Source organism: Lissotriton vulgaris, chromosome 6 (genome assembly GCF_964263255.1).
Source record: "Lissotriton vulgaris chromosome 6, aLisVul1.2, whole genome shotgun sequence".
Classification (NCBI taxonomy): Eukaryota; Metazoa; Chordata; class Amphibia; order Caudata; family Salamandridae; genus Lissotriton; species Lissotriton vulgaris.
Genome location: NC_141694.1, coordinates 117,663,732 through 117,807,910, shown reverse-complemented (window position 1 = coordinate 117,807,910; position 144,179 = coordinate 117,663,732).

Here is a 144,179-nt window from a genome sequence, read left to right as displayed (position 1 = left end):
TTATTTCACCTTTTGACTTCTCTGAGGTTCTAGCTTTTTCTGCTAATGTCTCTTCTTTGCATTCTCCTGTCATAGCTCATTCCCGTCACCTCCTGACTCCTTTCATATCCTCTACGTATCCTTCCTGGTCTTCTCTATCCCAACAACCCATTTGGCACAATAAGTCACTCCGAATTAAAAATCGCTCTTTTTTCTGGAAGTCCTGGAGGTCTAAGGGTTTAATGTGGATTTACCAGCTTCTCCTTGATAAAGTTCCTCTTACCTTTGCTGATCTTCAGTCTCAATTTCTTCTTCCCAATAGTTTTAAGAAACAATATGATCTTTTACTTCCTGCACTCTTTCAGTATCTTCATTCTCTCCCCCTCTCTCTTGATTTTCCTCCCCTTTATTCGCATCTTTCTCCAGTGTTGCTTTCCTCTCCCTCTGCCTCTTGCATTTACTCTTGTTTACTAAACCCCTCTGAATGACTTAAAATGAAGGCTGAATTGGCTTGGGAGCAAGATTTATCAGTCTCCTGGCCAGTTTCCTTGTGGGATAAGCTGTTGCTAAAAATTCACAAAACATCTCGTGCAGCCAATACCACTCAGACCCTCTATTTTATTTATCAGAGGTTATTATTTTCCCCAGTTAAATTAGCTTCCTTCTCTCCTGACCTCTCTTCTAACTGCTGGTCTCGTTCCTCCCCTTCTGCTGACTTACTCCATATGCTTTTCCACTGTCCATCTATTGACTCCTTTTGGCGTTCTATTTGGTCGCGTATAAATATCATCTTCAATCTTCAGCTCCCTTTTATCCCCCTCCAATGTGTACTTGGTTCCCTTTCTCCGGACCTACCCTAATCTCCCTCTCATTATAAGTTACTAGACCTTTTTATTGCTGTGGCCTTCCACTTGATTACCTCTAACTGGAAAGATTCCTCAAAACTTAATTACTCTGCCTGGTGGAATGCTATTTGCTTTAATCACAGACTAGACACCAACTACGTTACCCCTATTTCCCTCACCATTAAGAGAGATCTACTTTGGATTCCTCTTACAACTTATTTATCCTCACTATCCCCCCCTTGCCCTCCGATCATTGGCACTAATCCCACCTCTTCTGACGAAGTACGTAAACCACCTTCAGTCTCTTTTGTTGTCTTTTTCTTACATAGCTTTTTGTTATTTTATCCCCTAATTGCTATTTATTCTTCATGATACTTCTATTATTGCTTTATTTATTGCATACAATGTTGTACTTATACTTGCTTTTGTTATTTTACTTACCTATGTGATTTTGTTTCCTCCCCTTTTCTCCCTTTTTTTATTTCCCGATTTAGAGCTAAGTGTTTATTGATTCCGCTTCATTATACTTATGCATTATACTGTTATGATTTTTTATATATTCCTATATCTTTGATGTAATGCTTCTGTATGTTTTCATGCTTGGTTTCAATAAACTTGGACTTAATAAATGGGAATGTCTTTTACCTACCAAGGGAGGAGGGAGGGAACAGTAGAGAGACACTGAGGTAATGGACCTATGCCTGGAATGCAAGTGAGAGGAAAAGGAAAGTGTTATACCTTGAGCCACATTTACACCACAATAGGTCTTGCATTTGCAAGAGTTAGAGCTTTGGGTGTTGTAAATGACAATGTCTTGACTTGCAGCTTCTGATCAAGGGTTTTGAATCCACAGGAAAAGTGAGATTCGGAGTGCTTATTTTCCCTGAAAAGGGGATTCTTTTCTTATATGACACCATCTTCTGATCATTTGAGGTGCTGTTGAAATAGAAGCAGCCAGCTTTCTCTTCAATACAATACGAGTTCTGGATGCGGCAAAAAGAAAACAAGAACAGGGGGAAGCAGAGTATAAAATATGCACGCTGTATGATATTTTAGGCTCCATCCACGAAAGTTGGGCACTAGATATATACTGGACGCTCATATAGAGACAACCAAAAATAAGTGGGGAGTGGATGTAGAGTAACGCCCAGAGCTGCTGATTACGGAGCTGAGAAAGCAGGTTAAAATCTTGGCATGGGCTCAACATCCTGTGATTCTGGGCAAATCACTTAATCTCCCTGTGGCTACAAAATGAATGTCCTTGTGTGAAGGAACCGGTGCTCATTAATGCACTCCAATACCTTCTGGTGGTGTTTGCAGTATAAAAAACTGCACCAACAAAAAAAAAGTACCATCAGCAGGAATAGGGTGAACACTCCTAAATAAACGATCCAGCAGAGCAAGAATAGGTAAAAGAATTCTAGCCTAATAGACCCAGCGCCATATCATGGAACAATTTACCCTCTACTTCGATTAAATTATATCCAAAAATACACTATACGCAAAACAAATAAAAGAACGCAAGACCATGCATACTGCATCAAACAATATGTGTCTCAATGGACATTATGCAGATGTATGCGGAGCACAAATGCTTCTTCTACCATGACGATCCTCAACAGCAGTCTACCTAAGCGACATCAAACAAAACATGCCTCAAAATTCATAGTGCTATGTGTTTATTTTATTTATTTATTTATAAAGTTTTATATAGCGCAAACTAGACCTTGGAAGGGTATCAGAGCGCTTTACAAATATTACAACAAGTATGTTAAATGTGTGTTCGCTTTCTCTAACACAACTGATATAGAAATGTTAAATTAACAGGCGCATCACTACAAAAATGTGATATATATGCGAGTCAACTTGCGTCTCTTACAGCCAGATTCATCAAAGTAAATTCGGCTCGCAAAGGGCCAGATTCTGAGAATGTGGCCCTTTGCGAGCGCTATTTTTGCATTTGGGATTCATCATCCCAAATGCAAAAATCTCAATTATAGAAATTGCTAAATTGCGCTGAATTGCATTTAAGGAATCTCAATTTGAGATTCCTTAAATGCAATTCATGAACCATTTAAAAATTGCAAATTCACAATCTGGGGCCGCTATTTACCGCGAAGTCTAACTACGTGGTAAATAGCGAAAACTTAGAAAAATGCACTTAAGTGCATTTTTCTAAGTTGTATGTTACACACACATGTCCTTTGGACATGTGTGTGCACAACACCAGTGTACATTACCATTTCAGGGGTGCTACAGGGTGTCCTTTGGACACCCTGGCACCCTTGAATTCGATTCCTTATTTGCGATTCGCTATATGAATCGCAAATAAGGAAGCTGTAGAAATCGCAATAAATATTGCGATTTCTACATGCATCCCGTTTTGCGAGTCTTTAATAGAGATTCCTTAATAATCGCTCTTAAGGACTCGCAAAACATGACAATGATGAATCTGGGGGATAGTGTCAAGCTCCATAACCCTTCACATTAGGTGGCAAATCCTGTACTGTAATACATGGCAATAAGCTACAAAATTAAGAATGAATATCGCACCTCCGACGTACAAGAAAATCTCTCTACGCTGCCCAAAAAACGGAACTACCATGTGAAATATAACTGCACCATAGACAAAGTCACATCGCTTACCTTCAGTCAATAAATACCTATGCTAGCTCTAATGGATTATTTAAAAAAGCGGTCAACCCGATGGGCACTTCCATCGCCAAATAAAGCACAAGATCAAACAGGGGTAAACTGTCTGAAATTAAATACGTACTCATGACGTGCAATTACCCGATCGGAGGAGGAAGCTGTTTTCAAGCTCCAAACGTAGCAAATGTCCCTTTTTAAAAGATGAATAGAGTGAAATTCGGTGGCCATCTTAAGAGAGTTTTAAGTAATCGCCTGGATAGTTTGAAATAGCTAAGAACCGACACTTTCTCAAACAGCTTGTAACATGACATCTAAAATAAGAGCCTCCGCTACACATCTTGGGCTGGAAGAATGACCTGCTTATGATATCTACAAATAGGGTACCACTGAACCCCCGCCATAATGAGCCTGCATTGTACACACTGCACTTTTCGAACAGTCAACATGGACTGGTTGTTGAAGGGGGAAACAGACACAAGGGTGTGGGAGCAAGATGAAGCAGTGAAGGGGTGGGTGTGGGATCCAGATAAAACTGAGGGTTTTAAAAGTGCCCAACGATATATGCGCACACATAGAAAAAAGCACTCCTACTGAAAAAAGATGGCAGTGCAAAAAATGTAATTAGTGCACGAACACAAAGGGAAAAAAAACCTTTTGTGTAGGGATACCTGTAATTGGCTAATACTCCAGGGAAGGAGCAAGACACGAGAAGGTGAGACATAGAAAGCAAATACACCATCGAGAAGCAAGCTTTTGCGAGTGACGCTCTCCTTAACCAGTCAGCATCGGATGCGGAATGTAAAGCCCACATACTCTTTACAGCATGTCTTCCAGACAGCGCTTGTGCTGCCTAGGCTGGACCTAAGAATAGTGTTGAAACCTTCTGCTTTGAAACAAAACTGTGAGGTTTATAAAACAGGCTGAGGACTCCTTGTTGCAGCCTTCCATCTTCTCATTCTGCGTATGCTGTTTACAAAGAAAAATGAAGGGATAAGACTAAAGACAGCAACAACAAAATAAACATATGATAATAATAACAATAAAAGTCAGCACTAGACAAAGCAATTGGGGAAACAAAAAATAACAATAAAAAACAGGCAATGCATATATAATTCAAACACCCAATGGTTTACTCTGAAAAGCAGGACTCTGTCCTTCACAGGTCCCGGAACTGCGACGTCATGAGAGGCACACAGTGTGATGACAACGATATCTTGTGAGTTTCTGTAACAGAAACTCAACATTCCCGGAAAGCTGGAAGCATGCCAAAATCAACGCCCTCCTTAAGAAGCCTAAGGTGGACCCCAAGGACCTCCAGAACTTCAGGCCCTTCTCCCTGGTCATCGAGAAAATCGTCAACAGGCAATTGGCCCGCCACCTGGAAGACAACAAGATCTTGGACCCGTTCCAGTCTGGATTCAGATGAAACCACAGCACCGAGACAGCCGTCATCGCCTCCACAGACGACATCAGGCGTCAACTAGACAACGGCGAAACATCAGCCCTCATCCTCCTGGACCTGTCGGCTGCCTTCAACACGGTCTGCCATCGCACTCTAAAGACACGCCTCCTAGAAGCCGGAATCCAAGAGAAGGCCCTTGACTGGACCACGTCCTTCCTCTCCGGCAGAACCCAGAGCGTCCACCTCCCACCCTTCCGATCCAAAGCCACTGACATCATCTGCGGCGTCCCCCAGGTCTCATCCCTCAGCCCAACGCTGTTCAACATCTACATGGCCCCCCTCGCACAAGTGGCCCACCAGCATGACCTCAACATCATCTCCTATGCCGTCGACACCCTGCTCATCCTCTCCCTCACCAAGGACACCGCCAAAACCAACTTCCCCGAGGGAATGAAGGCCGTCGCCGACTGGATGAGGAGTAACTGTCTGAAGCTAAATTCGGACAAGATGGAGGTACTAATCTTCGGACCCACCCCCTAAGCCTGGGATGACTCCTGGTGGCCGACCACACTGGGAACAACACCAATACCCACCGACCATGCACGCAACCCAGGATTCATCCTCGACTCCTCCCTCTCCATGGTTTAGCAGGTCAACGCTGTCTCCTCCTTCTGCTATAACACCCTCCGCTTGCTCCGCAGGATCTACAAGTAGATCCTGACTGAAACAAGAAGAACAGTGACACAGGCCCTCATCAGCAGCAGACTGGACTACGGCAACGCACTCTACGCAGGAATCCCAGCCAAAGACCTATGGCGACTACAAAGCATCCAAAACACCTCCGCCAACTGATCGTCAACATTCCCCGCCGCAGCCACATCACCCCCCACCTGAGAGAGCCACACTGGCTCCCCGTCCACAAGAAAATCACCTTCAAGCTCCTCACCCATGCACACAAAGCACTCTACAACGCCGGACCAGTCTACCTGAACAGCAGACTCAGCTTCTACACCCCCATCCGCCAGCTCCGCTCTGCCGGCCTCGCCCTCGCCGCTGTCCCCCTCATCCAACGAACGGCCTCTGGCAGCAGATCCTTCTCCTACCTCGCCGCTAAGACCTGGAACACCCTCCCTACCCACATACGGCAGACCCAAGACCTAATCGCCTTCAGAAGACTCCGCAAAACCTGGCTCTTCGAGCAGTAGCAGCACCCCCTCCCCTCAGCGCCATGAGATCCTCACAGGTAAATTGTGCACTCTACAAGTACTCTGATTGATTGATTGATTGATTGATTATGCAAGCTCATGTCTTGCATAGGTTTATCTACCAACTGACATGATGATGGACAGATGTGAGGAAAAGTTATGCCAACCATGCTGCTGTGGTGTTGGTCTGTGTGATGCCAAGGACTGACTAATGCAACAGTCAATAGCCCTCATCACAAGTGGACTCATGTCTGTGGTAAATAAATTTACCCAGTCAGTTTTTCCGTATAATTATCATTACAAGACAGCTCATTCAAATGAGAGGCAGAGTCAGTGGTATCTGAGTCATACGGGTTTTAATGAAAACCTCGAGGTTGGAGATCATGTTCCGTCACTACTAGGGTTTGGGAAGGGACAGTCAACGGTTTATTAACAGTACACATTATATATAGTCAAGTAACATCATTGAATCCAATACAGTAGGCGTAACAGGTGAAAAGAAGAAGATAAGAACACATGTGCGTAACAAGGGGCGTGAAAGAAGGCGTGTAATAGGCGTACACGGAGGCGTTTAATGTGAACATAATGTAGACGTCACAGAAAGTGTCATAAGTGGGTGTGTGCACAGAGGTAATCTGCAGAGTCAGCAGGAAGTGAGGATGCGCGCGCAGCTAGCATGACGTGACACTGGGAAGAACTTTAACACTAGTAGAGGAGACAGAAGTCTGGGATGTCAGAACGACCTGGACCTATAACATATCTAGTATCTTATGTTTGGAGGATGTATTATCTGAAGTAAAAGGTCTCTCGGGCAGAGGCTAATCTATACTGAATACTAGTGCGTGCATATATGTCTACGTGTCTACAAGCAGGGGCCATGGGCCTACTATGGCAACGGGATCTGTAAATTACTTGCATGGAGACAGGAAGGCTTGCTCTTTGCTCTGCAGCCGGGGAGATGTTTACCTAAATCACTAGACAGGAATGTATTTTCGAGGAGGCTGAACAGATAACTTGAAGGCAAAATACTGTCTTGGCAGGCAGGTCAGGTTGAGCCAGGCACCGCTTCGCTTGGCAGGAAGTAAGGCAGAGGTCAGGGATACGTGTCCATGCTGCAGCTTTCAAAGGCAGAAAGCAGAAAGGGCTCGGAGACAGAAATCAGGGCCAAGCTCGGCAGAGCCAGGAAAAACGTAAAAGTGTACCATGTAAAGACGTTGGCATGGCATGGTTAGGAACTGAATTATCGATCCATTCATGGTGGATCTGAAAGAGGACATGTTAACGTTGGACGCAAATGTGTTTGCGTCTTCATATTCGGTCATGGAGGGAAATTACATGTACTTGAAGCACGTACATGGAGACGTTGGGGTACACGTTAGGGGACATACTTGACCATAAAAATTTCAATTACCTCATTCCCTCCTTGTCCCCTACGTTCCCTTCAGGAGATATCAATCTTCATGAGTCCATCTATCTGTTCATATAACATCATTTGTTCATCTTTTCTCATTCGGGCATGAGAATGTGGACTTGGATGGGGAATACATGATGTGGCGCACAAGCCGCAAATCGCTGGCCCACATTGTAGACACAGACAACAACTAAATACTATGAGTAGGGCTATTCCAAGGAAGGATAGGACTTTCCATCCCCAGGCTGATATGATGCTCCAGAGCCAACCGGACCATGTCCAGGTGCCTGGATTCTGGTGTATCTGACTTGCAATCTTGTGGAGCCGAGTTATGGCTCTATATACTGACGGTGCGTTATTTGGAATGAAAACACAACAACTGGATCCGATGACTCTACAAGCCCCGCCCCTATCTGCCAGGATGACGTCAAGGACGAGACGATTTTGAAGAACGACAAGTCTCATAGCAGACTGCTCTTCTGTTAAATTACCTAGGGCAAAAGTAGTTTCATTCACTACTGCTTCAAGGGTTCTGGTCAATTTACGTATCAGTTTACTATTTGAGACAGTTCCTAAATAAGGAAAGAATCCTTTATTGAAATCTGTGTATTGTTCCCGTGTCGTTTCAGTATAATCGACAATCGGGAGATCTCTCTTGGGTCTAACATGAATGAGATGAGAATTTCTATGGTAGTCAGGTGGGGCTAGAAAAACAGGTGGTAGTAGGAATGCAATGTAACAAGTACCATCCTAGTCTGGAGGTAAACGTATGTAAGCTGTATGGCCACAAATGAAATAGGAATGTCGGGAAGCTTTGAATGTAGACTTGCCTTTATCACTGAATTCAATAACTGTATTACAATCGCTGTGTCCTAGTTGTACTGAACCTTTCTTTCTAACGCATAGGTCACCCTTCACTGGTAAAACTGATATTGAGGGTAAGTTCAAACTAGTTTCTGACTGGACATTCAAAATCATGAGGCTAAGTGTAAAATTTCCTAATCCATATACTTCGTTTTCTAGATCGGTACCTGTCATTTGGGGAAGACCCTCCTTGTCTGGGAAACATGCTTTATTCATAACTGTATTCAGGTCTCCCCATATCCAATTACCTTGGGAAACTTTGGACTTACTATCTAACGAGGACATTAATGTAAACCATGCCCCACATGAACCATTATGTGTAAACGGGTAAGGAAAAAGAGGCAGGGCTCCCGTCATTTTCTGGTAGGGAGGGAGTCGGCCACATACCCAGCAATTAGTGGCATTGCTGGTCTGGTGAGAATGATGTAACATACGGATGAAAGAATTGTTACGCAGTGCAAGTCGATAAGAAAGTTTGTGCGGGGGCAGATCACTAAAGGTGTGATCTGCAGTGTCATTAAAGGAAGAATGTGCTTGTATAGGAACATATACGTGTAACACATAGCTTAGGCATGTAATCGTAAGACTCAGAAAAAACATGACAATTAAAGTAACAATACATCTACTTCGGAGATTTTTGCAATATTTCTGTTTCTTGATCTCCTGTCTATCTCTCTCACTATGGGGGTCTAGCTTGTACATGTCAGGAACCTGTCTAACCGCTTCACCCAGGGGGGGGACTTAAACAATTAAACTGTCTGACTTACTAGACCTCAACTTTAATTTGTACTCCTGGGACGGAGTTTTCTCTACCAGGGGGAGTTTAGTATCAACGATTGGAATGCGGCAGTCCTGGGAAACAGTTTTTGGCGGAAGTCCATAGCATTTTTTGACGTGGCTCGAGTGGAGCCAATTTTTTTCTCCCTTCAAGTTTCACTGCAGTCCTTGTGGTCATCAAAACGATCTTGGGTTCCTTCCAGCGGGGCTCCAGAGGGCTCGACCGGTCAAAATTACGTATATACACGTAGTCACCAGGGACGATCTTGTGTGGCTTCACCTCGGTGTTGTCTGGAAAGGCTGCTGCGACCTGTGAACGACATGATTGTAGTGCAGACATCAAGGAAGCAAGGTAATCTGTCAGCATATTACTGTCAACATCGGTTAATTTACGGGACAGAGGCGTCCCCCACATATTCGGTGGCCGGCCAAAAACCACCTCATACGGGGATAGCCCTGTCCTAGAATGGGCTACCATTCGCATATAAAAAAGGGCAACTGGAAGGGCTACTATCCAGTCTACTCCTTTTTCTGCACAGATCTTGGCAAGACGTGTTTTCAGAGTCTGATTGTGTCTCTCTACTAAACCAGCTGCTTCGGGATGCCGAACACAGTGGAACTTCCATTGGTAACCTAGCAAAAGGGAAACTTGCTTCATGAGCTCGGACGAGAATGGCTGTCCGTTGTCTGAATACACGACACGAGGCAAACCATACCTCGGGAAAAATTCACGAACCAACTGCTTGGCAGTGGTCACGGCAGTGTAATCTGGGACTGGATATGCTTCTGTCCATCGGGAAAGTGCACATACAACTACGAGGACATACTTGAATCCTCGACAACGTTCCATCTGGATATAATCCATCTGGAGGACTTCAAAAGGGTGATCAGGAGGATGAAATCCACCTTGCTCTACGGGAATGCCTTTACCTGGGTTGAACTGACAACAGATCATGCAAGTACGCACTTTCTGTTTTGCGGCTGCTCGTAAATGCTTATTGAACCATAGGTTTTGAATACTATCTAACATGGCTTTTTCTCCTAAATGTGCAGGACTATGTGCTGTGTTAATGATAACTTGAACCATAGAGTCGGGGAGAAACCATGTGGCTTTTCCCTTCGTCATCCATCCCTGTTCTGTCTGGATCCCTCCTAGTTCTGTCCATTTCTTGATTTCGTCTGGAGTGGCATGTGTCTGTATGTCAATTACATCTAGTGCGGGATCCCTAACTGTCATGCAATGTGTCGGAACTACTGTCTTTGTCATATCAATCTGAGTGTGAGTCTGAGCTGTATGCTTGGCTGTTCGATCTGCCAGGTCGTTACCCTGGGAAATGGTATCTGTGACTTTCGTATGTGCCTTCCACTTCATGATGGCTATGGCTGTAGGCAAATGTATTGCTTCTAACAGAGCTTGAATGAGGGGACCGTGCTGTATCTTGGCACCGTGGGAAGTTAAAAAACCTCTCTCTTGCCAGAGGACTCCGAAGTCGTGTACAACTCCGAATGCATAACGGGAATCTGTGTATATGTTAACTTTCATGTTCTTGGCTCGAATACAGGCTTGGGTCAGAGCAATGAGTTCTGCTGCCTGGGCAGACAGTGTGTCAATACGATGTGTTTCTATGACTTCAGTTTCAGTGGTCACTGCATATGCGGCCACTAACTCTCCTGTACTTGTTCTCATACATGAACCATCCACATAAAGTGTCAGGTCTGGATCTGGTAATGCGATATCTGTCAAGTCTTGTCTGGGCTTCGTCATAGTGTTAATGACTTCCACACAGTCATGTGACATAGGGTCTGTTGTACTTAACGGTAAAAGTGTAGCAGGATTTAATGTATTGCAGCGTCTGATTTCTATGTGTGGCTGGAATAATGTCAATTCATAACCTGTCAGTCGTGCTATAGTCAAGTGCTGAGTCTGTGTTCGATTTAAAAGAACTTCCACGGAATGTGGAACTTGTACTGTCAATTGGTGTCCTAATACTATGGAATCACTTTGTCTGATTGTTAGAGCTGTTGCTGCAACAGATTTCAAGCACGCAGGCAGAGCCTGGGCTACTGGATCTAATGTACTGGAAAAATAAGCACATGGTTTGTGTGAACCGGCTTGATCTTGGGTGAGTACTGACAATGCAGTACCTTCGCGTTCTGTGACAAAAAGTGTAAAAGGCTTGCTGTAACATGGTGTCGCTAAAACAGGTGCTTGACATAAGGCTTTCTTCAAGTCGTCAAAAGCTTGTGTATGTTCCTGAGTCCAAGGGAGGACAGTCGATGACGCTGCCTCCTGGGTTGTCAACTGTATAAGGGGCTTGGCTAGATACGCATACTGAGGAATCCATTGTCTACAGTAAGAGGTGAGGCCTATAAAGGGCCGTACTTCTTTTTGTGTCTTGGGTTGTGCATATGTACAATTAACTGGATGCAGTCAGGTGTAAGCTGTCTCCCCCTCTTGGACAGCAAGTTACCAAGGTACACAACTTGCTGAACACAGAATTGCAGCTTCGAAGGAGACACCTTGTGTCCCTTGTCGGCCAGAAAATATAGGACTGTCAGAGATGCATGTTCACATTCTTGTTCACTTCGGGCGGTGATCAATAGATCATCGACGTACTGAAGTAGGGCAGTGTTAGCAGGCATGTGGATACTGTCAAGTTGTCTTTTCAAGGCTTGGCTATAGATACTCGGACTTTCCGTGAACCCTTGAGGTGCACGTGCAAATTTAAAGCTTCGGCCATTTAAACTGAATCCGAAAAGGTACTGGCTTTCCGGATCAATGGGAACACTGAAGAAGGCGTTCTTGAGATCGATTACAGTAAAGAACACCGCTTCAGAATCAATAGTAGTCAATAGCGATGAAATATCTGGGACCACTGGAAACTGAGGTATGATACATTTGTTAAGCTCTCTAAGATCAATCACTAATCGATAAACAGGAGGTGCATTTGGATCAGTACGTTTAAGAATTGGAATGATTGGAGAATTACAAATATTGCAGTCGGTTTCTACAACTAATCCTTGAGCAATAAGCTCGTCAATAATTTTCAATAAGGCTGCTACAGCCTCGGGTGGCAATTTGTATTGTCGGATTCTGGGCAGAACAACTCCTTCTCTAATAGTAACGCGATATGGTGTAATATGCATACAACCTACATCAGTCGGACCTTGTGCCCATAAATGCTGTGGTACATTCTGTAATCGGGGATCAAAATCTCTCAACACATAGTGACCCTTGAAGTCACGCAAAAACAATCTCACTCCTTCCGGAGAACAACATATTACAGCTCCTAGGGCTTTCAGTGTTTTAATACCTAACAGGTTTTCTGGACATGACTTCGTAAGCAATAAATCTGTAGTACGGGACAATGGACCAACTGCAAGGGGAACTGGTTTCGATACTTCATTAACAATAGGTTTTTCTGAAAATCCAAGGGAAACGTTCTGTGAGCCTGAGAGAGGTGCCCCTGGAACCTCGTCATGACTGATGGTAGTTCTGCTTGCCCCTGTATCAATCAAAAACTTTCTGTCTTTTCCTAATACCTGACTGTGTACATAAGGACCCTCTTGATCTACAGGAATCTCGATGAGAGGCAAACCTACTTCCCTCTCTAGGCTATTTCATGAATACTGTTGGTAATCTGGATACTCGGATTGTGCATACTGATACATCTGTTGTGTGACGTGTTGTGTTGCGGCAATGGGTTGAGATTGGGGAACACCTACTGTCTGTTGCTGTACATGTTGTGGAGCAGATTGCGGATTCTGTTGAATATTCTGTTGAACATATTCTGGTCTAGGCTGACGTGGTCTTTCTTTCGTTTTGCCTGTAGCAATATTGTGTTTCAGAACGGCACACTCATTTATAAAGTGACCTGGCTGCTTGCAATAATTACAATTTCCTTTAACAGGACCTGTAGGACGACTAGTCTGTGTATTCTGAGTGTTACCCCTCTTCTGACCATCTGCTGGAACAGACTGGGCAAATAATGCTTTCATTTTAGTATCTTTCATGCGTCTCTGTTCATGATCGTGTTCCTCTCTGATTCTATTCTGGTGGTACTGTAACATTTGTAACATTTGGGAAGGCGTATTAGCTTGCCATGTACTCTCGACTTTCAATACTCTGTTCTTAACCTGGGGTAAGGAATTCTCAACTAATTTGGTCACGAATAGATGTGGGAACGACTCACTACTTGTTTTCAGGCCACTATTAATAATAAAACATTTCTCGAATCTTGAATAAAAATCACTAGTGTCTTCGTCTGGTTTCTGTTTGCAGGCTGAGATTGCATCCCAATCTTCCTTTTTAACTGTTAATAATCTAGGCAAAACCTGTACTAATAATCCTGGTAACGCTTTAGTTTTCACCCCAAGACCTAAACCTGGGGTACGTCCTTTTTCTTCGTCTTCTAATTCGGTCCAATTAATCTTTTTATCTCCCACCTCCCAATCCTTCTCTTTCAGTTTTTCGTAAATCCCTGCTGGCAACAATACTTTCAACATTTTAAGAATGTCTGAGTATGTGTAATCACCCATGAGTAACATGTCTTTTAATTCACGGTGAAAACCTGCAGGATCTTTATCGTGACAAGGTACAATTTTCTTCATTTCCAATAATTCCATTTTAGTCAAAGGAGTGTATACAAACACTCGTTCAAGCGTATCATCTGGCTTCCGGATTGGGTGTACTTCTCGTAAGGGATTCTGTCTGTCTAGGTGATATGGCTGTCTAACTGGAGGTGGAACGGAAACAAGACGTGGAGTCAGGAACGTTCTATATTTATGACGTTGTTCTAGAATGATATCAATTAAATCGGTACCTAGACCTCTCCATCTTCTCAGCAGTAAGTCTTGCAATAGATTGTACAATGGACCTGGATCAGATTGTTGGTTTTCATACTGTGTAATGAGATGTTAGGTCATATATATACCAGCTAATCGCTGTTCTTCTGGACTAAGACTTATAGTGCCCACACCGCCAGCGCTCGCTCCACCTTGCGCTCCATACACTTTCATACCAAGGAGACTCATGAGACATAATTGTGGAAAACGGTGGTGCAGGTTTATTTTGCATAACAAGTAGCAGATAAGGTGGGTCATCTTACAGGCGATCCAATGCGGCAGCCCCTCGCTGACCCGCATGCCTAATTAGCCATCTTGCACGGTAAGTCGATGCTCTTGACGGTGCAATACGTTAATACTTTAGTTCGTTTTACTCCCGCCCCCCCTGTCAGGGCGGAGCGATGAGGCACACCCCCGGTCGGTTCAGGCCCCCCGACCGCCCGAAGGACTAACGGGGCGCCGACGCTGTTTCCTGGAACCCCCTCGGCTCCAGGTTCTTGGCTCAGGCACCCCTACTGTGCCAGGCAGAGGTATTGACTGTCTCCTTCTGCCGCAGAGGTACCCTTACTGTCCATCTGCTTCCAGATCGCCCTGTGACTCCGCCTGCAACACAAAACAGACCATTAGTTGTTCACACTCGCCTGCTGCTCTGCTGCTGGGTCAGGGCCAGGGTGGGAACAGCGCAGAGCAGTCAGGAAACGCGGCGAGGAAAAGACCGAGCAAAACCAAGCTGCTCTAGATAAAGGCCCGTGGGTCCGCCTCCCGCACTTCAAACTCACCATTCATTGGCCCTTCGTAAAGGGGGCGGCACCCGGGCCGGCGCGCTAACGTTTTACTCGCGCGGCATGTGGCACTAAGACGCTGTCTCGCGTTATCTCCCCTTCGCGTCGCGCGGCCAGCGGCATAGTGCCCACACCGCCAGCGCTCGCTCCACCTTGCGCTCCATACACTTTCATACCAAGGAGACTCATGAGACATAATTGTGGAAAACGGTGGTGCAGGTTTATTTTGCATAACAAGTAGCAGATAAGGTGGGTCATCTTACAGGCGATCCAATGCGGCAGCCCCTCGCTGACCCGCATGCCTAATTAGCCATCTTGCACGGTAAGTTGATGCTCTTGACGGTGCAATACGTTAATACTTTAGTTCGTTTTACTCCCGCCCCCCCTGTCAGGGCGGAGCGATGAGGCACACCCCCGGTCGGTTCAGGCCCCCCGACCGCCCGAAGGACTAACGGGGCGCCAACGCTGTTTCCTGGAACCCCCTCGGCTCCAGGTTCTTGGCTCAGGCACCCCTACTGTGCCAGGCAGAGGTATTGACTGTCTCCTTCTGCCGCAGAGGTACCCTTACTGTCCATCTGCTTCCAGATCGCCCTGTACTCCGCCACAGCTCTGGAGGAGGCCCCCGTCGATGACAGAGCCCCCCCACCACCTAGCCACCTTTATACCTAGCACCCTCAGATCATAGGCACCCTGCTGCTGCCAGAGCTTCCTGTAAGTCAAGGAGGAAAACATCCATCCCAATCCCAGACAAGTGAACCCCATCTCTTTCATAGTAGCCCACTGTTCTGTCCTGTATCAGCGCGTGCCTAATAAACCCCAGGCCCCTCTTCTCCATGAATTTTCACATGGCCCTGTTCACCCTCCTCCTGCCTTGCTCGATGGCAAGGGGTGACCGCGCTCCCCTCCAGGTCCTGCGGGGGACAATCTCTGACCATACAAATTCAGTAGCCCCCAGTGACATCCCGCTGCATGGCATCCACTAATGCTCGCCTCCCCATTGTCACCAGATCATGCCCACCCAGGTGTATCACGAGGATGTTGGGAGGCCCACCCCGGGCTGCCACACATTGGTCCGTTTAGAGCACCTCTATCATAGTACCCTTCACCACACCACTTATGGAGATTTCTTAGAACGGTTCTTAGGACACGCCCTTAGTTACATAAGCCGCACCTCTAATGGGGATTGCTTAGATGTGTTTACCTTTGCATTTGCACAAGTGCCACCCTTGCCTACGTAACGTTTGTTCTTGCGCCTGGGTGTCTAGTATGTATTGCAGTATTTCACCCCTAATTATACTGTATTTTCCCTTGTAACCTGCACACTGTTGTACTATTTGCTACCTCCTGTATTTATTTACTCACTATTGTCCTCTTACCTCATGTAACTTGTCTGCTTTTTAAAGTGTTTTTTTTTTTTTTATCTGTTATTTTCTGTAAAGTTTCTCGCCCGTCATTTTCTGGGTTGGTTGTATACCCTTGCGTTATGCAGTGATCCACATGTCACTAGCGACTTATACTTGATGCCTGAGTTGAGTTTCGTGGATGGACTGCCCCTTCCCACATCTGACACCCATGCATATGCTCCTATTACCAATGTAATACATCCTGGATGGCTTATAATAAGGTGTCTTGTATGTCGTCACTTTTGTCCCAAAGTAACCTGACTGATTCTACCTCAGGCACTTATTGCGATTATCCTTGGCTATGGGGAAGTACGGGGCAGACAAAGACATCTGGTACTCTTACAGTGCCTGCACTTATTTATATAGTGAACAAGTCGCAGGCATGCCTCTCTTAAGTCCCTGTGGAGTATCTGCCTTGTACCTGCGTTTAGTACTATTTTGTACATGCACCCGCCATTTTCTCTTGTACACACTGTTTGCTACTTCTCACATGTTGTTTTCCTCTGCTGCTTACACCAGTGCCACCATCGCCTACCTTACGTTTGTTCTAGGCCTGAGTGTCTAGCACATATTGCAGTATTTTACCTCCAATTGTACTTTGTCTCTCCTGTACCTGCACACTTGTCAATTATCCCTTCTGTAATGCACTGTTTGCCACCTCATGTATTTTGTTTGCTCACAATTGTCACTTTTACCTCATGTAACTTAACGTCTGCTTTTGTACGATTATTACCTGTCATTTCTTTTACTTATTGTGACGAGCTCACGTCATTTAAGATGGTATTATTCCAAGCGTGTGCGTAAGAAAAGTACATTTTATGGGAATTTAATCCCATAATAAAATTAATACTCAAAATTAAATTGGAGTAATTATGCAGGAGTGTGAGGCAGTGCTTTAATCACTGCCAGCCACAGATGCATTGGAAAGCATGATTCTGCATTTCCCCGAGTGGGTTGAAAAGTGAACCTCAATGAAGGCATTTGGGGCTTGTTTTACAAACCTTTTCCAGTGTGCGCAGATCCTTCTTGGAGTAATTGGTGGCGAGTACTGCATAATACTGCAGTGCCTTTTAGGATTACATGTGTGAGTTAGACACATTCGGATTTATGCCTGCAGAATTAAAGAAAACCTGCAATCACCCTTTAAAATATTTTCCCACGTGTCCTACACCATAGCTGTCCGTTGTCTTAAATATCTGTTATGGCTACGTTCACCCCCCAGATCTATTAAGTTTCATTGCTTGAAGTTAACTTCGCATAGTTGAACTTCACAGCAGCTAGATTTATTGGAAGGGAAGTGTAACAGAAGCTGCGATGGTTTACTGTTTCATATCTCACTCTCCATCATACCAATGAAGGCTGTATCACAGATGTGCAGCTCAGCTTAAAAGATGTGAGTCAAGGCATTCATTTAAGGACCAAAAACAGTGCTTGTACAGGCTGCTGCACAAAATCTGCACTAGCCTATTAGCTGGAGGCTTAAATACAGATTTAAAGGCAGCATGCTCTTCTATTTTATGAGCAGAGTTGCTTTTTACATGTTTTTTTTTTTTTTCCCTCGGTATGTTCGCTGTAACTTTTTAGTATAAGCCTATTGTAATCATGAAAAACGTTTTATCTGTAGACTACTTTTTATGCCATCATTGTGTAGGCGAACTCATTCCAACAAGTTTACATACGATAAGAAAAACTACACCTTGGGTTCGCCGTTATTACTATCGAATAGTGTTCTGAAAATCATTTACAGCTGGCGCTTTATAGCTACCACAAACAGCATGAAATAGGTAGTGCCCCGAGGTAGGCGCACTGAGACCCGGCCTGTATCTCGCTGAACGATGTAGTAAGAACAACTCCCCCTGGACCTGCTCAGCTACCAGAGGGCAGTGTTGAAGGAAGAACCAACATTAAATCCCTTTTTAATTCGCCCTGAAGTGCTGCCTGCAATATTACCGTATTAAACACAGTTGCCTAGTGAGGAACCAGCGATCACAAAGGTAGCCAAGAAATCCACTATAACCTTAAGCAGGCTTGGTTGCGTGTGGATTCCAAGCCCAGTGGCAAGGCCGATATGTCTGCTTTCAGCACTAGATGTGACGGGTATCTTATTACTGTGAGCATACGGGACAAAGTAAAAGCAGAAAGTAAAAAGGCCACCATTTTAAAGGTGCTGGTGAGGGGTGTGGCCACGGCAACATGGCACTGGCAGATTGCCACAGTCTACAGCTCGTCGCATAAGTAGGGTGCCCACTGCATGGGTGCAAATTCAGGACATGTAGTGTAAAATTCAGGACAAAGGGGAAAAATTGCGGGACGATATTCAACCGGAGACACATCAGTGGCGGTCGTGCAGTAGACTATACTCGTACACAGAGGACATCATCAACAGAGAACAGGCAACCCAGGAGCCAGAAAGGGCACTCCAGGAGTAAGAGAAACGCACGCACATAATCCCACAAAAGTACCAGGCGTCAAATCCGGTAAATCGTAACTAAAAGGAGCGAGGACTACTGGAAACGAGGTGATAGCGGAGCCAATGGCAGACTAAATGCAGTAGTTCCATGTAGGGAAGTTACCCGGGACCCTAACATGCAGGAATTTATGTACCACATGCCTGTAAAGTATTTGGAGAGTCCAAAGCATTTGGATTCCAGGCACCTGACTGAGCATGAGATACAAACATTCACGCAGTTGTAATACAAGAAAGCCAGTGACCCTCACCCTCTGCGAACTAAGCAAAGCGGCACAGAGCGCACCTACCACCTTCAACGGCACCCGGCTGGCTCCGGCAAGGACACATTCAGCGGCACAACATTGGTAAAAGCTCCGGGGCCGCCGCTCATCAGAACACGAAATGCGCACAAGTCCAGCTCCTAGCACCTTCTACATGTTGTAAGAAACAATTTCACATGAGAATGGAAAACCAAGGGCACATCAAAATAATACATATGAAGTCAGCTTGCCCTGGAATAAAGGAAAGACACGTGATATGAAACCAGGCAGAAACCACATTTAACCATTGTAACATACAGCCAGACATTAGCCGGTGTCCATCTAAACGTGAATAATACACAACCAGACCATTTGTGTGTTACGTGTAACTGCGGATATAAATGAAATTCTCTCAATATCAAAATTATCGTGTTATTGGCGAATTCACCGGACCCACGAGGGAGCTGCCACGGAAGCCCCATTCACAGACCGTGAAAATATTTGCGCGTTTAGAGAGGGTCTCGCGGTTTCTAGCGCAGCTTAAGTGATTTGGCCTAACCAGAAGATGGTTTCTGGCGTCATTACCGAGACTCGAACCCAACTCCCCAAGTCCGAGGTCGAGCGCCCTAGCAATCAGCCCACGGCAGCGCTGAGAAATAAGTGCCTCGAAAAGGTGCTTCAACACTTCTTAGATGTATTTCAAAATTGATCGCATCCAGCAGCCATATGAGCCTGAATTCATTTCTCATCAGTGTGTAGGAACAGTTGCAAAAAACATCTGCGACAAACTTGTACACAAATGTGGCCGCTAATAAACAGCTGTATCGCTTAGGAAACCGTGGACGCAACAGACAATGAGATGAAAGCTTCAGAATAGATCCCCAAACTTACCAGTACATTCCAGCAACAAGCCTATATATGAATAAATGAAACCAACCCAAGTGTCATTTTAATTGCTCCCAACGATGACGCCCTAATGTTGGCGCATGCGCAATCCATCAATACATTTTCCGCCCTCACATGCCCCGAGTTTTGCTTGGCAGACTACATGGGAGCAATACCTTATTGACAATTTCCCAAGTATTCCTCTCATTTTTCCCCGACAAGGCTTCCAAAATTGACATCATCTGAACCCTCGTATCGTAACTAACGTTACATGGAAGACGCAAAGTTTCCACTTCTCCCGTGTGGCACGCGGTCCACTGCAGGCCTATCCCCCAACACTCTTGCTGTTACATCATTGAAACATTTAGACGGTGCGTCCGCGTTAGTGCAGCAAGATGATCCACACCTAAATTCGCCCTTAAAAGAACACCACGCAGCGGTTTTTGACACGTAAAACACAAGCCTGGCACTGGGGATTACTTTAGCCATATGTGACTAAGAAATAAACGGAAATGTCATACCCCACGGCTACTGCACGACACTGTATCTGAAGGTAAGGCGCGCTGAGTAGGATGTATGAAGACTCAGCCACTGGACACTGTGACATGCGCTGATTTTGAGGTCAAGGGTGGTTTCAGAGGCTCCGGTGGTATCCAGCAAACAAATGGCCCCAGGGTGGACACCGACTCTGATTAGAACAGACGCTGCCAGTCACAGACTAGAGCAGGATGTTTACCAGCACGGGGGAGAGCAATCACATGGCTCTCTCCACTTACTACACCTGGTCCCCAATCTTTCCCTAGCATGTTCAACCGGAAGGCCCCCGAAGGAGTGAGTTAGTTTTCGGTGAATGCAGCAGCGGTTGCTAACGTATAACCACCCTACCCAGCATGGCGATTAGTCTGGGGCGTCCCTTAAGCACATCCCTGTACCATGCCGGCACTCTAACCTGCCGCAAGCAATTCGAAGGCCCCGCGGCCGCAGCACATGAACTAACTTGCTAATAACCTTTGTGGCTATGCTCCTAGTAACCCCCCATGCCTTGCGCCCACTACCCATAAGTTCAACAGTAATGCCCGGCAGCACTGATACAATACATTTAATGGGTATAGTACCAGCACTTCTCAGCAGCAAACCTGCCTGCTGCACTTCTATATTACCATTGAAAGCACCGGTGACATGGAATGAGGGCTCGAAAGGGTCCCAACCCGTGCTTAGTTGGGGTTGGAGAAGCGCTCTGAGAGCCAAGGAGGGAGGAATGGAGAATTACTGTTAGCGAGGGATGGAGGGGCTGGGCGATGGTGAGCAAAGAGTGCGCGCAGAGAGAGGGATAATGAGCAATCAGTGAGGAATAGAGAGCTAATGCTAGGGAGGGATGGCGTGGCTGGGCAAGGGTGACTGTCGCATTAAGGTTAGGGAAGCACAGATTTACATTTATCAACTCCACATCTTATTACCTTGGTGATGTGTTGGAAGTTCAAACTGTGACGTCGGTTTAAGAGTAGGTTTAAGAGTGGTAATATGTATTACACGCACTTACTGTGTACATGTTAGCCAAGACCACCCACACAACGAGATCAAAGGACGGAACTTCCCTGTAACTCACACGGCACAAATCCGAAAATTATCATTTGCAACCAGCCCCAACCTAACCTTGCTCACTTAAAAGCCAGCCCGTGAATTAAGGCGCCAACCTAGCCCCCTCGCCATTGTGTGTCTGCATGCATGCACTGGCTCGTCCATGTTCCTCTCAGCCCACTCAAGATCGTGCCAGTCACAGGAGATATGTCGTCATCCAGAAACCTCTATGCTTATATAACGAGGCGAGTCGTGCCGGCGCCCGCTCCCCAAGTGCGCTGCGCTGAGCAGAAAACACCGCTGCGAAGGAATCGTGCACCCGTCCCGACCCCTCCGACAAGAAACATCACCGACCACCGGAAGTTTGCTGGAAGATCTCGGAACAAGAACAAGGGAAATGCAAATGCCTTCAATCAGCGAGGCCAACCCAAAGCAACGACCGCGTTCCCGGCCAATCAGACACATCAACAGGAGGATGCACCCCTCGCACAAGAAACCTCAAGCGTTCGCCAAGCGCCTCGAAACGCGGCTTCGGGTGAAATGCCCCGAACGCCAGTGTCTACAACCTGGGCGTTCAGCCCGCCTCTTTTAGGGCAATCTCCACCGCACATCAACGGCGCAAGTGTTCCCCAAAGCCGCGGCTCCACCTCTACCTCTGCGCATCTCTCCAACACCGCCGTAACAGACACCACCGGGCACACTCTCCCTCGGCCCCCCCCCCCCGGCCACACAAACCGCTGCTCGGCATCGGGGACAACCCACGTCCCGCAAAAACCTCCGCTCCTCGCCTCCTCCCGCTTCGAACCCCGCCATCGCAGAACACCCGCAAGCAGACCCCTGAACCCAGCACTCACCGCCAACCCGTCAGGGAAAAAACCCGACGCAAGACCCGCGAGGCAGGCAGACGCAGGACGGCCACGCGCAGGACGGCCACACCAAGGCCGGACAGGAGAACAAACAGCGCAGAGCAGTCAGGAAACGCGGCGAGGAAAAGACCGAGCAAAACCAAGCTGCTCTAGATAAAGGCCCGTGGGTCCGCCTCCCGCACTTCAAACTCACCATTCATTGGCCCTTCGTAAAGGGGGCGGCACCCGGGCTGGCGCGCTAACGTTTTACTCGCGCGGCATGTGGCACTAAGACGCTGTCTCGCGTTATCTCCCCTTCGCGTCGCGCGGCCAGCGGCAAAAACGTTTGCACAACTAGATCATCTTTATATATACTGTCATCCCCGGCCCATTGGACTGCTCACCGGGCTAGTTCCTGATCACGTAAGGTAGTAAGTTCATGATAGCCTATTCTTTCTTTCAGGATTTTGTCAGTAACTTGGAATATATGTTCAAGAGAACATTGCTCTGGTATCGGGGAAAGGTAACGTTTCTTGCTTTCTGGACGAATGGGTTTGTCGAAAGGACTACTTAAAGGATACTGTCTAGGAGGTTTCGCTCTACCGACATATGCTATCGTATCTTGCGTTCCTGTAGTATTCTCTCGTTCTTCCTCCTCTGAGGAGTCTTTTTCGTCTGACTCGGCTGTCCTATCAGCCTTGTGTCGGGCATGTATGGCTACTATTTCTTTACGGATCTTTCTGGACATGGCATCTATACAATTCTGTTTATCATGTTTACCATCCGCAATATTTTGACTCCATTTTGTCAGTACTTTCATCTCTTCCTTAACAACACCTGTCTGATCTTGTTCCCTTATCAAACAAATAATCAAGAATCGTAAAAGTAAACCTTGTGTCTCAACTTTCTGATAGGCCATGGCTTCTCGAACACATTCTGGCCTCTCTCCTGTCCTAATAAAATGATATATGTTGTCTAGATGCTCTGGCATTTCTGGTAATAACATTAGATAATCTGTAACACGTCTTAGACGTAACGAGGCTAACATCATCTCTCCTGCCTTGCCAGGTACTGGATCATATCTACAATCCGTAAGATACTGTTTAAGTTTTTCATGCGGCATCGCTGCCGGAGTACGTTGTGTAGCTAACTCTCTCATTGTCACTCGATGTAATTGTGGCGGGGTGTGATATGGACCTCCTGAAGCACCCCCTGAGGCAGAACCATGAGCATGACTTGACGTCATTACATGTGGGAAAGACACATTTAACGGGGACGACTGAGCCGCGTCTGTAGCAAAAGGGTTAAGAGGACCAGAAGTAGGGGGACCAGTAACAGCAGCAGAAGAGGAAGTGACAGCAGGTGCAGGAAGTAATCCTGGACGTGGAGGGGTCGTGACTTGATCAGCAGGGATATGCTGTGGCAGATTATTATTAGCAGGATGTACGGGTATATTGGTATATGCGGGAGCTACATCATCTAAATAGGAAGAAAGGAAAATATCTGCTGCGGTCTTATGGTGACGTACTTTAGTCGGAACCAATGGTGGTGGCAAGTTACAGGGTACTTCCGGGGTCGCCTTAGGCAGGCCCTTGGCAAGAACTGGATACATGCCTGTAATGAGTGCGTTTCTTTGACGGTCTAATTGTTCTGATCTGACCTGTTCTCCTTTTTCTAGTAACTCTTTTTCTTTGGCTTTTTCGGACTCTTCTCTACTTCTCTCTGCTTTTCTGAATTCTTTTTCTGTTCTTCTATGCGATTCTTTACGCCACAATTCTATGGCATCTTTCTGAGATTGTCTGGCTTTCTTTTTCCATAATGCTTCTTCTACTCTCATGATGCATTCAGCATCCCATGTTCCTGAAACAGGCCATCTATACTTCTCTTCCAAGTGTTTAGTGTAATCGACCCACAAGTCTAAGTACAGTATGGCATCTAAGCCATGCTTGTGGTACATAAAGTGCCCTGGAGTGTCCCTAGGCGGAACAGGCACTGCTTCTTCGAGAATCCCTTTCCTAGTTCCTATCTGACGTAACTTTGAAAATAACGGCATTATTACTTTGACTCGAACACAATAAACACAGTAATGAAAAGCAAACTGTCAATCATACCACGACATAAAACACATTAAAACATTTCGAATAGATACTGTCTAGTACATAAAACACAATACTTGGAATTACGTGAAATAATACTTGAAGGCTTGAATACTGAATCACTGAATCACTGAATTACTAGATGCACTGCTAAACATTACAGACCGGTCCCATAAAGAGACACGTCATACCGCGCTCACCTAGGTGAACACGTACGGACCAGGACTGTGTACCCAGACCTGTCTTGACCGGACACAAACTAATGCACCCGTCTAGATGCTTCCCTAGCAACGGTACTCACCGGGAGCAATACTTGAACTTGAACTTGAAGGCCTCGGACTTGACTGGACTCTGGACTGGACTGCTACTGCTACGCATGCGCCTCGGTACTTCGGAACAGGTGGGCCTCTGGATACCTCGGACACTGCTACTCTCGGCTGGGCTCTGGTCGGGATCCTCCGCACTCCTCACCGCCTCGTCTGGATGTCGACCGCAGTCTCCGTCACCTCCGTAGGCCTGAGGGAGATACAGGAAAACCTGCAGATGCGCATAGGTGTCCGTCACGGCTGTGGCAGGGGACAAGGCCTGCGACGCATCGCCGGCGCGTGGGGTGGGGGAGGGGTCCCTATTCTGGCGCCAAATTATGTGGTAAATAAATTTACCCAGTCAGTTTTTCCGTATAATTATCATTACAAGACAGCTCATTCAAATGAGAGGCAGAGTCCGTGGTATCTGAGTCATACGGGTTTTAATGAAAACCTCGAGGTTGGAGATCATGTTCCGTCACCACTAGGGTTCGGGAAGGGACAGTCAACGTTTTATTAACAGTACACATTATATATAGTCAAGTAACATCATTGAATCCAATACAGTAGGCGTAACAGGTGAAAAGAAGAAGATAAGAACACATGTGCGTAACAAGGGGCGTGAAAGAAGGCGTGTAATAGGCGTACACGGAGGCGTATAATATGAACGTAATGTAGACGTCACAGAAAGTGTCATAAGTGGGTGTGTGCACAGAGGTAATCTGCAGAGTCAGCAGGAAGTGAGGATGCGCGCGCAGCTAGCATGACGTGACATAGACGTGTAACTGGGGAGAACTTTAACACTAGTAGAGGAGACAGAAGTCTGGGATGTCAGAACGACCTGGACCTATAACATATCTAGTATCTTATGTTTGGAGGATGTATTATCTGAAGTAAAAGGTCTCTCGGGCAGAGGCTAATCTATACTGAATACTAGTGCGTGCATATATGTCTACGTGTCTACGTGCAGGGGCCATGGGCCTACTATGGCAACGGGATCTGTAAATTACTTGCATGGAGACAGGAAGGCTTGCTCTTTGCTCTGCAGCCGGGGAGATGTTTACCTAAATCACTAGACAGGAATGTATTTTCGAGGAGGCTGAACAGATAACTTGAAGGCAAAATACTGTCTTGGCAGGCAGGCCAGGTTGAGCCAGGCACCGCTTCGCTTGGCAGGAAGTAAGGCAGAGGTCAGGGATACGTGTCCATGCTGCAGCTTTCAAAGGCAGAAAGCAGAAAGGGCTCGGAGACAGAAATCAGGGCCTAGCTCGGCAGAGCCAGGAAAAACGTAAAAGTGTACCATGTAAAGACGTTGGCATGGCATGGTTAGGAACTGAATTATCGATCCATTCATGGTGGATCTGAAAGAGGACATGTTAACGTTGGACGCAAATGTGTTTGCGTCTTCATATTCGGTCATGGAGGGAAATTACATGTACTTGAAGCACGTACATGGAGACGTTGGGGTACACGTTAGGGGACATACTTGACCATAAAAATTTCAATTACCTCAAGGGCCAAGAAGGCATGTTACGGGCCCTATTATAAAAAGGTAATCTGATGGAACACTACAGCTCTGGTAACTTTCACCAGGAGATTTTGGTTGCTGAAAGCAGTGAAAACATTCTAATGAAAGGCCAAGCCAAATTGAGGACTTACTGGGTGACTAGGGCCTTGATTTACCTACTCCCCAGAACTTCCTTAGTGGAGCATCAGAGACAAACTCGTAATTTCCCCACTCCTGCAGTTACTGCTGTCAGTAACTCTAGGAATGAGGGCAATACTGATCCATTTCACAGACCACTTTTAGGCCCCCATTAGGATGCCGGGCAGACTTTGCCCGCCCTCCATCCTCACGGTACCAGGGACCGCCCGCCATAAGGGGGGTGTCCCATGCCTGGCATTAGGATGCACCCGCCACAGTGGCGGGCGCATCCTGCATTCCTACCATTGTGGCGGGTGGTGCACTCAGCCCCGCCCGCCACAATCCCAGGAAGGCATGCAGTGCACTTCCATGCACAGCATGGCAGGCACCGCGCGGTGCCTGCCATGCTGTGCATGGAACTGCTGGGGGGTACCATAGGTACCCCCCATGTGCACCCTCCCCTCCCCGGAGTCCATGGGGGCCGCCACCGAAAGGCATTTAAAAAAGCCCATCCTAATATGGCTGGCAGTGTCTGATAGACACCGCCACCATAGAAACCCTTTTCTGCCCCGGTCGCAAGGCGACCGGGGCGGAAAAGCGGCGGACGGTCTTTCCATCCGCCGCGGGGGGTCGTTCCGGGACGGATGGCGGGCGGATCGCCTCGCCAGGCCGGTGGTGGCTACCGCCGGCCTGGTGGGGGAGATCCGCCCTCAATCCCAATGGGCCCCTTAATGAGGCCTGTATATGACCCTGCCGACATATGTATTGTCAGTCATCCAATCATTATACAATTTCACTTCAAAACAGTATACGACCTTCAGAAGTTTGATCATGCGCTGTAGACCCAAAGAGATCTGGACCATCTGACTGTGGAACAAGGCACACGGTTCAAGCACCTTTGTAACACCCGCGAGATTCTGAACTGGCTATAACTAGTGACAACCTTGTACCTCGAGTGCTCTCTGGGCTCCAAAACAACTGGTCACTTAATGCACCTGGAGAATAAAAAGGGCTTTGGCAGGCTTTGCTGATATGGGCCAAAGCTTGAGCATAGCTCCGCCTGGGACTGAGAAGGATTGAGATGCATTCACTTTTTACAACATGCATGATATTATCTTGCTTCAGTATTAGTATTATTATTATTAATATTATTTTTTTTAAGCACCTGGTTACTTCAACGGAGTGTCCCCGCGCTAGGACATCACAGACAATTACCACTGCGCCTTAAACCCCCCCCCCCCCCCCCCCCCCCCAGGCCCACTGATCCTAAAAGTAAGACGCACTGTAGCCTGAATGCTAACTCCAGTCCCCAGGGGCTGCTTGAAAGAACCAGGTTTTCAGTTTTTTACGAAATATTGTTTCAGATGGGTGGATCCTCAGTTCAATAGGTAGGCTATTCCAGGCCTTAGCCGGAAGAAAACCAAAGGATCTACCTTCTGATCGTGCTTTACAGACTTTAGGTACTACCAACTTAGCCATACCCAGAGACTTAAGGTTCCGGGTGGGTCTATACGCAGTGAGTAGTGGACGCAGGTACCTCGACCCTTTCTCGTTGACAATCCTGTGGCAGAAGCACAAAGCCTTAAAGGTGATTCTGTGTTACAGAAACACGGGTTAACCCAAAAAGTCAAAGGGACCTGGGCAGAGTATTGGTACAAACAAAATGGTCCCAGACAGACAGGCGATAAACAAAGTTGTAACAGAAGTAAATACATGCACAGGTAATTATAACAACATTGTTTTTAATCACAACGTGTTTTATATAAGAGTCTTTCATAAAAATTGGTACAAGTTAAATCACATATAATGGCCCCTAAGAATGAAATAGGGAAGGGTAGTGTTGGGATAGTGAAAGATGAGGACTAAACAAAAGGTCATAAAGACCACAATGTAACAAAAATTAATATGAAAAAAACACAATGGAATAATAAATTTAATCAATCATTTTTGACAGTCATGCCTCAGAAGAAATCAGTAATGATGAATGATGACAGAGGCTGACCACAAGAAAACGTGTCGACGTTTCGACCCAGATGAAATGCAGGCGTGGTGTAAGCCTTGCTAGAGGGTCTTCATCAGGACAGAAGTGGTGGGGGATGGGGCAAAGGATCTGCCACAGGCAGAGTAGATCACAGCTGCAAAATTGGTAGTGTCAATAGGTGGGGTACAGCACTGGATCAATGAACCAATGGTCCTTACTTCAAGATGACAGCAATCTGCCCATGGCAGGGGCTGTTGCCAAAAAAGAAGGACGGTCGATTTTGAGGAGATGATTCACAGGGATGTGTGCCGTAGAAAAATCTAGCCAAAGCGTTACCATTGAAGGCAGTGGGGGTCAGTCATAGGCGTGGTGCAGATATCCCAAGCGCCGATAGATTGCGTGATCTAGGAATCCTGTTTAGCTCGGAAGGGACGTGATCGAGTGATTCAGAGTCCGGTCCGGAAAAAGGAAGGTTCTTGCTAGCTGCCGCTGATAGCTGGTCTAACAACCTGACAGATGTTCAAATTACTTTTTGTGACCCCCAGATAGAGGACGTTACAGTATTCCAGACGGGACGTGACAAGTGCTTGCACATTGGTCTTTTTAGCATCTAATGGCAGTATACCTAAGATTATGAGCGGCAATCTTAGAATGCCAAAGCATGTTCTAGCCACAGCTGATATCTGCTCTGCAAATGATAGGGTGTTGTCAAACCAGACTCCCAGATTTTGAACCTTGAGAGGGGTTTTAGGAAATAATGTGAATTAAGTTGAGCTTTTTTTTGTATACATAACTGACCTTAAATTAATCCTTATGTTTACATTATGCTTTTTATTTGTTTATATTTTTATAGAGAACATCAATGTTTTTAAAATTTTGTCCTGAAGAAGGTGGAGTATACCAGCTGTCATCCACTGAAATGCTGCGTCCACAACTTGCTTATTTTATGAATTGTTTTTTGATTTTTTGTTAATTGAAAATTGTGTTTTTATAGATTTTGAAGGGAAGATTTAGAAGCATTGATTTTGAAGGAAAATATCTCATGTGTATAACATAATTATGTTTTACTTTAACAATGAAGTGAAACTGTCATAAAGGATAACATTGAAGGAATACAGTCATAAAACATTAATGATTTGTCCATATGTAATAGGGGTTGATAAACCGTTTTTCATGATGACAGTTTGATGTTATGAATTGTTGATACTGTTTTTATGGGATTTTATTGGAAGACTACCCAAGTATTTTTAATAAAAGGCATAGATATCTTTGCAATTAACAGGTCTCATTATATAATTGGTAGGACGAAGAGTATTGATGAATAAGGGGTGTGTGAAAAGTTGATGGTAATTATACATAGGTATGACACAAAAGGGACCTTTTCCTTGTTGGTAATCACAAATTAGGTAATGCAAAACCAAAAGTGCGCCCCTGAAGGCACCTCTAAAGCACCCCACAAAAAATTGCACATGTAAAGCGCAAACATGCCCTATGGGCATGTGTGTGCTACATGGCACTTTGAAAATTTGGTGCCTTTTTAAAAATTGTACATTCTTAGCATCAGCTTGGAGTCAATGGTAAAAGCATTTCCTAAATGCGCAGTTATTATTTAGAAAATGTTGGGTACGTGTACTTAGAGAATTGCTAATTGCGATTCCCTGTTTGTGGTTGCAATTTTAGGCAATTGCAAAAAATTGCGATTACCTAAAATAAACTGCCAAAGCCATTCATACATCTTGAAAGGCTATTCTGCATTCGAAAACTGCCGAATTTAGCGCTTTGCGCCGCTTTCAAATACAAAATAGGATGATATATGTGGCCTTAAGTGAGTTGGGCTGTTCCTGCACTTGGGATACTCTGAACGTTTGATGAAAAATGCCGGGCACATCTGAGGCTAACTCTGGCCACGCGAGGCTGCCCTTGAAGGCACGGGTACTACAACTCAACACATGAAGCCTGCCCTGTCATATGGTGGCGGAGTCAGCACCTGTTTCCCTGCACCTGGGAAAGCAATGCTGCAGCACGTTAGTCCATTGGCATGGCTAGCCACCTTCAGTACCATTGTGTGGACTGGAAATATTTACAAGCCATGGGATGAGGGTATAAAAGATCATCTTTTTAAAACGTTCCCCTCTGTTATTTCAGTGACTGGTTCTTTGTGTCTTTTCTCAAGCATTAATAAGCCACGAGAGACAGTCTTCAACAAAATGTGTTCATATAATAGAAGACGATGGCTTGTCATTTGACGTAATCATTGCGTGATGTCACTGTCAGTGATGTCATCCAGCCTCACTCTAGCTATGCCTCTGATCTTGGTTAAGGATACAACTTTAACTATGCAGAGAACCAGTATCTAAATAAATAACTGATGAATAAATACAGTTATCGCCTTAGACATAAACAAATATGCGGATATATACACAAACATATGCACTTGCAGTAGACACACACGTTCTCTATGTACACACGTACTCGCAACACACATAAAAGGTTCATGAAAAAAAACATAAACCTAAAACAAAAACATAAAAATGAACAAGCAGGTTGCATAAACATAAAACATTAACATACCCACGAACAAGCCGGTTGCGTGCGCTCACATAGGTTGTGCACATATCCATAAGTAGGCACACACACACACACACACACAGGTCGTGCACAAACAAGCTGTGCACTTACGCATAAGCATACACACACACACATGAACAAAGGCACACACACAAGTCCTGCGCCGCTCATAAACACACACACGTTGTCCGCGTGTTCATAAGCACTGACACACAGGCGCTCAGAGGCATATACATCTAAGCTTTGCACGCATACTCAAGCGTACATACTCATGAACACACAAACACACACGTGAACACACACACAAGTCCTGCGCCGCTAATAAACACACACACACGTTGTACGCGTGTTCATAAGTACTGACACATAGGCGCTCAGAGGCATATACATCTAAGCTGTGCACGCATGCTTAAGCGTACATACCCATGAACACACAAACAACACACGTGAACACACACACTAGTTTTGCGCCGCTCATAAACACATAACACACATTTAGGCAGTCAAGCTATTTCCTCTCCTACTGTTTTAATCCAAATTAATTATTCGGCAGCAGCGCCGCCGACGCAGGGTCACCGCCACCGTTTCCTCTTCATTTACGTCAGCTGCTCTCGAGGCCCCGCACCCTTGTCCTTTTAGCCGCATCTCAGCACCGCTGGCAGAGACAGATCTGCGCGAGCTTCATTCCTCATGTCTGCCCTCCAGAGGAAATCTGCATTTAATTAAATTCCAGCCAAATAAACGAAGCAATATTAATTAAAGAGTGGCCCATATGGTGCCCTGTACGCGTGCACAGTAGCTGCAGATTAAACTAAATGGAAATGCACGCGCAGTGAAGCAACAAGATGCATTTATCCAATTAAGGAGAAGCAGGCAGGTTAAAAAGTGTGTAGACTGAAGCAGACGGGGAGCACAGCACAACAGGCTGTGTGTGTTTATAGACAAAGCCATCATTTGGGGAATACAAAAGGAGGGCTGTCTTCCACTCGTGGCTGAAGGATGAACGATGGAGATATCCAGTAAATATTAGTAAGAACATAAACAAAATGAACCTGCTTATTCTATATCGAACAACCGGTCGGCCATGCATGTATTCATATGTATTTCTAGCTGGAAACGATATTACGTCCAAGCAGCCAAGCAGAGGCGCAACTAGAGCCAAATTTCGGGGGGGGGCTAAGAAAAAACTTCGGGGGGGGGGCTGAACCTTTGATCAGTAGGCAGAGTGGAGCTGCAGGGCCTCCAACAAGGGGTGAAACAACAGCAAGGCCTAATTAACATTCAAATGGTCTTTTAACCGCATGCGCGCTACGGGTTTTCCCGATGTGCGCTGAAATTTGAAAATCGCGCGGTTTGTGACAAAGCCAGCTCGTCATCCGCGTAGCGCAGGTAACGCCCATGACGAGCTGGCTTTGTCATCCGCAGCGAAGGGGTTAAAGACCTGTTAAATGTTCGGGTGTGGCTCTGTGTGTGCCCGGGATCTGTCCCATCCCGGGCTGCCACACACGACGGGATGGGGGGGGGGGGATCGGAGGCTGAAGCCCGGTGAGTTTAATGGGTGTTGCGCACCTGCGTCCAAGTATAAGGCCAGTGGAGGAAGCTCTGTAATGAGGCGTGTGAAGCTGCAGGGGTGTAATATGAGGAAAGACAATATTGAGCTCCACACTGCCCTATCTTGACCCCCCAACGAAAATGAATCCCAAAAAAAATATGTTCAATGTAGTGAAAACATGTTTTTTGCCACTTGATTGGAACCAACAGGCACCATTCCTCAAGACGACATTTATAAATCATGGCGAGAGCCATAGTGATGTGCATTTTCCAACTTGGGACCTTTTCCACTGTTGCCTGTTTCGCCCTTTAGCAAGTTTCCTCTTGTTACATAGCCACTAATGTAAATTGAAGTCATCATTTGCTGCAAAAATGGATGAAGAGTGTTAGACCTGCCATCCTTGACGTGGTTTTCCCCACATTTTTTTCTTCCGACCTCCTGTTTTTGCTGACTTTGTTTTTGCTGTCATTAGGACTCTGCACACTTTGCCACTGCTAACCAGTGCTAATGTGCTTGTACTATCTGCTTAAAACATGGTGTCAGTGGCTTGACGAAATTGGCAGATTTAATGTACTTATAAGTCCCTAGTCACATGCACTAAATATGTAAATTAAATGCTACTTGTAGGCCTTCAGTACTGATTGTGCCATCCACTTAAGGAGCACTGTAAACATCCCTCAGGCCTGCTATTGCAGCCTGTGTGTGCAGTTTTAAACTGCAATTCCGCCCTGGGAAAGTAAACCTTCTGCCAAGCCCAAATGTTTCTTTTTAGTAGATATACGTCGGACCTAAAGTAAGCCCTGGACAGCCCCAGAGGCAGAGTGCAATATATTAAAAAAGTTGGACATTTACCTTTAAGTTACACATGCCCTGGTAGTGAAAAACTCAAATTCGTTTTTCACTACTGCAAGGCCTACCTCTCCCATAGGATAACATTGGAATTACCTTCTTGTGTTCTATGAGTGTAATTTCCAAATGGGAAAAGGTAACTGCATCATGTTTGGTATCTCTCGAGTCCTAATTTAAAATCCAAATTCAGGGTGAAGTCGGATTTTAAATTACAGTTCTGAAAATGCCACTTTTAGAAAGGTGTCATTTTTTTGCCTTAGCCATTTGGTGCCAGCAACCTGGCTCTATGTCAAATGACTGGGTGTGGGCGACGATTGGGCTTCGTGTATTTCTCCTAGACAGCCACAAACAATGGGGAGCTTGGTGTGACTGAATGGGTCACCACTGGCAGGATGGGAGGTAGGTGCGCAGCACAGCCTCACCTACGCTTGAATAGGCTATGTCCTGCCTCCACACAAAGGGCTGCATCCCCCCTGTAGTTAGTCTGGAGCCAGGGCCAGGAAGGCTTACCTACACTTGAATAGGCTATGTCCTGCCTCCACACAAAGGGGTGCATCTCCCTGTAGTTAGTCTAGAGCCAGTGCCAGGAAGGCAGAGTGTTAGGCCTGTTATACTTAGACCATTTACCTCTTAATTTTGCTAATTCTTTTTTTGTTGGCCTTAGTACTCTGAGCACTTTACCACTGCTGACCACTGCTAAAGTTCATGTACTTCTCCCCTAAACATGATGACATTGGTGTATACCTGATTGGTATATTAGTTGTACTGGTAAGTACCTTGTAAAGTTGTATAAGATTTACCCAGGCATATAAATGCTACTAGTGGGCTGCTGCACTGAGTGTGCCATCCACAGAAGTAGCCTTTCAAAGCTGTATCAGGCCTACCATTGCAGTGTCTGTGTGTGCAGTTTACTGCTTCTTTAACTTGGCATTTCAAACTGCTTTCCAGGCCTTAAACTTCCCTTCTTTTACATATAAGTCAAGGCCTCAGCTTGCAATTCCGCTCCGCTCTTGGAGATTGCAGATTGTTTCCCATTCCGCGTAGGGCGCGGAGTTCTGAAAACCTCTGCTCTGTGAGTTTTTTCCTCACTCGCACTCACCAACATTAAGTTGGCGAGCGTGAGTGAGGAAAATCTTAATCCAGGCCACCTCCAAAACGAGGTTTCTAAATGTGGGCGGTCGCAAATTACTGCTACCACTTGCGTTGAGAAACCTTCTGTTCATGTTGAGGAAGCTCCTGTTAAAGTAGAACATTTACTCGTGCATCAGAAAGAAGCAGTGCCCTCTTTTGCTGAACATGCTGGTGTTCCCGCTGATATTCCAGTGCAGGACAAACACCCGGTGCTGAAATCAGCATAAACGGTACGACATAACACATTCCGCCGCTTGCATAACTGCGCGTAGTGAGACAGAGTTTTTTGGTCACTTTGCAAACTCCCCCCAGGTCTATATAAGAAACCCCTAAGGTAGACCTTAAGTAACCCTGAGGGCAGGTTGTCATTTAAGTAAAATGTAGGACATGTACTTTTATGTTTTACATATGCTGGTAGTGACAAACTGCCTATTTTGTTTTCACTACTGTGAGGCCTACCCCCCTCATAGGCCAGCATCGGAAATTCCTTAATACACTTTTAGGTCATAATTCCTATTTAGAGAGGAGTACATGTTTCATGTTTGATATGTTTGGAAGGGTAGTGATACATCCTCCATACTGGTAAAGTTAGATTTAACATTCCTGCTTTAGAAAGTGGGCATTTCTCTCCACTTACTACGCTTTGTGCCTCACAGCCTGACTCCAATGCACATCTGGGTTAAGAAACTGCTACCCTTTATGCATTTTTTCTAGACAGCCACAAACACAGGAAGGTGTGGCTAATCTGCATTGTGATAACTAGTCTGTATTCATCTGCTTTTTGATGGGTCTTCCTGGGCAGGGAGGAACTGGAGGAGCTGACACTTATACTTCAATAGGTAGTGTCCTGTCCACACACCAAGCACTGATTCACCCCTCCCTCCCCCAAAGATAGCCTAACAGACAGGACTAGACTGAAAAGGATGCTTGTGCACTTTAGAGAGCTGGTTTGAAGTCCTCTCTTACATCAAAGGCACTTTTGAGTATAACTACTGGGTCTCTGACCCCCTAAACTCAGAGACTTCTGGATCTTGAACTGAACCTCTGTCAGAAGGACTACAGTGCTGCTTACAGGACTCAACTGGACTGCTTTTCTGGAAGGTCTATTTTTCTACTTGTTGCCCTGTTGCCTGCTGCTCTCTGACTGCTGAATGAGAGTTGAACTCTGTCTCCCCTCCAAGTGATCTCCAAGGTCTTGCTGGCTTCCCTCCTGTTTTCTGAAGTCTCAGGGACACAAAAGACTTCCTGAAATCCTGCCATCTGTCAGTTCTACCTTTGCCTGAAGTGTCCTCTCCTGTGCCTCAGAAGTGTGTTCTGCAGCTGTTTTGCTACAAACTCAATGCATTAACACCACCGCGGCGCGCCGGTCGGAACAGGTGCATCGCCCTTTCAATGCAAAAGCTGTTTGATGACAGCGGTTCTACCACATATGCAGCCTGTCAGCGACGCTCTGCTCAGTTCTACAACAATGCATTGCTTTCACCTCTGAGAAACTCAACAACGACTCAGCAACCCGACTGCATGGAAAAGATCGATGAATCATGCCCTCAGCATCGGCACTTTGCTCCGTCTAAGGTACTTTCTCAGCAGGCTCTGTGTGGGTCTTATAGTTAGCCTGTTCTCCATTGTGGTCAGCCTTCTTGTTAGAATTGGGGGTCTCTGGTTGGCACAGGTGAGTACTTGTGACAAACAGGGACCCTCTCCTCTAGTCAGGGCAAGGGACTTACTCCTAAAAATAACCCCTGCTCACCCTCTGGGGAGTGTGGCATGAGCAGACAAGGCTAAACTTCAGAGAGTTATAGGTTAAGCATTTGTGACAATATACAGTAATTAGCTGACACACTACAAATGGACACCAGGCGAGTTTTTATATAAAAATAGGTATTTTATATATATGTTTTAAGCAGACTTACTACAAGACCCAGATAGCGTTCTTCACTCAGGCCACAATACTAGTCTAGTAATTAAATAGGATATTGGTTGCAAAATGCGAAATTCTTGGTTTCTGTGCGCTGTGCGCAATCTTGTCCGACTTTCACCGTTGGAGATACTCTCAGAAAGGTAGTTAAACAAAGCATTGCGGACTCTTTGGCCCAAGTGTACGCACCATGGTGCGCGTCGGAAGAACAGTACCTTTCTGTTGGTGCAGAGTCTGGCTCGCAGGCGGTGTCCGAGACATAGAGGCAACAACACGATGCTGGCGGTTCCTCTCCGAGGTGGGCCCTGGCTCTGATGGCGTCTCTGTGTGAGGCGTAGAGTGGGGGGGCCTCGAGGAGCGGGGCGGGCGATACAGGTGGATTGCTGCAGTCACGGCGTACGAGCCGTACCTTCGGTTCGGAGGCTGTCTCCCTGAGGCGGCTGTGCGGCACTCAGTGGCCAGTACGCGACATACTGGGCGGCTTGGTTAGTCCAGCGCGGCCCCAGAGGATGATAGCACGGTGAGGTTGGGTACGCTTAGGACGTACGAACTGTACCTCACTGGATGATGTGCCGGTTTAAGTCTGTGGTGGCTGAAGGCGGTGGCGGCTCGGATGGGGGGAAAGGGAAGCCAGGTGCGGGGCAGCCCAGAGGCGATACGGTGCAAACTCGGCTTTAGAATGGAGCGGAGTCACATGGAGCAGGGCGGACACAGCACAGGCTTTACGGATGGCGAAGCGCACTTAGCGACGGCTTCAGTGGGGCACAGACACAGGCAGTCCAGCAGCTCGAGTTGAAGGCAGGAGAAGAGCCCAATGGTCCTGGGGCTCAGTTCAGGGGGCAAGCTCACACACAAGCCCTTGGAGATTGTTTCAAAAGCACAAATTTATTCAAAAGTCACTTCAGTCTTTTCCTCTCCTTCTTGCAGCAAGGCACCCACCAAAGGCCAGTCTCCCAGGTCAGAGACAGTGATCCTCCATACAGCTTTTCCAGGTCCTTCTCGTCGGGCAGGGGTTCTTCTTGGCGTAAACAGGATCTGATTTCTTAGGAGCAGGGCTCCTATCTTTATACTCTAATTTTTTTGTTCTTTCAGGCCAGGGGGGGCCTTTGCCTAATCCAGTCTAGTTCCTGGGCACTTTGATTTGGAGACTCTGGCTTCTTCTTTCATTGTGCAGGGCAGAGACATCAGATGCTCCCCAGGGGATGGAGCCAGCATTGAGGTGGCAGAGCACAGCCCTATTCAGAGTCAAGGGGCACTCCTCCCACCCATCCTGGTGTAATCTCTCTATTTACCACCTGGCAGCCCCAGCCTGTCTCCTGGAATTCCCCATCCCTGTCACTCACAGAAACCAGACAGCAGATACACATCCTAGCAGAGGCGGGCTGAAATGGTTAGGCAAGCAAACACCTACTTTCTAAAAGTGGTGTTTGAAAACACAGGATATTAAAATAAACTTTACTAAAAGATGTATTTTATTATGCTGAGTTCAGGCTTGACTTTCTACCATGTTCCCTGTGCCTGCTGGGATTATAGAGTGTAACAATTCCAGCAGCCCATTCTGGCCTATGTGAACAGGTAGCCTTCCAATAGTGAAAAACGAAAATGGCTGTAATTCACTATTAGGACATGCCACACACACCAGGGCTTGTCGTACCTTATGCTTACAATGCACCCTGCCCTGGGGGCCTACCAGTGGGTGCACTTGCCCAGCCAGCATGACAGTACCAGACTGCATGCAGGTTCTGTAATGGCAGACCCTAGACACATTTTACACGGCTACTTCTGTGGGTGGCACAACCAGTGCTGCTGGCCCACTAGCAGCATTTGGATTTACAAGCCCAGGCACTCCTGGTGCACTTTACTGGGGTCTGACAGTAAACCAAATAAGCCAATCATGGAAGCCAATCACAGATGCACTTGTCATACGGAGCACTTGCACTGTGGCACTGATTGGTAGTGGCACAGTGCCCTGAGCAGCTAACACCAGCAAAACACATGAGGCATATCAGCAAAAAGTGGAAGGGAGTCTCACGCCAAGGTGCCAGGTCTAACACTGCTCTTTGGATTTTCACTGCTCCCTTGTGACTCAGGTAACCTTTTGACCGCCTGTGACTTCTAAGAACTGTTTTTGCATTTAATCTTTAAAAATTAATATCTCGACTTCTACTGATGGGTTTTTTGCTGTTTCGGTCTTGTTTTACTCAGATAAATATTCTCCCTTTTTCTAATCCTGTGTGGAGTCTTTTTGTGGTGTACTGATTGTGTTACTGCGTGTGTGTTGCACAAATACCTACATATTATCTCTTTAGATAATCCTGACGGCTCTATGCCAAGCTACCAGAGGGTGAGCACAGGATATCTTTAATGTGTTTCGAGCTTACCATGACTAGAGTGGTGGTTCCTGCCTGGCCCGGCTGCATACCTCAGTCAACCAGGAATCCAATTTCTAAAACAGAGCATCTCTGCACTTCAAAGGCATGCCTTTAGAAGCTTCTCCCCACTTCAAAGGAACAACTGTGTATAAATACTGGACCTCAGATACCAACTCTTTAGTACACTTCTAGATCTGTGGATACTCTACCTGGAAGAAGGACTACAGTGCTGCTACAAGATATGCCACTCTGCTGGATTGCTGCTCTGAATGAACTACTCCCTTGTGGTGCTGACTTCTGTCTTCTTGCTGCAACTTCATCTTGAACCCAGGACATCAGAGAGACCCCAAAGGATAGTCTGCTGGCCTCCTGATGTGAGCCTCAGAGACATAAAAGGATCACCAACCTGCTCCTAGACCTAGCTGCACTGAGTTCCAGACCCCCAAGTGGTTTACCTCAGGTCTTAGACCCTTGGGGTTGCTCAGCACTCATAAAATCAAACTTTTGGGCTCATTGTGACAGCAATTGTGCCTGTTTGCACTGAGACCGTGCTGCTGCCAGCTCAACTCTTTGCACAGCAGCATCAACAGCCTGTGGGGGACAACCGTCATCAAGCAGCAGCCTGCTCGTCTGTGACCCCCGGCCTTCTCTTCACACCACACCAACTGCCTGCAACACTCTCCTTGCTCCCCGTGACTCTCTCCAACATCAACTAGACTCTTGGCACAAAAATTGGGAAGGGAAAACTTCAGCAGGACTAATCTGGGACTCTGGTCAACCCGCCCTCTGTCCTGCTCATCCTGAACTTGGAATTTGACCCAGCCTAGAGTGACCAGATAGCCTCGGTTGGCACTTTCTGGGGCAATTTTAAAGTTCATTCTTTAAAAATGTATAACTCCAGTTCAAACCAATTGCATTTTTGTTGTTTTGGTTTTGTTGTATTTATTAAATTCAGATCTATTTTTCTCAATTGGTGTATGTGTGATGTTTTCACTGTTTATCTGTTACAGATTGCCTTTACGTTAAGTCTTACTGCTCTGTTCCATGCTACCAGGGGGTTGAGCACAAGTTAGTTTGGGGTTTGTTTGTGCCTCAGCCTACTAAGATTGTGGTTTCTGCTTGACCGGAGCTCACACTCCAGTCAACCAGTAACCCAATGTCCTACAGGTGTGGAATACTTTTCACACAGCTCTATACATGTCACAAAATATAGATTTGTTGAAAATTAAATGTGCATAATTCTAATTAGAAGAACATAGTTCAGGAACCCCATGAGGCCCAGCTTCTGTTTTCATAATTTCTGACACACCTTCTTAGGGGAGGAACTTAATATTAAGTGTGTTAATGTTGATCCAAATATGAGAACTCAACTCTACTGCAGATGGAGGTTCACCGAAGAGACTCTTCTATACACATGCATTACTCTTGTCAGAGCGTCCCGGTCATGAGAAGACTGGTGGTTAATAGCACTGATAATTATTTATGGGGTACTGGACTTTTTATCTGCACCCCAGTTTAGGGTGGCTGTTTCTTTACCTTACCTGGAACACACATATTTAGGCTCTCCTGACTGGGGTTCAATAACCACCCCTGACTATGCTCTTTGTGTGTATGGTCATTGTGATGTATAGGGATAAAGGGCTCCAGCCTCTGGACCAGTGCTTAATTTGTAAATATATAAGTACCAGGGCTGAAGGTTTTGCTTTGGAGGTCACTGCAGCTTGCAACACCAACTGACCAAATAACAGTAGCAGTGTCCTGTAGGCGCTACCCTTATTATTTTTCAGAATATATTAATTTGCTAATCTAATATGGTGTGCTTAAAATAGGCAGACAGAACCATCATGTGGTAGAGTGTCATAAAAAGGTGCCAGTGTTAAGTGTTCAGAATTAAATGTTGGTGCCCTCAAACACCGGTACAAATTAAGCACTGATTCCATTGTTAAAGTTGGAAGCCAAACACCATGCACTTGGCCGGCTATTTTGTATGTGTTATTTCATGCAAGTCACATATGGTCCTGGTTAAAAGTTGCTCAAGTATAGAAAATGTCCATGTCTAGTCTATGGAAGATTTTCTGAAACTAAAACTGACAGGCAACTAGCCCACTACATTTGCCTTTTCAAGAAGGTGGGTGTGGAGTGAACAGCATCACAGAAGAGACAGATGAAAGAAAGTTGGCCCTTTTGTGACATTTCCACCTTCTTGGGGATATGCACACACACAGGGATCAAGAGCAGTGCTTAATTTGCAATAGAATGAGGGCCCAAAGTGCCACTTAGGAGCCTGTGACTGGTATTATTAAATGGGGGTACAGTAAATACCAATGGTGTGCAGCCTTCAATCAACAGCATGCCTCCTTAATCCACTACCAGACACTCCCTGTACATTATTTCACTCTTGCAGGTACCTGTTTTTTTCCTTTATAAAGTTTTTCTGTCTTTCTCTTCCGCCATTCTTTCCCCTTTCTGTTTTTTCTACCTCTTGCTCTCTGTAAAGTTTTGATGATGAAAAGTAAGTGCTGGCCCTCAAAAGTGAGTGCCGGTGGGCCTCAGCCGCAACCCCCGGCTCAAATTAAGCATAGGCCGGAACAGAGGTAAAGACTGGATCAGGGACAGATTCCTTTTTTCTGCCTTACTTTAAGAGTCAGGAATAGACTGCAGGAACGAAAAATGTGTCTCCCAGTTAAAATATACAAATCAGAAAAACAAGGTAAACATGATTCCTATCCATTCTTCCCCGTGGTACCTTGTATCGCATCTTCCAATGAAAAGAAATTGCATGTAATTAATATTAATTAATATTAACCTCCTATATTTAATTGTGTTTGCTCAAAGCAGGACACTCTGGCCTGTGCAAAGGACGTGTCTGTGTCATTTACTGCCAACACTTGGCACACACTGAACATTGGGCATATTACCAAGCAATAGCGATGATTATCGCTATTGCTTGGTTAGAGACAAAAATTTACCGCTGAGCTGCAGCGATTTCTATCACAGATAAACCTTGGTATAACCAAATGCAAATGCAATAAAAATCGTCCGCAATGCATGAATATTGCTGAAAAGTCAGCGATATTCATGCATTACCGAGCTAATGCTCTTAGCCATGTTATCCACCTCCCATTGGATAACATGGCTAAGAACTGCTCAGGGCAGGTGTTAGCTTTTGGAGATATTCGCGCTTAGCGCGAATATCTCCAAATGTTGGTAATTGGAGATAGAGATGTTAGCGACTATTTCCAGTCGCTAACATCTTGGCACGCCCACTTTGCATGTCATTAGTGATAAATATCACTGACATGCAAAGTGGGGCCCAAGATGGTCTCTATCTCCTACTAGCTGTCGCTAACTGGTGTTAGCGACAGCTAGGTAATACGGAGTTAATTTTATCTCCGCTTTCTTGGCTTTTAAAGCCAAAAAAGCGGAAATAAACCCCCTTGATAATATGCCCCATTATGCCCAACTGCAGTACAAAAACAGTAGGGTCCTGACAGTTAACATTATTATTCAGGAAAATATTCTAGTACAGCCAATCAGATTGTCTGGAATAAAATATAGTCTTGGGATGATGAAGAATAGTGCAACACTAGGCGTTGACAAGGTTGCTCACCTGGGTACCTAACAGAGGGGTTGGCAATGTCCAGGTGCAGAAACGCGTGCTATTTCTGCAAAGCAATTACAGGTGGGGAAATTCGTCAGAAAAAACACTGTGAAGGTTCAGCTGCTCAGGTTCTTCTGTGCAGATCAGGTGCAGCAGATGCAGTGGCACCAGAGCCCAGAGGCCTGAAGGACCACAGAACCATCTTTATTGCTGTATTTAACTGTTCATACAGCGGTGGGGGAGGAGGGATCAGTTCCTTCCTGGCACGAGAGCCCATGACATACTGACACTGGTAAGGACCTGCTACCTGCCGTGAGGAACTGATGTTCGTGCTGCTGTTCCCCTGCCTGACCCAAGGTGCACTGCGCCAAGGAAGAAGCGTGCACTACCTCCTCTTTAGGGAGACTCCTCATTGCCTTGCTGAGATTACCAGGAGAAGGGGAAAAGTGCGGGAAGCCCCTTAGAAATCACTATTATCCGATGGCTAGCCAAGGAGCTTGTCCAATAACGGCAGCCTTTCACTATGTGTTTTTTCTTACACAGTTTGTGTATTTTGGGCATTCTTTCACTTTCCTCACTACCTGAAGTTTACAGCAGCCGGACCAGGAGGGATGCTTCACCTGCTTGCGGAAAGTGCGCCCCCTGCTGCTGTTTTTGTAGTAACGTAGTCCTCGCTGGTAGGATGTGGTTTAAGTAGGTTTATTGAAATTGACAACATGTAGTAGTTACGCTCTGAAGAGCAGCCCCACCAGGAGCAGCCAGCTAGCTGCTCAGCCCTTCCACCAACTGTCACCATTCTGTCACCCACTTATACCAGTCACTCAAGCATTCCACTCATGGCCACACACCAACATTCCACACAGAACACTCAAACTGGCTGAACAGCTAGGAACAAGATAACATAGAACATAATAACACAACATGAAGATACTACAGTTTTCTCCTCACTGAAAAATACTGAGCGCTGCGGCACCACGAGATACTAAACGCACATGGCTGTTGACTAAAATTATAGCACATTCAAAGCCTTTGGAAGGTATGACACAGACAATTAATGCACCACCAAGAGCCTGTTTGCAATGCTCAGCATGTAGTCATTCAAAGAACCCTCTAGATTCCCAAAGATTAAGGGATTCTAAACATTATCAGAGAGTTCTGATTATCCGAGTACTGTGTAGAAACGTATTTACCTGGGTATCCCCTGCATCTTTTATTCTCTCGAATCTATTAGAGAATAAAGGACTAGTTAATCTAAACCTGCGTTGCTGGTTTGCTTCTAAGCTTACATCATCATCTAAGAGAAGTCCTTTATTGCTCGACCTCATTTTACCCCAGAAAGTCAACACCTAAAAAGAAGGTACTTTTTTTTGGTGCAGATTTATATAGCGGGAACTTGACCCAAAGGTATTGGAGTGCTTTACATGAGCACCAGTTGTGTTACAAAAGGACACATTCATTTTTTTGGTAAGCACAGGGAGATTAAGTGATTTTCCCAGAATCACAAGATATGGAGTCAGCCCGAGGCTCAAACCTTGGTTTCCCAGCTCCAAAGTCGGCAGTCTAGCCTTGAGACCACATCCTCTCCCCGCTTGGTCCTCGAAGTGTCTAGCTCCTGTGGTTCCTGCCATAAATACTTAGGTATAGGTTTATTTTATTTGTAAGGCGCTGCTATACCCTTAAAGAATTTCTTGACATTAAAGTTGAAGTAAATTGCACAAAAATGCAAATCCTTATTGTGCGATTACCAATTTTGCTGCTCACCAATTGCAAATTCCCAAATTGGTAATCGCAGACCAATGTATGTGATGGAGCAAGGATTCGCATGTGAAGCGACTTGCTCGTATTCATGAACCTTGAATAATGATAACGAATTAACCAACATGTTTGTCTAATTAATTCTGCACCTTTTACATCGACATCGGGTGTCCGAGAGAAACTTGCTTATGTGTTTTACTAATCCTAATACGCTTGCAACTAAAATAGCTGCTGCTACGAGGGATTTTCTACTGCGCATGCGTCTGTCATACTCATGTGACATGACGTATTCTCAGCTTTGGAGGGAAACTGTCGCTTCTGCGCACTAGTGTTAATATGGCTGCTCTATGTTCTCACATGCGAGAAGCTTGCACTGCTGTTTTTGCTAAACTGTTCCTTTTGCCTAATCCTAATGCTATAGTTAAAATTAAGATAATGGGTATAGAGTACAGTGTATACATTTTATTCTGTGTTCTAAAACTGTTTCCTTTTACTTTTCATGTATCGCAATCTTTGGGCCTGGGAGGTGCTATTACTCCATTTTGAAAGTCCATCTGCGCATGACCCAGTCTGGCCAGAAACTGAACTCGTTGTCATTGACTTTGAGCCAAAAGACACAGCCAAGATGCGCCTGGGAAGATGACTCCTGACCCTGCTAGAAGAAGCTAAATTGCATACAATGTATTCGTCAATAGGACAACCATTGTTAGGTGAAATGCAGTCGTCATGTGAAAGTAAATTGATGGGGCGGGAACGAAAAATTAATATTCAACACTGAAGTAACAGAATTTTAGGTGGTGTGATGTCCTCTCCTATTCTTTTTTCCAATCGAAATTGGGGATCCTTACACTTTCAACATTGGGGGGGTGGTACACTGCCATGGAAAATGGTATAACTAGAGTAGGCTTAGCTAGTTAATTTGTCCGACTTGTCCGAATAGCTGACCTGTCACTGACCCAACCCACTCAATAGGTGATTAAGAGCAGTGGTGCTGCGAAGCACTCTGCCAGAAGATTCGCTGACCCAATAGGGGTTCTGGGAAGCAGAAGTGCTTGCAAAGCACTTTGCTGGTGAATGCTACAACCCAATCAGGGTTTTGGCTGATTCCTTGCAGAGAGGGAGTAGCGCAGGCGTTGCAACTGAACTGCGGGTGCTGGTCTTAAGCTTTGGTGGTCCGGTCCTGATCCAAATCTGTTTTTCCTGTCCTGATTCTGATCTGCACCTGCTGGCCTACTGGCATTGCAACTTTTGGGTTTTCTGTCTTTCAACAGACCTGTGGCCAGGGTTGGTCTTCACACCATTCTAGGTAAATATAAATATGTGTGGGTAATCATCATTATATTTTGCGTCCTTTTCTTTACCCTTCCTTATTTGCTAAAGCTTTAATTGCATATGTTCCTTTTCTTACCCTTCCCTTGGAAAATGATAAATTTGTATATGTTTAATAGCATGGTCCATTTTTCCTTACTCTCTTTATAGTTGAATGCTAAACGTTTCTCATGATTGCATACGTGTTTTCGTTTTTCACCCTTCCTTTAAAGTGATTAAAACTTGGTAATTCGATTTAATAGTGTATTCCATTTCTTACCTTCCGTATAGTTATATGCTAAAATTGTTTCCGTAGTTGCAATATTATGTTCCCTCTTTTTTTCTACCCTTTGATAATTGCTTAAACTGTGTCATTTAGTATGTTCCTTTTCTTTACCCACCCTTAGAAAATTGTGTAAGTTTGTTCTTAATATAATAGCATGTTCCTTGTTCTTATCTTCCCTTTATCTCATTTGCTAAATGATTGGCATAATATATCTTTTGCATAGTTATACACTATTTCTAATTTTGGTTATTGATAGTCTTATTGCTTTCAATCTTTGGATCATGACTTATGATGAGAGTTATATAAAGATTTTAAAACTTATTTGAGTCTGTGATTATTATATGATTGCAAATGTTATTGTGTTATTGGCCATCTACTTTAAAACTAACTCCCTGAACCAAGAGGTTATAGGTACCAGTGACAAGGATTGGTAAATCAATGGTATAGGACCTAGTAGTTAAAATATCTGGTAGTAGAGCGAGGGTTATTGGATTAAGTAAATGTGTAAATTGATTATGAGCCCAGGTGAGTATGGTAAAATTGTAGTCGGGTGACCTGCGCGCTCTATCATATGAACCAATCACAAATTGTGAATGATCCAAAATTCCCAATTTTGCTAATATAAATTACCACCTATTCCATTCGGGATAACCAGTTACAAACTATATAAACAGGACCAGAGGGCATCAGAATGTTTCACAATGGCAGCACTGTACTTCACAGCGAGTAGGGTGAGGAATCAAGCAGCAACACAGAGAAGGAGGAGGAGACAAGAACACATTTTCAGAGTGCGCCTAACCCTGTTTCAGCAGACAGAGGAAGAAATCCATGACAAATATAGATTAGACTCTGCTACAATCCTAGACCCGATAGCGCACCTTCATCCATCACTGTAGCATCAGACTTGTAGGAGCAATGCAATTCCCACACATGTACAGGTCCTATGTTCACTGCACATACCACCTTCAGGGAACTACGAGAGGGTGATAGCAGCAGCAGCAGGAGGGGTCTCCCAAAGTGTGCTTTCAATACTTTCTTTGACACAATGGTCCAGAGGATACACCATTACATTAGATTCCCCATTACACCATCGGAATTGCAGCTCACCAAATTAGATTTCTAGCAGATAGCCCAATTCCCCCATGTAATTAGGTGCATTGATGGCACACATGTAGCCATTTGTCCCCCCTCAGGTAATGAGTACGTGTTCAGGAACAGGAAATCCTTGGATTCAATAAACATCCAGGTCATATGTAATGCCTCACACATAATAACAGACATTGCAGCAAAATTCCCTGGAAGTACTTACAATTCATTCATATTCAGACACAGTGGTATATACACACGACTCCTTGGGGGCAAATTTAGTGTAGGATACATGCTAGGTAAAAGCATGTAACACAGTCTGGTAGATTCTCTAGATATGGTCAAACTATATAGTGCAAAATCTTTTGCCTTTTATCCAGTAGATGATAGTGCATGTGCTGTGCGCTCCTTCATACTCACCCGTACATGAATCCTGCAACTCAAAGTGAAAGGAAATACAATCTGCTCATAACTGGACACACAATGTGATAAAGCAGACCGTCGCCCTAGTGAAGAGTAGGTTCCGCTGCCTACACAAAAGTGGCTGTGTACTGCAGTATAGGCTGGAGATATGTTGAAAAATTGTGGCCACTTGTGCCATGTTGCACAACCTTGCGGCTACCAATGGCATCCCATTGGACCTGACAGATTCTGAGTCTAACGAAGAGGATGACCCATGTCAACCTTGCAGAGCAGCAGACAGTGCAAGGTCAGCAGATAGCAGACAGGGATGTGACAAAATAACACAGAACATTTTTTAAGTGAGTAATGATGAGACAATACACCTCATGACTTATTGGCTGCTATGTTTTATTAACCTTAATCTCAGGGAAACTGTATCCACACAGTTGTTATCATCTTACATGTGTGTAAATTTGAAGGTCAACATAGGATTTCAAATAAACATGCACATTATTCTGCATTGAGCATCATGTGCAACAGGGTACCTCACCCATTGGCATGCCTTGTTCACATCACTATCTACTTTTTAATGGCACGCACAGCCCTTGAATGGTCAGTGTGTACATTGGCCTGCCATGATGAGGCCTCCGATGGGATACCTTGACTTGCACTCTTCCGTCTGGTCTTAGTCACCCGGGCAGTGATGCTGCTGAGGCTGGAGGCCTCCTTACTGTCCCCTGCACTCAGTATACTTGTCCCAGCTATAGCAGCTGTCTGTAACTGTTCTACAGCAGTGGTGACCTGCACCAATCCCCTGACTCCATCCGTACTGCAGTGGGCCATTTCCACCTGCAGAGCCACAGTGTGTCTGAACAGGACAGCTGAGACTGTTTATTGCCTTGGTGTAACCATCCAAACGGCCTAATGGGCGGTGACAATGTCTGTGTTTGGAGGTATGCTCCTTCTGCATGGTGTTACAGAGGTCTCTAATGACTTCTTTCATGTACCTTAGGCTTTAAGCATTTGCCATATGGCCCTCCACCAATGTGTTGGTCAACTCCCTGATGCTGTCCTTAATATCCACCATCTTGTTTTTCAGACACACCGGGGCTGATTCACAGAACTAACTTAAGACAAAATCCTAAACTTACTACTTTTGGTATTCACATAAGGCATTTAGTAGTAAAGTTAGGATTTTGTCTTAAATATGACTTAACACAAACTTAAGACAGACTTAAAACAGATTTAAGACAGACTTAAGACAGACTTAAGACAGACTTAAGACAAACTTAAGAGAAAATCCTAACAAGTCTGTCTTAAGTCTGTCTTAAGTTTGTCTTAAGTCGAACTTAAGACAAAAACCTAACTTTACTACTACTAAATGCCTTCTGTGAATACTAAAAGTAGTACGTTTAGGATTTTGTCTTAAGTTAGTTCTGTGAATTGAGCCCACCAGCTGGGTTTGTATTGACCACATGTTTTCTTTAATTGCAGGTGCTGCACCTTCCCATGGTGCCCTCCAGCCAAGCAAAGCCAGAGGAGCCCTCTACTTCCTCAGCAGCACTGTGTGATCTTGCTCTGCTTCTCCTACGATTGGCGTTGTGACGCTGCAAGTGGAATTGGTCACTTTGGGTCTGTGTCTGCTCATCTTGCCTCGACTGCAGCTCTTCCTGGGTGTCTTCACCTTCTACCTCTAACTCCTTTAGTTCAACCAGTGTACCTGTGTGTTCTTGTTGCAGGTATTGTTGGCATTGTGTGGACTGTCTCTTCTTCCCCTGCCTGTTACTGGGTCTCCTCTGGCTCATCTGTTTTTGTGTCGTTGCCCTGTGTTGCAGGGGTATCTGTGAATGTAACATAACGACTTCAGTATTGCGTGTGTACAGCTTTGTGACATTTTGCACTTAGATGAAAACTTGTTTGATCTACCAAAACATGGTGTGCTCATTGGTCACTTGCATGTGGTCACTATGGTGATACAAATGCCTTTTTTTCCATCTCTTTGTGCCTGACTACGCCTCCAATGATGCATTGCTGGGTGGTAGCCAAGAAGTGAACTGGAGTTAGATTTTACTGAAATGTTTCTCAACTTACTAAGAGTGCATTTTATGAGTTATGGGGCAAGTTTTTTTTAGCATGCAACCTAAAGTGGCTGGTGGTGGGGGCGTTTGAGCTGTTGATGTCCGAAACACCACTGATAGACCCAGGCTGTAGGGTTGACTCGACCAAGTCCATCTTCAATGGAGTGCTGTGTGAGCGCTACAGTGTTTATTTTTGCTTGGATGTCCAGCTACATTTTTCTGTTTTCTGACTTTGGTACATGGAGGGATTTTTGCCAAATAATTGTTCATGGGTCATGACTATTTCCTCAATTAGGACCTCCAACTCGTTTTCACAGAATTGTATTTTCCTCCTTTGCCTTCTCCTGTGATGCGATGCTGTGTATGTGTGCCTGCCTCTACACTCTGGGTGTTCTACTACGTTGTGTGCTCCTTCTCTCAGCCTCCTACACAGCCTCAGGCACTCAGGAACAGCATGGGAAACTGCACTTCCTGATTGTGAGGTCATCATGCTGCATTGGAATAGTAGATTCACAATTTTCCAATTCTTTAATTTGTGAATTCACTATTTGGGAATCGCAAATTGGAAATCTGTATTTGCGAATGCAAATTTTACCAAATTGATACTTTATTTGAAAATTGTTTGATATATTGCCTTTTGCAATTATAAAATAACAATTTGGTAAAAATCGCTATTTGTGAATCACAAAATGCTTTCTTGATACATCTAGCCCTAAGGGCCAGATGTAGGTCACTAATTACTGGTCAGTAATGGCTGAATTCGGCTGTTACCGACCGGTATTTGGTGAATGAGATGTAGGGGCCATTATTTTACAGAATCGGTAAATTTACCGAATCGGTAAATTTACCGATTCTGTAAAATACCGAATCGGTAATTTTACCGAATTCGGTAAATCAAGATGTAGGTGGCACTCCACAGAGTGCCACAGGCCCTTAAGAGTCGGTATTTTACCACCCAATCCTATTGGGTGGTAAAATACCGAATTCAGGTGTGCATGCACATCTGTGCCATGTGACACACAGACATGCCCTTAGGGCATGTCTGTGTGCCACATGGCACACAAGCCTGCACTTGGGGTGCTAGAGGGTGTCAAAGTGACACCCCCCGCACCCTTGCTGGATTCGGTATTTACTGATTCGGTAAATACCGAATCGGTATTTCCCATTGATTCCTATAGGCTCCAAGCCCATAGGAATCAAAGGGGAATACCGATTCGGTATTTACCGAATCGGTAAATACCGAATCTTACAGATTCCGAAATTCAAAATAAAAAATTACCTACATCTCCCTCCTTTTAATTTACCGATTCATAAATACTGATTCGGTGTGATTCGGTAAATTAGATTTACCTACATCTGGCCCTAAGTTCCTACCCACTATATAAGAGGCTGGCTTAGTATAAGGTGTACACTCAAAGGAGTGATGCACCTTGCACTTACACAGGCAACCCGTACAGTGATTTTAGTGATCTTTGGTAACCATAGAAAGCTCTCAAAGTGGTCGCGGTGGAAACCAGCCTTCAGGATTATCTTGAAGGAGAGTAAAGCAGCTTGTTATACCACATTTAATAGCAAGCAGAGGGGACAGTGTCTATGCCACTGAGAAGTGACCAGGAGGCACGGCAGCACAACACCCACTCTTGTCAGGGAGCTCCGAAGAGTTGACAAGGACCTTGTCGCTGCAGCTGTGGGGACCAGGCGATGCTGAGGAAGACAAGGAGCTGTGCTCGAGCTGTCCCATTTTGAATGTCAGTGTCTAGGTGGTCGGTGCTCAGCGAGAGCACCAACAAGCCTTGGTTGCCATAAATGGCGTGGAGAATGAAAAGGTCAAATTGTTTGGACCAGAAAGGTCCAAGAGCCTCACCATGTGCAGGAGAGTTAGTGCAGGCCTGAACAAGCAGGGGATCCCACCGAAGCAGAAGTGGACCCTCAAACGGGCCCACCGGCTGGAAGCAAAGGTTGTCAGAACCCCTAGAATTCACAGAGCGCAAGTGGCGTCAGTCACCCACGGTAGATCAATTGAAAGATCGGCAAGGCGCTCATGGTCCGAGCTAATGCGAATTTGACATTCTAAGATGGCCGCCGGGTTCGCGCTCTGGTCAGCAGTCTAGTCATGAAGTGAGGTTATCGTCGGAATCCAGGTGAGGCGCGCGCTAGATTGAAGCTGCGCACTTCACCGAGGATCCTGATCTGAGAAGAAGCGCCATTGGAGTTCGGAGTAAATTCTGTCATAGTTTAGTCTAGAGAACATTTACAGAGAAAGTGACAGTATAAATAACTGTAGTAGAGAAGCTGATACCGGCATGAAGAACTAGTCCACAGAGTTCGTCTCTCGTCAGCAGACGTCATACAGAAAGTAGCCGGTTCGTGTATCTGTAAAGAGATAACAACAACGGACATGAGCTAAGTCATAATCTACGAATTAAATACTTGCCAGAGAATATTCCTTTACAGAAAAAATACATTTAAAAATACTTACCTTGTATTAGGAGTTGAACTTGTAAGTTGCGCAGATAGAAGTCGATGCAATATCGTTGGTGAAGATATCCTAGAAAAGAAGTGATAAGTCCACTGTAAAAGACAAGCACTGATAGCGATATAATAGCAAAAGGATAATACATCAGGAAATAAAAACAAGAAAGAAGAAGTCAACATCCAGTCGGATAAAACTAATAGTGAGTAAAACAATAATAAGAAAAATAGAAAAATTGTCAAAGGGTTTATTGAAGGTGTGTAAAATAAATGTTACTTGCATGTGAAGAGTTATCCGACTAGAAGGAAGAGAGAGCCATTAGAGAAAGACGTTGGCCACACAATATCTCCACAGTGAACCTACTACAGCTGGTTGCAAGTGGTTAGAACAGATTCTAATGCGAACAATAGAAGAGAAGCAAGTCCTTGGAAGTAATAGGTGGGCCACTAAAGAATTAAATAAATAATATGGAGGGAAAGAGAGAGTTAAGGAGGAACAGAGTAGGAGGTCTCAGATGAATGTGCTTATTCCTTTCCAATTTCCCGTTCAGAAAGTCTGCAGGACAGACTAGAAGAAAAGAACCAACCAAGACTGCCTCTTCTCTTCACTCTCTGTTTGTTATTTTATCCAATATCCCCCTTCCCTCCAAAGATAATAATTTGGAGACTTGTTGCTATCGAGCTCTGGGTTGTTTTCTGGGTGGGTTCGGGACTGAGCATCTCTGTTCCTGTGCTGATAGAGATAATCGAAGTTTCTTCAGTTCTGACACAGGTGTTGCAAGAGGACCTCAGGCAGCGCACCTAAGATGAAGATCCATGGTGCATGGGATGCAATGAGGATGCTGATCTTCAGGGGATGAGGTACTGAAGCCTGGGGCTTCTTGTAGCCCAAAGATGTCTGGAGTGCAGAGCCAACAAGCCTTGAAAATAGCAAGTTGATGCGGTGCACAGGGGTTTGGTCCGAGCTGCTCTGTCGAAGAATAGTCTCCTCCACATTGCAGGGAGGTAAAGTCAGGCCTTTGGAAAGCCACAGAACCACCACCGGTTTTGCTGAGCCCCAGAAAATCCGTAGGGGAGCAGGAGAAGCAGACCGGTCAGCTTCATTGCGGTGCATGCAGATGCAGGGGAGTGGCTCCTTCACTCCCAGGGAGATTTCTTCATATGCGCATCATGCCCACAGGCCTTTTGGAGAACCTGGGTGAAGCACAGACACAGATGAGCAGAAGACTTGAAGAACAGTGAGGCCAGGAGCAGAAGGAGTCTTCATTGATGCAGTCTCGGTTCCAGTTGATGTCCAATGGTTGAAGAGTGTCTTGGTTTCAGAGGAGAGTCTTATTCCATGATGAATATGAAGACCCAACCATGGGGAGCCCTCAAATACTCGTCAATCCCTTCCAGAGGAGGGGCTGGACACACAGGAGGATAGTCCCCTGTCCTTTTTCCAATTTCGCGCCAGAGTGGAAACCAAGAGTTCCTGTACTGGCTCAAACAGGATTATGCAAGGAGGGCACAAAATGTGCACTTCAAAGCAATCTCATGGTGTTGGAAAACGCCCCCACCCAAGCCCAGTACACTAAGTCCTGGATGGGAGGCTAGGAGGTGGTCACACCTCACTTTTACTGGAAATCTTTGTTCTACCTTCCCCTGCTCAAGCTCAGCTCAGCAGCAGGGGGGCAGAACAATGCCTGTGGTCGGCGGCAGCACTGGTATACCCTGAAAGGTAGTAACCGGAGTACAGGGCCCCCCAGTACATAGGATCATACCACCAACACTGGAATCAGTGTTAGGGTATGATTCCAACATATGTTATACCAAAAATGACCCGGTTCGGCACTGCTATTATAAAGTTAGACATCTTGTAATGCCTGATGTCCACTATATGTCTTAAAATGGGTGACCGCACTTAAAAAGCCTGGAGAATAAAAATTTTGTAGATATGTCCTGCCCATGCAGGGGCACCCTCACACTTATAACCAAGCACCCTGCCCTCAGGACTGAAAGGCCTGCCACAGGGGTGACTTATAGGTTTTACAAGTAGTGACCTCAAATATAAGGAAACTTATATCTGTCGTGAGAAGGGCAAGTACCATCTCACACACAGTCCAAGGGCAGGCCTGTAGTCAGAGTTTAAGAGGACACCCATGGGTGGCACAATACACACTGCAGCCCATGGGAGACCCCTGGTGTATCTATGTCCTGGGTATCTTAGTACCATATCTTAGGGACATATAAGGGTACACCAGTAGCCAATTGTGGAGGTACAAAAGTACTTACCAATGTCATTTTTGGAGAGAGAGCACAGATGCTAGGTTCCTGATTAGCAGGATCTCAGCAAATTACAGTCAAAACACACTATCACCAGGCAAAAAGTAAGGGTAACAATGAAAGCAGATCCTAATTTCCTACACGCTGCAACACTGGGGAGAAGAAGCTGAGTAAACGGGGTCTGGCTAAGCATTTGATTTATAGGAACACCTAAACTGCACCAGAGCCTTATCCATTCTACAGTAGAGGTGATGGGGACAGAACCAACTACGGGCACCCAGGTTACAGAGAGCACAAAGAGCAGCATTAGGGATGTAATGCCCACAAGAGTGTACCATTCTGTATGCTTAGTTGAATTGTGAAGTAGTGAGTACTGTTGTGAAATTAACATATAGTTTCTTTTTTTTAAAAGATCAAAAGTAAACTACTGGGTTGGACATGAAATGTATTGTGTATTTTGGTTCATTGTTAATTTCTGAGCTATTACCCCCACATTAGCACCCTGAGACGCTTGTGGCTGCTCGGTTGACCTCCCTGAGCCATCAATGCAAAGGGTTTTGTATTTAGACCAGTTTAAAGAGCCAGAGTAGAAATGACCCATGTGTACTAGTGGCAAACAAACTCAACCACTACACTTGGTTTCCAGTAGAATCTGTCTGCCCTGCGACCCCTTAATGGGACTGAGAACCCCAATATGTATGTATCTATGTATGTATATGGTATTTTTAGAGCAAACCTAACCAAAAAGCAACAGAGTGCTGTATATGGTTAATTGCAAGCTTAAATTCAGTGAGTAATAAGAGCGGAAGGTCAATTGTGGACTGTTACTGCATTGTCGTATAGTTTTCTTTAAAGACTGTGAGTACATTTTACCCCACTCTGCGAAACTTGTAGGCAAAAGATATAGCAAGAATGGCTAGTTCCAGCGCACAAACACACATAACACTGTGACACAAAAAATGATCAATGAAGACAACGGTGACTAGCACACAGCTACAGTTTACAAATGGTAATGAATACCTTGCTTCTCGCAGGCTCTGGGATTGCAAGCCACTTCTTTCCTACCTTCTCTACCAACTTCAAACAAATATGGCACACACTGGTAAAAGAAATTAAAAATGTGTGCAGTTCCCACCCAGCAACAGTATGCTGCCCCATCCTACACTAATTACAAAAATGGTATGAACTTAGCTATTTTGCCAAAACACCAACTAGTATGGAACTTCTGGGAGCAAATTATTTCTTCTAGTTGTTTCCACTCAGACCTATTTCCGTTAACTTTAGAAAAGTACTCAAAAAGTAAAAGATGAATATCGCGTGCCACCACTCTTGCAGCCACAGTCCCCCACATACCGTCACATCTCATGCCACCAACTGCACTAAATATGTGACTCTAAAAGTTAATAAAACATTGCCTCATCCACAGGCTACCACGACCACCAAGTTTTCCACCATTCTCCCAGATGTACAGACAAAAATTAATCAGTCAAACCTTATTGCACATATGGCTCAAAAGACCACACTGAGACAAGAAAGCGCTAATAGGCATTTGCTGAAGACACCAACTCATAAGAGATGGTTTTTGTTTGAGCCTTTCTAAATGGAAGGGGCTAGTCATTCGTTTTCAGTTTATCCAGTAAAAAATCCAAATTGTTGACACTATTGCTGTAAAGGAGCGGTTGCCAGCCCTTTGCTTCTTCTCTTGGATAGAAAGGAGAGTTTCTTATCAGAGAACGGTAGTACTTTTCCAGACTGATATTGCTATGGTCTAAATTTAGATAATCTGGAGCATTAGCATAGATGCTTACATGTGCTATTGTGAGAGTTAAACTATCCCCGTGAACAAGTGTAATCCATGCACTAGAGTCATCGGTATGTTTGATTATTGCTCTTGCTGCACAACTTTGTAAAGGTTAGATTTCAAGTTCCTTTTACATAGAACATCGCTGTACTCAGCCTAGCCTCAACTGTAGATCTGGGTGTCTATGTCCTATATTGTCCATCCAATTGCTATATAGTCCTCCTACCTAGTTTGAAATTATAAGTAGAAGAATTGATAGCTCTGTTGATATGACTTTCCATAGGAACGTGGGCCTCCAGAGTGACTTCTAAAGATTTATCCTTATCTTTAAATTAAATTTCCAGTGATACTACTTTAAATCAGCTGTTTCACTCTCACCTTTACCACAGTCTTATCTTTTACAATAACCAGGAACTTAGCTTCCTTTAGTCCAAGCAAGTTGCTTGCCAATCCTAATGTATTTTTTAGAACACTTCCCTAATCTGATTATGCTCCTCGGATGACCTCTAAGTATCATCAACAAAGTTTGGAAGATCAGTCTTGAACAACAGTTGGCGTACTGGTTGCACACATATATTAAACAACAAGGGAGCCTGGCATGAAATCTGAGGTGCTCCCTATAACACTGCAGAAATCTAGGATTTTGTTTTACGGTAAGAGACACCAAACATCTGTCAGGACAGAGGCAACCCATCCCCAGGTGACCTCAGGCACCCTCTCCACAGCCTGTCAACAATGTCTACGATGGCCAAATTAATGTCTACTATTACTGTCTTAATCTCTCTTTAGGGCAAAATCTGGAGTGCCCTTCCTTACCACACAGTTTTATTCCAGTAATTTCTGCTGCTGTGTGGAAGCAATTTATCAACGATTTTGGAAACTAGCATAGGTTGTTTATCAGATGGCAGCTCTAGGGGTGCATAGGGTTTGAAGATAGGTGTTTCAGAACGGGGGAACAAGCAAGCCTGCTTAAACTGAAATTTTAATTAAGTAATCAATCAATCAATCAATCAAAAATAGCTTTATTCAGGTTCAAATTTGAGAATCCATAAAAGCACAATTAAAAATGTTAAGCCAAAGTACATACAGTATAAAATTTAACATATCCACTTGAGGTCAGAAACACAAAACTAAGCAGAGTTAATACATAATGCTAAAGTCAGTCCATTGATAATCTAATCTAAGTCTCATCATACTTTTTAAAAACATTGATACAACATACAATGTCAGCTCGTCCCCCAGAATTTTTAGTCTCAGTAGTGCTGTTCTACATTGCCTTAGTCCCCACTTCTTGAGCAATACAAATAAATACTTTTTCCTAATGGAGGTATAATATTTACAAAACAGGATACCATGTATCATGGATTGGTTGGAGACGCCATCACACGGGCACCAAATTAATGATTTCGACCAACTGTTAACAGCAGGGAAGGTCAATAATCTAAAGAGGTTCCCTCCCCTGAAACGTGTTAATAACATCTGCATGTAACTACTTTTTGTGCACACTAGATATTGTTGTATACCCTGATTCTGTAGCATTAATTGATTCTGAATCACCAAACTTTTCTTACCCTCCAATTGCCACCTTTTATTTTCTAAGAAGATAAGGCAAATTTCCTTCAGCTTTTTTCTAGAAATTGCTGCCATGGTCGGTGGGTTATCGAAGAATTCAGTGTGCCCGATGTCTGTTAAAAAGTGTTTCACATAAATAAACCATTCAATTTTTCGGCTTCCATGGAATTTCAAACAGTCTTTAATGATGTCCCTATTCTGTCTCTTGAGAGACCCATATCTTGTGCCACAACAATATTGGGCTTATTTCAATAAGATCGGTTACATAAACTAATCCCAGCTCTTGATGACAGATATAAGTGCAGGTAGACTTAGGGGTAGTTAATAGATAGCGGACAAAAGCGTTTTTTTACACAACTGAATCTCGCTTGTATCCGCAATCCCCCAGATCCCTGCACCATAGGTCACAATGGACAGGCACTTGGATCTATAAATGTCCAACAAGATGTTTACGGGTCGGCCCCCATGCTTGATGGCAACGTTTCTCACGGCTCCAATGGCACATGAAAAGGCTAATTTCCTAGTGTTGACAGCTGCAGTCCACATGCCACTCCTCTCAAGGTTTATCCCCAAATAGGAGAAAGTCTTTGTACTTTCAATCCTTGTATTTGAGAGGAAAATATTGCAATGGACATTCCTCTTTTTTGAGCAACACATGCTAAAGGTTTTGCTGCTACTGATTTCAGGCCTCTCTCGTTCATATAGTCAGAGAAAACCGTGAGGGATCTCTGAAGGGCCACCTGGGTCCTAGCCATAATCACGGCATCATCTGCATACAGTAGAATTGGGGCAGGGTTTCCTCCAATTTGTGGATAACCCTGTTTATACTGTGCTAAGTGGGATGCTATACTATTAATATATAAATTAAATAAAAAAGTTGCAAGTATGCATCCTTGACGGACACCTTTTTTTATTGAAAATTTAGAGGTACACTCCCCTTCACTGCCGAAGCGAACCTTAGCACCAGCCCCCCTGTATAGCTCTTTAATAAAATTAGTTAAACTTGTGGCAACTCCAGCCGTGTAAGCGTTTCCCATAAGAATTCGTGGCTCAGGCAGTCAAACGCCGAACTTAAGTCCACGAATGTTAAAAACATCTTATCCCCCTTTGCAACTGCATTCTTTCCAATAATTATGGCTAGGTTCAATCCCTGTTCCACTGTACCTAAGCCTGCTTTGAAGCCATATTGAAATTTCGATAGGACTCCGGTGTCCTCTGCCCATTCCTGTAATCTATTTAAAATGACCCTGCCCGCCACCTTCATTAGGGAATCTAACAGCGAAATTGGCCTATAGCACTTTGGGTCATCGCGGTCACCCTTCTTAAAAATGGGGACCACAATAGCTTCCTGCCATGTTAAAAAGAACCCTGTTTTATTAGCACAGTTTAAAACATTGGTCAATAGAGGGGCCCATAGTTTAATGTCAGATTTGTAGATATCAACAGGAACCCCATCAGGCCCTGGGGCCTAACCCCCTGAGCTCTCAGAGATGGTTGCTTCCACCTCGGATAATTCAAAGTTAATATCCAATGGGAATAAACCCATAGAATAATTGTCCTTCTCCCCCATACCTTCGACCTCCCTGTTTATGGGTAGGGTGTCCTTCTTATAGAGTTCTGTAAAATAAGTAATCCAGGTATCTTCCTCTATTGCTATTTCCATAGTGTCTGATTTTCTGTCAACAAAAAAGGGGGCGTTCACCGCCTTTCAGAAGCCTATGTTATCCCTCTGAAGGCAAGCGTGATTCCATGCCTCCCTTTTTATTTCCTGTTTCCTTTCCCTTATTGCAGTGTAATAGGCAATTCTAGCTTTTTTAATCTCCGCCATACACTTAGGGTTACCTTTAAGTGCAGCTTTTAAGGCTGTATGGGATTTACTGCATTCATTATTGAACCAACCCTCGGTGTTATCCCTTTTTTGTTTTCTCGGTGGTCCCTCCAATGATTTGCTGATCTCCTCCGTGATATTACAAAATGCCGAGGTAATTAAGACCCCGTCGCTCGTTTCCGAGAGGCAGACCGTAACATTTTTTGACTTATTTCTTATTAAGTTTTTAAAAAATCCGGCTGGCTCTATTTTATTCATTTTTATGTGTAACCATTTTTTTTCACTAGATTTATCCTGTGACGGTACAGATTATTAACTGTTCCCTTGTTTCCCAAATTTTTTACTTTAATGTCTAGGGAAAAACTAATAGGATAATGGTCACTGATTACAATTTCCATCATTTCCTTTGGTTTTTCTTTGTTCGCCATAAATTGGCAGGGTATGCTCAGATGTGAGTCCCTTGCTCACTTTGCCACTGGATTCAAGCAAGCCGGGCTGAATACGGCTGAAATGCCAGAAACCAATCCTCGGTAGCTTGTTTCCGGTCCATGTCTGAACTGGGGTGGCAGAGTGGGCTAAAGAACGGTGATGGATTAAACCCAGATCAGTTGACTGGGGGTGAGTGCTTGTATTGTCAACGCTCCATCCATCATTTCCTTTGGTTTTTCACTGATTACAATTTCACCCGTTTCAAAATTAAGTAAATTATGAGAAATGCTATTTGATGCCAAGACAAAATCTATTAAAGAATTGCATCCCCTCCCATTATATGTAGGTGTAAAATCAACCTGTTGGGAACATAATTCATTGCCAAAGCCTAAATCCATCTCAAACATCAAATTATTCACAAGGTTCCCAAGTAAAGTGTGAGCAAAGTGGGTACAGGGATCACCTTCCTTATTAGCCAACCCACATATCTCAGTATGACCGTTTGGACACAAAAAACAATTAAAATCACCCACCCATAAAACACGATTCCCTGAAAAACAATCCACGTCAGATTTAAGCATCAAATGTGAGAGGCTTTCAAATACATTAACCATTTCATCCTTGGGAATATTATTATAAAAATGTATCAGATTAATGGTCTCCATACCATCAAATATAAGCTCCACCTTCTGATAATATCTTGAAACCAAACTAAATTTGCCAACCCTGACTTTCGAAATATTCGAAATGTAAACACAAAGGCCCCCCTTGTTTCTGCCCATTTGCGATAGCTCAGCAGCTTTGTGGAACGTTCGGTACCCATTAATATGGAATTCTTCCCTCTCCCATGTCTCTTGGAAACAGATAATGGAAAATGTGTTTACGAAGGGTAAAAAAGCCGGATCGTTAGCTTGTTAGATAGTCTGGCCACATTCCAGGATCGGAAAGATATGGGCTCACCCTTATCCCCTACCTCCTGTCCTGAACTAGAGGATATCTGTATATCTACGCCAACACTCGCTCTATGTTGAGTGTCACAAGGGATTAATAAATTAAGTTCCATAGTATACATATTCCCCATTCCCCTTTCTACAACTGACATATTGCTGCCTATTTGGATAGCTGTGTTTGTGAATCCCTGGTTGTTATTAGTTTGCTGGGTCGCCAAATCACTCATCTCCCCTTTGTCCGAGCACCCAGTCCCACTGCTCTGAATTCGATCAATACTTGGATTCAGTCAGTCCACCATGTCTGGTGTGCTAAATCTATTGTGAAGTGGCAGTGGGCATTGAATATGAGGTGGTCCATAGTATTGATTGCCAACCTTGCCATAGCGGTTATAAGTGACATGAGTCCAAGGCTCTCCTTCGTCTGGCTGATTCGATGGAGGATAAAAAAAAGACAATGGGCGGGCTCTATCAAGGAACCAGAATCTCTGTAGCTGTTATTCCAGGAGCAGATATAATCCACTGTCCGGGGATCTTTGAAATTAACCACTAAACAGTCCCCTACGATGGTTTTCTGCCTAGTTCCCAGCCAGGGTAATCGACGTACCATCATAATTTCAGTCCTAATATGGGGGGGTAAAGGTCTGTTCATATTAAGCCAGTGTGCCACCTTATTTTTCAAACATGTGAATGGCTCTTGGTTAGTATGCTTCAACTCTGGGACGCCTGTTAATACTATCACATAGGGGTTTGCTTGTGGTGATAAATTTATACTACAAGCCCTCCTCGATGCCACCACAGATACCACTTCTGCACCCTCTTTCTGAGTCATAGCAGGTTGTAATGGGCATTTTCTCGCCGTGATGGGCAGCTCTGGCATGCACACGGCTGCCTGAGCATTCGTGCCTTTAAGACAAGCTCGCTCGGCATTGGGTGCAGGCTGATGAGCTGCTTTTGCCTCTGCAACCGGCTTTAACTGAGGTGTACTGATAAGACTATTTTTGGGATTCCTAGTGGTCTTAGTACTTATCATAGCCAGTTTCAGCTTGGAACTACTGTTACCTGTGTAGCCTCTAAATCTACAGCTACTGGTGGGTTTACAGTTGGCACAGGCAAGGGGCAAAATGAGTCTTGGGAGCTGGGTGGGCTATGTAAGCACCTCGATATCCGTCATTCTTTCTCTACTATTAGGTTTGGGCGTGCGAGCATTCGCAAGGTGGCCCAAGGACGAGCGTTTAGCAATGGCCAAATCTTGTGAAACCCTCCGCTCCATTAAATATATCCCTTCATCAATTACAGAATTTGTTCTTATAATGAAGTTATCCTGTGTTCCCAACAACAGTGACCCTGCAGCAGCCCTGCTTCTACTTTCATGTGTAGACATGACTATCCCCTAATTTTTATGTCCTTTACTCAGCAATACAATAGGCACTTACATTTTTTTTTTTAACAGAGGCCAAGTTTTTAAAATATTACAGTCACTAAGTGCAGGAAGTTAGAGGGGGGCCCGGTCCGGTCTTGATCGGTCTTTAACGGGCTACAACGGGCCCGCCCTTGGCCCGGGCTTCGCCCGGCGAGTGCCCACGCGCGTCCTGCGATATTGCTATAGAGGAAGGTGGGGGGGGCGGGAAGAGGTTCCAGGTGCGGCAGATGGAGAGCCGCACAGACTACTGGTCCTCGCAGTCCTGCTCCCGTAGGTCAGCCCCAAAGTGTCCACAGGTCAGCCCCAAATCGGCAGAGTTAGAGGGAAGCTAGGGGAAGTTCCAAATGTTAACGGCAGTAGCTAAAAAGCACAAAGTCCCGTCTGCGAGCGGTGCCCGCGAAGCGGGGGGCCACAAGTCGTTTTGTAGTGCAGGAAGGCGGGGCGGGAAGAGGTTCCAGATGCGGCAGATGGAGCGCCGCAAAGACTAGTGGTCCTGGCAGTCCCGCTCCCGTAGGTCAGCCCCAAAGTGTCCACAGGTCAGCCCCAAATCGGCAGAGTTCCAGGGAAGCTGGGGGAAGTCCCAAATGTTGATGGCAGTAGCTAAAAAACACAAAGACCCGTCTGCGAGTGCCTCCCGTGAAGCCGGGGCCACGAGTCGTTTTCTAGTGCAGGAAGGCGGGCGGGAAGAGGTTCCAGGTGCGGCAGATGGAGAGCCGCAGAGACTACTGGTCCTCGCAGTCCCGCTCCCGTAGGTCAGCCCCAAAGTGTCCACAGGTCAGCCCCAAATCGGGAGAGTTCCAGGGAAGCCGGGGGAAGTCTCAAATGTTGATGGCAGTAGCTAAAAAGCACAAAGTCCCGCCTGCGAGTGGCACATAATCATTTATGTACAGGGCGAGAGCTTCATATTGATTCTCACCATGTTAATGGGCATGGATCTCCTGGACAACAGGTTGGAATTTGGTTTGGGAAAAGGAAGTCGTTTCTTACAAAGTAATTCTTGTAGGTTGAATGTGATTAAAGCTTCTCCAACGAGTAGCTCGTGAGCTACTGCTAGCTCTCCAGCTAACTGTGAGTAGCTCTCCTCTGTGTTGCCCAGCCTACTATCTTAGAAGCTTTTGTTTGGTTGAATTAATATATGTATACCAAAATTAAGAATGTGTATTCTAGTCAAATTTGTTCATATTTTTAAAACTCTTTGGTTGGTGTTTGCATAAAAATGGGTGAATTTCCAAAATACATCCAAAGATCATTTTATAATGATAAAATCATATGGCACAGGGAAGCCTTACTAATATAATCACATTAGTACTAGGAACTTGCAGATATGGAGGTTATGTGGTACACAAGAAGTGGCATTCAAAATTGACAAAATATATTATTTACATTAATGCTGGCATCTCTGCCTGGTGCACCACGCCAATCACTGCTAGAAACCTTGCATTGGGTAGCCACTAATGTAATCTTGTCTAACATTGTCCCTCTTACGTCACTAATGGTATCAGTAGCTCTGGCTGGTTATCATTGAACTGAAGTAGCTCTTTTTACTGACAAGGTTGGAGAACCCTTTCTCTTCAGTGAGCACCTTCCCTTGCCTGAAGAGACAATACAAGCTCTAATTTGACCAACCTTATCTTTTGAAAAATACTCCGTGCAACACTGCAATGATCAGTGGGTAGTTCTGACACAAAGTTTGGGGGGTGTTAGATCTTGGGGTCTCTAGTTGGCAATGGTATTTACCTTTGTTCAAATAGGGACCCTTACATCTAAGTCAGGACAAGGGTATTATACTTCTAAATAACCCCTGCTCAACCCCTTGGTAGCTTGGCACGAGCAGACAGGCTTATCTCAGAGGCATGTGTTAAGCATTTGTGAATGTACACAGCAATACAGTGAAAACACTGCAGATGAACACAACACAGGTTTTATCAAAATAAGTATTCTTTATATAGACTTAACACAAGAACACAAACAACAAAAATCCACAATACTATACTTTAAGTTGACTTAAAGGTGATAAAAGTTGCTTAGTTTAAGTTGATGATACATGCGACAAAGTTCTCAACAAAATACTTGGATGCGTAACGCAAAATGAACAAAAGGCTCGCAAATGGGGAGATGCGTCGGCTCCGTGATCCAGGGGAGATGATGCGTCGCGCCTCAATGCTTCTGCAGAGTAGGGCATGCGTCGTGATCCTTACCGGTACGGAGGTGATGCATAGATTCTCAGCCTCCTGGCCCATTGTGATACGCAAGATGGCGCCTTGATGTGATGCGATGAACCGGTTGCGATATGAGAAGATGGGGCCCTTGATGCGACGATGTGATGACGAAGGGTAGATGCCCTGACAGCCTTGGTGACGACTCTGTACTTTGAAGCCACGACAGGCCCTGCGACACGTTACTCCGGTGATGCGATGGCGACTCTCTCGATGGCGTCACGCTTCTCCGGTGATGTGACAGCAGGCAGCTTTGACAAAGACACGCTTCCAGGGAGATGCAGCGTCGGCATGCTTCTCCGGCGATGCGATGATTTCAGCTGCGGCGGGGACACGCTTCTTCTCGATGCGCTGCGCTTCCAGCTCCCAGCGACACGCAAATATCTGTAGATGAATTCCCAGCAAGGAAATTCACAGGGGGAGCTGGTAGTGAAGTCTGTTGTCCCTGAGACTTCAGCAGGAGGCTAGCACAAGTTCACGCCCTTAGAGAATATTCTGTAGATGATGAAAGGCCTTTAAAAAGTTCCTTCTCCTTTCCCTTGGCAATGAAGCAACCACTGCAGGCTAACCCAGCAAACAGCACACTGGCAGAGGGGCAGTCCAAACTCCTGCAGCTTCTTTGGTTCTTCTCCTTGGCAAAAGGTTTTTTGTTCCCAGAAGAGATCTAAAGATCTTGGGACTGGGTCCCGATATTTATACCCCAAAATCCTTTGTTCTCTGACACAGAGAGGCCTCTGACTACTCAAAACCAGTTCCTGAGCACTTTGTTTATATGACTCCTTCCTTCCTTTCACTGTGCAGGGCAGAGATATCAGCCGCCACACAGGAGGTGGAGCCAGCACAGGGGAGAGAAGGCACAGCTCTGGAGCACTTTGTTGGCATGATTCCTTCTCTCCTTTCATAGTGCATGGTAGAGACATCATACACACAGGAGGTGGAGCCAGCATTGGAGAGGGAAGGCCCAGCCCTATTCAGTTCTCAGGTGCAACTCCTCCCTCCAATCTAGAATCAGATCTCTATTCACCACTGGGCTGCCCTCAGCCTGTCTCCTGGAATCCCCCAGCCCTGTCACTCAAACCTCCAGACAAGGAATACACAACCTAGCAGAGGCAGGCCTGGGCAGTTAGGCAAGAAAATACCTACTATCTAAAAGTGGTATTTTTAAAACACAGAATATTAAAATCAACTTTACTGGAACAGGTAGCCTTGCAATAGTAAAACATGAACATGGCTGTAATTCACTATTAGGACATGCTGCACACACCAGGGCATGTCCTACTTTATATTTACAAAGCACCCTGCCCTTGGGCCTACCATAGGGGTGTCTGATATGCAGCAAAGGGTAGGTTTAGGGACTGGCAAGTGGGTGCACTGGCCAAGTCGACATGGCAGTCACAGACTGCACACAGCCCTTGCAATAGCAGGCCTGAGACACACTTTACAAGCTGATTCTGTGGGGGCACAACCAGTGCTGCAAGCCCACCAGCAGCCTTTAATTTAAAAGCCCTGGGCATACATGGTGCACTGCACTAGGGTCTGACAAGTAAGTCAAATAACCCAATCATGGAATCACTAATTAGTACATCAATTTAACATAGGGAACACTTGCACTGTGGCACTGAACAGCAGTGGCACAGTGCCCAAAGCCTATACCCAGCAAAAACATATAAAAAACAGAGGAGGCATCAGTAAAAATGGAAGAGAGACTTGCGCCAATGATGTCAGGTCTAACACGTGTCCCCTCCAGCTGAAATTTGGGGAGAACTACCCTTCCCCTTGGGAGTTCTCTTCACTAAGGCGGAAAAATCTGGACAGACCATCAGCATTGGCGTGTTCTGTACCAGGGCAGTGTTCCACCGTAAAGTCCATACCCTGTAGGGAAATGGACCACCATAACAACTTTGGGTTCTCATCCCTCATCTGCATCAGCCATCTGAGGGGCCTGTGGTCCAGGAACCAGGAACCAGGAAGTGAGTCTCAAACAAGTATGGTCTCAACTTCTTCAGTGCCCAGACCACAGCAAATGCCTCACGCTCAATTGCAGCCTCTGTTCCAGTTGAAGTAACCTCCTACTGATCAAGGCTACAGGTTGGCCTAGGCCCTCTTCATTCATCTGTGATAGAACAGCCCCCACACCATGCTCTGAAGCGTCTGTCTGAAAAATGAATTATTTTGAGAAGTTGGGCGCCTGATGCGTGGGTGCTGTGCACATGGCAGTCTTCAGGGCGTCAAAAGCCTTCTGACAGGTGTCAGTCCAGTTCACTTTCTTGGGCTGCTTCCTGGAAGTCAGCTCAGTCAAGGGTGCAACAATGTTGCCATACCCCTTGACAAACCTCCTGTAGTACCCTGTGAGTCCTAAAAAGGCTCTCACCTGTGTCTGAGTCTTTGGGGGTTCCCATGCCAGGATGGTATCAATCTTGGGTTGCAGTGGCACCACCTGGCCTCTCCCTACCTGATGACCCAAGTACACCACGGTACCCTGCCTGATCTTGAACTTACTCGCCTTGATCGTGAGGCCTGCCTTGCGCAGTGCCATCAACACTTCCCAGAGGTGGTGCAGATGTTCTGCCCAACTGGCGCTGAACACTGCAATGTCATCCAGGTAGGCGGCACTGAAATCTTATAGTCATGCCAACACCTGGTTTACCAACCTCTGAAAGGAAGCAGGACATTCTTCATCCCAAAGGGCATAACCTGGAATTGGTGGTGCTCATCTGGTGTGGAGAATGCTGACCTCTCTTTAGCTCCATCAGTCAAGGCGATCTGCCAGTACCCAGACATCAAATCAAACATGCTGAGGTACTGTGCAGCCCCTAACTGATCAATGAGCTTATCAGCTCAAGGGATGGGGTGCACGTCAGTCCTGGTGACTGAATTGAGTCCTCGGTAGTCCACATAGTACCGTAGTTCGGGTGTGATACCAGGCGCGGCAGCCTTTGGGACCAAAACTACTGGGCTGGCCCAAGGACTGTTTGAGGACTCAATCACCCCTAAAGCAAACATTTTGGAGACTTCCTCCTTGATGTAAGCTCTGACCTTGTCAGACACTCTGTAAGCCTTGTGCTTCACAGGAGGACTGCCTCCAGTGTCCACATCATGGATGCACCACTCTGTGACACCAGGAACCAAGGAAAATAGATCAGAGAATTGTCCCAACTGTTGGCGACAATCTTGCTGCTGATTAGGGGTCAGTATGGCAGAGAGGCTGACACCATCCACTGACCCATCTTGCTCTGTTGCAGACAGGAGGTCAGGAAGAGGCTCTGTCTCCTCCTCAATTCCCTCATCTGTCGCTAGGAGCATGCCCACTTCAGACCTTTCTAAGTGGGGCTGCAGGCGGTTAACATGTAGGACCCTCAAAAGGTTCCTGGGAGTCTGAAAGTTCACCAGATAGGTGACATCACTCTTGCGCTCCACCACCTCAAATGGACCGGTCCACCTGTCCTGGAGAGCACAAGGCTCCACAGGGGACATGATCCAAACTTTTTTGTCCAGGTTGAAGCTCAATCAGAGTGGCATTCTGATCGAACCACCGCTTCATCTCTTCCTGGCTGGCTTCCAGATTCACCTGAGCGAGATCTCTGAATCGCAGAGTCTGGTTCCTGAAGGCCAGCGTGTAACTGTATACATCCTGGGGAGGTTTCCTGGGGGATTGCTCCCAGCCTTCCTTGATCAGACTCAAAGGTCCACTTATCGGGTGTCCATACAACAGTTCAAAGGGGCTGAACCCTAGAGTCTTTTGTGGCACCTCACAGTAAGCAAACAAAAGGCATGGCAAGAGGAAGTCCCACTTATGCCTCATTGGTTCCTCATGACCCATGATCATGCCTTTAAGGGTCCGGTTGAATCTCTCAACCAGCCCATTACCTTGTGGGTGGTAAGGATGGTGAACTTGTAGGTAACACCACACTCCTTCCACAGAGACTTCATATGATTCAAAATAAAGTTTGTACCTCGGTCAGACACCACATCTCTGGGGAACCCCACACAGGAGAAAATCCCCATCAGTGCACGTCTCACCACGGGGGCCGTCACTCGCCTGAGCGGAATGATTTCCGGATACCCAGTAGCATGATCCACCAAGACCTGAATAAACCTGTTGCCCATGGCTGGCTTGGGGTCCAGAGGCCCCACAATGTCAATGCCCACCCGCTCAAAGGGGGTACTGACTACAAGAAAAGGTTGGAGAGGAGCATTGTGCTGCCTCCCACCTTTCCTACTTGCCTGGCAAGTTTGACAGGTCCTACAATAATTATCTGAACTCTTCTGCATCTGGGGCCAATAAAAGTGGGAGACAAGCCTTTCAAAGGTCTTGTTCTGCTCCAAATGTCCAGCTAAAGGACCGTGTTGGACTTGGCCCATTTTTCCGCAATTTTTCACTTTTCACCCCCATAAGGTGAAGAAATGTATAGGCCATGTGCGGAGTGAGATGTCAAGTGTAATGTAATGCAATGGTGTGTGCACTCATTAACCCGCATAGTAGAAATGTATCCTGGTAACATGCATTTAAAATGGATGCCATGGCTGTGTGTGGTGCCACCTGACTGCAGTAGGTTAGTGGTCTAGATGTTTGGTACCCAGCCACACAAGCGTTTGGAGGGAAAGCCTGGCACCCAGGGTGCTCTACTCGTCCCCCTGAACCAGTTAGAGCCAGTTCCCCAGAGGCTTCTAGAAGTTTCTGGCGCTGCCTGGAGGGTGGGGTGAGGGGCACATAAGTAAGGGGGCTGTGCCACCATGTTCTCAGTCAGAGCAGGGACAGGAACGTGAGGGGACCTGCTGTCAGGGGATACCACCACTTGGGCCTGTGTTCTGGACCTAGTGGAAGCCCCACTGCAGGAGTACAGGCTGCTGTACAGGAGGAGTGCCACGCTACAGTGGAGGATGGTGAAAGCCTACCGCCCTGTCCTGATGAGTACCCACTGACTGCTGACCTTGCCCAGTAGTGCCTGCTGCTCTGCTCCCTGGCCCCGGAAGAGAGTAGGAGCGCTACCCCTGGGCTCTGACTGCTGGCAGGAGCCTAGAAGAGAAGAGCGCTATACTGGACTGGCCTGCGCTCCCTGCCTGCGTTCTAGCACCTCATGGGACCCTGACTGCATGCCGTGCGTAAGGTAAGTGCCATATTCGGTGGGCGCTGCGCTTGGAGTGACTGCATCCTGCCTGATGACTAGCGCTTGGTGTGGGCGGCGCTAAGTGATGAGTGCCCAGGATGAGGGGAGCACTGTCTCTTGCCCCTGAAGCTGGTGGGGCTGCCTAGCGCCTGATGACCGCTGAACTTAATGACCCAGTAGCACAGTGTTGCCAGAGAAAACTGCTTTGTACTTAAGAGCCCTGCGGGAGCCAACCCCCTGTGATAGCGGTGCTTTGCTGACTGCCGCGGATGCTGCCCACCCCGTGTGATTGCCACCTGGAGAAACCACCGCGTCGCAAGGGAGAGTGGGGCCCACCCAGCCGTATTGCCGTCCTTTTGCCGATTTAAAACCAGTGGGAGCCTACCCCGTGGTTTTAATGGTGATCTAACGGCAGCCTACCCCGTATTGCCCAGTAAAAAAAAAATGGCCAACATCACAGCCGCGGCCAGTGCCGCCGAGTGTACCTGGAGCAGGTGCCTACCCTGCGTGGTGGTTCTAGGTAGGAGGAAGCCTACCACTCATTGCCACAAGAAGAAACTCCCTGATCACACCCAGAGACTCATGGGCGGACGCTGAGCCTGGGTGCGGATTGCCTGCGAAGTCTGCTGCCACCCCACATGCCAAGAGAGGGGGGGGCCTGTGGTGAAATTGCCGTCGCCGCTGGGCCGGGCCCCGGCCGCACCTCCAGGCATCCTGTTACAGCCCCTATGCGAGTTGAGGGCCGCGCTAGGCCCTGGTAGCGTGAGAGAGGCGTTGCCCGGCAACAGGGGCGCCGGCCGCTTCATCGGCTGCGCCCCCACAAAAGCTGCAAACCGATTGGTTGCCAGGCCGGGAGGCAGCCGGGAATCCCACCCCGTCGGCAGGGCTCTCGTAAGGAGGAGAGCCCCACGGGGGTAGTGGCGGCACCTGAAGCGGCAGTAGAGAGCGACCCGACGTCTGCAGGGCTCCATGTGGTGAGTGAGCCCTGCAGCCACCCAAGGAGTGAGAGGAGTGAATGCTCCAGCCTAGCTGCCTCCACCTACGGCCTGCTGTGAGGACATCAGGAGCCCTGCAAGGGGAGCCTGGTGAGTGGGGCTCTAATAGCAACGTAGGGGCCTAAGGGGACCCGGCCTACCATGGTGGGGTAGCATCAGGGCACAGTGCTGGTGCCCGCCCCCTGCGCCTACATACTTCCACGAGGGGAGAGAGTTGTTTTGGGCATACTTGAAGTGAGCACAGGAGGGGGCCTATTGGGATGCATTGCTGGGGCCCTTGCTATCTGTCCCTTTGCTCAACTGGCCACCGGATAGTGGAACTGCCCTGAATGGGGCCTTGGTAACTTGAGAGCCCCAGTAAAGGGACTCCCCTGCTTTTCATGCTGGCCTGAGTCCTTCTACCCAGCTGCCCCGCAGGAAAATGGCCAGCTGCAATGACCTAGGGCATGTTTATGTGGCTATACCTTCATGCCTGGGTGTTTATGCTAATGCTTCCCATGCTAATGATTTGTTGTGTGCGATGCAGATACTGATTACACATGTCAGGCTAACGGTATATGCCCCAGTGGAATGTAGAGACAAGAGACCTAACAGTGGAACCTTCTTAGGAGCAGCACCTAACAAAAGATAACCCTGTATTGTAACTAATACCCCTATATTTTACTTGGGGGATCATGTGCACACTGGATAGCACCCACTGTAACCGTGCTTGTTCCCTAAGGCACTAAATCAATTGATTATAATAGCAAAGGTGCACCACAACATATGACATATGATTAGATAATTTCAAGAAGTCACAAAAACATGAAGTTCCTCAGATTGGGTTCCTTTATTTAAAAAATATCAGGTGAAGCACGATACAGCCGAGGCGTTTCGTCCCAACTAGGGACTTCTTCAGGGCTGTTAAATACAAACACATAAACAAACATATATGACACCTTAAAAACACTTACATACAAATATATGTACAGTAACAATATACAAAAATATGTACAATATAAAATAATTTGATAATTGAGTGGGACACACAATACTGAAGTTTCTTCTTTTGCAAGAACAATTGTGTGTGTCTTAGTGATCATTCTCCACGTATGTACAAAACATTAGCAAATAGACAGACAGCATCAAAGAAATATATGTACAGAGAAATATAACATCTTTACAAATTCTCCTTATTATGTAATAGCATCCCTATTGTGCTATTAGTATCTTGTAAAGCAACATGGCAGTTCATACTAGAGAATAAAATGTGAGAAAAAGAGTTAACGGAGTGCAGGAAGAGGAACAGGGAGAAGTGGAGGGGAACAGAACAATCTAAATCAGTATAGAGAAAAATACAAGGGACAAAAGAATCAGAAAAATGAGAGGATACCTACTGCTAGTAGTGAAGGCTTCTAGTAGACATAGAAGATGAAGTTCTAAAGTGTAAACATCGCGAAATTTGAATATAGCTTCTCTCGACGAATCTGTTGGTTGAGCAAACCAAAAATCAGAGTGTCTTTACATAGAAAAAAGGGTGGAAAGTAAAACGCCTAGCTAAGGAGGATAAAGCATAATATCACTTACATAGGACAAGAGTTCCAAATGCACCTGAATGGAAAATTCGCTGTCATCCAAAAATTATATATAGATTCTATTTGTCCAACGAGTAAGCCAAGAGTGAATATAGCTCTGAATCTGAAGAGAGAAGAGTGGAATTATTAGTGGTGTCCAACTCATGGAGATAATCACTTCCTCACATACCTAATTGATAGATCAGAGAGGTAAACCACATATAACAAGGGACCTATCTAAGGCAAAAACCGGGTATATCAAATTACTTGCAAGGATAATTACTTCATAAAGTCTCTTAATCAATAAGTCTGAAAGGTGGAAAAGATAAAGCAGCCTAGCGCCACCCTTTGAAACTAATGGTGCCCCACATGGTGTAGCGTCACAACAGCAATAAGTCAACTACCATATGGAAAAAGCCATATGAAGTAGTAGCTATTGCAATCTTGCCCATTAAATCAAAGGACCACCTGAGGTTAGTGGAAAACAAATGTGCTTACCTAACTGGTGTCCATGATAGCCATTAATCCAGATTGTACCGTAATCTTAGAAAAGAGTAGTAAAGGATTTGAAAAAAATTAAGCCAAATAATAAATGAAGTTAAGATTAGACCCAAACTAATGATTGCAAAAAGCAAAGTGCTGCTGTAAAAGAGGCAGTCCAAAATATCCAAGAACCAATGTAAAGGCACCCAAGCACTAGACTATAAGTGCTATTTTAAATTCAATGAAGTAAAAATGAAATGAAAATTATGTTACTAAAGGCACTAAGTATAAAACCATCAACTCCATTGGTTAAAAAGAGAAGAGGGTAGCAAAGAGAGTTGGCCTATAGATACTCCTCCGAAAAAACAACTTAAAAAGGACACCAAGAAAATCTTACCGGTTTAAATTAGAACCGCTGGCAAACAACAAATGATGTAACCGACACAACCGCGATGCAACTTCTGCAGCAAGTGGTGCTTGAAATTTCAAGCTCCTTATATACTGAGCTTCACAGTGAATAAGCCGTATCACCTGTGAGCTGCGGCTGATAAAGAGAAACCGGATCATATGATTATGTCCGCGCACGAGGCAGCCATCTTAGAACGATGGGCTGTAAATTTTTAGGATACAATATAAGAGTCAATAAACAGAAAAAGACCAGCAGATTACAGAGCGTGAGTCGAGAGAAAAAAATCTATGTGAACAAGAATAAAAATATCTTCTACTGCTTGTTATTTCAATCGATACATTTATAGGTAGTATAATTACGTTGTAAGCTATCTAGGGGCGAGAATGTGACCCGAGTCCCCCATATGGGAAATGCAAACTGGCAAAAGTATCAATTCCGAACATAGAGTGGTGACTATAATCAAGCTGCAAGTATCTGTGAAAAGTGAATAAAATTGAGTATCAACGAATGTCAAGGTAACACTAAAATTGTAGGTGAATATGTCGGCCATCTTGGAAAGGTTATAGATGTACAAGAAGTCTCTCGTAAAGGGAACAAAAAAGGTGTATGAACTCCTAAGGTCCACCAAAGATATATATTGGGAAGGGTATGCTTAAAAAGGGAAATGAGTGAAGAAAAAACGACTTACATAATACTCGATGGCAATACCTCCAGCGTGATTTATTAACAGTCGGAAATTTCAAAACTATAGAGAAATAGGTGAGCTGCCTGAATGCAGATAATACCGCTAATGCATCAACTAAATAATAATAAGGGTTCAATATAACAAAAGAAACCTCGAGCAACTTAATAGTGATATGGACAAAGTGGTCGAGTATGGTGGCCATCTATGAGTGGTTAGACGTGTATATTAATGCCTCATGTAAAAGGGCAAAAAAGAGGGGGTTAGTGCACTGGTAGGATGTATCAATGCCATGCTTGAGAAAGAGAATATAAAAACGAGGTCAATATGAGTGCTAGTTACGAACAGCAAACACATCAGGAAATGTAGGAACCCTCACAAGCAAGATAAGAAACATGATTAGAAGAGCTCCAAAAGGAGTGGAAAAAGGGGTTGTAAACAAAATAAAGGACACTAATAATTAAAGAAGGCTAAAGAAGAGCAGATAGAGCAATAGATAAGGGTAAAGGTTAAAGGTTGAAAGATACTGAGCACAGCTCGGAATTATGGGAGAAAGATGGAAACAATGCAATATGATATATGGAGAGTCCTGCAGCAGTTATATATATATATATATATATATATATATATATATATATATATATATATATATATATATATATATATATATATATATATATATATACATACATACATATATATACACAAGGCTATGGCATTGGGTATATACAAACAGGATGCTTACTGGCAAACCGGAGCAAACCAGAGCAGATTATAGACATAAACACGAAACTACCCATTTATCTGTGTTATGTGTTAATACAAAGTTGAGGTTCTACAATAGCCCTACGGCAAAATTGGTTTGTCTTAGTTCATTTGACAGGTACCCAAAGAACAAAAAGTTAATGTATATTGCGCCCATATTAGAAAAGGCCCATGCCAATCCCATCCTGACTTTGAGCATATGTGATCAATCAACCAATTTTGTGTTGAACCAAATGACAACTTCTTTGATCAGTCTCATAGAGGGTCAACAGTATGAACGGTTATTCCAAAAAATAGTGTAACTCATCTTCAGAGTTATGACCCTATTCTACACAACGCAGTCTATATATCCAGCTCGCCTCCTTTCTTCTCAAGGCCAGTTCCCTGTAACCACCCCTGCGGTTTACAGGTTCATGATCAATGCCAAAAAACCAAAAGTTCGCACGCAGCGGATTTTTTTTCTTTGCGGTGTAAGTTCGCAATTGCGAACATGTAGGTGCAACAATCTCGCACTCGCGAAATTACAAAAATTGCAATTCCGCACAAGAAATCTACTAGCAAGCAGCATAGACCTTCTGAAAATGATTATTTTTATCAGAATAACTCCTCAGGTTGACATTTGCCTGCACTTTTTTAGATTTGAGGCCTTTTGATTTTCTTTGGATAACTTTTGGATTAGAAATCAACTTTCTCATATAAGCTTGGTGGGGCATTAAAGTTGCTGTAATGCTGCTCTGCAGAAAAACGAGTTTTGCAAAAGTGAAAGCAGGTTCAAAAGTTCAAACTCATCATTAGTAACCGTTCCTTGTAGTGCTTCCTGACAAGGGCCCCTCCAAAGTTCAGTTGCTAGTTGCAACAATTGTTCAGTTGCTAGTTGCAACAATTGTATGACCCTGCTCTGACCCTCACAGCAGGCTCATAGAATAGCTACAAGTAGGCCACAAAGGTCCTGGAAAAAAAATTGCACTGCAACAGAAAGCAAATTACAGATAAGGATGCAGGTGCCAGACTGGAATTTTAAAACAGTGACACATTAATAAATCAACCCCAAATTAATTCATGTCAGTTGAAGCAGGCAGGTGTGCTTGCTTTTTCCCTCCATAATCTACAGTGATGATGAACCAGAGGGTGGCATAAGGCATTGATGTACCAGAGGGTGGCATGGGTAAAACAGAGGGTGGCAGGGGTGAAACAGAGGGTGCTGGGAACCTATAATGATGAACCAGACGTAGAAACAACATAATCGTGACCGTTGCGAGCCGACATGTAAGTTCGCGATTGCGAACTGTTGAAAACCCTCGCGAACTGTCAGAAATCCTTGCGAACTGGCAGAGATCCTTGCGAACACAAAAAAAATCCGCAAATTCGCGAGAATTCGCGGATTTTGCGGATTGCAATTCGCAAATTTGCAGAATTCGCGAACGCCAGATTCGCAAAATTCGCCCATGCTTAGTCCCACTCTGCAACTCTGGGCAATAGCTTGCTTAATCTCCACACCGGCCCTAATCGCTAAGGATGCCTGGCTTCACCTTGGGGTGCCCAGGAGTGGGCGCCTCACAGGAACAGGCCAGGATGGGTTCCTCAGTGGTACAGCACGGGGACACACTGGCAAGTGTAACCAGGTGCTATATAAGCTCAGTTACTTACTTACTTACTTACTGGAAGGCACAGATGGTGCGATGCCACCCGAGGGATTGATTTCTAAGCCCTTGGCCTTGATCTCTAACTCCCTCAACATCCTCTCATATTCCATTCTCATTCTCTCTCTCTCCAGGGACAATCTGTTAGTCTCTGCTTCCCTCTGACTCTCAATCTGAAGCTTAGCCATCTCCAGCTTGTGTGCCCTATTTCTCTCCCTGTCTTCCAACTCTCTGGGGGACAGGTCTTTGGAAGACCTACTGCTGCCAGGTGGGGACGGTACCCCTCCCCTGGCTGAAAACACTGGCCTATCCAGTTGCCCATCTGCACCCTCAACTGGCTCCACCACAAGATATAGGGCATTTCTTGCTTCTACCCAGGCCCTCTGTGCCGTTTGGTAGTCATCCTTTTTATAAATGCCTGGTGTAGCAACTTTCAAATCCTTGCAGAGGTGCTTGAGCTTTTTTAAAGTGTAGGTTTCCAACCTCTCTTTCTCAAAATCAAGATCAATAAATGCAACAGATGCTGGTTTACTCATTGTAGTAAGAATTGGGAGTTTTCATGAAAAAATAACAGTCCAAGGAAAGAATTCTACCATAAAAAGTTTGTGGTCACCTTTGGTCTGCACTCACTAGTAGTGTACAACAATTACTGTATATAAAACACAAATGCAGGTCCAACTCTTCACCGCTGGCCACCAATGTTAGATTTGAGGGTCTCTGGTTGGCAATGGTATTCACCTTTGTCCAAATAGAGACCCTTACTTCTAAGTCAGGATAAGGGGATTACACTCCTAAATAACCCTGCTCATCCCCTTGGTAGCTTGGCACGAGCAGACAGGCTTATCTTAGAGGCAGTGTGTTAAGCATTTGTGAATATACAAAGCAATACAGTGAAAACACTACAGATGGACACAACACAGGTTTTATGAAAATAAGTATTCTTTGTATAGACTTAACACAAGATCACAAACAACAAAAATCCACAATAGTACACTTAAAGTTGACTTAAACGTGATAAAAGTTGCTTAGTTCAAGTTGATGATAAATGCGACAAAGTTCTCAACAAAGTACCTGGTTGCGTAATGCAAAATGAACAAAAGGCTTGCAAAAGGGGTGATGCATCGGTTCCGTGATCCGGGGGAGATGATGCGTCACGCCTCAAGGCTTGCGCAGAGTAGGGGATGCGTCGTGATCCTTACCAGTGCAGAGGTGATGTGTAGATTCTCATCCTGCTGGCCCGTTGCGATGCGCAAGATGGCGCCTTGATGCGCTGCGATGATCCGGTTGCGATGCAAAAAGATGGTGCCCTTGATGCGACGATGTGATGACGATGCATAGACGCCCTGGCAGCCTGGCGATGATTCTGTACTTTGGAGCCATGACAGGCCCTGCGACACGCTCCTTCGGTGATGCGATGTCGACTCTCTCGATGGTGTCACGCTTCTCCGGTGATGTGACGACCAGCAGCTTTGACGAAGACACGCTTCTAGGAAGATGCGGCGGTGGCACGCTTCTCCGAGTATGCGTCTATTTCAGCTGCGGCGCCGACACGGAAATGCACAGGGGGAGCTGGTAGTGAAGTCTTTTGTCCCTGAATCTTCAGCAGGAGGCAAGCACAAGTTCAAGCCCTTGGAGAATATTTTGTAGATGATGAAAGTCCTTAAAAGGTTCCCTCTCCTTTCCCTTGGCAATGGAGCAACCACTGCATGCCAACTCAGCAAACAGCACACTGGCAGAGGGGCAGTTCAAACTCCTGCAGCTTCCTTGGTTCTTCTCCTTGGCAAAAGATTTCTTGTTCCCAGAAGTGATCTAAAGTTCTTGGAACTGGGTCCCAATATTTATACCCCAAAATCCTTTGTTCTCTGAAGGCAGAGAGGCCTCTGCCTAGTCCAAACCAGTTCCTGAGCACTTTGCTTATATGACTCCTTCCTTCCTTCCTTTCACTTTGCAGGGCAGAGACATCATCCGCCCTAGAGGAGGTGGAGCCAGCACAGGGGAGGGGAGGGAAGACACAGCTTTGGAGCACTTTATTGACATGATTCCTTCTCTCCTTTCCTGGTGCAGGGCAGAGACATCAGACACACTACAAGAGGTGGAGCCAGCATTGCAGAGGGAAGGCACAGCCCTATTAAGGTCCCAGGTGCAACTCCTCCCTCCCATCTAGATGCAGATCTCTCTATTCACCACTGGGCTGCCTCAGCCTGTCTCCTGGAATGCCCCAGCCCTGTCACTCAAAACTCCAGACAAGGAATACACAACCTAGCAGAGGCAGTCCTGGACGGTTAGGCAAGAAAATACCTACTTTCTAAAAGTGGTATTTTCAAACGCAGATTGTTAAAACCAACTTTACTTAAATATGTATTTTATCATTCTGAGTTCAGGCATATTAAATTCAAATTTCTGCCATGTTCCCTGAGTCAGTTAGGATTATAAGAATGTAATAATCTAACTTCCCATTCTGGCCTACGGAGCACAGGTAGCCTTGCAATAGAGAAAAACAAAAAAGGCTGTAATTCACTATTAGGACATGCTACACACACCAGGGCATTTCCCACCTTATACTTACAATGCACCCTGCCCTTGGGCTTACCATAGGGGTGTCTGATATGAAGCAAAGGGAAGATTTAGGGACTGGCAAATGGGTGCACTGGCCAAGTCGACATGGCCGTCACAGACTGCACACAGGCCTTGCAATGGCAGGCCTGAGACACACTTTACAAGCTGCTTCTGTGGGTGGCACAACCAGTGCTGCAAGACCACCAGCAGCATTTGATTTACAAGCACTGGGCAAACATGGTGCACTGCACTAGGGTCTGACAAGTAATTTAAATAACCCAATCATGGAATCACTAATTAGTACATCAATTTAACATAGGGAGAACTTGCACTGTGGCACTGAATAGCAGTGGCACAGTGCCCAAAGCATATACCCCGCAAAAACATATCAAAAACAGAGGCGGCAATTAGTACAAATGGAAGGGAGACCCACGCCAATGATGCCAGGTCTAACTGTGGGCATAGAGCAACCTCTACAACGAAAATACATCAGTTTTCACTTCTATTAAGGGCCTGATTTGGATCTCGGTGGACGGGTTACTCCATCACAACGGTGATGGATATCCTGTCAACCAAAAAATAAATCCCATAGGATATAATGGGACTTACATTTCGGCGGATGGGAGTAACCCATTCGCCAAGATCTTAATCGGGCCCTAAGTTAGATGTGATGTGATTACTGACATAAAAGTACATGTGCATAATATGCTGCGCCAAATTGTTTCTACTTTCCACTTATGCCTCACATTGCAGGAGGAGGGAAACCTGGCAATAAGGTAAAGTGGTGTGCCTTATTATGCTCATACAGAAGCACTAAAGGCTCTCTGAGAGAGTCTTTGCATGGCAGTGCATCAGGCCCTCACAGAGGGGCCCTGCTTTGCTTCTCCACAGACCCTCGCACTGGGTTCCCACAAAGCAGTGCTGCAGGCCCTCACAGAAGAGCTGCAAATATTGGTGCTTCGGGTGATCTAAGAGTCGGTTCGCACAGCAGAGCTACAAAGCCTCACAAGTAAGACCTCACAAACCTGCCTGGCCAGCTCCAACACCCTGGGGGTTAAACAGGGTAGTAAGTATAAGAAATAATGCACCCCCAACTACGCATTACATAAATGTAAGGCAACTCATCTTGGAGCTACATGCCATCACAAAGGCCTAGTGCCTCTTTATAGTCATGCATCTCCTTGATGAATTGCTATATATGTATAATACACAATTTGGGGTATATTATAGCCTTATAGCCCGCCCTTCCGGGCTATACCGGCCATTAAAGGCCTGCTGCAGCGTTAAAGGCCCGAGCCTAAGGCGAGGGACTTTAACAAAGGAGAGGGACTTTAAAAACCGGTATAGTCCTGCTACAAATGGCTATAAGGCTATTAAAACATTCTGCCACTAGAGGGCAGAATGTTCTAACAAATAAAACAAAGCCTTAAGGGAGCACACGGGGATTGAAATCCTCTCAGGCCCCCTGAAGCCTTTGTTCAAAGCAAGAGCTGTGAGCAAAGAAACATTGGAATGTTGGAGCTCCGGGCTCGTACCAGCCATTATAAGCCCGGAGCACTCCATTGTTTTAAATGGAACTCCCAACGTTACACTGTTCGAATATACAGTAAATATAATAAAGAACTTACTGCAATAGACTGCCTATACGTACATCTTCAATCTCATAAATATTATTTATTCTGAATCTTTGAAATTTGACCTTGGCTCATTTGAACTCAAACACCACAACATGCACCTTTCAGCTGCCAGGACCAGACCCTCGCTCCTTACCAGTCTCCTCCCAGATCTGATTTCGCAGAGAGAGCTTCTCATCTGCAGTTAATATCTCTAGCTTTCCATTACGTGCTGCAGTGTTTGTTTGACAAATGAATTTTGCTTCTAAGAGCAACACAATTAACTTTAGTCATTTATATTTATCATAGAAGGAAAACATGACTAGCTGGGTAATATCTCAGTGTCTGAGTCTGGGTGCTCGCTGAATAGCTAGATGTGATTTATGGATTGCAAGAAGAGAGACAAGCCAGGGGAATGTTAAGTGATGCGCTACATCGCAATTTAGAGCCCACAGGCGAAACTTTTATTTGTAAGTTTTGTTACTAAAACAGGATCATCTGCATCAGATGTTCAGCTTGCAGGCCATCGCTCTTTTGATTCTTTATAATGTCTTCCTTTGTGTGTTTTTGACGTATTTCTCCAGAATGTATCCCCACCCCTCACTTCCTATTGGACTTGTGTTTGCAGGATGCCTTTGGCCAAAACAGAATGCAAATATTGTCCGGTTGTTGCACACCTAACAACGAGAACAGAAAAACATTGGCCAGTGTCATACTTTGTGGCAAAGCAAAACTAGGCTGCACTGGGACCACAAGAAAATCGACCGAACCAAAAAAAAGATCCAAACGGGATATAATAATATTTCTGCGTTCTTTGGCAAATGAGAACAGCACAACTATAAAACATTGGAGGCCTCATTTATGAAAAGTGACGCATCGCTGCATGAAAACAGTGATGCGTCACTTTTCACTGCGCCCTCCTTGCGACACCAGTGATGCGTCATATTTACAGTATGACGCATAATGGCGCAAGGAGTTAAAGATGCATCAGTATTTCTGACGTATCTGTATGGCGCAAAAGTGACGCATTGCTGGAGTGTGTCACAAAAATGACGCAACTCCAGCATGTGTCAGTCTTACGCCTGCTGTGAGGCGGGCGTAAGAAAATGACGCATTTTGTGTTCTAGAAGTGGCGCAGTGAAATCTTATAGATTTCACTGTGTCACTTCTATGACCCTTTCTTGCGTCAGAACGCCCACCCTGCATACATTATACCGGGCGCAAGTATAATGTAGCGCTGGGGTTCACAAACTGACGGATTTACCTAGATGCGTCACTTTGTAAATATGGTGCAACAAGGCACATTTTTTACGCTGATCGTGCATCACAAAAAGTGACGCACCAGTGGCGTAAAAGTGACGCAGGGCCTCATAAATGAGGCCCTATATTTAATATTTAAAGTTAGTTTATCCATCGCATAATTCCATATTTTAAAGGAATGTCCAGTTACTGTAGGTAACACAGTGGCTCCAGTTGTCTGCTCAATAACATAGGCCACTGGGCAATTGTGCAGGTCAAAAATTGGTTCTGCAACTATCTGCTGCTAAAGGGAATCAACAACGAATGTTCCTTCACACACCACTCCCTTATCCCACTGAATGTGAATGCAGAATATTGAAATGTCTTTCTTCCTTGCGCTACGCCTTCTTCCTGAAAAGTTTGCCTTTTCTCAGCAACATGGCAATTAAAAAAAAAGTCTGTTCAGCTTTGTCATGTCTACCTGCAGCTTACCCCGGAAACTACACTCACATGACGGAATTGGCCCACAGCGTGGCGGCATGGAGGAGGCTCAATGCACAAAAGTATCTGGGAGGAATTTAGAATGTTTGACCTTTACTTTGACATCACTACTTTAGAAAATACATATAAAATAGGTATAGAAAATGCAATGAAATATAAAAAACCCTTCTGTAAAATCTAGGGCTTGATACAGGTTTTCAGTCAGAGAGACAGCTCTTATTTTACTGGAATGCACATAAATTCAACCATTCTGCAAAGACTGACCACTATTTGTATTAGGAACATCGGATTTTTATGTTGGTGTACATGTTTTTGTGAAAACGATGAAGGGGAATATAAATAATGGCAACCTTGGACATTAGTTTTGGGGCACATTCGTACAAAAACACAACTTCGGGTCATATATATGAAACCTGCAAAATTGAATAGCACCATAACATTTGTCATGTCTGACAATCCAGTAATCAGGTCTGTCAAGGGATGTGATGTATGTTCAGAATCAGAGCCAGTAAGGCGATGGAAAGTGTGGTGGGGCCCTACACACATACATCAAAAGGCGGAATGCGGAGAGCAGACATTGCAGTTCCACCCTGTATTGTAGGAATTTAGATTTTTTTTTGTAGCATTTGCTGACTGTATATGGCGCATTGAATTAGATTCTGAAGTTTCATGCATGCATGTGATACTGCATTGGCTATGGAAATGTATGGGTCTCAAACGTGCTCTTTCTAGTAGTTGACATCGCAGAACCTTGAGAAAACAAGCATTGGCAATTCCAATAGGTTTGGCTTATAAATGAAACTCAAAATACAGAAAGAAACCCTTGGGTCTATGTTAGGCATGAGCGGATAATCCGTTACGCTCGCGGATTTTGCGGATTTTCGGTAAATTCGCAATTCGCGAGATTCGGGAATTTCCCGCAAAATCCGCAAATCCGCGAACTGCGGATTTTTTGCTTGTGTTCGCACTGCTCGCGGCCCGCGGCGCGGGCAGCAACAATCTCGCACTCGCGAAATTACAAAAATTACAATTGGGGAGGGGTGAAGGAAGTGGCCCAGTCTCCAACTTCCTGTTCCTGTCCAGCAAGCTCCTCCCATTGGGGTGGGGTGAAGGAAGTGCCCCAGTCTCCAACTTCCTGTTCCTGTCCAGTAAGCTCCTCCCATTGCTTAGTCCATTTCCTTGCCACTTTGAATTCGATCTTGACTGGGAAGGATTACTTTTTGTGGATGCTGCTGGATATTTGGATTTGAGGCCTTTTGGATTACTTTTGGATTCTTTCACAAGTAAGTTGATAAGTTGATGTTGTTTGTTTGTGGTGATTTATTTTTGTGTGTGTTTTTCGACTTTTTGGGGTGGGTTTGGGGGCTGGCTATGTTGGTGGGGGGCCATTTTGAGGCATGGTCCTGCAGGTCCTGGCCATGTGGATGGGGTCAAGCGGCCATTTTGAAGTCAGGCAGTGTGCTTTGTGCCCTAGGCCCACCCAGTCTGCTCTGATTTCTTTCATGATGCCCAGGGGGCCTAGAACTCCCGCGGATTTAACGAAAATCGGATTTTTTTGCTTGTGTTCGCACTGCTCGCGTCCCGCGCAGCAACAATCTCGCACTCGCGAAATTGTAAAAATTGCAATTCTGCACATGATTTGAAAACCACCAGGCTTAGTTATGGGTGCATGCATGATACAACTGTTTCGTTGAATTTTAACATGATTCTGGCCAGGGCATGGATGGCATTGGATTGTGGTGATTTTTGTGTGTTTTACGACTTTTTGGGGTGGTGTTGGGGGCTTGCTATGTGGGTGGGGGCCATTTTATTGCCTGGTCCCGTGTGGGTGGGGGTCTAGGGGCCATTTGTAAGCCAGTTTGTGTGCTTTGTGCCATAGGCCTGCACCCAGTGTGCTCTGATTTCATCCATTATGCCCAGGGGGCCCAGAATCGGTCTGTTCGCGGATTTTGCGGGTTTTTCGCCACGTTCGCGTCGTGAAGCAACAATCTCGCACTCGCGAAATTGCAAAAATTGCAATTCTGCACCAGAAAACCACCAGCAGGCAGCATAAACCTTCTGAAACTTGATGGATGGCATTGGATATTGGATTGTGGTGATTTGTGTTGTGTTTTTTTACTTTTTGGAGTAGGGGTTGGGGGCTGGCTATGTTGGTGGGGGCCATTTTGAGGCATGGTCCTGGCCATGTGGATGGGGGTCAAGCGGCCATTTTGAAGGCAGGCAGTGAGCTTTGTGACATAGGCCTGCACCCATTTTGCCTTGCTTTCACCCATTGTGCCCAGGGGGCCCAGAATCGGTCTGTTCGCAGATTTTGCGGGTTTTTCGCCACATTCGCGTCGTGAAGCAACAATCTCGCACTCGCGAAATTGCAAAAATTGCAATTCTGCACCAGAAAACCACCAGCAGGCAGCATAAACCTTCTGAAACTTGATGGATGGCATTGGATATTGGATTGTGGTGATTTGTGTTGTGTTTTTTGACTTTTTGGAGTAGGGGTTGGGGGCTGGCTATGTTGGTGGGGGCCATTTTGAGGCATGGTCCTGGCCATGTGGATGGGGGTCAAGCGGCCATTTTGAAGGCAGGCAGTGAGCTTTGTGACTTAGGCCTGCACCCATTTTGCCTTGCTTTCACCCATTGTGCCCAGGGGGAGTCAGTGGTACATGAAACTACAACCCTCTCTGTGGGCTCTCTTGGATCAATGTTAAATTCCTGTTTCCCAAAAATTTAGCAATTCTTATTTTTGATATTTCCATATTGTGGTGTGCACGTGTGTATTCATAAATGCCTACTTGCGAACTATTAATTGAAGCGCTACATATGCAACATATATTTAACTGATGTTCCTCTGTCTTCGTTTGCTTTTAGGTGCACAAAGTCAAGAACTCCGCATCATCGTTGAGCATCAGTGCCAGGAAGAAGTCCTGCTGCGGCCTGCTGTTCCGACATCTGAAGAAGATGGGTCCAAAAATAGGTGGCCGTAGCTCCTCTTGCAAGAAAGATGTCTCTACTAAGGAGAAGAAGAAGCAAGTGGCACCACTTACCAAGGAGACTGGTGCCTCGACCACTAAATTTTTGTGGAAAAAAGAAAAGTCCACCATGAGTGCTGCACAGGTTGCCTGTTTAGTGGTTGAATCACCAACGACCAGTGATGTTGGCTCATCGCAAGAAAGTAGCAGCACACAATCAACACAGGTTGTAACTCATCTCACAAGTACTATTCAACAACCAAAGCCGCAACAACAACTGCATGGGCTACTGGTACAAGCACAAGTACATGCGCAAGGAGCTGTCCAAGAAGGAGCTGGCCGAGAAGGAGCTGGCCGAGAAGGAGCTGGCCGAGAAGGAGAAGGCCGAGAAGGAGCTGGCCGAGAAGGAGAAGGCCGAGAAGGAGCTGGCCGAGAAGGAGAAGGCCGAGAAGGAGCTGGCCGAGAAGGAGCTGGCCGAGAAGGAGAAGGCCGAGAAGGAGCTGTCCGAGAAGGAGCTGTCCGAGAAGGAGAAGGCCGAGAAGGAGAGGCCCATGGAGAGTTGCAAGTAGAGGTCAGTGAAGAGGCCCATGTAGCGGCGCATGGAGCGGTGCAAGTGGCCACAATGGTTGTTCTTCCAGAAGTAGGGGCACAGGAGGAAATTGACTTTGGAGCCGGGGTATCATGTCAGGAAGACGAAGCCACCCCTCCTGATGATTCATTTTCTCCCAGCTCCCCAGCAAGGAAAAGATCAAGGAGGGTGTGTAGAAGTACCTCTTCAAGCGCCGCTCCATCAGATGATCTGGATCTAGAATGGCAACCATCTCCGACGTCTGAGAGGGAGGCACACCATGAGCTGAGAAAGGTATCAAATTTTAAAAGGAAGGGCCCCGGAAAGCTATGGATCCGAACGTCGGACTTGATGAAGTGGTGCATTCTGATGTTGATGAACAGGATGACAGCAATGACCTAGTCATCACACACGTCATTCCAGCCACACCGGCCATGCAGCAGACAGACATTTATACCCTATCCCGACGTCATGCTGAGCGTGACCCTGGCGACGTGGCACTGGTAGCACCACCAACGCAGTCAAGTAGTACAACAAGTTCAACAAAACCTACAGCTCCCATATTTTCTCCCCAGAGGGTAACTCCATCCAGCTCGACTCCCTCAAGTAGGGTTGCTGCAATAATTGCACAACCCAGTAGATGTCTGCAAGGCTTATCCACCACTGCTTCATCTGGCATTGGCAGTATCATCTCGTGCGGCAAAACCAGAAGTTTCCAGTCCCCAGTTTGGAACTTTTTTAGTGTCCATGCAAAGCATGATTATATAGCCATTTGTTCCATTTGTAAGACTAGAGTTAGCCGTGGTAAGACTGGTACCAACTATGGTACCGGAGGCCAGATAGGTCATCTTCAAAGAAGGCACGCTGTCGAATGGTTTGCGCACCTAGCAAATATCAAGGGAAAGCAATCCCAAAGGGCAAGTAGCCAAAATATACCTGTACTAGGTGTTTCATCTGAAGATGACGGGGAGGTAGAAGAAGCGTCAGACATTTGTCCGGTTGCAGCCAGTACCCCTGGCAGCACCACACCCTCCGGAACACATAGGAGGCACACTGAGAGTCTGGGAGACACACCAATGCGGAAAATGTCAACACTGAGCACAACTGGGTCGAAGAAGGCATCAGCATCATCCAGTAAATTTGTCCAGCGCACCATTACAGACATGTTCTCCGCAGATGCGCCATTTCAACGCAACCACCCAATTGTGCGCCTGTATAACACTAAGCTGGCTAAAATGCTAGCGGTGGACCTTCTCCCTTTTTCGTTTGTCGAAGGTGTGGGTTTTCTTGAACTCGTGGCAACACTGGCCCCTAAATGGAAGGTTCCTAGCCGGTTCTATTTTGCCAGGGTTGATTTTCCAGCACTACATAAAGAGGTGCTTGAGTTGGTTGGGGCAGCTTTGCAGAAGAGTGCTGTTCACACTATACACCTGACAACAGACATGTGGACCAGTTGCCAAGCCCTTGATTACATGTGCATCACTGCACACTGGGTCTCTTTTTCAGGGGTTGCAAAACAGATAAATGCAGGTGGTGACTTGGTCGAGATTTTTAAGGGTGCTCGTAAACATGCAACATTAGCCATGTTTGGCATGGAGAAAACTCATACTGCAGACAACATTTTGGATGACTTTAACAAAAAGGTCTCGCAATGGCTGCCCCCAATAAATTGCAAGGTTGGTTATGTTTCTACTGATAATGGCAGCAATGTAGTTAAGGCCATGGAGGACGGTGACTATTTCAGAGTGCCGTGTTTGGCGCACTGTATGAACCTGGTCGTGCAAAAGTTCTTGAAAAAAGAACCTGCAGTCGAGAAAATACTGACCATCTGCAGAAGAATATGCACACATTTCAACCATTCTTTTAAGGCCCGGAAGGAGCTGAGGCGCCAGCAAAATGTACGTAGAATGCCAGTGAAAGCACTTATCCAGGAGGTGGCAACACGTTGGAACTCAACCTTCTACATGCTTGAGCGTCTGCATGAGCTGTTTCCAGTAGTCAATGAGTATTTCTACAACCTGGGTGGTGATACGACAGAAATGATGCTAGCGGTGGAGCAATGGCAGCTAGTTAAAAGCCTGACAGACATGCTTCGTCCTTTTGAGGTCTTCATGCGTGATGTCAGCAGGGAGGACTGTTCTTTGAGCAAAGCTATCCCATTGTTGCTGAAGCTCGAGCACCAAGTCAAGGTGGTGTCTTCAAAATTAAAGGATGCTGGAAAGAATGAAGCATATGAGTTGGCGCAGAGATTATTACAACGCCTAGTTAGCAATGAATGGCTTGTAAATATCAAGAAACAACAGCACTACATTTGTGCTACTATTCTGGATCCACGTTACAAAAAGCCATTGTTTGGCAAAGTATTAATTCCTTTTGAAACTTCAGATGTTACAGAGTACAAAGGTTGGCTAGCTCAGTCAGCCATTCGTTTTGAAAGAGAGCGGAAGGAAACTGTAGGAGAAGACAGTACTAGTGAATCAGCAGGCCATCATGAGGTTCCGTGACGGTTCCGTGACAATTTGAACCCGTGTTTTCAAGTTTGTCGGAAATACATAAAAATGGTATCAGTGAACCGCAAATGATCCATCTAGTATATCCTAGTGTTTTCGCTACGCTACGAGCAAGAGCACTCCTCCCACTGACACATTTCTGATCTACCCATGGCATCCATCTTAGATCATGGCCGCCATTTTGTGGTTCCTTGCCCTCACATATGCAATAGCCTCTGCATTCACTTTGATTAAGGACACGTAGCCTTAGCCGGAGATTCACCTCTTACATGACACGTACATCTTAAACCAGATCACGCTGAAGCTGCATGACTCGACAAAGGTTGCCTCCTCTGCCCGAGGCCAGCCCACCTGAACTGGTTTTCCTGTCCATTGTACCTGATCATGATTAGGCGGCCGAAGCCGGTAGCCTTGCCCATTTACAACCTACAAACATCTCTTATCCCGCTTTTCTATCTTCTGCACCTGGCTCTGCTCCTTTCCTTCTGGGCCTTTATTAGGGGGAGGTAACGAACTTTATGATGAGGCGGTCCGGCTCTTGAATGCAATATTGACAAGGGATTGTGATGGACTGGTGGGAACCCCTCTTCGCGATGTTTGGTATCAGATATTATCGACAGTTCCTGTGTAACGCCAAATATTTATTGTTTAGAGACACAAAAGGTTTGGAATGTACCGACATGTGAAATATTTGCCTAGAGCACAATTTTTGGTATATAAGGAGCAACCCTCAATGTACAAATCGAACAGGCTCCTGGGTACTGACCGTGTGTAGTATCTATGACTTCTGTGTCCCTGCAGTAATAAACCTTTGGTCTTTGACGCCACCATCGAGAAGCCCGTGTTTCTGTTCATTTGTGCACCAAGGCAGGTGGGACTCCGGGGTCTTTGGGTGTTGTACCCTGACACCTCTGGACGGAACCAAAAAGTCCAGAACTCCAATTGGCGCCCAACGTGGGGCGACGTCATTCGGTACCGGTCCAAAAGCCTGAAGAGTTCGAGAAGCTTCGTGTGAAGATTCCTGAGGGAGGCGCCCCACTTCATCGATCCCGGCATATCGCAAAAGTGGCCCTGAAGTTCTCTTCCACGAGGGTTCCCGTTCAAGACGGCTGCAGTGGGCCGTTGCCTTGACCGTCGCCCTGTCTTGGACCCGAAGTGGTGCAGTCCTTAGTACAGCGAAACGTGACGGGTTTCTCCTTGGTGACGTCTTCAGTGACTCAGTTAAGTATTTAGTGATAGCTAGCTGGTTACTTTTGTGAGGATTGTTAAAAATCCTTGATCGGTTCTTGGTTTGGTTTGGTTTTGTAAGATTATCTTTGGTTGTTCTAATTACGATAATCTATTTGGTTCAGTTTTGGGTATCGATACATCAGTTCGTTTTTGGTAGGCCTAAGTTCTTGGTTCAAGTGCACAAAATTGTTCCGTGTTTGTTTGTCTTGTGTTCCGGACTGAAAATGGTAAGTCGGAAAATGTTGTCTTGTTTTAGTTGCAACAGTGACTCACAATTAGAGGATTCCTGTCTGGTTCCTCCGATTGGGACTCCCCTATATGACCTATATTGTAAGTATGGTGTGGGTCCTATAACTTATAATGAGATATGGGTCCGTTATTGTAAGAAGGATGGTGTCCTTAGTTGGCCACTGCATGGTAGTTTTGAACAAGAGATTCTCGACAATTTAGAAGCGAAATTGTTTAGGAAGAAAGCCCGGCCGGCAATGTTTGACTCTTTTCGTTATTGGCGGAAAGAATCCAAACAGAGAGAAATGAAAAGGTTGAAAAAAGAGCAAAAAGAACTAGAAGAGTTAACTCTAGAGCAAGCGACTAAACAGTTGCAGGCTGACGAGTGTGAGAAAGCCATAGATGTAGCCATTAGAGAGCGTAACTTAGCGATTGACAAGTGCTATCCTGCCTTGCCATCGAAAATGGCTAAGATACTGGAGGATACCGAAAACGACCCTCTGCTATCTTATCTGTTACGGTCGCCTCCACCGTACGCACAAGGTGCTACGGCTCCACTTATACCGAATGTTCAATTGCCGGTTGCTGGACAACCTGGTGTCCTTGTTCCTCAGAATCAAGTTCCTATACCTCCTGTGGTGAATGTAAATGTTCCTACAGCTCCTCCTCTTCCCGCACTGCCCGCTCCTATACCTACCACTGTACCTATTGGTCCTCAAACTATTTTCCTCGATACTCCTACTGTTTCGTCATCTATTCCTACCTCTACTGCATTCTCTATGTCTGCGAGTGTACTAACTCCACTTTCTGTTCGTCGAAGAATCACTGATTCTGTTACTAATATGCTGTCGCCTATATATAAAACCTTGATTAAGACTCCTACTCCTGACTCTGTTCAGAGACGGAGTCAGCTTCCAAGTACTGAGGAACGGGGAGTTTTAGACTCCACGGCTCTCAGATGGATTACAAAAGTTAGAAGATATAGTACGAGAGATGTGTTAGAGACATTTATGCAATGGGGAGAGCCAACGCAGCGATACGTCTTCGACGAGATGTGCTCGTTGTTGCGTGAGGAAATAGAAGAAGACGATGTCGAATCAGATTTGGAAGATTTAATTAAAGTTCAAAAAGAGTTTGCTGCTGGAATGATAGTGGGCGATAATATAAAGGAAGCGATGGAACTCATTTTGAGTTTTAGGATTGATCCATCTCTTCGTTCCCCGAGAGATTTAGAGAAAGGTAGAATGAAGCCAAGTCGCCAATATCCTATGAGGGAAGTTCCTCCAATTTGGCGCGAAGCAGTACAACGTGATGATAATGCGGGTATTGCAGCTGCTCCAGCACAGTTCCAAAGAGTATGGATACATATTCCATGGAAGCGAGCAGAAGTGTTAGCAGTGAAACAGGCCTTGCCAGATCCGCGTAAGAATCCAGCCGGATATTACAAGGAATTAACACAGACAGTTGAGGCTTGTATAATGAACTTAGCCGACATTGATATGTTATTTGGCAATGTAGTTCCACAACCAGTGTGGGCTAAAATACGTAGAGAGGATCATCAGGCTGCTTTAGGTGGTGATTGGGCAGCTATCACTGCAGCAGATGCTCAACAAACAGGTGGTGCGAAACCCGAACCCCTAATTGCTAATCTTCCTGGCAGAATAATAGATTTAATGAAGACTCTGATGCCAGCATTGCGTGTTAATTGGGATAAATTATCCGCATGCAAGCAGAAGAAAGACGAAAGTGTCTCCGACTTCTTCACGAGGTTCGAAGAGACTTTTGTAGACCATAGTGGTCAGGATATGAGCACTGAAGGAGGACAGAGATTGTTTGTCGATAAATTTGTGCATAATTTGTTACCCGAATTATGCAATAAATTGAAAGACTCAGAAAGTGCGTGGGCTGTATCTACGACAGCGCAAATACTTGCGACTGCACAGTACTATGAAAATAGGGATAAAGAGGAAAAGGAGAAATCAGAGAAGAAAACGAAAGATTTAAAGACTAAAGTTCTTTTACAGCAGGCGTATCCGCCTCGCACGAATCAGACTAATATGCAACAAAATTCGTATCAAAAGACAGATTATAATCCGACCAGGCCTCAATACCAGTGGAATCAGTGTGCGTACTGTAAGAAAGAGGGTCACTATAAAAATGATTGTCAGATTTTAGCGCAAAATAATGCGGCAGCAGCTCAGAGAGGTCGTGGTGGTTTTGCACAGAATTCTAGAGGTCGGGGACGAGGTGCTATGCCTCCACAAACGAATGATCGTCCTTCTAATCACTTTGATCAACGAAATGTACAGTCAGCTCAACAGAATAGATCTCAGCAATATCTTGTTGAGGATTATTGTGAAGTTGAAGAGGGATTTCAACAAAATGGGTACTAGGACAGCCATGGACGGAGAGAGGGAGTAGTATCAGTTCCAGTGGATCAGAGTGGGCCTTATGTCGCAGTAGCAACATCAGGTGTAGTCGAACCGTTTCTGTTGGATACTGGTGCCGCAAAAAGTTCTATCATGCATGCGAAACTCCCTGGCGCACCTTTGTCTGGCTCAACAAATGTTTCCGTAGGTTTTTCAGGCGCCCCTGTGTACAACCCGATATCTGGTCCTTTGTCTATTTCTGTTGGACCGTGTCAATTGAAAGCACCCTTAATTTTGACGACAGGTTGTAATGAAAATCTGCTTGGTTTAGATTTGTTAAAACGACTGTATGCGACATTGTACTGTTCTCCGGAAGGAGTACAGCTTACTTTGGGTAAAAGAATCACCTCTCCGATGTACTTGTCAATGGACGCACTCCCGCCGGAGCTACGTTCACTCCCAGATTCTCTTTGGGCGACTGGTCCCAATGATGTAGGTCTACTAGAGATTCCACCGTATGTAGTAACTTTGAAAGCGAATGTGAAATTTCCAAGAATTCCTCAATATAAAATATCGAATGAAGGTGAGCGCGCACTCTTATTGATTGTGCAAGATTTGATTAAAAAAGGTGTGGTTGAAGAAACGCGAGGAAATGTTTGTAATAGTCCTGTATTGCCGATTTTGAAACGAACTGATCCTACAAAGCCTCCAGTCTATAGGTTTGTAATAGACCTTAGAGAAGTTAATAAGATTGTAATTCCGCAGTTTCCTGTAGTGCCAGACATTACTGCCTTGCTAACATTGATTCCCGCTACAGCCAATTGGTTCTCAGTCATCGACTTGAAGAATGCCTTTTTCAGCATTCCGATAGCCGAGGAAAGCAGAGATATTTTTGGCTTCTGTTTAGGAGGTCGCAGTTTCAGATTTAAACGCGCACCACAAGGCTATTGTGAAAGTCCATCAATTTATAGCCAAGCTTTAAAAAGCCAGCTAGATTCTTTTGTCCTTCCTCCAGGTTCTGCCCTAGTACAGTACGTAGACGATCTTTTGGTGGCTGCCGATGACAAGGAAACTTGCAAGGCAGCTACAATTTCACTATTGCATCATTTGTCTAATTTGAATCATAAGGTGTCACCTTCCAAAATGCAATATTGCTGCCAAGAAGTAACCTACTTAGGTCATCTCTTGTCAAAGGAGGGAAGGAAGTTGACCCCAGAAAGAATAAAAGCAATTACGCAGATGAGTGTTCCACGCACACAGAGGGAAGTACGTGCCTTTCTAGGTATTACCTCTTACTGTAGGCAATGGATCCCAAATTTTTCACTTTTAGCGAAGCCATTGGTAGCTTTGACTGGGAAAAATGTTCCGAGTCCGGTGCCATGGTCTGATGAATGTCAAAAGAGTTTTGCTGAATTACGAAAAGCTTTGTGTTCAGCTCCTGTATTGGGCACACCTGATTACAGTAAGCCATTCACGCTCTACGTTCACGAAAGAGAAGGTTGCGCGTTGAGTGTCTTGACACAGAAGTTTGGTGATAAACAACGCCCTTGTGCGTATTTCTCATCAACATTAGATCCGGTAGCTAGAGCATTGCCTAGTTGTTTGAGGGCTACAGCGGCAGCTGCAGCTTCCATTCGACAATCTGCTGGTTTGGTGATGAACAATATGCTAGTGGTCATGGTTCCTCATGCAGTGGACACACTCATGAACCGAACAAAGACACAACACCTTACTAGTGCGAGATTATCTGGTTACGAGCTGACGTTATTAGCGAGTCATATTCAGATCAAAAGATGCAATGTATTGAATCCAGCAACATTGTTGCCGACTGATCAAGAGTCGAGTGATTCTGAGCCACATGACTGTTATTTCAAAACGGAGGAAGAGACAAAAGGTCGTATCGACTTGAGAGATACTCCTCTATCCGACCCAGATGGTACGCTGTATGTGGACGGGTCATGTTTTAAATTGGAGAATGGTGATGTGACTGCTGCTTACGCGGTAACGACTTTGAAGACGATTGTGGAGACTGCAAGAGTGAGTCAGAATTCTGCCCAAGCTGCAGAGTTAATAGCTCTTACGAGAGCGTGTGTTTTAGCTGAGGGAAAGAGAGTGAATGTGTTTACAGATAGTCAGTACGCATTTGGCGTGGCCCATAGTTTTGGCCGGTTGTGGAGAGAAAGGGGTTTCATTACGTCCCATGGGACTAAGATTCAACATGGTCAGCTAGTTAACGACTTGTTAGAATCTCTAACCTTACCGACTGAAGTTGCGATTGTGAAGTGCAGTGCTCATAAAGCAATCACGGATGATGTTGGTCGGGGAAATGCCTTTGCTGATGAAACCGCTAAACAGACAGCTAGAGACATGATGAGTAGAATGTATGTTGCTACGTCTGCAAGATGGATTGCTGAGTCTGGAATGTGTGAGGACACAATGGAAAGTGTGAAAGAGATTCAGAAAGAAGCGACTGAGGAAGAGAAACGCGTATGGAGAGAAAGTACGGGCAAATTGGACTCGAATGGATGTTGGATCGATTTGACAGAACAGCAGCGTTGGATGTTGCCTGATGCGTATGTGCTTGCAGTAGTGACGATGGCGCATGGAGTGGCGCACATAAGTTCTAAAGGGATATGTAAGATGTTAGCTCCGGTTTGGAAGAATGAGGGAATCAGTAAGTGTGCAGAGAGAGTGGTGAAAAATTGTATGGTGTGCTTGATGCATAATCCTGGCAAGGGAACTCCAACTCCAGCTGGTCATTTTGCTCCTCCTTCCTGTCCCTTTGAAGTAATACAGTTAGACTTCATTCACATGGAACGCTGCAACAATTTAAAATACGTCCTGGTGGTAGTTTGTGCTTTTTCCAGGTGGATAGAAGCATACCCACTAAAGGACAACACTGCTTTATCAACTGCCAAAATTCTTCTCAAAGAATTTTTCCCTAGGTACGGAATGCCACGGATTGTATGGTCAGATAACGGAAGTGAGTTTATAGGGAAAGTTATGCAGAGTGTGTGTGCTGGTCTAGGATTGAAACAAAAATTTCATAGTGCGAACCATCCCCAGTCTGCTGGCTTAGTGGAGGGTTACAATGGCACCCTCAAGCTTAAAATAGCCAAAATACAAGCATCCACAGGTTTGGCTTGGCCAGACGCACTTCCTTTGGCCTTGTTATCAACGAGAGCAACAGTGCATTCTAGAATAGGGCTTTCTCCATATGAGATTGTATTTGGCCGCCCGGCAAATGTCTGGGGTGTGCCAAGGCCTAAACAATTCTGCTCCATTGAATATCCTATGTTGATAGACTACCTTTACGACTTGACTGCTAAATTAAGTCTTATTCATCAACAGGTTTTTGATGCTTTGCCAAAGCCTCCGGAGAGTCCAGGGCATCAACTGAAACCGGGTGACTTCATAGTGGTCCGGAACTTCGCGAGGACAAAGAATCTTCAGCCTCGCTACATCGGCCCCTTCCAAATCCTGCTGGCAACGAGGACAGCTGTACGTGTTGCTGGCCGGAAGAACTGGATCCACGCTTCTCACGTAAAGCGTGTTCCACTGCCGCTGCCCTACGACGACTGGGTGAAGAAGGGAATTGGTGCCTCCGAATCTGAAATAACTCCAAAATTTGTCCCTTTCAGCGATGCCGATTTGATTTCTGACACTTTGAAACTTGACTCTCCTCCTGAAAAGACTGTTTTGAACATTGAACATTTGTCTCCAGCATCAGAAGAAACTTTGCCATCTGCGAACGTAAACTCTGCAACAGCTGCTAGTGATACACTATTTTCCGATCAAACAGTACCAGCAAGGAGAAGATACAACCTTAGAAGCCATAAAACGAACTAATAAAGCAGGCAACTGCATATTGTGATTTTGATATTTATATACATTGGACTTTTTTGCTTTTCAGCCAGGAAGTTTGCTATTGTTTATTGTTTTTAATAAATTGCCTTGCCGTCTGGGTAGCCGTAGGGTCGTGGCTGTGTGCCTAGTTTGAATTTGCAGGGGTCTGACACAAGGTCGATCTTTCTGTTAGTACTGGGAACTCCCAGGGCTGACAGAGGCATTTTCATCTACGTACACATCATCAGTGGTCGCGAGCGGATTGTAGAAGATGGAACTTCCTGCGCTGCAACGAGAAAATGTGATTTACGTTCGCAGAAACAGACTAAATAGAATTCTTCATAGCAAATGTTTCTTGATGCAATGTGCCATTACATTTTTGATTGTTTTAGCAACATTGGTGGGTGGAATTGTCTTAAGCATAAATTTGATTTTTGTGCCAGTTTCTACAGTGCCTCCCCTTGATCCAGCTATTTCCACTGTTTCTTCTATACACTCTTTTCACTCGTTTCCGGAACATGAGCAAGCTCGACGCTCAGAATTCATTAATAATACTTTTGTACAGCTCTTGCACCAACACCAACTGGTAGTTAACACTACAGACTGCTGGGTGTGTGGCTTGATACCTCACACTATGGATAAAGGTATTCCCTATTTGGTTTTACCTTACAGCTATAATGGATCATTTCAGGCCTTCCAAACCATCTTTGCTTATGCCCTTGAAACCTATCCTCCACGTCCACCACGCTCCACTAAATATAACTCTGCCAACAAAGCTTTAGTCCAGGGAATTATTGACATGATCAAAGACGTCAATAATACTCCATCTTACCCTAGAGACGAATTGCGAGTATATTTAAGTTGGAATACTTCAGAGTATCGCCTTAGTTTAGGAGAAAGCAAGCGTAAAAGCTCAACTCCAATCTGGGTCGTACCTCACCGAGGTCAGGTCTGTTTGCAAGGTAATGGGAGAAATCCGAGAGCTCAGCTAGGGAGGAGTGAGTGCGTAGAAACTTATGTGTTTCCGGCTAACTCTTCCCCTGCCTTCTGACAGCTGAGCTTCAGGCGGATAGGCTCATGACATTGCAGAACCGTATGGTTCTAGATGTTATACTTGCAGATCGAGGTGGGGTATGCAGAATGATCCAATCGAGCTGCTGTGTCTTTATTCCTAATAATGCTCCAACAGTTTACGAGGCGATCTCTAAGTTGCACAAGATTTCGGACTCCATACATGTAGATGAGGGAAACTGGTCCTTTATGGAGTGGGTTTGGACTCTGATCTCAGCGTGGGGATGGAAGGTTCTGGTGGTCATTGGTGTCATCTTAGTATTCCTATTCTCATGTTGTCTGATTATCCAGTGTGGTCCTGCTCTGTGTAGTCTTTGTGCTGCAACTTGTCTCAGAAAACCACCTGCGTTTGGAGAAAAGACACGAGAAAGGATGATGATACAACAACATGTCACTGACCTGATGAACATAGAACTAGATTCAGACATAGATTGAGTAATTGCCTATGTAAGGGCAAAAGGAGGGTCTGAGGTTCCGTGACGGTTCCGTGACAATTTGAACCCGTGTTTTCAAGTTTGTCGGAAATACATAAAAATGGTATCAGTGAACCGCAAATGATCCATCTAGTATATCCTAGTGTTTTCGCTACGCTACGAGCAAGAGCACTCCTCCCACTGACACATTTCTGATCTACCCATGGCATCCATCTTAGATCATGGCCGCCATTTTGTGGTTCCTTGCCCTCACATATGCAATAGCCTCTGCATTCACTTTGATTAAGGACACGTAGCCTTAGCCGGAGATTCACCTCTTACATGACACGTACATCTTAAACCAGATCACGCTGAAGCTGCATGACTCGACAAAGGTTGCCTCCTCTGCCCGAGGCCAGCCCACCTGAACTGGTTTTCCTGTCCATTGTACCTGATCATGATTAGGCGGCCGAAGCCGGTAGCCTTGCCCATTTACAACCTACAAACATCTCTTATCCCGCTTTTCTATCTTCTGCACCTGGCTCTGCTCCTTTCCTTCTGGGCCTTTATTAGGGGGAGGTAACGAACTTTATGATGAGGCGGTCCGGCTCTTGAATGCAATATTGACAAGGGATTGTGATGGACTGGTGGGAACCCCTCTTCGCGATGTTTGGTATCAGATATTATCGACAGTTCCTGTGTAACGCCAAATATTTATTGTTTAGAGACACAAAAGGTTTGGAATGTACCGACATGTGAAATATTTGCCTAGAGCACAATTTTTGGTATATAAGGAGCAACCCTCAATGTACAAATCGAACAGGCTCCTGGGTACTGACCGTGTGTAGTATCTATGACTTCTGTGTCCCTGCAGTAATAAACCTTTGGTCTTTGACGCCACCATCGAGAAGCCCGTGTTTCTGTTCATTTGTGCACCAAGGCAGGTGGGACTCCGGGGTCTTTGGGTGTTGTACCCTGACACCTCTGGACGGAACCAAAAAGTCCAGAACTCCAATCAGGCGTCCCAAAAAAGCACTTCTGCATCTGTGCCTGTGGCAGAAGTGAGTGTCTTTTCCTCTGAGCCGTTAACCACACCAGCAACCGTATCATCTGCACCAGGCCCAGGCGATATGTCTGAAGAGGATTGGCTAAGTCAGCTAGGGTTTCCTTGTCCCAGAAAGGACACAGAAGTGCAAAGTACAGGAATCCAGGAGAACATTGTTTCAATGGTGCAGGCCTACCTGGATGACTCAACAGCGGTCAATATTACTGAGGACCCATTGGCGTATTGGCATGGGAAAAGAAACATATGGCGAGAGCTCACCAACCTGGCTATCAATTACTTGTCTTGCCCACTCGCAAGCGTGTCTTCAGAACGTGTTTTTAGTTCTGCTGGTGGCATTGTGACTTCCAAAAGGTCCCGCCTCTTGCCCGCAAATGTGGAGCGGCTCACCATGATAAAGATGAACCAGCACTTCATACCACCAGATTACAAAGTACGAGAATGCACGCAGGAAGAAGAGGACACCAACCTACCTGAGGAAAGTTCTCCTCAGTTACCAGAAGTACTACCGACTGAATTTGCAGAGTATGAGGACGAGTTCTGCTTCCCTGACAGCGAGTTCTGAAAATGAGTCAATGATTCATTAACTTTATTTTTCGTCCTTATTCACTTTTATTCCTGTGTGTCTGTCTTTCTTTGTTTAGCAAGTGCTTGATCCCATTCACAACAAAACTGTAATCACCCAATCAAACAACAAGCCCATCAGCAGAACTGTCTTGATTTTGATGCCGCAGCATTCCTCAGGTTCACAAGTTAGTTGCCAAGAACTCAGTCCTGGTCGTCTATCCTCCTCCTCCAGACTCACCCTATCCATTTCCCATAATGCTGATGCCTGGATTCCGCACAATGAAGAAACTTACGTTGAGGAGTCCCCTAAAGAGGTACTGGAAGTAGTGAGTCCTCATTTAAATACATTTTTCTAAGTGTGGCTTTTTTCCCGGATTTGCTTTTTGGCTGTTTGGGGGTGTCAAACTTGTTTGCGCCTGGGTTTACGGGTCTTGGCTGGGCCATTGCTGGCAAGGTCTATTAAGGGATTAAATTGGTTAGGAGGAAATGGGAGGTGAAAACGTTTAGGCGTTATTGCTCGCTTGCCTGTCATAGGGTTGCTGTTTGTGGGGCTTCTAGGGTTTTGGGGTCTGTGAGCACGGCTGCCACATTTCCAATGTTGACTGCTTTTGTTTTGCAGAAAATCCACGCCGGGAAACTCCAGTTGGGGCCCTGCTGCAGAACGCTTTAGGACACTGTGAATTCCAGGTGGAGCCAGCCCTCAAACACAAATTACAGGTAAGATAAGCGTTTGGATGGGAGGTAGTATAATGTAGTATTAGGAGAGGCGAGAGAGTGACAGTGGTACTAGTAAAGTCCTAGGACTCTTGAATTAACAAACTCTGTGACAGGCATTTACTTTGGAAAACATTTGGCCAATTACACGTGAACGTTTAGCGTTATGATTGCTTGCTTGCCTGTCTTAGGGGTGCTGTCTGTGGGGCTTCTAGGTTTTTGGGTGTGGGTTTTGGGGTCTGTGAGCACGGCTGCCACATTTCCAATGTTGATTGCTTTTGTTTTGCAGAAAATCCACGCCGGGAAACTCCAGTTGGGGCCCTGCTGCAGAACGCTTTAGGACACTGTGAATTCCAGGTGGAGCCAGCCCTCAAACACAAATTACAGGTAAGATAAGCGTTTGGATGGGAGGTAGTATAATGGAGTATTAGGAGAGGCGAGAGAGTGACAGTGGTACTAGTAAAGTCCTAGGACTCTTGAATTAACAAACTCTGTGACAGGCATTTACTTTGGAAAACATTTGGCCAATTACACGTGAACGTTTAGGCGTTATTATTGCTCGCTTGCCTGTCTTAGGGGTGCTGTCTGTGGGGCTTCTAGGTTTTTGGGTGTGGGTTTTGGGGTCTGTGAGCACGGCTGCCACATTTCCAATGTTGATTGCTTTTGTTTTGCAGAAAATCCACGCCGGGAAACTCCAGTTGGGGCCCTGCTGCAGAACGCTTTAGGACACTGTGAATTCCAGGTGGAGCCAGCGCTCAAACACAAATTACAGGTAAGATAAGCGTTTGGATGGGAGGTAGTATAATGGAGTATTAGAAGAGGCGAGAGAGTGACAGTGGTACTAGTAAAGTCCTAGGACTCTTGAATTAACAAACTCTGTGACAGGTATTTACTTTGGAAAACATTTGGCCAATTACACGTGAACGTTTAGGCGTTATTATTGCTCGCTTGCCTGTCTTAGGGCTGGTGTCTGTGGGGCTTCTAGGTTTTTGGGTGTGGGTTTTGGGGTCTGTGAGCACGGCTGCCACATTTCCAATGTTGATTGCTTTTGTTTTGCAGAAAATCCACGCCGGGAAACTCCAGTTGGGGCCCTGCTGCAGAACGCTTTAGGACACTGTGAATTCCAGGTGGAGCCAGCCCTCAAACACAAATTACAGGTAAGATAAGCGTTTGGATGGGAGGTAGTATAATGGAGTATTAGGAGAGGCGAGAGAGTGACAGTGGTACTAGTAAAGTCCTAGGACTCTTGAATTAACAAACTCTGTGACAGGCATTTACTTTGGAAAACATTTGGCCAATTACACGTGAACGTTTAGGCGTTATTATTGCTCGCTTGCCTGTCTTAGGGGTGCTGTCTGTGGGGCTTCTAGGTTTTTGGGTGTGGGTTTTGGGGTCTGTGAGCACGGCTGCCAGATTTCCAATGTTGATTGCTTTTGTTTTGCAGAAAATCCACGCCGGGAAACTCCAGTTGGGGCCCTGCTGCAGAACGCTTTAGGACACTGTGAATTCCAGGTGGAGCCAGCCCTCAAACACAAATTACAGGTAAGATAAGCGTTTGGATGGGAGGTAGTATAATGGAGTATTAGGAGAGGCGAGAGAGTGACAGTGGTACTAGTAAAGTCCTAGGACTCTTGAATTAACAAACTCTGTGACAGGCTTTTACTTTGGAAAACATTTGGCCAATTACACGTGAACGTTTAGGCAATATTATTGCTCGCTTGCCTGTCTTAGGGGTGCTGTCTGTGGGGCTTCTAGGTTTTTGGGTGTGGGTTTTGGGGTCTGTGAGCACGGCTGCCACATTTCCAATGTTGATTGCTTTTGTTTTGCAGAAAATCCACGCCGGGAAACTCCAGTTGGGGCCCTGCTGCAGAACGCTTTAGGACACTGTGAATTCCAGGTGGAGCCAGCCCTCAAACACAAATTACAGGTAAGATAAGCGTTTGGATGGGAGGTAGTATAATGGAGTATTAGGAGAGGCGAGAGAGTGACAGTGGTACTAGTAAAGTCCTAGGACTCTTGAATTAACAAACTCTGTGACAGGCATTTACTTTGGAAAACATTTGGCCAATTACACGTGAACGTTTAGGCGTTATTATTGCTCGCTTGCCTGTCTTAGGGGTGCTGTCTGTGAGGCTTCGAGGTTTTTGGGTGTGGGTTTTGGGGTCTGTAAGCACGGCTGCCACATTTCCAATGTTGATTGCTTTTGTTTTGCAGAAAATCCATGCCGGGAAACTCCAGTTGGGGCCCTGCTGCAGAACGCTTTAGGACACTGTGAATTCCAGGTGGAGCCAGCCCTCAAACACAAATTATAGGTAAGATAAGCGTTTGGATGGGAGGTAGTATAATGGAGTATTAGGAGAGGCGAGAGAGTGACAGTGGTACTAGTAAAGTCCTAGGACTCTTGAATTAACAAACTCTGTGACAGGCATTTACTTTGGAAAACATTTGGCCAATTACACGTGAACGTTTAGGCGTTAATATTGCTCGCTTGCCTGTCTTAGGGGTGCTGTCTGTGAGGCTTCTAGGTTTTTGGGTGTGGGTTTTGGGGTCTGTGAGCACGGCTGCCACATTTCCAATGTTGATTGCTTTTGTTTTGCAGAAAATCCACGCCGGGAAACTCCAGTTGGGGCCCTGCTGCAGAACGCTTTAGGACACTGTGAATTCCAGGTGGAGCCAGCCCTCAAACACAAATTACAGGTAAGATAAGCGTTTGGATGGGAGGTAGTATAATGGAGTATTAGGAGAGGCGAGAGAGTGACAGTGGTACTAGTAAAGTCCTAGGACTCTTGAATTAACAAACTCTGTGACAGGCATTTACTTTGGAAAACATTTGGCCAATTACACGTGAACCAACACGATGACAGTGTTCAGTAAAACGAACTTACTGCAAAACCACCACCCACCAGGCTCAAAAGTAGTAAAAAGCAGGTATGCTCAGATAAAGTTTGAAAAAGTATATTTTTATATCCCTAACAAAATAATCTCCCGCAAGACCATCCCTAACCCCAACAAATAAATAGTCCTTCAAAAGTCCCCAAAAACCCCAACTCCCAATTCCCACCCCCCAAAAGTTTCTAAAAAAGGGGCAAGGGAAACTCTAGGGATGCATGGTGTGGACTTTGGCCTCCAGGGCATCATGCCTTAGGGCCAGGGCATCGTACTGCTCCCGGAGGGTGGCGTGGTCTAAGCGGAGGCCCTCCAACAAATTTTGATATTCTTTCAACTTCCGGACCTCCGCCTCCAGGTCGGACACTCTGTGGATTGCACGCCGCAAGCGAGCCTTTAGTGTACAGTGAGGGGCAGCCTTTGCTGCTCGGTGGTGGCGTCTGCCAGCCCGGCTCCGTATCGCCGGAGCACTGTGCTGACCGGCAGAGCGTGGGGTCACGGAGGAGGATGCAGGTGTCCCATTCGATGTACTGGACTGCGTGTCCTCCCCCTCCAGTTCCACCAGCCGCCGATATTGGGCAACAGTAGCATACAGCCTCTGCTGCCGGGCCACTAGAGCCTGCATACTCCTTGATGGTTTTGATGTTCTAGTATTACCAACTATATGAAGAAAGAAAGACATAATCTGTAACCAATGCTCTTTAAGAATATGATTAACACAAAATGATTCAGCAGAAAGTTGTGTCACAGTACAACTAGCAACTAGCCAGCGCAGTACAAAACTATTGAGGCCAGTATCATGGGCGTCCGCAGGGAGGGAGACAGGCAGAGAGGGAGGGAGACAGAGAGAGAGAGGGAGGGAGAGAGACAGAGAGAGAGACAGAGAGAGAGAGAAAGAAAGATGTGTGTAATGTGTATGCCAGGTCTGGTGGCTCAGTGGACAAAGGCATCCGCTGCAGGGGCATGAGTTCAACCTCATGGTCATAGTTTTTTTTGTTGCTCTAGATCCACCCCCCTCCCCCACTGACCCTGCCCCCTTTGGTGCGGCCCTTGCCCACAAACCACACTGTCAATTTGGCCCAGAGAGAAAGATTGTGAGGACCCATGCTCTATAACCACATCCTCCTGATTTAGATTGAATTGTTTTTTTCTGGCATTTTTTGTTTTTCCCTCTGTTTTAATGTAGTTGCCAGGTCGTCTGCTGTGGTGCCGCACAAGATTTTTCTCTTCCCCCTATGGGGTTCTTTGTTTATTTAAGCTCTATGTCCTGTTAGATTTTAAAAAAATGTATTTAATACTGGTGCTCAATCATGTCAGGACTCAGGAGATGGTGATGATGTTGCCCCCCCCCCGGAAACATTTCATAGTATTTTCGTAGTTCATCCAGTGACCGTCTACTCTCTGTAGATACACATCATATGCTATCTAAGAGTCAGATAGTACCATGATCCAGCTTACCTCTACCCGCCACCACCACTGTCTGTTTCCTCACAGTCTCTTCTTTGGCCACTTGCGCCGCCTCCTACCCAGAGTTGTCCTCGGACTCGGAGTCGACCACCACCACCACATCCGAGCTGGCCCCGCCACCAGATGTTCCACCTACAAAGTAGATTTAAGAATGTTAGATTACACCACTCACTAGTATTTGGTCTAGGAATGAAGAAATGTGAAAACAACAGAAAAAGTAATTGACTGTCTACTCTAGTCTAAAGTAAAAATGTCCCTCCTTCCACGGAAGGCTGTTGTCTTGCTGCACTTTTTTGTCACAATTGATGAATGCTTGCTTAATTTTAACACACACCATTTTTCTCTGAACAGACAGAAGCTGGACTTCTAAGGACAAGAGCAACATCAACTTCAAACCAGGTGAAAGCTCGGCTCGACCACAAGAAATGTGTTCCATTACTCATCAACTCAGCACCAAGCACTTTTCCATTTCCAGCTAACTTAATTTTAATATATGTGTTTACTTTTACTTTTAATAAAGCTTTTAAACTTGAATAGACTCTGTGGTTTTTGCTCCTCCAGACTAGAGTGACTGAGCGAAAGGTTTTGCTAATTTTGGCAAGGAGGAGTCCGGGCCGCTGACACTACCAGGTTTATACAGTGTGCCAAACACGCCACTCTGAAATATTATTACTCTGGTGTTTAGTGTCCATAGTTCGGTTTGTGGAGAATTGTCCCTGCAACAGTAGTATTATGGATTGTGCTCCTATCTAAACACTATTTCGAAAAAATTAAATTAGGATCGCTTGGACAACAATAGGTCCTCTATATTTAAATGAAAACTTACTGGGGCCAGCAAAGGAGCACTCGCCGCCCTGGCCTGCATCCTCCTCCTCTGGAGCCACAGAATCCTCCTGTTCCACTTCCGTCCGCTTGCCCCTGGGGGGACCTGACGTACAACATGAAAGAAAGAACAGAAAACATTGATGATTGCTGCTTGTCGATGTCCTTGTCAACCAAATCAAACATTTAGAAAGAACAAGAACCAACTATTTCAGCCAAAAAGAGGGCTACAAAGGAAGGACTGCACCTGAGCCTCTACTCTAGGGGCAGATTTACAAGCCCCTTGCAGCTCTTTTGCTCCGTTCTTGCGTCACTTTTGTGACGCAGCGCCACAACAAGAGAGGCGCCATGGTGTGGCGTATATTAACAACGTGACGCATAAGGGAGATGCATCCCATTTCAAAGCCCTGCGCCATAAGGGAGCGTTCCAGCGCAAGGGAGGGCGTTCCTGCGCAGGAACGCATGCTAAAAGTGGCTATGGGGACTATATAAAATTTCAATCAGTCATTTAGGACAATGATGCGTCACTCAAACCCTGCGCCTGCATGAAGCAGACGTACGGCTTGACCCAGCATTGCTGGAACTGCGCCATCGTTGCGACGCAACTCCATCAATGAGCCGCCTTTACGGCACCGATGCGTAACGCTTCGGTGACGTTTTGGGACCATGGTGTGCCGCATTGTAAATACGGCGCACCATGGGTGGTGCTGGCGTGCCGCACACTTTGCAGGGATGCGCAGGTAATTGCAAATCTGACACTTAGGGGCATACTTACGAGTTCTGGGCTGCACACCTCCAGAGGTGCACCAGAACAAATGCGTAACGCAAAACTAACCTTGCGTCACGGCAGATGCGCCGCAATTACAATGCGGCACACCCTGGCGCAAGGGTAGGCAGATGCGTGACGCATCTCGTGACAAAAGAGGGGCGCATCTCTAGAGTCGCGTCGCAGGCGCGATGAAACTCTAGCAATGCTCAGGGCTGCCCAATACTCAACATACTGCATCAGTCCTTACGCCTGCTTCAAGCAAGCAGGCATAAAGAATTGACGTAGCAGCGTCGCGGAAGTGCCTGCGTTAAATCTTGTAGATTTCACGCAGGCACTTTTGCGAGGCGCAAAGCTGCCTGACCGCCCCCCCCCCCCCTGCGTGGGAACGCACCCATTGTGGCGCAGGCCCAGGCCATAACGTGGCGCATCTCCCTAGATGCATCACGTTGTACATGACTCGCAGGGATGCGCCACGTTTACGTCGCTGTTGCGTCAGGTAAGGCAGCATTATTGCTCTTTGTAAAAAAGTTAAAACAAACATTTGCAATATAACACACAGAGCAGGGGAAAACACAGAGTAGTGAGTGATGAAAAAATGCTACTACTACTCACCAAGCCCGGGGACCTTCACTCCCAGCAGGTCGAGCAGGTCGCGCTCCCTGTCCAGGATATCCGTCCAGCGGTGGGTCACCTGGTTGTAGGTGCGCTGGACCCCCGAGATGTCAAACAGGGCCCGGCACACCTGCTCCCACCGCTTCCCTCGCTCCTGGTGGTTGGTGTAGCCAGCAGCGATCCTGCCGCCTGCCGCGATGGTCCTGGGGAGACGGCGCTGTACATAGAAAACCAGTGCGCCCACCTCCTCAGGGCTGAAGATCTCCCTGGGCACCACCATTTCCGCCCTTAAACGGCCACACGGGAGCCGGGCACGGGCTGCGGGGCCCGTCTTGGGCAGCTTCACTGCTGGCTTCACCATGGTCTGGGCAGGTGGTAGCAACAAGGAGAAAAAATGAAAAAGAATAAGACTAGGGAAGAAGAAAATAAAAGTTTAAAAAAGTAGTTGAAAAGTAAACAAAAGTAGGCTAAAACACAAAAATATAAAGCTAGAAAACTAGAGGGATAGATAATAATTTAAATAGATTCAAAAAATATTAAAACAAGCAAAGGATGGCAGAGATATAGAGAGGATTAGAAACACACCATGCCCAGACACATAGGAATGAATGAAAAACAAGATGGCGGCCCGATCACGTGCGCGTAAGTAAGTTCGCACGCGATTTCTCTCGCGAACTCGTGCGAACTTGTATTCGCAAGGCGCTCATTCCGCGAGATTACACATAGCGGGCGGAAACGGAAATACGTCACGCAAACAAAATGGCGGCGCCCATACTCGACCTTGGGGTAATTCGCACGAGTTCGCGGCTTTCACGGTCGATTTCGCACGACGCCGCGCCTCGCGAATAGCGCGAAATTACAGAAAAACGATTTTTGCAAAAGCAAAAGCAATGAGCAGGTGCAAAAGTTCAGCCTCATCATTTGTAACCATTCCCTGTAGTGCTTCCTGAAGGGGCCCTTCAGAATTCGGTTAGGTTCCTGTTAAAAAAAATTTACATTGCAACAAAAAGGAAAAGGAAAGGAAAGGGAGCAGACAAGCAGGTGCCAGCCTTCATTAATGTCAGTTGGGGCAGGGCAGGTGTTGTTGTAATTTCATTTTGCAAAACTTAAAGCACTTAGCAGGTGTGCTTTGCTTTGCCACAATAATGTACACTCACTGGTCAACCAGAGGGTGCTGTGATGACACAGAGGGTGACATGGGTGAGCCAGAGGGTGGCATGGGTGAACAAAGAGAGTGCCAGTGGTGACAGAGGGTGGCAGTGATGAAGAAAGGCTTGCAAACAGGCTGGGCACGTAGAAACAACAAGTTCGCAAAACTGGCGACCTGACAAGTAAGTTCGCAATTTGCGAAATTGTACAAAACCCTCGCGAACTTGCAGAAACCCGTGCGAACACACAAAAAAAAATCCGCAAAATCCGCGAAGATTCGCGGATTTTGCGGATTTTCGCAATCCGCAAATTCGCAAATCCGCAAATTCGTGGATTGCGAATCCGCAAAATCCGCCCATGCCTAGTCTATGTACAATAATAATAGCCTCGCTGGAAAACGGCCCACTTTTATACAGTGATGGCTGCCTTTGAATGGGGGTGGTGAGGAGGGGGCTGTGGGTTGGCGGGTGAAAAAATAATACAAAAAAACCTTACCTTCTCCATATCACTCTCCCGCCGCCTGACGTCTCTCCTGTGTCTGCTGACAGCACCAGAAGCACCCAAACTTCCAGACTCTCCCAGTCAATCACAACACTGCCTGAGCAGCATCGCGATTGATCTGAGCGGCCCGTTTGGCCGCTCAGGCAGTGCCTGGGGAGGCTGGGCATTATTATTATTATTATTATTAATAAATTAGTTTTGTAACGCGCGCAGCTACCCAAAAAGGGTTTCCCGGCGCCTAGCACACAAATTGCTAGAGAAGGAGCAGTCAAGAACCATTTGCTACTCAAAATAGCCACGTTTTAAGATTTCTTTGAAAGCTGAAGTAGGACGGGTCATTCCTCAAGGACACCGGAAGAGAATTCGAGATTCTGGGGCCAAGACAAGAAAAGGAGCGGCCTCCCATTCTGGCAAGTTTAAATCTGGAAATCACAAAGTCTCCGTGGGCTGTAGAGCGCAGGGGACGAGAAGGAATGTAAGGATGGATGAGCTCCTGCAGAAACACTGATGCCACACCTTGTTTGATTTTAAAGATGTAACACAGGGTTTTAAATTTAATTCTTTGATCAATTCGAAGCCAGTGAAGGTCACGTAAATATGGAGAGATGGAAGCCTGTCTAGGAACTTGACAAAGAAGGCGTACTGCAGAGTTTTGAACTACCTGTAGCTTTCTCAGTATAGACAGCTACAGAGATAGAGAACATTGCCGTAATCGAGGCGAGAGGTGATGAGTGCCTGGACTACTGTGGGTTGGGTTGAGGCAGGAAACATCCAAATGATTTTACGAAGCCACCTCAAGATCGTGAAATATATGGCAGCAACACTCGCCACCTGTTGTCTCATAGAGAGACTATCATCAATAATGATGCCCAGATTACGGACGTGAGTGACAGGTAGGGGAAAGGAACCCATTTCCTGAGGCCAATGGTGAGGACCCCATAGGTCCTTGTGCTTGCCCAGGATAAGGACCTTAGTCTTATCCCCATTTAACTTCAAAAAGTTAAGGCGCATCCACTCTGCCACTTGCCGTAGGCCGCACTGAAGGGCAGATGTCGTAGCGTCTTTAGTGGTGGAAAGCAAAAAGACAATCTGCGTATCATCCACATACGAATATAGGGAAAGACCGGCCTCTTCCACAATCTCTGCCAGAGGTCTGACATAGATGTTGAAGAGCAGGGGGCTTAAAATGGATCCCTGTGGGACTCCATGTGCTGATACGCAGATCTTGGATGATGCTGTAGCAGAAAAGACTTGAAAAGTGCGACCATCAAGGAATGAAGCAAACCAGGATAGGGCAGTGCCGTCCAGCCCAAGAGACCTAAGGGCGTTAAGCAAGGTGTTATGCGACACAGTGTCGAATGCGGCACTCATATCTAATAGAATGAGTTCCACAGTTTCCCCTTGATCTAAATGCTGGCGCAGTTTCTCAGTAACCCCAAGCAGAGCGGTTTCAGTTGAAAAGGTGGCTCTGAACCCGGATTGTGAATAATGAAGAAAGCCAACTTTATCTATGTGTTGTGTCAGTTGAGTATTGATATATTCTCCAAAATTTTGGAGAAAGCCGGAAGCAGAGATATAGGTCTAAAGTTAGATAGTACAGAAGGATCTGCTCCAGCCTTTTTCAACAAAGGGATGACCTTGGCTTGCTTCCACTCTGGGGGTACCAAGGCCTCACACAGAGAGGCGTTAAGAAGATCGATAAGGACACCTTTAGATGTGGCAGAGAGCTTACAAAGGATGTTACTAGGCAAAGGATCAAGAGGAGACCCAGATTTAATACTGTTTAAACAATTTTGGAAAGACGCCTCTTCAAATGGGTGCCAGGAAGAAATATTGGCTATCTGGTCCCAATTACTTTATATGTAGGGTCAAATGCAGAAGCCATACTACACAAGGAAGGGGAATGAGCAGAGAGTGATTGTAAATAAGTTCAACCTTCTGAATAAAGAAGTCAGCAATGTTGTTACATTGATTTTCATCAAGGACAGGAGGAGGAGGCATGGTATCAGAGCCAGCTAACTTCTTCACTACCGAAAATAGAGCCTGAGGACGATTAGATGCCTAAGTTATTGTGTTAGCAACGTAAAACATGCATGCCTCTTTACACGCTGAATGATAACTTTTAAGAGCAGCTTTGTAAGCATCTTTACAAGTTAAAGAGTACGATCTCCTCCATCTTCTTTCTAGCGCTTTACATTTAGACTTAATAACTTTAAGATCGTTTGTAAACCATGGGGCAGGGGGGTGATAAGTAAAGCTGCGTTTGGGTACAGGTGGCAGACAGATGTCAATGGCATTAGTTAGCCAGTCCGAGACAGCAGTATTTAATGAAAGCAAAGGTAAAGTGACATCAGGTATACTAGTAGACAGAATCGTATTAAAAGACTCCATATTCAACTTGCCCCAAGATCTGAGACTACCTGAGCTAGTAGGAGGGGCCACTACCCTAGATGTGGAAGGCTACAGGTTCGGACCAGTCTAACTGAAGTGCAGGAGTACTACAGTCATAGCAAAGATTGGACAAAATTGGATCCAGAAGGTGTCCCGCCTTATGAGTAGGGCCTTGTTTGCATAACCGTAAGCTTAGAGCCTTCAAATCAGATAAAAAAGTGTGGCAGATGATATTCTGATTATCTTCAAGATGAAGGTTCAGATCACCTAGAATTGTAAAATTAGCTGCCTTTAAAATAAAGGGAGCGATAAGGTCAGGGAAAGTGGAGACCCAGGGGCCGGGCTTCCCTCGAGGGCGATACATTAAAATGCCAGACAAGGTCAGCTGAGGGGATACAGAGAGTTTAAACAAAGCCACTTCACACTCTGTGATGTAAATAGCTTCAAATTTACAAAAATGAGTAGATTTATAAATTATAGCAATCCCCCGCCTTTGCCTGTGTCTCGATCTTTCCTGGCGATAACATATCCAGGGGGAAGAGCAGTGGCAATATCGGGGCCCGAACTGGCATTAAGCCATGTTTCGGTCAGAAAGAGTGCATCTGTATGTTCAGTACTAAGAAGGTCAAAAATATGCTGCTTATTTTTGGCCAGAGAACGACAGTTAAGGCTTAAAATGTACAAATTCTGGTGACATGCCATTTTGGCAGAGATGGTGCTGTGACAGACCTGAACGCCAGATCTGGAAATGGTGTTTATAAGACGCATAGGACTCAATGTAAAATTGCATTGAATGCAAGTAAAGCCGCGATAAGGAGGAGTACATACAGCGCATTTAAGAGAAATATATTTACTAAGTCTGCGATGTTGTGCAGCTGAGTATGTAATTCTCTTACTTACAGTGATCGCATTTTGGCCATAATTTCTGGGCGCAGACAGGCTTGCCTCTGGAGCGCCATCGGCGCGCCTGCTGTGCGGGCGAGTTACGCGCTTACATCTGTCCACTAAAATAGAGTCAAGGACCATAGAGTGCGACTAGAATGTCGCTCAAAATGATACCAGCGAGAGGTGTCGGTGCGGCTAGAGAGGCTGAAAGTCAGGGGGCAGCCATACCATAGAGTATGGGACCATGCAGAGCCAGGCAAACAACTATCACAGGTACAAATTTAAAACGATTTTAAAACAAGAGCATTCCAAATGAAATACAATAAAAAAGTATATATAGAACTAAGTTCTATGTGAAATAAAGTTTTAGTGTGCAAGTATGCAAAAATGTGGTTCTTTTTAAAAGAGAAAAACACAAAACTACAGTTAAAATTAGTGTTTGACAAGCATTTAGTGAAAAATGTAACTGACACTCAGGGGCTGCGTGCTTGCATCCGTCCACTAAATTAAATAAAGTCAAGGACCATAGAGTGCGGCTAGAATGTCGCTCGAAATTATACCAGCGAGACGTGCCTGTGCGGCTAGAGAAGCTGAAAGTCAGGGGGCGGCCATACCATAGAGTATGGGATCATGCATAGCCAGGCAAACAACTACAACAGGTAAAAATTTTAAATGATTTTAAAACAAGAGCATTCCAATTGAAATAAAATAAAAAAGTATATATAGAACTAAGTTCTATGTGAAAAAAAGTTTTAGTGTGCAAGTATGTGAAAATGCGGTTCTTTTTAAAAGAGAAAAACACAAAAGTACAGTTAAAATTAGCGTTTGACAAGCATTTTGTGAAAAATGTAACTGACACTCGTTCCGACACATGTTCTCCACGAGGCTGTGCAACACAGCCCAATGGAGTACATGCCAAGTGTGCATGACGTTTGGCCGGCCTTAGAGGTCCGGTCAACCGTCATGCGCATGTAGGGAGGGTGTGCAAACCACTTCTGCTCCCTCTACTGTGAGCCAGCCCCTCCCCCAACCTAGCTGGAGCAAAGAAAAATAAATGGTAATAACTTTTTGTTATTATCATTTTCTTTTTTGATTTCACTACTCAAAGAGCAGTGGGACTACACTCCTAGCGGAGGAGCCACAACTGCATTTATAAGGTAGTCTTCCTGACTAAGTATGGGCGAATTTTGCGAATCTCGTGTTCGCGAATTTTGCGGATTTGCGAACTCACAATCCGCAAAATCCGCGAATTCCCGCAAATTTGCGGATTTTTCTTTTTTTTTATGTTCGCACGGGTTTCTGCAAGTTCGCGAGGGTTTTGTACAATTTCGCAAATTGCGAAATTGTACAAAACGCGTGCGAACTTGCAGAAACCCGTGCGAACACAATGTGCCCAGTAGGGTATGTGCCTCTTGTGTGAATAAAAGGTCAGAGAAAGATCAGTTCAGCAGATGAAGAGAAAGAAGCTCCTGGTCACAGGAACAGCACGGGTATTGAACTCGTGAAAGTCAAGGATGCAAAGCCTATCCAGCATCACAGCTGATTTTCCACGGTAGATTTGGGAAGAAGGCACACCTGTCCAGCCTCGACGATGCTCACGATTGTTTTTGGGCTAATGAATGAGTCACTGAATTTGAGCATCAACTAGTTCGAGCGACCATGTGTGTGTTACTATGCAATCACCCCGAAGGGCGCAGGGGTCCCTTGAGTGAGCTGCAGACCTGTGCCCAGCCATGCAACTATTTTACAATGGCGCCAGCAAGCTGCCAGCGCAGTTGTAAAATAGTTACAAAGTTAGCTTGCACAGGAAGCACTTAGATAAAATAAAGCAGCACCTGCTTCGTTTTATCTAGTGGTTCCTGTGCAAGCTAACTTTATAACTATTTTACAACGGCGCTGGCAGCTTGCTGGCGCCATTGTAAAATAGTTGCATGAGTGGGGGTTCAACTTTTGAACCCGTTACGTTCGCGGATTTTTTTTTGCGGATTTTGCGGGAAATCCGCAAAATTCGCAGATTGCGGATTTCCCAAAAATCCGCAAAATCCGCGAGCGTAACGGATTTCCCGCTCACACTTATTCCTGACCCACCATAGGTGGCATGCTTCATCATTAGGTAACCTCCTTGTAGACACTTAGCACGATTTCGAGTGGCTGAACACCGAAGCTCACTTTACGACTGATTCGAGGAACGTAGGCTTTAGAACAAATTAAAAGTTAGCAAATGCTGTAGGCCCTTAGCGCGATATTGAGTGGCTGAACACCGAAGCTCACTTCAGTTACACTTCCGTAAGTACAAACGAAGACGATTTTGTTGCTTCAAAGTGTGTACTGTGCACATTTCTTAGCGATTTAGGGCAGGAAACATAAATGAAACCTGAACACATTTTATTTTATCACAACTCCAGGTTTCTCTGATATATAATTTTGAGACATAAACTTTGGCACTTTTTTACCCGCATCGACTAACAGAACACTTGTAATGATGTCAACTCCGCATTTGAGGTTTAGCTTGGGCAGTTGAGAAAAATGCATGCACTGTTGGAATCCTCGTTACAGATTATGAAATTTCATACACTGATTCGTTTTTTTTGACTTATGAACAGTTGTTTTGTCTTATTATTGTTCGTTTATGAGGCTGGCTCAAAAATCCTTGTTTTTTTCTATGTACAGACCCCTGAGGAAGGGTCCCATATGACCCGAAATGCATTGGGTATATGTGGAATGATGTAGTGAAGTGTACCAACAATAGTATGATGTTCATGAAGAATATGAATATGATCAAATAGAAAATAAAAAATACCAACGAATGTAAAGAAATTTCCTTGTGAATGATTGGATACAGAAAAAATTGAGGACGACCTAACAGTCAAAGTATAATTGTGCACACGACCACCAAAGGTGGAATTCTCCACCTTTCCTAGCAAGAACTCTGCAAAGTGACCATAAAACTCCATTGAGCTACGCAGAGTTCCACGAGCTGGCAGAGTTACTCTCTGCACCGTTCACATCCCGTATTACGTTTTCTTCAAAGTGAAGTGTTCTCACACCTTAAAATCGCACGTGAACCGCACTCCCAGGTTCACATGAAGCAGCCATCTTGTTTTTGCTCTGTTTATAATGCTTGGCCTATTATGTCAATCTTTCTTCAATCACTTTCATCCTCCTCATCTAACATATCTACCACTCATTTTCATTTATTATATTAGTGTGTGTCTTTGTGTATTTTGAGTTTTTTTGTAATTGTTTGGGTGTTTTTTTGTGGCTTTTGTAAATTTTTTGCTTTACTTCTTTGTTTTTCCCTCCTTCCTTCCTTATCCTGTTTGATCTCTCCCCCGACCAGCACCATGGCAGATTAGGAGAGCAGCAGTTCCAGGCTCCACCCAAACTATCCACAGCACCAGCTGCCTAACTTGCGGGCAGTGGTGACATGAAAGTGTGTAGCCCCAAACCATTTATTTAGAGGTGGAGGTGGCTGTGCTAGTTTTGTATGTGCAGCGCCACCTCCCCTCCACCCTGGCAGCAGACGGCACAGGCCTGGCAGTGGGATTGACCTCTGGAAGCATCAGCAGTGCTAAGAGAGAGTGCACTAGGTTGTGCGCCACAGCTCTGTGGTCTGGCGCACCCAACCACAGCTGATGCACCCGTGGGCTGACATCCGGACAGTGAAAAGGACCTGCTTGACCAGCAGGGTTTTGAGGTTGAGGGGCTTGGTGAGTAATAGTTATTTATTTGTTGTGTTCTATGCTAATATTTTGTTTTCCAAATAGCAAGCCTGTTGCTCACACTTGGAGGTAAGTTAAGTTTATGTTTCAAATATTATGTGATCATCATCTAGCCAGGTGCTCCGTGCTCCCTAATCCTACTCAATGGTGCTTGCTTGGGCTGAATAATTAAGAAGTTATGCAGAGACTCTTCTATCCTGTCACTAAGATAGTGGTCGTTATTAGTATTAGTGAGTTAGCATTCTCTCACTTCTCTGTGCTTTTTTTGTAGCTCATACATTTGTAAGCAATTCCCCACTGTTGTGTAGTATGCATGCATTTATGCATTGATAAAAATGCTAATTGAGTTGGCCCATCAAAGGGGGTTTAGAGATTTAGAATGAGATAACAAGCAAATTATTAGCAATTAGCAATTTATTAGTAGTTCTAAAATGTAGTTTAGGAAATTTGGAATAAGGTTAGGTTTAGGAAATTAGGAATAGGTCCACGATTCTAGCACTATAGGCAATCTGAGGGGGCATCCCTCAGAGAAATACTGACAGTGATACAGGCCTTTCGCAGCACAATTGAGCCAAAACTGGATGCATTCCCTACTGAGGTTAATCTCCTGAAGGCAGACTTTGAAAATATCTTGGAAACGGTGAAGACAGCGAATTCCCAAACCAATGGACTGCAATCAACCTCAAAGAGACTTAACCCCTTGCCTGCTGATGACGGAACCGCTCCGTCATCAGCTGCGGTGGCGCTGTGCTGATGACGGAGCGGTTCCGTCATGGCCCGCCCAGCGCTCCTGCGCGGCGCGAATTCCGCGCCTGCGCTGAGCGTTCCATTGAGCGGGGCGGGCCATGACGAAACCGCTCCGTCATAAGCACAGCGCAACCAACGCTGGTGACGGAGCGGTTCCGTCACCAGCATGAGGCCGCCGCGCGGCCGCCCCGCCCCCTTAGCACTGCGGCGGAATAGCCGCCGCAGTGAAGGGGTTAAAGAACAAGTCCAAACCCTGACAAAACAAAATGCAAACCTCATGGCCAAGATGGAGGACTAGGAAGGAAGGTCAAGGAGGAACAACATAAGAGTGGTAGGGGTTCCAGAAGGAGCAGAGGGGTCTAGTGCTGATCTCCTCTTGGAAGAATTAATTTTAAACACCATCTGCCTCTATGTTCTTATAAATTGAAAAAGCCCACCGAGCGTTGGGCCCTCCGCTGAAACCTGGGGCACCCCCACACAATATTACAGCCAGAATCTTCTATTAGAGGGATCGAGATGCAATTCTCCAAGTGGCCCGAGTGCATGGAGGCCTACGGATAGACAATGCAACTATATTCATAGTTACAGCGGCAAAGACAGAGTTTTGAGGAGGTCAAAAGAGGATTGAGAGAAAAAGAGATAAAATATATGATGCTCTATTCAGCCAAGCTGCGGGTCATCTCAAAGGGCAGAACATAGCACTTTACTCCTCCTAAAGAATCATGGAGGTGGATCGAAGGTTGGCAAACTATGTGATGGAAGGGTTGAGAGTGAACAAACCTGGACGCAAGGAGTCAGAACAGGACTCAAGACACCCTACCTCTCCAGGCCACCAGTATCTCCGAGACTCTGATCAGGAGACGCTAGCGTACGATGGACCTTACAATATCATTGATTGGGAGGTTGCTAATGAGTCAAATTATGTGCCTACAATGTGACTTTTATGGGTATGATAGTGGCAGGGAGAGTGGAAGAAAAATACCAAAATTGAATGCACATAAATCATTATCCACTTGAGCTACTGGCACCACACAATTTGGTGGCAGTTAATATGGGGGGGATTAAACAGTGAGGTCATGGATCCATGCATATGCAATTGTGGTGAAGGTAGCCCACCCACTTTTCAGTTGTTCATTTTTGGGCAACAGGCACTCTGCGAATTGGGAGGTGGGCGGTTCTAGACTGATGCTACAGGGTTGCAGGGAGGGGAGAGTTAAGGGATTTGATGTTTGAGTTTTGATATCATTTGCAGTTTCTGGAACAACAGCTGTCCCTAACACAGGGAAGTTGGGTCGGCTTATGTTTAAACCTTTTGTTTACTAACATGACAATTATGCCGGATTATCTGCTCATCTACCCGGGGTTTGAATGACTCAGGGTGGCTCTCAGAGACATTGATGGGATGGAACTATATAACAGGCAGTTGAGGGGGGAGATCCTTTGATTGATGAAGGTTTTACTCATAGTTGGCTGTTGCAGGAATGAGCTAATGTTGGGACCTGGAATGTTAACGGTCTTGGCAACAAGATAAAGCAAACACTAGTGCTTCAACACCTGCACAGACATACCCCAGACCTTGTCCTCCTCCAAAAGACACATTTTAGGGGAAGCATAACAAATCCCTTTATAGGTTTGGTTATAAACTGATTTCACATGCAGGGTACACAACTGATTCCAGGGGAGTGGGTATTCTACTCAAGCGCTCAATTCCTTTGCTGGTGCACCACATCTAGCAGGACCTTGGAGGACACTATGTCGCCATATCCGGACCATGGGAAGGGCATCTACTCAACATTTGTTAATTATATATCCCGCCACATCTCCATGTGGCAACACTCCAAGTAGTAAGCGCCACACTCTAGGCCATGCCAGACGGGATTTGGATACTGGGAGTTGACATAAACACGGTAATGGAACAATTTCCAGACAGGGAGACTAGAGAGGCCACATTAAGCAATCAGGGTTCCCTGAGACCTTTCATGGAGGCACTGGGAATGGTGGACCTTTGGCGATTACAACACTCCACAATTGAGGCAATACAGATATTTCTCTCCTACTCAAAGGAGCTTGTCTCGATTAGACTATTTATGTACTCAGCTCAGAATTACAGGTAAATTTCAAGCATCAACACACTGTACAAGAGGAATATCAGACCATTCCCCAGTAGGATTAACTTTAGAGGGACCCAACGGGGTATTTGTGCTGCCCCCGAGGATAGACCCATGGTATTTGAAAGATAAGGGAGTTGAAGAAAAACTCAAAGAGGGTAGAGAGCTAAAATGTACAGAGAACGCTGGGACGGTGGAGTCTGTATCTACCTCATGGACAGTCTTGTGGGGACAAGTGCAGGCAGTGTTAGGAGGGATGAAGAAAGAACACTGAATCACCTGCTCTGCTATTGAGGAGGATATCACTAAACCAGAGGATAGAGCGCTATTGGGGAGAACGGAGGAGCTCAAACATCAGTTGCATCTTAGGCAGCATGATTTATAAGCACTGGCCTGAAGCCACACATTGGTGATGCAATGTCACCTATATTATGTTGGAGATGCAGAAAATAAGTTACTAGCTTGGTTCAAGAAAAGAGACAGGAATAGGTCATGGGTCTTGGAGGTAACAAATCGAGCAGGCGAGCACCAAATCACAAGCTCTGCTATGGCGGACACTTTTGCCACATATTATGAGGAGCTTTATAGATCCATTGATGTCAGAAGCCCAGCTGTCTGTGAAGATCTCCTTAGAGATTTGACATTAGATATACTTGCTGAGGATGACATAGAATGACTATATGCTGATTTAACTGAGGAAAAGCGTTTACCAGTGATAAGGGATCTACAATCTGGGACAGCAGGGGGCCGAATGGCCTATCAATTGAATTACATAAAGGAATAGTAGACAAGGTAGCCCCACTCATGACAGCCATGTTTCAAGGGGTGTGGTGAGAGGAGGGTCGTTTGCCACCAGATCAGAAGACTGCCACCATAGTAGTTATCCATAAAAAAGAAAAAACACAAACGGAGTGTAGTTCATACCGACCCATCTCCTTGTTAAATGTAGAAGTTCAGGTACAGGCAAAAATATTGGCATCCAGGCTGGGAACCATCATATCATCACTTATAAATCCGTATCAATGTGGTGGTATGCCCCATAGAATCACTCACTTTAATTTGCATTGTTTATTCACAGTGATGCACATTGCTGGATGCCCTGGCACAACCCCGGCTGTAGGTATGTCCTTAGACGCCAAAAAAGCATTTAATAGATTTGAATGGAATTATTTGTTTGCCACACTGAAGAGATTTGGCTTTGGACCAAAGTTCTGTGGCTGGGTCAGGCTGTTCCACCAAAAACCATTGGCAAGAGTGTGAGTCAATGGGGTGACCTCCAGATTCTTTATATTGCAAAGGGGTACAAGGCAGGGCTGTCCACTTTCCCCCATGATATTCTCTATAGGATCAAATCTTTTTATTGACACTGATAGAGTGCGGGTTCACCTGCTCAGGATTTTACCATACTCACCTGGGCCCATAAAAACACATACTACCTTTGAACAGGTAAACCTGCAAAAAACAGTGATTTTATTTGAACCTTTTAGGACCTATACCTTGACTTACGAATCCTTGTCACCGGTACCTAGTTTCCTAAGGGATCAAGGGGGTTAGCAAGAAAATAGGTAGTAAATAAACATTTGCACTCATTAAAATAACCACAGACTCGGGAAAGATTGCAACGCTTTATCTACATATTTTCTTAAATGTTAGAGTCCATACTAAATCAATCAGAGCTTGATCAATTAGAAAGAATAAAATCAAAGCAAATTGATGCGAAAATATTATGAGACTTTCTTTAAGCATTGAAACATAGGATGGATAAGAAGAGGGAAACAGCATAATGACATACCCACACAACTTTTATATTTACCTAGAATGGTGTGAAGACCAACCCTGGCCACGGGCTGCGATAAAAGACAGGACCCCCGATAGCACAGGTGCCAACAGGATAGAACAAGTGCAGACCAGAATCAGGATAAGTGTGGACCAAATTGGATCAGGACAAAACCACCGCAGGTCTGGACCGGCACCCCCAGCTAAAGTGCAACGCCAGCGTCACACCCCTCTCTGCAGCTAAACATAGAACCCCGGTTGGGTTATCGAATCTTCTCAATCAGGAACCCCGATTGGGTTATCGATTCTTCTGACAGAGTGCTCCGCCAGCACCTCTGCTCTCCATCGCCTATTGAGTGCGTTGGGTCAGAAGTCCATACAGAAGTCTTTCCACATACCTCAGTCAGAAGTAACTGTGCGGGACTCGGGAGCCCTCACCTTGTTGGAACTTCAAGTCCTCCTGATGGTGATGAGGAGTAGTTGGTTCTGTCTGTAAAAAATGTTGCACGTTAAAGAGCAAGCATTCATCAGTTGTGCCAAAAAGAGTTGTATGTTATGGCTAAGCATATAAGTTAACACCCTCCCCAAAACCGTGACTTCTTTTCAGTCCCAATAATTAAAAATTGTTTAACATTTTCTCTTCCATTACGAGATGAAGTGGTGTATGGCATCTAGAAATATGACATGTTTTTTCTAGGCGTCACAACATCGGATGCAGCACTTGCCAACACCAGTGCCGGGCCAGCAGCGCGGAGGGGCCCACTCAAGCGGCGGATGTGGCGGTGCCACCAGGATGAGCTGAGGGGGATGGCTCAGAAGCTGCGGACGTGGTAAGTTATTATTATACTCCTTACTTATTGACATTTTAGAGTAGGCTCGCAAAGGAGTGTATGATGTACTGTACAGTAGACAGTACACTACTACAAGTACACTGTACTGTTAAGAACAGTTACTGAATTAGAACTACATTTTTTTAGCCAATCACGTAGAAGACAGTCGCCCTTGACTTAGATTTGATTTGATTTGATAAAGATTTATAATGCGCAAAACAATAACCCGCAGGTATCAAGGCGCCTAACAATAACATCTAAAAAATGGAAGCATCATCCTTACACATAGGCTTGCAGGAAGAGGCGAGTTTTAAGGGCACTTCGGAATTTCTGTAGGGAGGGTAGGGACCTGAGATCAAGAGGGAGATCATTCCACCATTTAGGGGCCAGGGTGGAGAAAGCCCTGCCACCCCACTTGGCTCTTCGTATGCGGGGGACTGTCAGGAGCAGTTTCCTGGAGGAGCGCAAGTCCCTTCCAGGAGTATAATGGGAGATGATGGAACCAACTCCCGTGTCGCTGTTTTTTGCAATGGCTCTATAGGTCATGCATAGGACTTTAAAGGGCATTACAGTAGTCCAGTCGTGAGCCGATAAGTGCGACAGCTATTTGCTTTCTGGATTGCTGAGAGAGATATTTCCTGATTCTTCGCAGGGTGTGGATTAAGCCCCAACAGGTGGAGATGGTTCTACTAACCTGTCTGCCCATATCCAGGGCAGGGTCTATCATCACCCCAAGATTCTTAGCAGATGTTGTGGGGGAAGGGCACACTCCTAGCGAGTCAGGCCACCAGCTGGCTGACCAGATGTTCTCTTTCCCTCCAAACACCATTACCTCAGTCTTCTCCCCATTCAGTTTGAGTGAGTTCTGGATCATCCACTGACCAACCGCCTCCATGCAAGATCTAAAGTTGGAGGCAGTTGGTACATCTGAATGGGAAAGAGAGACGAGGATTTGAGTGTCATCTGCATAAGAAACTACCTCCATCCCGAAAGTTCTAATTAGTCTGGCTAGTGGGGTCACGTAGATGTTAAATAGGGTCGGACTAAGAGCCGACCCTTGCGGGACCCCACAAAGCACCGGTCGGGATGGAGATAGGAACTCCCCCAGCTTGACTCTTTGTTCCCTTCTGTCAAGGAAAGAGGTCAGTAGATCTAGAGCTGCGTCCTTCACCCCCACTTCCCTCAGACGAGATGTGAGTACTGAGGGGGAGAGGGTATCAAAGGCCGCAGTTAGATCTAACAGGACCAGGAGGGTTGTCTGGCCCCCATCCACTTTCGTCCGGATCTTATCAAGCACAATAGTGAGGGCCGACTCAGTGCTGTGTTCCCTCCTGAATCCGTGCTGGGAAAAGTCCAGACAGCCCGAGTCTTCCACAAAGGCAGCGAGATGCTTGTTTAGATGTGCCTCAAGCATCTTCGCAGGGGCTGGGAGCAGTGAGATCGGACTGAAGTTTTTTAGGACCTCCGGATCAAGGGAGGCCTTCTTTAGCAGGGGTTTCACTACTGCACTCTTCCACTCCGAGGGGAAGACACCGTCTCTCATAGCTAGATTCATGATTTCTAGCAGAGGCGGTAGGAAGGTTTCCCTACACTGCTTAATGATTTTCAGTGGGCAGATATCAAGGGGGGAGCCAGATTTGGCCTTATTAAGCAAGATCTCCAGCTTAGCCATAGCATTAGCGGCAGGAGTTCTCGAGTAAGCATTGGCCCCCTCTATTTTACTTCAAATCAGCTGTAAAACTTTTATCGTGAAGCCAAGTATTATCAGATGAACTTGAGGGATGTGATGAACGAAAAGGGAAAGAAGTTAGGGTCAATGGAAGGACGAGCGTGTTGTAACATTTATGACTAAAGAATGATACGTGTTTTTGAATGCAGGCAGAGGTGGCTGATAGGAAGGAATCAGATGCATGGCTGCTTGAAGCAAGGATGGTTGGAGGAGAAAGAAAAAATGACTGCCTGTGTGGGTTAATCAGAAAAATCATGCATGGTGTGCATTACAATATATCATTTTGGTGGAACTCAAATGCAAGTCAAGACGGTGGTTTACCAAATAAAATGAAAACAGTGTTATTTGGTTGTTGAGAAAAGTAAAGTTATTACAGTTGAGACATTAAGAAGAATGATAGACGTTTACTTTGGAAGCCTGGATGGTATCTTCTTCCTCATACATAGCAGAGGTGTATGTAGAGCAGACGCTCAGTGGATGAAGAGTGTTACTTTGTTCGAACAGCATGTCCGTGCCAGAGTAGCAGAGCAGAGGAAATCCAAATACTACAAGTTGTGATTGTTCCGAAACTCTCCCTTGCCCAAAGTAACAGGACAATAGTTTGCTTTGGAAGCACAGCATATATTGTGTATGTATTGTATAGTTGACAATTATATCAAGTCAAGTAAGTCTTTTCCTCCGCCAATTATGGTTACCACTCTCACTCCCTATGTTCATAGTTTTCTTTCTGCTGTGTTAATCATGGGTGGACTATCGCTGTTGTTCACTCAATCTATCACAACAAAGCACCTAAAGTCATCCATCATATAAGCAAAGAGATCATGTGATCTGAATAATCTTCATTTTCCTTTTGTAGTACTGAAGGCCCAGGGGGGGCAGTGCGAAATATAAATTACATTGAGCAGTAGCCCTTGATGTAACCGAGTATGGCCAGTGCCACCCCTATACAAGCCATCATGGCTTGTTTCTCTTTTTCTTGGGTGCAAGCTGACTGAGCTGGCATTATGCTGGCTACCACAAGTTCACGTACAAGTAATTTATTTTGCAAAACTAGAGAAAAAAAGAAGAATACTGGTTTACTCTCTGACTCTCTGACTATGTATTGAGTCCATAGTGCTGCCTGGTAGTAGAATTCCTGAAACTGTTACAGGCCCACAAAGACAGCGGAAAGATACATGCCAAAATGTTATACTGTGCTTGCAAGTTGCTAGTGTTACTGTGAGACAACTTTCTGTTGAATTATTTTGTCTTATTGTTAAAGAGTATTGGTTACATTATTTTTCTTTCTTTCTTCATATAGATGCTCCCAAAAAGCTCACTAGAAGGGAGATGGCTGTCCGGGCCAGGGCTCGGAAGATGGAGGCTATTCGGGTAGAATATTCCCGGCTGTGGGCACAAGAACAGAAGGAGGGGGGCGTCAACAACCTCCACCAGCACTGCCACCGTGTCCATCCGCCAGCAGCCTCCATCATGGCGCTGCGCTCGGACAGCCCCCGCCACCGCTCAGCTGCAAGAACACCAGCAGCTGGCCTCCCCAGAGCCTGCAAGGCCCGCATGCACCGCTTAAGCCTAAGAGTGGACTACCTGGAGCGCACGGTAGACAACCTTGAAAAACAGCTCCGGGACCTCCGCAAGGAGCGGCGGGACCGCCTGTCCAGACACCGCCAGAAGTGACTGTGTACCTTGCCCCTTTTTTAAAGACTGTTGGGGGGTGGGAATCGGGAGTTGGGGATTATTTGGGACTACTGGACTATTTGAAATGGACAATTGTTTGGTGTAGGGAGGGGTGGGATTAGTTTATTTTTGTTAGGGGAAATATATCATTATTCATTTTACATACTTCAACATAGTGTACGCGTTGATCTTATTTTGTGGGGTGGTGGGCGGGGGTTACGCCACGTTTGGTTCCCTCAAATTTACCAGCATGAATTATCTAAAACGTCCAAAAATATTCAAAAGTGCCACAGAGTTAGTGAATTCAATTGGCCTACTAGTACTTTACTAGTACTACTGTCAGTCTCTCCTCCGAGTCCTAGCCCATTATTCTACCTCCCCAAAATGCTTATCTTACCTGTGATTGGTGTTTGAGAATAGAGCTAGGCACAGCACTGGCTGCATGGCAAATGGTGATTACGCCACCCAGGACCGAAATTCCGTTGTTGTGGTGTTAATAGGGGTGGTACCACACTAGCAGTAGCAGCATATGAAAAACAATGTAAAAAAATGAGACATTGAGTGGCCTGAGAGTAGTATTAGAAGGAACAGTAGCCTAAGCAATGCTGAAGATAAGTATGGGGAAAAAAAGAATTGCATGGATGAATATGGCTACAACAAGAACAGTGACACAGCAGAGAAACAACAAGTCTTCTTGACATGTAGGAGGATGATGTTGACGATGGATCCAATCAATGGTGGTCATGAAATTCAGAATTTATTTTAACCCCTTAACTGATGCCGACGGCCAACGGTCGTCACAAGCACTACCTCCCCAGTGCTGCGCACGACCGTTGGCCGTCGGGCCAGCATTCGTTCTTCGAACGTTCAGCACTGGGCGCTGAACGTTCGAAGCTCTGATGAGGTTAAAATACTCACTGTTGTTTTTTTCACCTGAATTACAATATTCTAGGATTCATCTAGTTGCCTTAAAATTGATTTGAGGAGGTTGCTTGCACCTTATCCTCCCCAGCAAGTGTGTGGAATTATTGTTGTAATTTACTCACACCTCAATGAAAACCACACAGCCCGGGGGAAGAGGGTTAGGGTTTGAAACTTGGATGGGAATGGGGTTTGTGGGGAAAGTCTTGTGGAGAGAGGAAAAAACACAGCATGGACAAACAACAAATGAAGATAAACAAATCTTTGGATACAAAGCTATCCATAAATCTTTTAAGGGACATAAAGGAAGTGCATGTACTACTGCATGCATGAAGTGGTTTGCTAAATGGATAGGTTACTGAAAAGTAAGTAGTACTTTCTACAATGTACTAACTATGAAGAAACAATGTGACAGTACAGGGCTGCAGTAATTACGCAATTTCACTTGCCTATCTGCCCTAAGAGAGAAGAACCACTTAGTACATTAAATTAGTTTAATAAATAGCAAAGACAAAAATATACAATGGTTGGAGGGATAAATTGAAGCAGAGAGCAAACAAATGCACAGATTCACACTCATAGAAGTTCAGAGCAATAACATTACTTAAAAGATAAGTAGAAATTAAGATGGATACTGTAACTGTATGTTGTTGTAGTTGTCCAGTTGAATTTGGGAAGTTGCATGCATCCAGCCATTCCTCTTTTTCGCGGTACTCCTCCATTCCATCTGACGCTCCGTAGATCAATGTTGGGTACCAGAAGACACCTTGTCCACTGCCTGCCTGGCGGATGCTGAATTGCGGGTCACTAATTGTAAGCCTGAGTTCATCCTTTTTGCCATTGCACAAGGTAAAAGCTGGCCTGTAATTGTTGATGGAAAAACAGGAAGTGATATTAAAACACCATGGAGAAAAAAATATAAGGTACGCTGTGTAGTGCAAAAATAACACTTTCGGTTTCAGAGTCGACAGTATTACAAATGTACAATACATAGAAGCATCATTTAGAAAGTGCGTACTCTGAGTCTCCTTTTCAAGGATAAATAAGTGTGGGCGAAATTTGCGGATCTTTCCCCTCAAGCTAGGTGTAAAGTGTAAACTGCGATTTTAGAACAAAATTAGACCTTCCCAGCAATGCTCACAGACCACTTAACCCACCCCCGAGCATCTAGAACCCCCCCCAAGCAGCCCCCCCAAAACATGCGATACTACTAGGCCTAACTTTCAACCGTGCCAAAACGGTCTCTGCCAATAGGGGTAGGCCCAAACCCCCCTTTTCCATCATGGATTTTCTTCAAACCACTTGCATCCGATATTAGACCTTCCCAGCAGTGCCCCCAGACCCCTCAACCCACCCCCAAACATCTAGAACCCCCCAAGCAGCCCCCCAAAAGCATGCAATACTAATACCTCAGCGCGGCGTTCGATACTCTCTCCCATAAGATTCTCTTGCGCCGCTTGGAGGAGGTGGGGGTGATAGGGCCGACCCTGGAGTGGTTCCGTTCTTTTCTTTCTGACCGAGCATTCCAGGTCATGGCCCCCCCCTTCCTCTCGAATGCCCATGCCATCAAGCAGGGGGTTCCTCAGGGCTCGGCTCTTAGCCTGGTCCTGTTCAACCTCTACGTTCAACCTCTGGCGGCGGTAGCAAGAGACCATGGTTTGTCCATGATTTTGTACGCTGACGATACTCAGCTGGTGGTGGCCCTTTCCGAAGATTACACTCAGGCTGCCGCTCAGTTCCAGGCTGGTCTTGGAGCGGTCGCGCAGTGGATGACCACGAACTGCTTACAACTCAATGCCAACAAATCAGAGGTACCATTGGTAGGGAAAGATAAGGGATTGTGGAGCAAACACTGGTGGCCTAATTCCATGGGTGGTGCCCCCACTCCTAAATCGGCAGTGAAAAACCTGGGGATCTGGTTTGATACCAAGCTGGATTTTCAAGAACATACCAAGAAGATCGCTGGTTCTTGCTTCGGTCTTCTCCGAGGTCTTCGCCCCATACTTGGTTTCTTTGACCCTCCCACCCGCCAGCTGATAGTCCAAGCTACTATCCTGTCCAGGCTTGAATATGCCAATTCACTTCTACTGGGAGCCAATAAGGCGGAAGTCACGCGCCTCTCAAGATTGCAGAACGCAGCTGCTCATGTTCTCTTGCGACTCCCTAGAACGTGCTCTGTGACAGATACTTTGCGATGGCTGCACTGGCTGCCTGTGCCTAGGAGGATTCAGTTCAAAACCCTATGTTTAACCTTCAAAATTATAAAAAAATCTTCCCCCGAGATTCTGTCCAACGTACTGATCCCCTATGTACCTTCACGCCAGCTACGCTCGGCCGAGCACTGCCTTGTCACGGTGCCCCGGGTGAAGCGACTTAGAGCTGGGGGTCGGTCCTCTCGCTACCTTGCTGCCAAATTATGGAATTCTCTTCCTGTGCAGATCCGCCGCTTAGACTGTCTTCTGTCTTTTCGTAAAGCTATTAAAACTTTTCTATTTCCCGGGTACTAGTCTCTACTCTCGGCCTAGCTTCTGCACTCTGTTGGCTTGACTTGAAGCGGTGGGACGCCCCTTTGCTGAGGCATCTGTTGCGCTATATAAAATTTCCAAATAAAATAAATAAATAAATACTAGGCCTAACTTTCAACCGTGCTAGGACCAAACCCCCTAAACAGCCCCCCACAAACACGCAAGTGAGCAAAAAAGGAAAAACTTTTTCACCATGGATTTTCTCCAAACCATTTGCATCCAATATTAGACCTTCCTAGCATTGCCCCAGACCCCTCAACCCACCCGCAAAAAAGCAGAACACCCCCAAACAGGCCAAAAGCAAAAATGGAAAATGTGACACTTCAAAAATTTGAGGCCTACTTGACAAATCACTCCAAACGCGCTCTGCAGGTAGGCCCTAACTCCCCTTTTCCACCATGGATTTTCTTCAAACCACTTGCAATCAAAATTATACTATCCCAGCAGTGCTCCCAGACCCGCAAACCCACCCCCAAAAACCTAGAACCCCCCAAACTGCCCCCAAAATACAGAAAAGAATGCACAAAAGGAAAACTTTTTCACCATGGATTTTCTCCAAACCACTTGCATCCGATATTAGACCTTCCCAGCATTGCCCCCAGACCCCTCAACCCACCCGCAAAAAAGTAGAACACCCCCAAACAGGCCAAAAGCAAAAATGGAAAATGTGACACTTCGAAAATTTGAGGCCTACTTGACAAATTACTCCAAACGCGCTCTGCAGGTAGGCCCTAACTCCCCTTTTCCACCATGGATTTTCTTCAAACCACTTACAATCAAAATTATACTATCCCAGCAGTGCTCCCTGACCCCCAAACCCACCCCTAAAAACCTACAACCCCCCCAAAAACACGCAAGTGAGCAAAAAAGGAAAAACCTTTTCACCATGGATTTTCTCCAAACCACTTGCATCCGATATTAGACCTTCCCAGCATTGTCCCCAGACACCTCAACCCACCTGCAAAAAAGTAGAACACCCCCAAACAGGCCAAAAGCAAAAATGGAAAATGTGACACTTAAAAAATTTGAGGCAGACTTGACAAATCACTCCAAACGCGCTTTGCAGGTAGGCACTAACTCCCCTTTTCCACCATGGATTTTCTTCAAACCACTTACAATCAAAATTATACTATCCCAGCAGTGCTCCTAGACCCCCAAACCCACCCCCAAAAACCTAGAACCCCCCCAAACAGCCCCCCAAAAACACGCAAGTGAGCAAAAAAGGAAAAACCTTTTCACCATGGATTTTCTCCAACCCACTTGCATCCGATATTAGACCTTCCCAGCATTTCCCCCAGACCCCTCAACCCACCCGCAAAAAAGTAGAACACCTCCAAACAGGCCAAAACCAAAAATGGAAAATGTGACACTTAGAAAATTTGAGGCAGACTTGAGAAATCACTCCAAACGCACTTTGCAGGTAGGCCCTAACTTCCCTTTTCCACCATGGATTTTCTTCAAACCACTTGCAATATCAAAATTATACTATCCCAGCAGTGCTCCCAGACCCCCAAACCCACCCCCAAAAACCTTGAACGCCCCAAACAGCCCCCCAAAAACACGCAAGTGAGCAAAAAAGGAAAAACTTTTTTACCACGGATTTTCTCCAAAACACTTGCATCCGATATTAGACCTTCCCAGCATTGCCCTCAGACCCCTCAACCCACCCGCAAAAAAGCAGAACACCCCCAAACAGGCCAAAAGCAAAAATGGAAAATGTGACAATTAAAAAATTTGAGGCCGACTTGACAAATCACTCCAAACGCGCTCTGCAGGAAGGCCCTAACTCCCCTTTTCCACCATGGGATTTTCTTCAAACCACTTACAATCAAAATTATACTATACCAGCAGTGCTCCTAGACCCCCAAACCCACCCCCAAAAACCTAGAACCCCCCAAACAGCCCCCCAAAAACACGCAAGTGAGCAAATAAGCGAAAAACTTTTTCACCATGGATTTTCTCCAAACCACTTGCATCCGATATTAGACCTTCCCAGCACTGCCCCCAGACCCCTCAACCCACCCGCAAAAAAGTAGAACACCCCCAAACAGGCCAAAACCAAAAGTGGAAAATGTGACACTTAGAAAATTTGATATAACAAAATGAAAGCCAATGCTGGAAACTCAACTTAACAGCCAATATTTCACCAACATTGTCAATGAGTTAAGCAAAAAACAACCTGGTCACCGTGTAGCATTCTACGAGATTTATTCTCTTTTGTGAAATTTTCATATTTTTAGCACAATATTATTAGTGCATGGGGATACAAAGAATTTATACATACTATATACAAACATGTACAACAATTACAAAGAACACTTTATACATTTCATACACACTTGGCCACTTCAGTCATACAAACAACAGTCACACAAAAAGCAAAAAAAACAATGACAAAAAATGCCCATGTATTGGTAACGGATAGCTGGAAATAATCCTGTTCGTGATGATCAGTTTTAAAAGTCTGTATATTACAAAGTTCCACCAAAAGGGTCTTTTATCACAGGTCAAACAAGCTGTTTTATGACATCAGTGGAAAACCAAATACAGGGAAAGGCTGGTCGACGCGTTTCGAACCCCTGCAATTTGTTGGGGTTCTCCTCAGGACCGGGTGGGTTCTGAAAAAATGACAACAACAAGCTCTTACTAAAACAGACTTAATGAGGGGAATGAGAGACCATCTCCATATAAGCCATGGCAACTCCCTACCTTGAGAAAAGTGCAATGTATCACATTCAGTCGTGTGAAGAGTAGACAACCCAATTAAGGGGTGAAGTATCCCACAGGAGAGGTGTTCACAGGGACTAAAAAAGGAAAAACATATAGACACACGCTATATTAGATCGTACATTCTCACGAGCCAGCATTCATTCTGCAGGTGCTGACTCGAGGGAGTCCTCCTTACCCGCTGTTGAGGCGGCTTCTCGCTTGCCGGCATCTCCTCTTTTAGTGAAGAGCAGTCGCTTCTCGGCTGTGGAGCAAAACAAAGAAGCGTTTCACACGATGGGTATTTAAAGCGTCTTGAAATGCCTAGGGGGTTGCGATCGACCCGTGTAATGAACATACCGGTGGGGGAGAAAGGGCGTCCGTCCTTCTCTCTCTAGCGTTCATCCGAACTGGTTGCGCTGCTGAGCGCCGCACTTCCGGGTTCGCTGATAAACACACAGCGTTCATGGGACTTGTAGTTGTTAGAATCATAGCGTCCTTGAACACTGGTTGGTGCAAACGGCAGACTGGAATGTGATCCATTAAAGTTAAAAGGACTATGCGATGCGGGCATAAATCAGGCCGTCGGTTTGTAAATTTCAGAGATCTCGTTTAGACCGCTGATTGCCGTATTGAATTTCATTATTAACATCGCTTCGCGTTGTGACAGTTTAGCATCTAAATCGCCGCCTCTTGGATCCTTTTCGATTTTTGATAATACTGTCCATTTTAAATCACTTTTTACATGCTTACATTTTACCCAGTGATTTACTAATGGGGCATTTTCCACTCCTCTGTGGATTCTCGATTTATGCTGCGTAATGCGATGTCTCACTTCTTGCGTTGTCTTCCCAATATATACCAGGGGGCAAGGGCAGATGATCGCATACACAACGTTTTTAGTTTTACAATTTGTAAAAGCGTCGTGCTTCCAGTAGATGTTTTCGAAGGTGAACACAGAGTCTTCTATCGTTTCGTTGCAGCACGTGCACGTTCCACATTTGTGATGTCCTTTGGGGGGAGGAAGTCCCAGCATACTTTGTAATGTTGGTGTCCTTGCAATGGGTAAGGCAGAAAATTTGAGGCAGACTTGACAAATCACTCTAAACGCGCTTTGCAGGTAGGCCCTAACTTCACTTTTCCACCATGGATTTTCTTCAAACCACTTGCAATATAAAAATTATACTATCCCAGCAGTGCTCCCAGACCCTCAAACCCACCCCCAAAAACCTAGAACGCCCCAAACAGCCCCCCAAAAACACGCAAGTGAGCAAAAAAGTAAAAACTTTTTTACCATGGATTTTCTCCAAAACACTTGCATCCGATATTAGACCTTCTCAGCATTGCCCCCAGACCCCTCAACCCACCCACAAAAAAGCAGAACACCCCCAAACAGGCCAAAAGCAAAAATGGAAAATGTGACACTTAGAAAATTTGAGGCCTACTTGACAAATCCCTCCAAAGGCGCTCTGCACCTAGACCCTAACTTCCCTTTTCCACCATGGATTTTCTTCAAACCACTTGCAATCTAAATTAGACTTTCCTAGCAGTGCTCCCAGAACCCCCCCCCAAAAAAAACCTAGAACCCCCTGTTCTGACGGAGTTTTCTGCCCCTTTTTGAGTGAAGGTGACTGAAGGTGACTTTAGCCTGGTATCATTCTAATAGGAGGACTAGAACCTCAGACCGGGCCTATTTACAAGGCGTTTGATGCAACTCCCTACCCTTTTCTTTATTCTAGGGCTTATAAACTTATGTTAAGGGGTAGATTCCTTAGTATTAGTATTAATCCGTCCTTTTGTAAGCTTGCTAGCATACTTTTAATGGAGTTATGCTTATTTTGGGCCTTGTAGGCCTCGAACGGGAGAGACTCCATCTTTCTTTCTGCCTCGGCAGCTTGAGATGCTTTTAGGTCAAATGTAATGTTTTAGTTATGAGGTGTTGTTCGCTTGGAGAGAACCGGCTCAGCAGGCTAGCCCTTATCGAAGAACTGTATTTTTCTTCGTATCGAAGACATAACATCAGGCCGGCCGGCTGAGAACGTGTCCTTGGTACAGGGAGGTACAAGAATTTGGTGGGCGGCAGGTTACTGGCCGTAACTTTCCATGCATGAACAAGGTTCCATATTAGCGAAAGCACAAAGCAGTCAGAGAGTCAGTTCGTAGGCAGCAGCTAGCCGTTAGCATCATTGCAGTTAATCAACTTAAGGCAGACAGTCGCCATTTTGAAGTCCAAGAAAGACCGAAGGCTAATACTCTCTTAGAAAGATTGAAGTTACTTTAGTTGGAGCAGCTGGCGAGCTTTGACATTAAGATCAGAGCATGCAGAGTGAAGCAGTTAGTGGAGAGAACGAATACCAGAGCGGTAGAAACTAATTCATAAGATCGAAGCTGGAAAGTGAAGATAGTCCGTGATTGAGAGGAGAGAGGAGTAGTGCAGAACAGCGAGAGTGCAGCTAACGAGACAGAGAATAAAAGGAAGGTTCCAGTGACTTGGAGGGAAACGGAGGAGACAGAGCATAGCGGTGCAGACGTGTATCCGTGACTGCAGGGGTGATCCTAAGACGAGCCAAGGCACAGACGAGAAGGGAACCCAGATGACTACCGAGTCCAGACTTCATACTCATAAGGTGACGTCGACCCTTTCTTATTAGTGTGCACACACATTCTAACCTTTCCTTTTGCTTTTCAGGCTATATGTGTTATATTGTAGTATTATATTGTTGATGTTATTAATGAATAAAGATACCCCAGTTCTTAGTGAACTAGTACGTGATTGTTATTTCTTCATGATAAAGTTAACCTTTCTTCTAGTCAGATGCTGTTATGTGAACGGAGGCGTCTCCCGTCCAGGTAAATGGTAACTGAGCAAGGGAGTAGAGGAGCACTCAAAATAGGGAATAACCTTCACAAAGTGTAATTTGGCCATTCTTGTGTGGGAGAGGATTGACCTGTCTATCTGTCCCATAATCTATAATATTGTATTATCTGTAATCCTGGTAGAGAGAGAGAGATTTCCCAATATGGAGAAGGTATTCATAGGAAAGTGATCGTCGTTGTGTAGCGGCGTTAGAGAGAGCATTGACCGTGGTCGATGTGTATACCCACAGGATTGTGGCTTGCGAGAGCACCGGGAGGACACGGTGTGTAACGAGAGCATTGACTGTGGTCAATGTGTATACCCACAGGATTGTGGCTTGTGTATGTATGAAATAGAGAGGGCACTGGAGGGATACAGTGCCTATACCCACAGGATTGTGGCTTGCGCGAGCACTGATGGTGATCAGTGTGTAGTGGTAAATAATCTGAACTGCCTCAGGGTAGTCTAGTCTGGGCCCATGTTGCCGCGAGACTATAAGGTATGAGTGTGGTGTTGTAAAGGATCTAAGCTTGTATATTGCTAATTCCCCATCCTTAGGTAGTTACACAGGTGCCTTTTGTAAGTAGGTCCTGAGGAGGGAGATGGTTACGTTTCGGCTGGGTTAGTGGTGTTTTAGTCTGATTCTATCTGGTCCGAAAATCCGGTCGTTACACCCCCCCAAACAGCCCCCCAAAAACATGCAATACTGCTAGGCCTCAGTTTAAATCGTGCCAAAACGCTGTCTGCAACTAGGCTTAAACCCTCCTTTTCCAACATGGATTTTCTTGAAACCACTTGCAATCAAAATTAGACCTTTCCAGCAGTGCTCCAAGACCCCCCGAACCACCCCCATAAATCTAGACCACCCCCAAACAGCCCCCCAAAAACATGCAATACTGGTATATCCAAAACATGGCAAATTGCGCTGTTCACAAAAAATTGCTGTTTTCAGCACTTCCAATACTTCGATCCTCTTGAAACCTACCTGGACACTTGTTCCAGCGATTACCAAGAATCTCAGCAAGGCAGAACAAAATCGAACCACTGCGCTCTTTGAAGAAGAAAAAGAAGGTCTACGACTAGTTTTCACTTTTCACCCAAACACACGCGCCCGCAAAACACCAAAAAAGTCCACAATTCTGCCAATTCTGGACCTAAGAACTCCAAACCCCCTAAAACCTTGCCAACATCATTATGAACGAGCCTGCATTGGGCCCTGAGCCCTAGACTCAGCGGGAACCCTACCAACTTAAACCCAAAAACCCTAGTACATCGCACTGAACCCTAAGCCCTAGATATGCTTTGTCTGTCTGTGTCAAAGAGCCTAGGTATGCTACATCAGGATGCTTCACTCAGTGGTGCCTGCCTTGACGATCTGCATGGCCCTGCAGCAAGCATGGGCCAAAAATCCGTTCCGCTCAAGAATTTGCAAATTTTTGGTAATTTCGGGAGATTCGCGAAAAACCAAAAAACAGCAAATTTTGCAAACATAACAGATGTTTGGCCCAAGCTTGAGGCAGGGCCATGCAGAAGGTCAAGGCAGGCACCAATGAGTGAAGCAACCTGATGTAGCATACCTAGGCTCTTTGTCAGACAGACAAAGCATATCTAATTGTATGCAGCAAGCCACATAGCCTCAATTTTACATGAACTGCTGTCTGGAGTGGAGTGGACTCTGCCTGGCATAACAACAACAGTGCACTGCCTCGCCCTCGATGACTACAACCACAAATAGACAGACATGTAGTTCTGCTGTAGTAGTTGTTGTAGACTGGTTTACCTGTTTGCCACTCACGAATTGGCCATAGTTCTTCGTAAACCGACGCTGATGATCCATCCATCCTAGTGAGTGACTGCAAAGAAAAAAGATATATTATTTAATCAATCATCATGGTATATTGGTAAGTGAGTCCACTCCAAGGACATTTTGCATATTGGAAAATGCAACATAGTGGCCCCTGAAGTTGAAGTACAATTTGAATTAAACAAGGTAAAAGAAAACAGAGTAGTAGACATGAGTTACAATTACTGTGTAAAAGATTAAATGTTAACTAAGACAAGACATGATTCATTTCATGCACAAAAAACAAATAGCAATTGGTTTCATCAGAGCCAGACAGCCATTGCTGTCCACTGCATGCCATCTTCTCATTATTCATTACCTGTTCTACTTTTTTTCCGCATCTTCTTCGGAAAATGAGGGCCCACAGGGCAGCCTCTCCTGTCAATTTCAGAAGTAACTCCGTCAGCAATCAGCAAGCATGTAGTCAGTCAGAAATTTCAGTCCCACTTGATGGGACTCGTCTACGAAGACAAAGTTTCTTTATTCTTCATAATCCATCCATCTGCCTTGAGGGAAATGGATAGGGGGAGTCTGGAGGAGGAGGATAGAGGAGCATGACTGAGCTGTGAACTTGTGAACCTCAGGAATGCAGAATGCGGCACCTTCAAATCAATAAGGAAAATAAGATGAAGACAGTACTGCTGATGGACTTGTTGTGATTACGTGATTAGAGTTTTGTTTTGGTAAAAGTTGCAAAATAAAGAAAGACACACAGGAATAAAAGTGAATAAGGACGAAAAAAAAGGAATTCATTTTCAGGCCTCGGTGTCAGGGAAGTAGAGCTCGTCCTCAAACTCTATGAATTGAGACGGGAGTAGGTCAGCTAACTGAGAAGAACTTCCGTCACCTAAGTCGGTGTCCTCTTCTTCCTGCGTGCATTAACGTATTTTGTAATCTGGTGATATGAAGTGCTGATTCATCTTGATCAGTGTTAACCTCTCTACATTTTTGGGTGAGAGGCTGGTCCTTTTTGAAGTTACAATGGCACCAGCTGCACTGAAAACATGTTCAGAAGACACGCTTGCGAGTGGGCAAGACAAATAATTTAGAGCCAGGTTGGTGATCAGTGGCCATAGAGCCCTTTTCCTATACCAATATAACAATGGGCTCTGATTAACAAAGACCTCTGTTGGGTCATCCAGATAGGCCTCCACCATCGACTCAAGGTTCTCCACGGTTGCTCCACTTTGCGTACCATCTGTGGCCTTTGCAGCACTGGAACAAGCAAACCCTTGATGAGTTAGAAAATCTGCTTCCGACAATATTATGGCTGGGCCTGGTGCAGGTGAGGATGATGATACGGTTGCTGGTGTCGTTAACGGCTGTGAGGGAAAATGACTCCCTTCGGCCACAGATTCAGAAGTGGAACTTGATGCCGGATGGCCTGCTGATTCAGTTGTACTTCTGCCGGCTCCTTGAATTTTCTGCCGCTCTTTTTCTAACCGAGTGGCTGACACAGCTAGCCAATGTTTGTACTTTGAAACATCTGCTTCATCAAAAGGAATGAATGCTTTGCTAGCCACTGCCTTTTTGTACCGTGGATCCAGAATAGTGGCACAAATGTAATGTTGTTCTGTATGTATGTTTTTAAGCCTTTCATTGGCAACTAGTCAGCCTAATAACCTCTCTGCAAACTGATATGCGCCTTGCTTTTCAGCATCATCTCGGAACGTTGAAGACACCGCCTTCAGTTGGTGCTCTAGCATGCGCAACAATGGGATAGCTTTGCCCAAAGAACAGTCCCCCCTGCTGACTTCACGCGTGAAGACCTGAAAAGGACGAAGTATGTCTGTCAGGCTTGCAACTAGCTTCCATTCCTCCAACTCTAGCCTCATGTCTTTCATAGTAGAACCCAGCTTATAGACATAATCATTTATTACCCCCCACTGCCCAGACAGACGTTCAAGCATGTAAAAGGTTGAGTTCACACGTGTTGCCACCTCCTGGATGAGTCCTTTGACTGGAAGTCTACGTTCATGTTGAATGCTCCTCAACTCCTTCCGGGCCTTAATAGAATGGCTGAAATGTGTGCAGATTCCTCGGCAGATGGTGAGTAACTTGCTGACTGTGTTTTCTTTTTTCAAGAAATCTTGCACCACGATGTTAATACTGTGCGTCAAACACAGCACTCTGAAATAGTCATCTTGCTGCATGGCCATGCAGCCATTCATAGACCTTCCTATTAAACTCCTCCAAAAGGTTAGGTGCAGTATGATTTTTCTCCATGGCAAACATGGCTACTGTGTCATGTTTCCGACTAGCTTGAAAAATTGGGGCAGGGTCAACACCTGCAGACATCAGACTCGGACTCAAGCAGCTGGTGTCCACCCCCACCCACCTTGCCGGACACACACTCGACGCCGTCTTCTCATCCAGCAAAGACATCGCCTTCAGCCACGCCACAGGACTCCACTGGACCGACCACAGCTGCGTCCACTTCACCTTCAAAAGAACGACGATCCACCACCACCAGCAACAGGTTGCCCGAAGAAGCTGGAACAAGATCACAGCCGACCAGCTCGCCGCTTCCCTGAGCCAGCACCCTACTGCCAGCTCAGCGAACCCCAGCCAGGCCGCCGACAACCTCACGAAGTGGATCAGCAACTGCGCGGACAAACTCGCCCCTCTGAGGACCCCGCCCAGCAGACCCGCCAGCAAGAAAGCCCCATGGTTCACCGACGAACTCAAGAGCTCCAAGAAGAACTGCCGAGCCCTCGAGAAAGTCTGGAGAAGGGAACCAACACCGGACAACATGACCACCCTCAAGCTTGCCACCCGGAAGCACCACCAACTGATCCGCGCCGCCAAGAAAACTGCATTCAAGGACCGGCTGGACAACAACGCACACAACTGCAAGGAACTCTTCAACATCGTGAAAGAGCTCTCCAACCCCAACGCCGGAAACAACGACATCACCCCATCGCAAGACCTCTGCAACTCCCTCGCCTCCTACTTCCACAACAAGATCGCGGACATACACAACAGCTTCAGCATTCAACCGACGCACGCCACGACCACAGCAACGCCGCCCACCACCACCCTACGCGCCTGGACTCCGATCAGCACCGAAGACACCGTCCGCATGATGAACTCCGTCCACTCCGGATCTCCGACCGACCCCTGCCCTCACCACGTCTTCAACAAGGCCGACGCTGTCATCGCACCCCACCTGCGGGACATTATCAACACCTCCTTCGACACCGCCACCTTCCCTGAGAGCTGGAAGCACGCCGAACTCAGCGCTCTACTCAAGAAACCTACAGCGGACCCCACCGAACTCAAGAATTACCGCCCCATCTCGCTCCTCCCGTTTCCAGCCAAAGTCATCGAGAAGACCGTCAACAAACAGCTGGCCGCCTTCCTCAAGACGAATGGATCCCTCGACCCCTCACAGTCTGGCTTCCGAGCCAACCACAGCACCGAGACCGCCCTCATCGCCGCCACCGACGACATCCGGGCCCTGATGGACAACGGAGAAACAGCGGCCCTCATCCTCCTAGACCTCTCCGCGGCATTCGACACTGTCTGCCACCGCACCCTAGTGCAGCGCCTCAGCAACGTCGGAATCCAGGAGAAGGCACTGGAATGGATCGTCTCCTTCCTCGACGGAAGAACACAGAGAGTCCGCCTACCACCGTACAAGTCAGAGGCCACCGAAGTCATCTGCGGCGTCCCTCAAGGATCCTCGCTGAGCCCCACCCTCTTCAACGTCTACATGAGCCCCCTCGCGGCCATCGCACCCCAACACAACCTCAACATAATCTCCTACGCCGACGACACCCAGCTGATCCTCTCCCTGACCAACGACCCCGCCGCCGCCAGAGCCAACCTGCACGAAGGGATGAAAGATGTAGCCGAGTGGATGACGACCAGCCGCCTGAAACTGAACTCAGACAAGACGGAGGTCCTCATCCTGGGCTCCTCGCCCTCCGCCTGGGATGACTCCTGGTGGCCCCCCGCCCTGGGCACCGCACCCAAACCGACGGACCACGCACGCAACCTGGGCTTCATCCTGGACTCCTCCCTCTCCATGACCAGACAAGTCAACGCCGTCTCCTCGTCGTGCTTCAACATCCTGCGCATGCTACGGAAGATCTTCTGGTGGATCCCCACGGAGACCAGGAAGACTGTCACCCAGGCCCTCGTCACCAGCCGACTGGACTACGGCAACGCCCTCTACGCCGGAACCACCGCCAAGCTCCAGAAGAGACTCCAGCGGATCCAGAACGCCTCAGCCAGACTCATCCTCGACATCCCACGAAACAGCCACATCTCCGGACATCTGAGAGACCTGCATTGGCTCCCCGTCAACAAAAGAATCACCTTCCGTCTCCTCACCCACGCACACAAAGCCCTACACGATCAAGGCCCGAGCTACCTCAACAACCGAATCAACTTCTACGCTCCCAAACGCCACCGCCGATCAGCCAGCCACGCCCTCGCCGCCGTCCCCCGCATCCGAAGAGCGACAACAGGAGGAAGGTCCTTCTCCTACCTGGCCGCCAAGACCTGGAACTCCCTCCCGACCGACCTGCGCTTGACCCAAGACCACCTCTCCTTCAGGAAGAAGCTCAAGACCTGGCTGTTCGAGCAGTAACGGCACCCCCCCCCCAGCGCCTTGAGAACCTACGGGTAAGTAGTGCGCTCTATAAATGTCTTTGATTGATTGATTGATTGACATCATTTCTCTAACCCCTGCAAAACAGACCCAGTGTGCAGTGATGCACATGTAATCAAGGGCTTGGCAACTGGTTCACATGTCTGTTGTCAGGTGGATAGTGTGAGCAGCACTCTTCTGCAAAGCTGCCCCAATCACCTCCAGCACATCTTGAAGTAGTGCGGGAACCGCAACTCTGGCAAAATAGGACCGGCTAGGAACCTCCCATTTAGGGCAGACTGTTGCCACAAATTCTAGAAAACCCACCCCTTCCACGAAAGAAAAAGGGGGGAAGGTCCAGCGCTAACATTTTATCCAGCTTTATGTTATACAGACATGCTGTTGGGTGGTTGCGTTCAAATGGCGCCTCCGACCAAAACATTCTGCTAATGGTGGGCTGGAATATTTTACGTGATGATGATGATGACTTCTTCAAACCAGTTAGGCCCAGTGATGTACTTTTTCGCATTGGTGTCTCTCCCAGACTCTTAGTGTGCCTCATACATGTTGCAGGGGTAGAGGGTGTGGGCGATACCACTGCAGTGCTGTTGCCAGGGGTACTGGGTATACCAGAAAAAATGTCTGTCGCTTCTTCACTTCCCCCCTGCACGATCAGCCCCTCGTCATCATCAGATGCAATATCAATGGATACATTTGGATTTGTTTTTCTTTTGGCTTCCTGGATCTTACTTAGGTGCGCCTCCCACTCGATAGTGTGGTGTTTTTTTAGATGACCTCTCTGGCCTCCGGTACCATAGTTGGTACCAAGCTTACCCCGACTAACTAATGTTTTACAAATCGAACAAACGACCATGTTTTCCGCCCTTTGGCTAACAGTAAAGAAGTCCCAAACTGGGGACTGGAGATGTCTGCTGGTGGTGGAGGTGCAACTTTGAGTTTCAATGCCAGATGAAGTGGAGGATGGGCGTGGCTGAATTTGTTTCTGTTGTTCACTTACAGCACCACTACTTGAGGTAATGGAGGTCGAGTTGGATGGAGGTCCCTGCCGGCCCTTCTGACTAAAAAATATGGAAGCTGTAGGTCGTGTTGGTGTTGTAGTTAACTGCGTTGGTGGTGGTACCAGTGCCACGCCGCCCACATCCCGCTCAGCAGCCATTCGGGATAAGGTGAAAATGTCTGTCTGCTGCATGCCTGCTGGAACTGGAGTGATAACTGTGATGAGTGGGTCGTCGTCAGACTGTTCATCAGCAGCAGAAGACACCACTTCTTGTTCGTCGTTATCACCCATAAGTGGAAGCCTTGAGGGAAACTTCATTTAGGCTTAGCTACCTTTGTCGGCTCATGGCGTGCCTCACTCTAAGAGTGCATTGGTGGGTTCCAATCAAGATCAAGGTCATCAGAATGAAGGGGGCTTGAAGAAGAACTTGTAGTAGTATTAGTAGTAGCCCTCCTTGACCTTTTTCTTGCTGGGGATCTGGAAGACAATGGATCATCATCAGGAGGAGTGGCTTCCTCGGATGATACCTCCGCTTGAATATCAATTTCCTGATGTGCCCCTACTTCTGGAGGAACAAGCGTTGTAGGCAGTTGAGCCGCTCCATGAACCTCTAGTTGCACCTCTCCATGCACCTCTCCATGTGCCTCTACTTGCGCCTCTCCTTGCGCCTCTCCTTGCGCCTCTCCTTGCCCATATACTTGCGCTTGTACTAGTTGCACCTGTGGTTGTCGTTGCGGCTGTGGTTGTTGAACACTCCTCAGCTGAGTTACACCCGGCGTTGATTGGATGGTACTTTCTTGTGATCAGCCAACATCACTGGTCGATACTGATTGAGAAACTAAAGTGGCTGCCTCAGCATCACTCATGGTCTTGGACCTAACTTGGCGTGGTGGCACTGAGCCCAATGAAGTGGAGGTGCTGCTCCCTGCTTGGTCCCCGGCGGACACCGCTGCTGCTGCAGGCCTAGTTTTTTTTTTACCCAAAAAGGTGTCGGTGGGCCCACGAGTCTCCTTGGTAGGTGGTGCCACTTGCTTCTTCTGCTCCTTCTTACTGGCAGTGGCACTGGCAACTTTTTTTGCCAAGGCGCTACGGCCACCTTTCTTTGGGTCCATCTTTTTCAGATGTCAGAACAGCAGGCCGCAGTTGCACGAGTTGCAGAGTTGTCTTGTCTGTGGCCATACATGATGTCACGTGACGTTGTGCTACACACACCGCTGCAGGACTTCTTCCTGGCACTGGTGGTTCTCTTGTGCACCGAAAAGCAATGGAAGCCAGATGAACATCAGTTAAACACCCCAAAAAGTCAAAAAACACACAAAAAACACCACAATCCAATGCCATCCATGCCCTCAATGATGTTTGAATTCAAGACGCCCCACAGAAAGACTTGGTCCATGCACCACTCACTACCCCTGGGCCTAATGGAAGAAAGCAAGGCAAACTGGGTGCAGGCCTGAGCACACTGCCTGGCTTCAAAATGGCCCCTTGATACCCAGCCACATGGCCAGGCCCTCCCTGGACCAGGTCTCAAAATGGCCCCTACCCACATGGCCAGGCCCCAACACCACCCCGAAAAAGTCAAAAAACACACAAAAATCACCACAATCCAATGCCATCCATGCCCTCAATGATGTTTAAATTCAAGACGCCCCACAGAAAGACTTGGTCCATGCACCACTCACTACCACTGGGCCTAATGGAAGAAAGCAAGGCAAACTGGGTGCAGGCCTGAGCACACTGCCTGGCTTCAAAATGGCCCCTTGAACCCCAGCCACATGGCCAGGCCCTGCCTGGACCAGGCCTCAAAATGGCCCCCACCCACATGGCCAGGCCCCAACACCACCCCAAAAAGTCGAAAAACACACACAAATCACCACAATCCAATGCCTTCCATGCCCTCAATGATGTATAAATTCAAGACGCCCCACAGAAAGACTTGGTCCATGCACCACTCACTACCCCTGGGCATAATGGAAGAAAGCAAGGCAAACTGGGTGCAGGCCTGAGCACACTGCCTGGCTTCAAAATGGCCCCTTGATCCCCAGCCACATGGCCAGGCCCTGCCTGGACCAGGCCTCAACATGGCCCCCACCCACATGGCCAGGCCCCAACACCACCCCAAAAAGTAAAAAAATACACAAAAATCCCCACAATCCAATGCCATCCATGCCCTCAATGATGTTTAAATTCAAGACGCCCCACAGAAAGACTTGGTCCATGCACCACTCACGACCCCAGGGACTAATGGAAGAAAGCAGGGGAAACTGGGTGCAGGCCTGAGCACACTGCCTGGCTTCAAAATGACCCCTCGACCACCAGCCACATGGCCAGGCCCTGCCTGGACCAGGCCTCAAAATGGCCCCCACCCACATGGCTCGGCCCCACCACCACCCCAAAAAGTCGAAAAACACACACAAATCACCACAATCCAATGCCATCCATGCCCTCAATAATGTATAAATTCAAGACGTCCCACAGAAAGACTTGGTCCATGCAACACTCACTACCCCTGGGCCTAATGGAAGAAAGCAAGGCCAACTGGGTGCAGGCCTGAGCACACTGCCTGGCTTCAAAATGGCCCCTTGACCTCCAGCCACATGGCCAGGTCCTGCCTGGACAAGGCCTCAAAATGGCCCCCACCCACATGGCCAGGCCCCAACACCACTCCAAAAAGTAAAAAAACACACAAAAATCACCACAATCCAATGCCATCGAGGCCCTCAATGATGTTTAAATTCAAGACGCCCCACAGAAAGACTTGGTCCATGCACCACTCACTACCCCTGGGCCTAATGGAAGAAAGCAAGGCAAACTGGGTGCAGGCCTGAGCACACTGCCTGGCTTCAAAATGGTTCCTTGACCCCCAACCACATGGTCATGCCCTGCCTGGACCAGGCCTCAAAATGGCCCCCACCCACATGACCAGGCCCCAACACCACCCCAAAAAGTCGAAAAACACACAAAAATCACCACAATACAATGCCATCCATGCCCTCAATGATGTTTGTATTCAAGACGTCCCACAGAAAGACTTGGTCCATGCACCACTCACTACCCTTGAGCCTAATGGAAGAAAGCAAGGCAAACTGGGTGCAGGCCTGAGCACACTGCCTGGCTTCAAAATGGCCCCTTGACCCCCAGCTACATGGCCAGGCCCTGCCTGGACCTTGCCTCAAAATGGCCCCCACCCACATGGCCAGGCCCCAACACCACCCCAAAAGTTGAAAAACACACAAAAATCACCACAATCCAATGCCATACATGCCCTCAATGATGCCTAAATTAAAGACACCCCACAGAAAGACTTTGTGCATGCACCACTCACTACCCCTGGGCCTACTAGCTAGTGAGGCTTTACAGGCACCCCAAAATAAAAAATAAAAAACAACATATAACAGTGAGCTAAAATTCCATTACATAAATGAGAATTAAGTTAAAAATAAAATCACAGAAACAGCTGTATCATGCACCGATGACTAACTCTGGGCCGACTGGATACTGTGGCTACCCACAATATATATATTTTTTTAAGTTGTGAAAACAGTTTTAAAACTGTGGTTGCAGCAACTGCAATGCCCCAAACAAACAACACCAATTTACTTGTAAAATCTCAAGTCCAAAAGTGATCCAAAGTCCAAAGTCCAAAAAGTCTTCAAATCCATATATCCAGCAGCAGCCACAAAAAGTAATCCTTCCAGCTCCAGATCCAAATCAAAAGTGACCAGGACATGGAAAAGCACTGGGAGGAGCCTGCTGGACAGGAACAGGAAGTTGGAGACTCTGGGGCACTAACTTCCTCCCACCCCCCCAAAAAAAATGGACTCCTTGCACCAAAAAGTGCAGTCAAATGTCAATATGAGGAGTTATTCTGATCAAATTCATTATTTTCAGAAGGTTTATGCTGCCTGCGGTGGATTTCTTGTGCAGAATTGCAATTTTTGCAATTTCGGGAAAGCAAGCTGTTCAAATCTCCCGCCGGAAGTCACCTGAGCGCTGCATCTATGTGTTCGGCATTGTTTACTCCCGCGATGCGTGATCGTGGGCCCTTATGACGTACTCGTGTTGTCAAACTCTCGCTGTGCAAGATGGCGGGTCGGGATGACGTAATCGCGGTCGAAAACTCTCGCGCGATCACGCAGCAAGTTCCAAAATGGCGCAGCACACGCAAACCGGGAGAAAAACAACTCGGCGGACTCAGAATCACGGTAAGTCAACGCAGTGCGCGCAATATTTATTTTTCAAGCGCGACCAAGCAAAAATGTCTGCAGCTTGCGAATTTGCGGATTTTTGGGCAAATTTGCGCGATTCGCGAATTTGCAAAAAATCCACACATTTCGCGAACAAAACAGATTTTTGCCCACGCTTAGCCTTAATGTGGCCCTAGGAAATGCCACCCCCCCCCCAGGGCAGGCTCCAGCAATGTCCCGGGGTGCCTAACCCTGGACATTGCAGTTTGCTATGGCTTCGCAGGTGCACTGCTCCTGCCA